General features: G+C 35.1%; 1 protein-coding gene across 1 annotated transcript; it reads left to right on the forward strand.

Moving 5' to 3' along the window:
• Positions 1–10263: 10263 nt before the first annotated feature.
• Positions 10264–117500, forward strand: LOC136025078 (POU domain protein 2-like). Its single transcript, XM_065700794.1, has 10 exons — positions 10264–10280; positions 36349–36628; positions 57347–57403; positions 65123–65308; positions 70993–71186; positions 86092–86307; positions 102873–103287; positions 105883–106091; positions 109737–109993; positions 112238–117500. The coding sequence occupies exons 2-10, from the start codon at positions 36361–36363 to the stop codon at positions 112533–112535; spliced, it is 2100 nt and encodes a 699-aa protein (XP_065556866.1). The 5' UTR covers positions 10264–10280; positions 36349–36360; the 3' UTR covers positions 112536–117500.
• Positions 117501–123065: the final 5565 nt, after the last annotated feature.

Raw genomic sequence — 123065 nt, forward strand, 5'->3', positions numbered from 1 at the left:
CTTTTTTTACAATATATCATTTTCTCACCTTTAGAACTATTTAGAAAATCAAAAATTTGGCATCAAACTATTTTCAACCATATTTCTTACGCAGCTAGGATGTAGTTTTATGTAGTTTACATAATAAACTACTTATTAATACCTGTGATAACCCAAAATGCGTTTATTTGTCTTTCGCTCTTTTTTTAAAGTTTGTGTTTTGTAACCTAACGTCTTAAACGCAGCCGAAGTAGATCGTTGTACGGCTATTTGCTGTATTTTCTAATTATGGGAGCTGTGCTGGGATCGATTCTAATGTCTGGGAAATCAGTCAAATATCCTTCATTCTCGTTGGTCAAGCTTACCCTAGGGAGTCTAGTAAACTTTTTCATTCTAAATCTTCGAAATCAGACTAACATTATGAAACCTTTTCCTCATTAAATTTGGTTCTGCAATTAAATGCAAGCAATCAGCTTTCTATTTATCTTTCCATTCCATCCAATTTCCCTTCCTGTATATTCCAGTGGAATTGGTAATTAGTTTTTCTAAAGCTTTCATTTCTAAGCCTTCGAAGCTTTTATTCACTTTTCCTTGAATTTGGAAAAAATCCCTCTAAGTGCTTAAGAAAGGGACAAAATTTATCGCCTACATCGCTAATAGTTTATTCATTTATTCTAAATTCCTACAAATCAATATTTCTAAATGGGAGGTTGGACAGGGAGGAACTTGAGTTTCCTATTTCAATTAAGGAATAATTGCCCCGTATGCAAAATGAGAGCAATTTAATCCAATCTTTAGACTTAGATCAAAAGAGAGGGGAAGAGGGAGGAATGTGTACGCTTTTGTCATCATTTTTGACGAGTTGCCATGGTAATCCGTAAGTTCGGAGATAAACAAATTGCAATGTTCACTCAAAAGCCGGGATAAAAGCTGAGGGTCCTTTGATAACCTCAATAACGAACCATTTCCCCAATTTTAATGAAATAAAAGAATTAAATGGGATCCTTGAGATTATTGCTTTTGTCAAATCTGGTCTGAGAGGAACTTTGTGTGGGACCCTATATCCGCATTTGTGTGTAATATGGTAGCAGAATTAAAAATTTCAGATTTGTCTTGTGCTTTTTAATAATTCAAGAAAAAAAAAGTGTGCAGTTTGTTTCTACAACTAGTATTCACGAAAAAAGGGAATAAACAAAGAAGATTATAAGTCATAGCCAAAAAAGAAAATAATAAATAATAATAATATAAATTTCAGCATTAATAATAAATAAATAAAAAAAATTAATATAAAAAATAAAATAAAATTAATATTAAAAGACATAATAATAATAATAAAATAATAATTGAAAATAAAAATAAATAAATTAATAATAAAAGAAATAATAAAATTCAGCAAGTACTTCCGCCGTGTTCATTTCAACATAAATAGACCAACCTAAGACCGAATCAAGAATTAGAGTTTTGCTTTATAATTTTTTTTTGTTGCACAGAGAATAGTGGAGATTAGGTGAGATGGGGAATGGTGGACGTTATGCATGCTCGTAGTGGAAGGGCTGAGGTCCATAGGCCACCTGAAATATCGTGATTTATAAGGTTTCCCTCAATACTTTCTTACGCTTTTCCACGTTGCTTTGCCTAATTTATGCTTCTCTTTTTTGATGCCTTCCTCTTCCTCTTGAAATAATTTGGAAATGGAACAAACCTTCACTATCGCAATTGTTGGATATAGCTTTTTGAATTACCAGCCGTTTTCTTTATTTTCAATGGAATATGTTCTCGTTTTCTTTGAATTTATTGCATCGTTAATATGATATTCTAACCGAACTTCGGCGGAGAAGTTGATGACTTCAACGGTGTTGCTAGTTATTTCTAGGCTTTTCCAGAACCTCTTTAAGCCAAGCAGAAATATGTTGTGATTGTGTGAAAACTGTATAGTTTCTTTAGGTGGAAAGATTTCATGACAGTTGTAAAGTTTATCACAGGTGTTGAGCATTTAGTCGCTTGTTCATCTGATGCGTTAAAAAGCACCCAACGGGAAAGGAATTAAGAAAAAAGGACCATGTGTTCTTCCAAACAATGACTGTGTAAAAAAAAGATAGAAATTAAAAACTTGTTTTTGAAATGTAATAAAAAGTACAAAATAGTGTTGCTTCTCTCGAAAAGCTATTAATAAAGCGAAATCGAGGTGCGCAAAACTGATCAGGGTTTACATAACAAAGATATCAAATTGTTGTGAATTCTAAAGGCATAGATGAAAAAAAAGTCTGTGAGTAGAGAAAGAGTAAGTTAAAAGCTCAAGTTATGTGAAACCCGATCCACCTTGCGACCTCCCATTTTCACTTGTATTTTTAGATTCTCGAGAGAAAAAAAAACGTGTTTTCTGCTTTTTAGTCCATTTTGAAAATGTGTTTTCAAAAAAACTTTCTTATTTATACTTTTCAGTTTTCTCTAAGACAATTTGTTTGAAACAGTTCGTGGTAACGAACTGTAGTAATGAGCTATCCGGCTCAATAGTAACTGGAACTCTAAAAAACGGAATTTTGATACAAATAGTTCAATCAAAAGAATCATATTTTAATAAAAAGATATATCAAAAGAATCGTATTTTTATGCTGATTTTAAATATATAAGTTTCATCGAATTTAGTCTTTGTAATCACAGTTACGAGCCTGCGAAAATTTGCCTTATTTTGGAAAATAGGGGGGTAACACCCCCTAAAAATCATAGGATCTTAACGAAAATCACACCATCACATTCGGCGTATCAGAGAACCCTATAGAAAAAACTTCAAGGTCCAATCTACAAAAATGTGGAATTTCGTATTTTTTGCCATAAGACAAATCACGGGTGCGTGTTTATTTGTTTGTTTGTTTGTTTTCCAGGGGTCATCGTATCGACCAAGTGGTCCTAGAGTGTTGCAAGAGGGTTCATTCTAACGGAAATGAAAAGTTCTAGCGCCCTTTTTAAGTGACCAAAAAAATTGGAGGGCACCAAGGCCCCCTACCACGCTCATTTTTTTGAAGAGTCAATGGATCAAAATTTTGAGATAGCCATTTTGTTCCACATAGTCGAAAACCATAATAACTATGTCTTTGGGGATAACTTACCCCTCACAGTCCCTGGGGGAGGGGCTGCAAGTTACAAACTTTGACCAATGTTTACATACAGTAATGGTTACTGGGAAGTGTACTGACGTTATCAGGGGGATTTTTTTGGTTTGGATGTGGGGTTCAGGGGAGGGGGCTATATGGGAGGATCTATCCTTGGAGGAATATTTCATGGGGGAAGAGAAATTCAATGAAAAGGGCGCAGGATTTTCTAGCATTATTATTAAAAAAAAACAATGAAAATATAAACATGAAAAAGTTTTTTTCAATTGAAAGTAAGGAGAAGCATTAAAACGAACAGAGATTATTACACATATGAGGGATTCTAAAAATACTTTAGCATAAAGAGCGAGGTATTTAGGAGGAGATAAATACTTCGCTCTTTATGCTAAAAAAATTTTAAGTAATTTCAACTAATTATTCTACGGCCTTTCTGATTCAGGGGTCATTCTTAAAGAATTGGGACAAAACAAGATTATTTAGTGTGAAGAGCGAGGTATTAACGAGGGGACCAACCCCCTCATATATATAATCAAAAATATAATAATATAAAAGTTTGTTACGTAAGTTAATTCTTAAGTTACGTATATTTTTTACTAATAAAAACGTTCGTTAAAAACTAAGATCTAGTTACATTTTAAGTAACCGAAAAATTGGAGGGCAATTAGGCCTCTTTCCCCACCCCTTATTTCTCAAAATCGTCTGATCAAAACTAAGAGAAAGCCATTTAGCCAAAAAAAGAATTAATATGCAAGTTTCATTTTAATACTTTATGTACGGAGAGCCAAAATCAGACATGCATTAATTCAAAAACTTTCAGAAATTAAATAAAAAACAAGTTTTTGAAATGAAAGTAAGGAGCGACATTAAAACTTAAAACGAACAGAAATTACGCCGTATATGAAAGGGGCTTTTCCTCCTCGACACCCCGCTCCTTGCGCTAAAGTTTGATTCTTTCTCGCAACTCTACTTTTTAAAACGATAAAAAACTTTAGCGTAAAGAGCGGGGTGTCGAGGAGGAATAATGAACCTACAGTTCATTACCACGAACTGTTCAATATATCTTTTACATCGGTTTATTTTGTTTCATTTTTGACGGGTTAATTTGGATTCTGTATTGTTGCAATGTCATTGAAAGTGCATAATTATACTGATAAATGTAAGTAATTGAACATTCAGAAGTGGTCGAAAAATGCCTCACAAATTTGACAATTTATGTCACAAAAACACAAAACAGACAAAACTAAAAAAAAGTTATGTGACGAAAAAAAGCTAGTGAGTTGAGGAAAACGAGTTTAAAATATTTTTATCCGCAAGCTTATTTTTGTATTCGCAATTATACTTTTATTCGTAGTATGACCGGTGTTTCCAGCTGCTACTACTTTTGGGTTTAATCAAAGAGAAAAAAAAAGATTATGGCCCCATACTTCCGTGTTTAATGTGTGCTTTAACTCTATTGGTTTATTTTTGTGACGTATTTTTTTAAGCCAATCTCATTATTCCTGGAGCAAATGTCAGAAAAGGAAACCAAATAGCCCCACCTATTTTACCTGCTGTTGCTATGTAGGATAAAAATCAAACAGGCTCTGAAACATGGACCCTTCGAAAATTTGAGGAGAATGAAGTAAAAAATGTGCACAGAAATGTCTCAGAGACTGACCCCCCTCCCACCCCAAGTTCCTAAATTTTCTCAAACTTCTTGGCACTTCTTATTGAAATTATCAAACATATATATTTGTTAGTTATATATAAAAATCAAAATCATAACCCCCCCCCAAAAAAAAAAATCTTTTTATTATTATCCACCCCCACTGAAAAATTCCTGCGCACGTGCCTGCTTGTGATATATGTTTTTCACAGGACATACCCGAAAATAGTTTCTGGAATTCGTTTGACCAACCGTACACCAAGCAATAAGGGGCACGAAGAATGTGGTACGATCAAACAGTTCGTGGTAACGAACTGTAGTAAGGAGTGACCCGGCTCAATAGTAACCGAAACTTTAAAAAAAACAGAATTTTGATACCAATAGTTACATCAAAAGAATCACATTTTAATACTGATTTTAAATATAAGTTTCATCAAGTTTAGTCTTACCCATCAAAAGTTACGAGCCTGAGAAAATTTGCCTTATTTTAGAAAATAGGGGAAACACCCTTTAAAATTCATAGAATCTTAACGAAAATCACACCATCAGATTCTGCGTATCAGAGAACACTACAGTAGAAGTTTCAAGCTCCTACCTACAAAAATGTGGTATTTTGTATTTTTTTGCTACAAGACAGATCACGGATGCATGTTTATTTGTTTTTTTCCCAGGGGTGATCGTATCGACCCAGTGGTCCTAGAATGTCACGAGAGGGCTCATTCTAACGGAAATTACAAGTTCTAATGCCTTTTTTAAATGACCCAAAAAATTGGAGGGCACCTAGGCCCCCTCCCACGCTCATTTTTTTGAAGAGTCACCAGATGAAAATTCTGAAATAGCCATTTTATTCAGCATACTCGAAAAATCTAATAGCTATGTCTTTGGGGACGACTTACTCCCCCACAGTCCCCGTGGGAGGGGCTGCAAGTTACAAACTTTGACCAGTTTTTACATATGGTAATGGTTACTGGGAAGTGTACAGACGCTGCCAGGGGATTTTTTTGGTTGGATGGGGAGGGCCCGAGGGGAGGGGCTTATGTGGGGGGAACTTTCCATACAGGAATTTGTCATGGGCGACGAGAATTTCCATGAAGGGGGCACAGGATTTTTTGGCATTTTTTTTTAATGAGAAAATAAATATGAAAAGTTTTTTCAACTGAAAGTAAGAAGCATCATTAAAACTTAAAACGAATAGAAATTATTACGCATATGAGGTGTTCACCTCCTCTGAATAACTTGTTCTTTACGTTAAAGTAATTTTATTAATTTCAACATTTTATTCTACGGCCTTTATGATTCAGGGGTCATTCTTAAGTAATTGGGACAAAATTTAAACTTTAGTGTAAAGAGCGAGGTATTGACGAGGGGGCGAACCCTCGCATATATATAATAAAAACATACAAACATAGAAGTTCGTTACGCAAGTTAATTCGTAAGCTACGTACCACGAACTGTTTGATACAGTTTAGGACACACTTACCACATTTATGCTTTAGCATAGAAAGTTTATGTAATCTTATGTAATCTTATGACATTATGTAATCTTAGGGGGCATAGGGTGTTATTACGTACCGTAGGATTCTTTGTGGGGTAGTCGTCCCGCACAGAAGTGGAAAGAGGGCCAGCTTCCTTGCTAGATTTCCGGGGCCTAATGTGTGGAATTCTGTTCCAGAGAGCACTCGGGCGGCTGAGCAACTGGAGTTATTTGAAAATAAATTGAAAAATTATTTGCTAGGCCTTTTCATAGTTCTTTTATTTATATACTTATATTTCTTTTCTTTTTTCTCTGTTTTCTGTTTATTATTATGAGTTGATGAGAGATCGGTTGTTATAAGTTATTGTTTTTTTTGTGTGTTTTTTTTTTCGTTTGTAATGAATTATTATGTAAAAAGATGAGTTTTATGTACCCTCCCAGTCGCAGGTGCTTTTTTGTATCTTTCTTGGGGCGGGTACTTGCATATTGGTTCAATGTTTTTTATTTATAAATAAAGTGAACTGAACTGAATAAAATTTAATCAAATATGCCTTTAAGAACTTGCTATGGTAAATGTAGAGGACTTTGGACTTATAAAAACAGATTCCACTTCTGGAATTCTATGTTCTGATATAAAAGACAATAAGAATCACTTAGTTACAATAGGTTGTAACAGACATTTCTAAACACAAAATTGACTAAATCCAAGATATGGAAATCAAGATATCAAGATATTGATGAAATTGATAAAATCATGATATTGATGAAATCAAGATATGGATTACAAAAATTGATTGCAAGAAGCGCGCACTCTAAGATAAAGGACCAAACACTCTTGTAGAAGCTTCTAACCACCATTAATTTGAGGCAAACATTTCTAACATTTGTAAATAGAGGGGTAGGCGGCTAGCTACCAAAACAGGCTTCAGTCTCATGTTATCTTCAGGTTTTATTGAGTTATTATTGAATTTTGATCGGCCACTTTTCTTTCTTGAAAACTTTTCCAAATTTTTAGAATAATCATGTCAAGGGCATAAAATCACAAATGAGGTAAATTATAGGTACACCTAACAGATAATTTTACGCTTTTTATTTATTGATAACATTATTTATTATTTATTTTTATTTATTGATAACATTATTTATTATTTATTTTTATTTATTGATAACATTATTTATTATTTATTAACATTATTTATTGATAACAATATTTATTGATATTATTGATAAAAATATTTTGTAATTCAACGAAAAGGATTATACATCACTAACTCGAGATATAGTTCAAATTTGACCAGTTAAGAACTGAAAAAGAGAAAGATCGAAACGAAAAAAAATTAAATAATTAAGAAAAAAATTAGTAAACTGCCCCATTTGGGGCAACCTAGTGGAGAACGAACCATAGCCCATAGTAACCGAAAATTTAAAGATGTGTTTTGAAGAGAAAACTTTCAAGGGAGAAAGAATTGCCATATGATTCTGATTTGATGCTGATCAATGGTAACTATAATTTCTCTTGGTCTTAATGGTAAAGTTCGCCACGAAAGCAAATTGGTAGGAATTTAGAAAAATAGCACAAAACCCCATAAAATGGTGTTGGATTGAGATTAAAACTGGTCCATTGGTATCACCATAGCTGAAAACCCCATTTAGACGGATTACAGCCCCCAATCTTGAGCAACGAGGAAAATCACTTTTTTCCAAAGAAAAGTGACGTGTCTTCTTCTTTTTTTCTTTTTTCTTCGCCACTAATGTGGTGCTGAAATAAAATAGAGCGACGCTTGAGGGCTCATTTGAAAGTAAATCGCTATATCTTGTGCCTTTTGTAAACAACAATATTATTAAGTGTGGTATAGCTCCAAAGAATCACAGTCAGCGCAACAACGGTGACTCAGTAGCGACCAATGCGTTTTCCTTTTTTCCAGGGTTCATCATATAGAGCGGATGGTCTTAAAAAAAATTAAAAAGAGCTCATCTGTTCTTTTTTCTGGTACTTTTTACTTATCAAAACCCATAAGAGGGCAGTCCCTTTTGGTACCATTTTGGATGCCGGACAACCTCGTAGCTCTTCCCATGGTATTGGATTAACTCTGATGGTCGAAGTTCATCCAAAATAGTCAAAATAATAAATGATAAGCCCCCCAGATGGACATGATGCACACAGTAATAGAAACAAGGGTGTCATATTATGCAAATAAACTGTTCTTTAGAGGTGCATTTTAGTAAAAAAAAAAAAAAAAAAAAAAAAAAAAAAAAAAAAAAAAAAAAAAAAAAAAAAAAAAAAAAAAAAAAAAAAAAAAAGGTCGGCATGCTGTACCTTTTCAAAAGATGAATCATTAAAAAATGAACTCACATGCTTGGAGGCACACATTGGGCCCCTACTCCCTAAGAAACCTACCTGTTATCCACCAGCATCTTATTGGCAGAAGGACAGGCTTGGGGCACCTTTTTTAAATTGGATTCAGGCAAGGATTTTATATCTGTATGATTGTGCGATAAAGAGAAATCTTCCGTGGAAACTTCATGCAACTCTAAGGAAGTCGTCAGTTGGTGCCTAAACAAGTTAACTTCCAGTTGCAAAATTAATTAATGCAAAAACTACCTAGTAACAAGTTGTGGAAATGCACGGCATGGCTGCAGACTGACTCGGTGCAAGAAAGAGCTAATTTATGAATTAGTCAATTAGTCATTTGTCCGAAAAAAAAGTCTTAATTCATTGCAAAAACGAAATAAGTCCAAGCTGCAGAATTTTTTGTAACGTGGTGCAAAAACAAGCTCAGTTCTAATTCTGTTCCAAAACAAGTTAAGTCCTAGTTACAGACCGGCTGGGTGTGAAAACTAACTAGGCCTCACATTGACACAAAAATGATCTTAGCTCTGATTCGCTATATGCTAAACCCTGACTAAGCGGCGATGAGCTGAATCCAAGCTATATTTGGCATCTCCTTAGCGTCAGCTTTTCGGACGAGCATTGGGCAGGTATCGCCTTGCTTAGCTTGAAAACATGAAATTTTCTGTGTGTCCACTTAAAACTCTGATTTCAGAAAGGTTGTATGTATTCACCAATTATGAGACAATTACTTAAACGGTTTTGTTTTGTTTCACTTATTTAATTTGGAAGTCAAGTGGCTGCCTCAACTTTATGGTCAGGATGCTAAGATATCCAACTAAACCAATATTTGTTTTTATTTCAAACACCTAAGCTGCACGAGTAGTAAAGGATTTTTAATCAACAAAAAAACTAAACACCAATTTTAGCATTAAAGAAAAAGAAGAGGGAAGACCCAAGGGATTCACTTTAGGTTCTCTTATCCTACAGACTGAATTTCTGCGTTCTGATTTAAAAGAAAACTATATATAGTTTCCAGAAAAGCACACATTTCTGACTGTAGTTTGCTGTATATTCGCCCTTTATATCTTTTATACTTTTATTGGTGATTTTTTTCGCTTAATTGAAAAAAAACAAACTGCGGATACACAAACAGAAATAAGGCTTCCCTGGACTCTATCTTCTACTGAAGTTAGTCTAAAATGTCAAAATAAACATCTTTCCGCTGGCAAGTAATCTGGGGGAGGGGTCTTCAAGACCTTGTCACCCTCGGAATCTCAAGGGTTTTCTATTCTCGCGTTAGTATCCTTATTTTTCGAATCATCCACCTATTTATTATATTTGTGCCTCCTCCCCAAATGTTGTGCCCTCTCTGAAATGAATCAAGTGAACGGGCATATGCACACGTCATCTTTGCGTAAAAAGGTTCATTTTCTACTAACAATAAAAAGGTTTTAATTTTGTTATAATAACGCGTATGATTTATCTAGTTATTTCCTCTGTGAAATTAAAGCTTTTTATGCAGTCTGACCATTACTCCCTAGTCGGATTATATTTTGTTCTTAAAAGAAGACTCCAGTACCTAATCAACAGGCTCAGAAAGCTTTTTCTGCGACTACTGATCTAAGTCTTTAGTCTCTTGGTTCCCGTGGAGCTTTCTACTTGTTTAGAAAGCAATGCTGAAAGGCACCAAAGGAATGTTTATGTAACATTTCACCATGTACTTACTCAATACTAGAAAAGGTCAGTGTAATTAAACGTTTATATAGTCATTTCAAAGCTGCATTTCTGCGACTTTTTAATTTCCCTTTAGTAAATGACCTCAATTGATGGCTAAATGATTTATGATTTAAATGATGGCTAAATTGATGGCTAAATGAGCCTTGGCCAATTGATGGCCAAGGCTCTTTTTTAACAGCTAAAAAGCCTTGAAAATGGGACAAGAACAGTTGTTTTCAAGTCAATACATAAGCTTCACCCAACAGACTCGCGATAAACTGCTTTTCAGGCTCTAATAAAAGTAAATCGGACCTCTAGAATTACATGACTGGAGTAAGGGCCGTATCCAGGATTTTTTTTACGGGGGGTGAATTTTTTCGGGAGAGTTATTTTTTCGGGGAGAGGGTTACAATTTTTTTTAAACGCATCAAACTGTGTTTTTATGCATTTTTATTGCGTCTTTACAAGTCGGGTAAACATTTCGGAGGGAGAGGGTTTGCTGGGGTTTACTGAGGATTTGTTCTATAACATTCTATAGATAACGGTAAGCGTACACATAGTAGAGAGATATAATAAATAACGGTATAATAAATAACGGTAAGCGTACACATAGTAGAGAGATCTCCCCTGGGGTTGACCTAAAGGACGGCTTACCCGCTGATTCTATCCGCGTTATTCTTATCCATCTACATTTCCCTTCCCCATCTATATAAATATAGATTGAATAGAGTTTTCTTTAAAAAAAAACAACTACAGGAGTAAAAGCAAGAAGAAGAAAAAAAAGGAGCGTAGGCAATGAGTTTTAGACAAAGTTGTTTTCGTCAAGATTGATGAACTGAAGGAGTAAGCTAGTTTTGAGAAGATTAAAAGATCGATTTCATCTAAAGGCCCAATGACTCCAGGAGAAGATTTAATACCCTTTAAAAGATTTTATGGTTCAGACATTGATGTAATTGTCGATTCACTTAATTTTCTTCGTTCTGTTTGTTGTTTCACATTTCCTATTCTATTTAATAGTCGTTATTGTTCTTTTTTTAATTATTTTTCTGGCTATCCGATCATTTTACTATTTATCCATTGATATGTTTTGCCATACCCTTGGATTTTCGACGTTTGGACGGAAGTGACTTTTGACGTAAGAAGATCATTCTAATTTTTTTTTATTTTAAAATGAAATTGACCAAAAGGGTATTTTTTGAAATCTAGGATAAATGTGTAGCTACCCCCACCCCAGAACACCTTCCTCCAAATTATCACCCCTAAAATGCAGGGTATTGACAATAAATATTTAACCAACTACACAATGATTCAACAGAATTAAAAAGTTGTTTAGACAGCTGCTTTTTCCTAAAAAAAAATAATATTAACGGTAAGAATATTTATGAAGCTAATATACCTAACTGGGTTGACATTTTAGCAAAACAAATTGGTCAAGAATAGTTTAAGACAGGGAAACAGAGAGCTTACTTTCAAAACATCTTGCGACTGGAAAACTCTTTATTCTGTTTACTGGCTTTAGACTTCCAACAGGAGATCCAAGCAGATGCAGTGCAACTTTGTCGTTCCTTTTTTTGCTGTAGTTTGTCACATATGAACACAGCTGAGCCAGTTGGATTCTTTTTTTTAAGATGGTTTTATTTGGATTCTCTTGTTTACATACATTTTAAGTACCAAAGACACCGAAGTAAAACCTTGTTTGCCCCGTCTTCTCTCTATTCATGCTCGAAAACCGGAATTTTCTACATGTTTTTTTGGTTAGTTTTACAACTACTAAAAATTTTTAGTTGCGGGAATCATTTCCGTTGTTGCCACAATTGAGTCGGGAAAAGACCCAAGCAGAAACTTTCCTGTTTACAAATAAGCCGAACCGAAACGTCGTTGTGCCCAATTTTGTCTTTAGCTCATCTTCGAGCAATACCGCCATCATTAGGGGGACAGGGTGAGTATGTTCAGTCGGGCTATTGAACAAATGTAGGCCGATGAGAATATGCCAAAATTCAGAAATAAAAGTGATGGTTTTGTTTGTATGTCAACTGACTAATATTTTGAAGCTTTTAATCTGAAATAACGTTAATAATGTTCTTATTAATGCATTGCTTGGCTTATAATATTATTTGTCTATGCTATTGCAATATGGAAAGATACACTTCTAGAGCTCCAATGGTGATATATTTTTTCGCTTATTTTTTTGCTGATTTCTCACATACGTTCCTTATTTTCGAACTTGAAGCCCGCTAGGCATAAAAATACCAACCCTTGTACTGAGGCCTTTTTCATTAAAAATTGAATTTCCGGGATTTCCTAAATTTTTAAGACGTGTATGGTTCTGTAAATCTCCATTTAAGAAACTTAAAATATCATTTTTAGTGTCCTTGGTACAACCAATAAAATCAAAGTCTGCTTTTTGCCAAAGGGAATCTTTCCTTCCTTCTTTGGTAGAATATTTTCTGATGGTTTATGCTGAAGCAGGAGATCAGGATGGAGGGACCCCAATATATCGATATTGGCATGAAATGCACCCTTAACATATACACTCCATAGCATGTACCATATCAATTTACACTTATTATTAGGCTTAAAATAAAATTTAAAGACACTATTACTAGTAATGACATTTGTAGTTTCCTACCAATAAAATATTAAACACTTGGTAAAAATAATCTATTTAATATTTCTAATGTTTTAGTTTTAGGATAAAAAGTGTCAATTTCAAACAATTTATAAAAGGGCGTGCTCATGTAAGAGCTAGCCTTTCCAAAATCGAAACAGACTAGGTATAAAAACAGACAAGTTTTGAACAATTATGTTTTTAAGTTACTCAGTTATGTATTGTCCATTTCTCTTTTATTCTTTTCTCTCTTTTATTATTTGCATATTTGTTTGTCAAATGTTGAAACCACTTTCTATGGAAAACACTTTTTTTTCTTCTTTTCCTTTCAGGTATACCTACCTTCTTTTAGCAGATTTTGCCTCTTTCTTATTTTCTATTCATTTTCCTATTTTTATTTTTTTTTCCGAATTCTGATATTTTTGGGCTCTATTTTATATTTTAAATAGTACAATACGTAGTAGGGGGTTAGTCACTGAGTAAAACCATTCATTCATTTAATCAATTCCCATTGGCGAATCTCCGGCGTTTATATTTGGGGGGACAAGAAGGGCTCATATCCAGATCGTCAAGGGGCATGGGCTGTATAATATATTCAAATTATTTGAGGGAGTGCAACTGCCCCCTTGTTTCCCCCAAGCGACTCCTCTAACAATTACTCTTAATAACCCAACTGGCATTTTTTAAATCAAAAAAGGAATTTTGCAAATAAAAAAAAATCGATAAAATTGAGCAATTTATGACAAAGCCAAAGAAACCATGACGCTTAAAATAAAAAACTATGCTTTTGAATCGAAGATCTGCTACCCTCTTCTAGGGACATAATTTGCTATGGGGCAGGGGGAAACTGCCCCTTCCAGGCTCGAGTTTGCTCCCAGCTGAAATTTAATTTCTTCAACATTTTTGTCAAAACAAAGATAACTGTGCATAGTTCAAGCATCCAGAGAAAAAAAGTTAGTTTTCCTAAATATATACTTGCCTATATTGCTTGTTTTTCAGCTTTCACTATCATTTTCACTTGATTTGAAGAAATTGGCTCCAACTTCTCCTCCCCATTCTCCCCAGGGACTAAATTACGCCACTCACCTCCTTCCTTTCACAGCTTTAAAATCGAGCAGTGTTAAGTTGTTTTGCCAAAACCTAATCGTTGTTATAAAGTATAAACCGTTTATAACATTCGAGCAGGCTATAGCCCCTCGTGACCTATGAATAATCAGACAGTTTCTTTTGACTTCGTCATGATTATGAATGATATTATAGAGTATAAAAGATAAAGGAGTGTTGCTTATGATTGGTTAGAAAAAGATAACTAAAGCTTAGAAAAAAACGGCTAGAAAAAAAAAATACATTTTCTAGAAAAAAAAGTTTAGAGACTTTTGCAAGATCAGGAATCGACAAACAAAGCAATTATGAGACTATGTCAAAATCGTGAATATTAAAACCAACAGCTATTAGTTTGTATATAAGATGCAAATTATAAACTAAATGCTATTAGTTTGTATATCCACCTTCCTTGAAAACTTTAAAATTGACCAGAACGTCACCTCTGTGTGCCCAAGTTTAATCACTGTCATAAAGTGTAAACAGTCTATAAATTTTGGAAGGGTGATAACAAGGAGTAGTGACACCACTCTGCTTCCGACAGGCCAGCATCCCCTTCAGATCTCGATCCGGACACTTTATTCTAAGCTTCTTCGAGACGCAGGTTCATGTTACGTAATAGGGAATGTTTTCAAGGAGATGCAGGTCTCTGTTACGTAATAGAGAGGGCTGTTGCGCTGTTGCGCAATAATCAGGGTCCAATTTGGTTTTTACGTAACCGTGCCTGGGGTGCTACGTAATAGACTTTGTTAGAGTCTACTTGTCAAGCAGGGAAGTTTTTTCTAAAGACCCTTTTCTTCAAGAAGTTTTTCAAGACCTTTCAAGACTCCTAAGATGTTTGTTCAGACATTTCTCTTCAAGACCCTTCAAGACATCCCAAGACGTTTTCTAAGACTTTTTTTCTTCAAGCCATTTTCATTCGTGGTTTCCTTAGTTCTTATGTAATAGGGTAATGTTCACGTATGTTAAAGATGACGCATTCACACGTGACTTGTTTCTTCAAACCCCTGTAGGGGGATCCCCGCTTGTAACTAAAAAGGACACACACGTGGGTGATACATAATGATGGTACACAACATCGGTGTTGCAGAATACTATAGATTTATAGAGATTTTTTCTTCGGGATTTCTTTTTCTTTCAAGGCATTTTTTTAGGAAACCTTTATATTATAATGACTTTTGCACCCATTATGATTCGAAAGGGCAATTCTCATCCAATGGAACGGCGCCCTTGACAGCTGGACCAGCAATCTATTTCAAATATTATGATTCAGGAAATATATTCTACGAAATAGCCAATTTCACACGCGAAGAATTCCCATGTCCCGCTTAGTAGAATGATTAAGCTCTTGATTACGCGTTTCCTATGACTGCAATGATTGAGATACTGAGGGGGAAATCTATTACTAGAGTTTGGTTATATTTGAAGTGCTTGTTTGCTAAATAATGCTAAGTAATGCTTTGTACCTGCTTACTAAGTAATGCTTTAGGAATATATTATAAACCCAGACAAAGCAATTCTTCACTTCTCAGGGATATGATCCTAACATTTTGGAAGGATCTTCTTAGAGAAGTTCTAAAGATGTTTTCCTAGAGAGTAATATAAACTTGTTCAAAACATAGGATAATGCTCATTCTTAGAGAATCTTTATAGATGTTTTCTTAGATAATGATCTAATTTTGCTCAAAATATAGGAAAATGGAGACACAAGACATGTGACTTAATTCTATACTTTGCTCATTTTTTCTTGGTATTATTTTCTCTCAATTCCCAGCCTGTGACACTCAATGTCTGACCCACCCACTAGCGAGCAACTCCAACGGGGGGGGGGGACTAGCAACCAATCCCATAGGGGGCGGAACTATTATTAGAGAATAATTTAAAGCAAATTAAGAGTTATTTCTGAAAGGTTTTAACGGAAATGCTACGTTTCATTGAGCCATGGCTATACACATTCACGCCACCGTGACATTATGTGGCTGACCCACCCCTAGAGGGCAATTCCAGTGCCCCCCAACATCTAATTCAACCGGGGGACTAGAAACCAATTACAATGTGACCCTAGCAAGCTATTCCAGCGGGATTCTCAACACCCAGTTCCATCAGGACTCTAGCAACCAATTCCACCGGGGAATGGCAAATTTCAGTGCCAGTACACATCTAGAAAGATTCGATTCTTTTTTTGAAGAAACTGGAAAATTTGGTAGAAAGGGATGTTTATTTTATCCAGAATTGAATCTACCGACACGGTAAAAAGCGCTTGGTTGATTTTTGACTAGCTGTGACAGTGTAGAGGTGCTGAAAGACCAACAGATGTACTATGATCACTAAAAGATGGTAAAGGGATTGAACAGACTATGGAATGATGATCAGATAATTGATAATCAAACATGAACTTTCCTGTATTGGTCTGCAAATCACTCGATACTGCAAGAACCAAGTTGGAAGCTTATGAACGAAGTTGATTAACATACGTAAAATCAGACATTTAATCCAAGCAATCAAGAAATCGCTCAATATACCCCTAACTAGTGTTGTACATGGCAACGCTTGAAAACTTGGCTACTTTCACCCGAAGACCCACCCGAAATTAGAAACACACTTTTTGACGCTTAAGGCGCACTCCGTCCCCCAACCAACACAAAGAACCACCGACTCTTCTCCATAATTAAATAAAAAAACAAGCTTTTTTTAAATGAAAGTAAGGAGCGACATTAAAACTTGAAACGAACAGAAACTACTCCGTATATGAAAGGGGCTTTTTCTCCTCAACGCCTTGCTCTTTGCGCCAAAGTTTGACTCTTTCTCTTAACTCTACTTCTAAAAACAGGAAAAAACTTTAGCGTAAAGAGCGGAGCGTTGAGGAGGAAAAACCCCTTTCATATACGGAGTAGTTTCTGTTCGTTTTAAGCTTTAATGTCGCTCCTTACTTTCATTTAAAAAACTTATTTTTATTTAATTTCTGGGCGTTTTTTAATTAATGCATGTTTTGATCTTGGCTCATCGCACATAAATAATTAAAAAGAAATTTGCATTTTTTTTTTTTTTTTTGGCTAAATGGCTGTCTCATAGTTTTAATTGGAAGATTTTGAGAAAAAAGGAGAGAGGGAGGAATCCTAGTTCCTCTCCAATTTTTTGATTACTTAAAAAGGTAACTAGAACTTTCAATTTTTTATCGAACATTTTCATTAGTAAAAAATGGACGTAATTTACGAATTAACTTGCGTAACGAAATTCTATATTCATATGCTTTTGTTGCGTATATGAGGGAGTTCACCCCTCGTCGATACCTTGCCCTTTACACTAAAGCTTAAATTCTGTCCACATTCCTTCAGAATGACCCTTGAATCACAAAGGCCGTAGAATAGATAGTTGAAATTACTAAAAATGCTTTAGCGTAAAGAGCGAGGTATTACGAGGAGGTAAACCCCTCACATGCGCAATAATTCTGCTCATTTTAAATTTTAATGCTGCTCCTCACTTTCAGTAGAAAAAAACTTTTCATATCTATTTTTTTATTGTTTTTTAAATAATGCTAAACAATCCTGCGCCTCCTTCGTTGAAAGTCTCTTCCCCCATGAGAAGTTTTTCCATGGAAAAATCCTCCCATGTAACCCCCCCACCTCAATCCTCCCTCCCAAACCAAAAAATCCCCCTGAAAACGTCCGTACACTTCCCTGTAACCATTACTATATGTAAACACAGGTCAAAGTTTGTAACTTGCAACCCTTCCCACGGGGACTGCAGGGGAGTAAGTCGTCTCCAAAGACATAGTTATTAGGTTTTTCGATTATGGTGAATAAAATGGCTATCTCAGAATTTCTGATCCGGTGACTTTGGGAAAAAAATAAGCGCGGGAGGGAGCCTAGGTGCCCTCCAATTTTTCTGGTCACTTAAAAAGTGCATTAGAACTTTTAATTTCTTTCAAAATGAGCCCTCTCGCGACATTCTAGGACCACTGGGTCGATACGATCATCCCTGGGGAAAAAAAAAACAAACAAAAAAAACAAATAAACACGCATCCGTGATTTGTCCTCTGGCAAAAAATGCAAAATTCCACATTTTTGTATATAGGAGCTTGAAACTTCTACAATAAGGTTCTCTGATACGCTGAATCTGATGGTGTGGTTTTTGTTAAGATTGTATGACTTTTTTTTAAAATTAGGCAAATTTTCTCAGGCTCGTAACTTTTGATAGGTAATACTAATCTTGATGAAAGTTATATATTTAAAATTAGCATTAAAATATAATTTTTTTTATGTAACTATTGGTATCAAAATTCCTTTTTTTAGAGTTTCGGTTACTATTGAGCCCGGTCGCTCCTTACTACAGTTCGTTACCACGAACTGTTTGATAGCAGAAGCTCTATTATATACTCATATGAAGCGTTGAAATAAATGTCTATGTTGCCGTTTATTTTGTGAGACTACGCCATAGCTTAGATGCCAAAATACAGTTATGAAAACTCGATTTATTTTCTGGACACAGTGCGCGGTAGCGATACTAGCGGCTGGAGACAGAAAACCGGTATTGGTATTTAATTGGTAACAGGAAACTGGCATTGGTATCTAAGCTGTGTATGCAACAAAACAAAATTGCGGTCCCGCCTATGGTGTTGTAGTACGATCTAGGTGTCGGAGCGCGGGCTTGGAGGAGGCACCAAGTTCAGAGCTTTGTACAAAAAGCTTCTCATGGGCAAGACATGAGTTTTCATAACTGTCTTGGTATCTAAGCTGTGGACTACCCGCACTTTTAGAAACGAATGCGCTACCGTACGCCATTACTACCTCTGAAACTGGGGCTCAATATAAGTATAGTTTTTCAATAATCCTAAATAAATTGACCATCTCAAAATTTTCACACAATAGCTTTTTGGACTTCTTTTAGCAAGAATTGTTGTTTTGCACCCCGAAATGACTGAAAACGCCTATTTACTGTGGGACAATCTTTCTGGCTAAATCAATATCTATGTTAACCGCTTTTTTTTTTTTTTTTTTTTTTTTTTTTTTTTTTTTTTTTTTTTTTTTTTTTTGTAGGACTACCTGCACCTTTAGAAACCAATGTACCACCGTACGGCATTACTGCCTCTAAAACAGGAGGCACAATACGCGCATCAGAATTTTCACACAATAGCTTTTTGGCATTTTTTTTGCTAAAATGGTTGCTTTGCACCAAAAACTGCTTGAAAACGCCACTTTGCTGTGGGACAGTCTCTTTGGCCAAAATAAATATTTATGTTAACCGTTTATTTTGTAGGGCTACCTGCACCTTTAGAAAAGAATGCGCTACCGTACAACATTACTGACCCTCTGGCTCTCCATCATCGTTCCAGACATTTTTTTCAAGTTAAAAAAAGGGATATCCAATTCTACTTCCTCCACTTCTGACCGTCATTTACAATGGTTCCACCCCCGATTCTGCCAGTTTTCACCCCGGCTCGACCAAATCTAGCTTTGGTTGTGTCAGTTCCGGTTCCTCACTTCTGTCTCTTTGTATTTTTTGCCTGAAGCCAGATCACGGATGTGTGTTTATTTATTTTTATTGACCTAGTGGTCCTAAAATGTCGCGAGAGGGCCCATTTTAACAGAAATTAACTTTTGATGGGTAAGAATAAACTTGATGAAGCTACTATACTTAAAATTAGCATAAAATTCTGATCCTTTTGATCGATCAGTTAATATAAAAATCCTATTTTTTCGAGTTTCAGTTACTATTGAGCCGGGTTGCTCCTTTGTTAAAGTTTGTTACCACGAAATATTTGATATTAGGGCTTTCGTCCCTCCATCAATACCTCGCTCTTTACGCTAAAGTTCAAATTTTGTCCCAATTCTTTAAGAACGACCCCTGAATCACAAAGGCCGTTTCATTAGATTAAATAGCTCTTTAAAATTAACAAAAATAGATTAGCATAAAGAGCGGGACACTGACGAGGGGGCGAAACCCATCATATACGTAATAATTTTTGTTCGTTTTAAGTTTCAATGTAGCTCCCTACTTTCAGTTGAATAACTTTTTTTTATTTAATTGATGGTTGTTTTTAAATAATGCTGGGAAATCTACGCCCCCTTCATGGATACTCTCTTGCCCCATGAAAAATCTGTTCATGGAAAGAACCTCCAACACCAACCCTCAAAACCACCAGAAAAAATCCTCCCCGGAAACGTCTGTATATTTCCCAATAACCAATACTATATATAAACAATGGGCAATGTTCATAACTTGCAGCATTTCCCCCGGGGACTGGGGGTATTAAGTCGTTCTCAAAATTTCAAAATCTTGATCAAGTGACTTTCTCAAAAAAATGAGCGTGGGAGGGGGCCTAGTTGCCCTCCAATTCTTGGTTATTTCAAGAGGGCACTAGAACTTTCAATTTCACTTTGAATGAGCCCTTTCATAACATTCTAGGACCACTGGGTCGATACTATTATCCCTGAAAAAAAATTAACACGCATCCGTGATCTTTCTTCCTGTAAAAAATACAAATTCCATATTTTTGTATATAGATGCTTGAAACCTCTATAGGATTCCCTGATACGCTGAATCGGACGGTGTCATTTTCATTAAGATTCTATGACTTTTAGGGGGTATTTCCACCTTTTTTTTAAAATAAGGTGAATTTTCTCAGGCTCGTAACTTCAAACTTGATGAAACTTATATATTTTAAATCAGCATAAAAATTCAATTCTTGTGATGTATCTATTGGTATGAAAATTCTGTTGTTTTTTTGTTTCGTTCACTATTGAGCTGCGTCACACCTTACTTACAGTTCGGTACCACAAAGCATTCAACAGTTTTTTTTGTGGCAAGCAGTGTCATTTATTTGCTTTAAAATAAAAAAATTTACTTCAAAGCTAATCAAGGCTTACAAATAAGTCTGATGCCAACTTTTCCCCTCCTTCTCAAAACTCTAAACGGCTTGAATGTGGTTTGACATTGTGACCTGACATAAAACTAGTGTTGTTTTTATTTGTCAAAAATCAAAGAACAAAGAAGATCACCATAACAACCAAGACAACTATGACAATTATAAAAAACTAATAAAAGTAGACACATTGTGTGATATTTAATGATATTCATTCCTGGACGTCTTAGCAATTTTTGATTTATTATTGTAATAAAAGAGAAAATTCTAAAATATATTTGATTTACTGTAAATTGTAATTGCTCCGACTTTAGAACGCTTAGAGGACGTTAGCCTCACTCATGTTCTTGGTAATTTCTTTTCGTTTTAAGTTTGACTTGCATATTTAATGTAATTTCTGTTCGCTTTGGTTCGTAGTTTTTCATCAATAGTGATCTATGTTCATTAAGAATTTTAATAATTGCGTGGTCTTAATTCTGCTCGTCTTTAGTTTAATTTGGCACTTTACTTTTCTTGAAACCTTTTTTATTAGAATTTTTGTAAATTAATTTATTTTCCATTTTTAATTGAGATTGTTTTTTTCTTGTACTGATCAATGAAAAGAAAACTTTTAAAGTTCATTTTTCTAATTTTTTGCATAAGAACTATGAACTGGGCTTGCTATTTATATTTTGGACCAAATTTCAACAACTTTTAATGGTAGTTTAACAATACAGATGTGTATGGATAAAGATTGGAATTCTATTGAAAAGGAATGAAACATGTGTGACTTTTGGCCTTCGGTAAGGCTGAAATAATCCCGAAGCCCATTCTATTACAACTTCCGATTCATTCTTCATTAGTATCTCTGTATTTTAGTCTTTTTTTTAAATAAATGCATTTTCAGCTCATTTGTTAAAAAGAGTTCTTTTTACAATCAGCTCTTCTAGAGATATTGTAAGATACGGTGTTTTGACACCCTGAAAGCACAGAGTGTCTTTTGATTTAGTTCTACATCTCCGTCAACATTCCCCACCAGTTTCAACTTAAAACGCTTAGTCTTTTCTAAAGTATCGCAGATACGCCTTTTTGACATCCGGAATGTACAATGCTTCTTTTAATTTAGTTCAAACACTTCCCTCAGCATTCCCTAAAAGCTTCAAGATGATACCCATAGCTATTCCTGAGATATTGCAAATACCCAGGCTCGCATACCCCATAGCCCAGGTTCGCATAGTATTTTTTTTTTTTTAGTTCAATATCCTCTCAATTTCAATTTAAATTTCAATTCTGAGATATTTCAGGTACGTCCTTTGTATGAGCGTGTGAGAAGAGGTAGTTTATAGGCCTTTCCTTGCCCCTTGATTCTTTTTGTCCTTCCCTTGATTTTTGCAATTTGTTTCCACTTCGGATTCAAAACCACCTCAAAGCTCCAAAGTATTGGCCTTAATATTCCAGAATGCTCCTACCACGCAGTCAATACTGCCAGTGGGAAATTAAATGGGGAATACTTCTTGGAAGGAGGAGAAATCAAACAAATTTTGTAGGACTATTTAAATGAAAAATGTCCAGAAATCAAGAAAATTGAGATTTCTGGAAGGGGCATCGTTTGGGGGGGGGGGGATTCTCCTAATAATGTCGAGAAAAAATTAATTTATATCCCATGCCGCTTGACCATCCAAATATGATCTCCTCCCTCCTTCCTAATAGAAATGCTGGAGATTCCCCCCTGATTTCAAGGGGTCTCGACCCTGAGCCTACCCCCTTTTGATTAAGTTCTTGTATAAGTCTATATTTACCTGCAATCATATCTTTTTGGTACTTGTTTTTATTTTTTATTTTTAGGGATTTAATAGCATATAATTGTCTTACGTCAGCTATGAGCTAAGGAACTTTTTAGTGTCGGTATCCTTAGGGGATACCAACAGATATATTTCATGATTTGAAGATACGTGGTTAGAATAATGGGTACTTGTGTGTTAAATAGAAAATCCTCAAAAAGTTAAGTTGGGTTAATCCTAATGAAATATACCAAGAAATGATGATAATGTAATAATTTAGAAACAAAATTATGGAAACTATGACAAAGAATTATGGATAGCAGACCGCACGAAACGCATTATATTAAATACCTTACCCAACTTAACCTAACCCCTAATCATTTCTAAATATCAAATATTTAATTAAAATATACTTACATCGCAGTATTCTCACTTAAAATAAGAAAAATCATAATCGATTCAAACTGGTTCTGTCAGATATCAGACAGCGTAATTCTTGAGGATTTTTTTCTTTTCAAACAGTTCGTGATAACGAACTGTAAGTAAGGGGCGATGCGGCTTAACAGTAACCGAAACTCTAAGAAACGGAGTCTTGATAATAACCGATGCATCAAAAGAATGGAATTTTGATGCTTATTCAAAATTTGCCTATTAAAAATCCATCACATTTAATAGTACCTATCAAAAGTTACGAGCCTGAGAAAATTTGCCCAATTTTTGACAAAAAGTGGAAACACCCAAAACATTAAGTGATCTTAATGGAAATCTCTCCATCAGATTCCGCATGCCAGTCAAAGACAATTAAGGGGAATTAAGAAATATATTTTTCAAAATACAGATGGGGAGGGTCATTTTGTTTTCTTCTATTTTGCTGTCTTTTTAATTTTTTCGATAAAACTACCAAAAAACATTTTCAATATGAAAACGCAAAAAAAGTGTCTTTCAAAATCAGGAAGAATGGGTAAAACAACCTAACTGCCCTCTCCCTCCCGACTGACACCACCGAAACAAACCCATTTCTTTATAAACTTGTACTTGCATTAATATAACAGAAACAGGAATGTACCCAAAAATCTGTTTTTACGAAGGGGCTCAAGGTGTCTAGAGCAGAGAAAAAAAAATTAAAAAATAAGCACTGGACAGGTGAATCATGTAGAAATAAAAAAAAAAATATTTGCGCAGGAGGGGAGATAAAATTTTGAGAGGGCTTAGGCTTGATCTCGTCCATCCTTATTTAGGGTCTAAGAGAATGTGAGGTTTAGCATAATCAAACTCTCAAAAATCATGAAATATCCTGACGCAGCATCACCACCTCCCCCCCCTAAAAAAACATATTTGGCCCCTGCTTGTTTAAATCAAAGACAAATTAACAAATACCGCGGGAGCTTTGGTACTTGTCTATTATATAAAAAACACTCGAAAAGCGAAGTTTGGTAACAATAAAACATGATGAAAATAAAATACTTTATTTGCAAAATTGTGGAGTTCATTTGTGAATTATTAAATTGAGAGCTTCGGCGTCGGCTGACGGTCTCAACGGCAAAGAAAAGTCCATTATTAACGCGATTCTTGAGGACACTGGTTAGTTTACTTGGACTAGTGATAGAATTTAGTGTTTCGCCATGGATCTTCAAATTAAGATTTGGAATTTGCCAAGGACCGAAGAACAGGCAATTATATTTTTTCAGGATAAGGGCTGTTGCCCAAAACACTGCGTCAATGGACACACCATGACCTTGTACTCTTAGGAGAAGCAACATTTTTGGATGTGTAACGCTGCGTTCTGGGAGCATATTTCCAAGTTGTTGTTTTCACAATTTTGCTAATAAAGTATTCTATTTTCATCATTACCAAATTTTCATCAGCATTAACCAAACTTCACTTCTCGAGTGTGTTTTATATAACAGACAAGTATCGGAGCTTTTCTAAGGGGAAAAACACTTCTTTTAGCTTTGTTAAGCTAATGTTACTTTCTAGTGGATTCCCTGACTACGGGAGAAATTAGTTTGAATCACCAAGTTCGGTTGCATAGCAATATTTTACCAAAAACACCTAATAATTAGTGATTATATATTTTTTATTGTATCCCTAGCTACAAACCTACACTTGTCCTTTTTATGTTCTTAATTAAAGTCGAATTTATTTCTATTTTGAATTTCAAAAAATGTTTCCTGAGGCTATCAGATTCCAGCCAATAGGCGTCCATAAAATTTTCCCTGAGAGACGAGCGCGCGGATTCTATTGGCTGAAGATTTATTCCGGGACTAGGAATCAGTTTGAAACCTTTTTTTAAATGTTTTGTTATAAAGGGTGGAGCTCCTTTTTGAATGCAATTTAAATTTCCTTCTCTCAAAATTAAGTAAGCAGACAAACAGCGGACACTCAGAAACGTATCTGCTGTCAAGCGGTTAACTCAGTGATGTGTGTGTGAGATATATAGTGGATACTTGTTAAGAAAATACTAGGTGTTAAGTAAGTTATTTGTTTATTCATAATTATTTAATATTATTTATGAATAGTTAGTAATAATACTTTAATGATAAATAGCCTATAAATGATCTTTGTGTGGTAATAAAAATAAAGCCATTTCTTTTTATGTAGTTTTAAAAGAAGCTGTTGTTTCAGGATACGAATTTGAAATTGGATAAATAATCTTAGTTCGATAAGCCCTTTTGTGTACATTTCAAATGTCATAATTTATGAATAGTTTATAATGTCCTCGTTTTAAAACATGTGACTCATTGGTGTATGCGTGGGATACACTAGATACTGTTTAATAAACTTATAATCGTAATCATAGATATTCTGATAAAGGCTAAGAATAAGGAGTCTCAAGAAGAATATATTAGAACAAAACAGGGACGTTTTAATATTGCTAATTTTACTCTCATTTTTACAGTTTCGTATTTTTCAGCCAGAAAAAAAACAAGACAAAATTCAAAGACTGATTTTTGATTGAAAAATGAAAAATTTTCTTTGATTTCTTTGATTGATGAACAAATCTGAATCTCAGCAATCGATTGATGTCAAGCTGTCGTCTTATGTCGAAAGTTAAGGCTATAGAACTGCGGAAAAATATTATACAAAACCTACAAAGGGAACATACGTATATACTTTTAAAAGCACAAATAAGTTTCAAAAATCTATAATTATCAAATTTATTTTCAGTTGTGGCAACTTTAATTGCTTAGCTTATAAATTTTTTAGTAAAACTGCTATACCTCTTAATTCCAACCTTATATATTTTGAACAACCTCTCAGACCAAACAAAAATACATTCGAGTTTTACTCTCAATCCATGTGTTCTTTCATGCGATATACAGCTAGTCTTTGTTGCATTTACCCAGTTCAAAAGCCTCATCATTCTTGAATTTTCTGCTATTTTAATCAAACAATCTTTTAGGAGAGAAAAACGGTCATTGATCAAGATAAAATCAAATAATCCCTTTTCAAAAAAAAAAATTAAAACAATGTGCGCATTTATCATAGTTTTCAAGGATATCCGGCGTTTATCATGTTCACCCCCCCCCTAATCAAATTACGAAGCTCGAGAAACTTTTAGACTCAGCAAGTACGCATGAAAAATTCAGATTCATACCCCACCCTCAAAACCGCAAGGTTTTGGGGAACCTCACCAAATATCAATTTTTGTATAATCTATTGTTTATAAGCTTTATTTCTAATATGGTTCCAACCCCAGTCAACTTCTACTCTCCTGAAACGAATTCATATATACGTGCCTTTATCAATTTTCTTCGGTGGTTACTGAGCTTTATTTGTCTTGAATATGCCAAGCTCTTATATTAAATTTGATCGGTTCCAAAAAGACAAGGAACATACGCGGGGCATGGCAGTTTCCCCCCAAAATTCTTTCAGTTTTTACTATTTTTCCTGATTGTTCTTATTGTTACATAATTTGTCTGTTGTGGAAGTATCGGTCCAATTTAACACTTCACCCCCCCCTCGAAATCCATGGATTCAGGCATGCTAAAGGTAGAATATTTTAAACCACTTATGGGTTTCGCAGAGCCCTTTCAAGCCATCTCTTTGGGCACATTCCCAAAGTAGTTTTTCAGTGCGGGCTGTGTCCCCAATCCAGATCAGATTTACCTTTCATGCTCTTTCTGATTTGCCGTCATCTGCAACATTAGTTAGTCATGCAGTTGATTAAAACTCGTTTCTACATAATGTGTTTTGATCCTGGATAGAGACTTTAATCTGTTGGATAGAGACATTTTTTTCAAACCAATCGTTAGATAGCATATTTTCTGTTCGGATAAAACTAAATACAGTAGATGCAAATCTGTATCCCAGCATGGTTTAACAACTGAATAAATGTCGTCATTCAACATCATTTTCCTATATAGTACATTCACAGAGAAGGTACCACATTTGTTCTTGTGGAACCTTGAAGATGGTATTTAAGCGGATAATCACAGAAGGAAATGTAAAGTACACAATTTAGTTAGCTTGGAGGTTTACCGCTAAAAGCCCTATACTTTCCGATATCACGATTCTTGACCGTGTTTTAGCTTGTCAGGAAAACCTCCTGTCATACTGGCTTTTTTCACACATAGGTGCAATCAGGTGTAACCACGCATAGGTGTACGCCCCCTCCCATGCAAAAGAAATATTAGATCATTTTTTTTTACATTTTCGCCATTAATTACACAAAACAAAAATAAATATTCTTCTAAACTTTCTAGTATTCATTTCTGGTACTACTCAAAGGGCCTTCAGCACGATTTTTGTTAAATTCTTTTTCCAATCAATTTATCCATTTCTGTTGCGTTTCATGTAAGAAAAAACTGTTGTTTTTTTCATTTTACATTTTCCTTTACTTCAGTGAAATAAAGAAGCCCTTTCGTTATTTTTTGCCACAACTACTTGTCATAAAAGGAAAAACGTACAAGGGGTACTGCTTAGTAGTCATTGAGTTGGATAATAGCTAAGACCCTTGTGAAACAAAATTCGAACCAGAAACGTGTTTAAGCTCAAAATTAGACAGAATAAAAATGAATATGGGCTAAAAAATTTTAAAATTCTTTTTTTGCAACCAAGAAGGACTGTGACACTGAATCCTGTAGTTACAGTCCCCTTTCTTGCAGTATTAGTAGTAAACCTACTAACAAGGCAGTATCTTGGGGAGGGGCATTTAGGGGGGTTTGAACCCACTCCCCCGAAATTTCTGTCCAACTCGTAAAAACGTAACATGAATATAAACAAACTTTTAATTTGTTTTTTAAAGTATTTTTTGTAGACTCCTCCCCACCCCCGAAAAAATCATGGACACGGTCCTGCCTACTAATGACATAAGCTAGAATAAGAACTTGTCAAGGGGGCTGTTAGCAGTGGCTCTCTCGAAAAAACGTTTTAAAAGCATTAAATCATGCAGTTTTTATTAATTAATTAATGCGCTCAATAGCACATTTTCTTCAAGTGGACCCCCTTCCACTTGAATCCCCTCTCCTGGACGCGATCAAAATCCTGGTCTGCCTCAGTGATAATACCAGCCTTTAGAATACCCCTACCCCATACGACTGATTTGCATAATCTTTTAAAGAAATATCTTGGTTATCAAACTGTCCCCATTTGGAAACGGTCACAATCACAACCAATTTAAACATTTTTTTGTATTACAGCAATCAAACAATCCAGTTTTTTCACTTAAATTTTGAATTGCTATTATAAATCATGATTATGCATAATTCTGAATATATTTATTTAGAGTTTTATAAATGATTCTGGTTCAAATTCTTTATGGCTAAGGTTCTTTATACATTTATACCCAGTCAAGTATAATAAAAGTGCCCAAGAATCTGCTCAATTATTCAAGGATCATTTTTCAGTTTTAAAATATGCTTATTATAAAAAAAAAACCGAAACACTGACATAATTTATTGCCGTTTATGGCAATATAGATCTATTCTAATAATACTCGGTTACAAGACTCACCAAAATGGGAGTATAAATGGGGGGCTAAATGCTAGTTTTTTAATGAAATCCTCTCGAAAATTACATTTTATCGATTATACCTTTACTTCCGTTCGGCATTCTCTCCTTACCTCAAATTAGACAGTTTTGGGTCTCTAATATTTCGCCATTAAATGCCACAAAGTTGAAATGAATTGGTTTTTCCGTCATTTGAGTTTTTGCTTAATTTATGAAAACTCTTTTTCCCATGCTGTGCAGCTGAGCCTGTGGGGTGGGGCTCTATTGTTAATTAATAAGTTTCTAGGGGGTCTCATTTGCTTATTTAGCATCAAAATAAACGCTACGAGTTTGTAAATACATGTAGGGTTGTATTTTACTGGTTTCAAAAGATAGTTTGCGATAAATGCGTGTCAACAGCCCGTTTGCTAATTTTTTTTTGAATCTATAAATAAAACGGAAGGGTATGCATACCTTTTTCCTGTTAATAGTCCATACTTGACTTCGTTAATGGCGTGGCCACGTGAAGGTGCCCCCCCCCAATATGTGGGAGTTTAATTTAATAATAATGCGTGCGTGTTTCATGGGTATTCTCTTTACTGGGAACCATAAAAAAATTCTCAGAAATTTGTTTCGGATACCCAAAATTTTAAAGATGTGAAATTTTGAAAAAAAAAAATATGAGAATTCTGTAGCAAACATATGAAATTCAAGAAAAATAATATAGTCATTTTAGGGAAAGTATTTTGTACTTTCCTTATTGTTTTATAATATTATAGTAATTTAGTATTTCAGGGAAAGAGGATCTTGAACCTGTAAAAGTCCATTGATTCTCAGCCCAAGTTATGTGCACAGGGCCACTCCTAGGGTTAGTACTGGCCGTGGAAAAAATAGTTACAGCACTCCACTCTCGACTCAAATATAACCAAAAAAGTCGAATCAAAGAATAATTTTGACCAAGTGGACAACTCCCCCGCCTTGGTGCCTCCCCCAAAGCCACGGTGATCGGGACAGCAGCCCTCGTGGCTCTCCCCCTGAACGGCTCTGTGTGTGCATCTATGCCTGTGCTAAGATGGAAGTATTTCTCTCCATATCTGGCTTTATCACCACAATTACCATTATTCTTGAAATTTAAATAAAATCATAGGCCTATAAGAATGTGAAAATTTATATTTTTTTCTCGATCCCCTTTTTCATGAAGCAAAATGAATTCCATCGAATCTGCATGTGTGAATATACATTATGTCCAAACCCAGGTAGCTCAGCTACCACAGGGGGTATTGTTAACGCTCCGTGCCCGAAAGCTTGCACAGATGCTAGGCCTATTTTCATTTGAGGCTTTTGTAAGACAGTTTTCATATGCCTATTGCCCAAAACGATCAGGAGTTATAACTGTCTTCAATGAAGGCCTACTATTTTCATTGAGGTTTTCCGGTAATAAAAAGTATGGCAGAAAAAAGTAAGTAACCTAAGTCATACATTTCTTTTAAAAACAGAAATCGTGCACGCCTATGAAATTGAAATGATGCTTTAAAAGTTCGAATTTCTAACTTTCTATGCAATTAAGAAAAGGAGATACAACACTTAAAAAAAAACCCACAAGCTTCTAAATATTCTGTTAGAATAGAACCAAATAGCAGAAAGTGATTAAGCAAGCCATTTTGGGTAATAGTGAAGTTTATGTCTTCTCCTGACCTAAGCACATTAAAGTTCTTACTTCATTACGTTCAGAAAATTCCTAATTATTAGATTTTCAAATTTGTGCCAATTTTCCTATTACCTGAACAATTGTTTAGGGTCATGAAACTATTGTTAATAGATTCATTTTGACTTTTTGAGCATCTTTTCTCTCTTGCAAAACTACCGCAAATTCAACGCTATGGAGTTATTCCGGCCCAAATATCCTGTATTTACACATATAGAATTGTAATCATTTCCGTTTTCTTTGATCGGATATTTGAAATCGCGAATCTGTAATAGTTTAGAAACAAATTTGGGCTATATATTTGCACATCAGGGGGTGGGGGTAAAGCATAGCATATATTAAATACGTAAACCAACCATTGCCGTATTTAATATATGCTATGCTCTACACCCCCCCCCCCAATGTGCAAATATATAATAACTCCATAACGGTGAGTTTGCGGTAATTTTGCAAGAGAGAAAAGATGTTCAAAAAGTCAAAATGCATCTATTAACAATAGTTTCATGACCCTAAACAATTGTTCAGGTAATAGGAACATTGACCCTTTATTAAAATTGGCATTATAAACCCTTTGTTGATAAGACGAAAGCACACAAAATAATGGAGAATAGCAAAATCACAAAGCTATTATCAGATAATAGACGCATTTATAGAAGAGAGGTGCTTCGAGTCCATCTATCAAAGTTTCGATATCTTTAAATTGTCGTTTTAATTTTCTATGTAATGGAGGGTCGATGCAAATGGAGTCAGAGGAGGGATGCTATCTGTTTTGTAAAATAAAGAGTCGCTTATTAGCCCCCTTCCAGATGAAATTTTTTGGATGTGACAGTGTTTGACCACATCCTTCGCATGTTCTTTGCATTTTTTTTATTCTACTCCCCCCCCCCTCTCTCTCTCCAAAACCAACGCGTACCGTTAATGTCTATTTTTGTGTATGATGGAAACATTATTTTACCTTTAGCCTATTAGAAAAATTCCGAGCATAAGTAAGATAAGTTCAAACAAAATACTGTAAATTTACCCCCCCCCCTCTGCAATGAGCTGGTTAAATTGCCAGGGATGATCTTTTCTCAACCATGCTTGTAAACTCTGCAGGGCATTCACTTCGATCTTCTTTTTTTTCGCTTTGATTTGCAATTTGTATCCGTTCATTTATTAAAACTTTTTTTAAGTTAGCAAATCTGATGCACAGAGGGGGGGAATCAGCCGATAATGGTCAAATATTTGAAATATCAATATAGAAAAATTGAAATTATACAAAAGAGAATGCACAAAATTATGAACTTCAACAGAAAGCTTTATTTTGAGTAAAGAAATTATTTACTCATTTTTGTCAAGTTCTCTGTCGTTTAAGTTTGGGTTGTTCCTAAATAATTATTGATTATTAAAAAGGTAGCAACAAGGCTTTACCCGAAGGAGGGGATTTGTAAGTGTGAATTGCTGAGTCTATATAAGAAATTACATGCAAATAAACACTTTTCGATTATCTACACTGGAATATCAGTTTGTATCTACACTTTTAGTCTTCACCTCTAAATCGCCGACTGAAAATCGAATTTGTCAATTGTTTATCCATCATCCTCATGATCTAGCGAATACACGTTCGTGACCCAAAAGTGAAACAAAATATTGCACACGACTCATAGTGGCACGTACGTAGTGGATGGCTGTTTAGTTTATGAGGTGGCCTCCATCGAACACGATCTACTGTTACAAGTTATCGTACTGGTTAGTTAAAGAAAATTTTGATTTGTCGAAAAGTTAATAATCGCCAACGAAGGAAAGGCGACAATCAGGAAGGCTTCTTCCAAGAGGTCGCCGATTTTTTTTAAAGCACGCACCTCAGGCTATGGAATTTTGTGGCACGTTTGGCGCTCCAAGATGTACACCAAGAAGTGGAAATGGAGGCCCCTCGACTACTTCTTCCGCATTGAGCAGAAAAGAGAAGCCAATGTATCCAATAGGCTTAACTGAATATAAATCTTATTTATTTTTTATTTTATTTTATTTTATATTTAAAATTTTTTATTCTAATGGTGCTTCAGTAAAGACGGAGGACGATCAACTCCCTATACTTTGCGTTTTCAAAGAATTAGAGAACATTTTTGACTTGTTCGACGTGTATTTGAAACTTTTAACTGCTTACATAATTACTATAATGAATTTCAAAATAATTTCACTATAATGAATTACTATAATGACTATAATTAAGAATTAATAAGATAATAATAATGGAATTATTAATATGTTGTATGTAATATGTAATTATTAATAAGAATTAATAAGATTAATAATAATATAATAAGAATAATATAATGACTAAAGAAATTACTCTAAAAAATTCACTGAATTAATGAATTAATTTAATTAATTAATTAATTAAATTAATGAATTAATGAATTAATTCACTGAATCAATGAATTAATCAAAATAGTGCACGTTTTCAACGCCCGCTGCGCTGTTATTGTTAAGACAGTAGTTCAAATTGAGGCTCAACCCTACCGTTCTGCCATGATGTTCACGAGTTCATAGGATGAGAAACCCTTCAAATAGGGTTCAGTAGAGTAGCTTAAAACCACCCATAATGTTATGACTAGGTCAAGTACATAGACATCAACTCGCTTCAGATCGGTCACCAGTGTTAGGGAGGGTGAAATTTGCAAGGGAAACCCTCAAAAGTAGATAAATTATATAAAAAAAGAAAGAAAAGAATCTCAATTTGAAAGGGGTATAGGTCCAAAGGTATTCCACTTCTGTGTACGAGTATTGAGTAGACTTTTCATTGTCCCTTCCCTAAGAAATCAACGATGGGCCCATATAATCTTTGAATTTAGACGATATTTTTATGTGAATGAATCGCATAACACACTCATTATATATCAAACGTTCATAAATTCACTGATAAAGTTATAAAGGATTACTACTAATGGATATAATATATACTCGAAGGAATGAGGAAAAATTTACAAACATACGTGTAGGTATTACAAAGCTACCCTCCATATCATTTGCATCACTGATTGTTGAAGACCCTTTTTTCCCGCGGTCCATCTGCAACACCTGGAAGGTTTTAATTTTGAGGAAAAGTACGAATTTCCTCCTATTGTAATTGGATATTTTGCATGTGATTACCTCCTACCCTGTATATAATAGTTCCTACAAATTGGTTTTAGGTACCTTGTAACCCGGGGCCCATATAACCTTCTATTATGTATCATCGCCTACAAGCAATTAAAAGCTTTATGAATCTATTCCGTCAGAAAATTTCTTGATAAAATTACTAATTTTCAGATTATTACATGGTGTGGTTGTACTTACCCAGTGTGATTATGCAATTTGTGCATTTGGCTTCAATTTGATGGACATAAATTTAATTGAAATCAAATAGTTTGATGGAACAATTATGGTGACGCTCGGAAGAATAAATATTCTTTACCAATCCAAGAGTTTTGTCTGGGGCAAGAGTTTTCATACCCCTCCATTAATTTTCAAAAATTCGAAAAAAGAAAACATTTAAAGGGAGAACCGTGAACACATATGGGGGATGAAATCAACAATTATGGTGACATTCGGAAGACATGCTTCTTTGAATAAATTTCCTTCGCGTTTCCAAGGGTTTTGATTGGGATAAGAGTTTTCATAGCCTTCCGTTAATTCTCTAAAATTTGAAGAAAAAGTATTAAAAGGGAGAGCCACGCATATATGGGGGGATTGAACAATTATGGTGACGTTTGTAAGACGTACTTATTTCAATAAATTTCCTTTACGAATCCAAGTTTTTCGTTTGGGGAAGAAATTCCATTGCCGTCCATTAGTTTTTTAGAAATTTGAAAAAAAGCTTTAACAAGGAGAACGATGCAAACATCTTTGGGGGGGGGGTTCTGTCCCATGTTCCCCAAATAACCTTTATATTTGTATGACCTTGAATTAAATAAAGGCAGAAAAGATCTAACATGAAGCAGATATTAGCTCGTACAAGATTCCAACCGAAGAAAAAAATTAAACTTAACGAAGAAATCAAAATGAGCGCGAACAGAAATTTCAGTGATCACCTCGTCCAAGATTAAAATCACTGCAATATTAAGGGTGGTATTCCTGCCCCTCAAACCTAAGCCCCCCTCAAACCCTCAAGTAATTTGTTTTCGTATTTTGAAGTGATTGCTGCCTTTATTGTTTTTTTTTTATTTTTTTATTTATTTAGTGTTTACAGTAAGGCTATATGTCACTCTATATATTTGGTTAGTGCCCGTAACTTCCAGCCAATCATAGACCTGAAAACAACCACGTGGTGTATCCGATCCCGACAAGAAAGTAAATATTTTTTATTTTTTTTACTGAGGGCAAGCAAGTATTTCTAATTACATAGATTGCAAACAGTCAGTATACATAGTCTTTGTAAACAGTCAATCAGTAGGAGGAAGGGGACTTAGAATTTTTTCGGGGGGAAAGGGACAGAATAACTTTCCTCTGGTCTCCCAGAGAAGAGTATGCACTGTCATTGCTTTTCCGAAATCAAATAAAAGCCAAAAATTATAAGAACTACAATTGTATATTGCTAGGTATTTGGTTTTAATTCTTATAATTTTTGCTTATATTGAATTTTATTTATCTTCTGATTTTTGGTGTTTTCATTGATTTTTTTTCAAATTGAATTTCCGCGTTTGTTTTGTTGATTTTTTTTTCTTCGGTATTTTCCTTGAATATACTATTTTATTCGCGTTGAAGAAGAGGAGTGGTTATCCTCTCGAAATATTCGCGTTGTGTGTTTTTTCAGTATTCTCGTTTGACCTTAAAAACCCATTTTTGATCTTTTCTTTCTTTAAATTAGATAATGCTATTGGCAATAGCATTATTACCTGAACAAGTGCTGGGAGTTGTGCTCTCAATTGTTCTTATTTCTTCATCCACTTTTCGTTTTTAATAGGCTCTCAAAACTTTGAAGTCAGTTTGTCGTACTTACATGAATAGACTTTTTTAATTTTCATTAAATAAAAAAAAACTATTTTTTTCGCCTGAAAGTAAGGAGCATCATTAAAACTTAAAACGAACAGAAATTATTACGTATATGAGGGGTTTGACCCCTCGTCAATGCCTCGCACTTTCCGCTGAAGTTCAAATTTTATTCCAATTCTTTAATAATGACCCTTGAATCACAATGGCCTGTTAATTAGAATAAATAACCCTTAAAAGTACTAAAAAAAAACTAAGCGTAAAGAGCGAGGTATTGACGAGGGGTCGAACCACCTCATATACGTAATAATTTATTTTCGTTTTAAGTTTTATTGCTACTCCTTACTTTCAATAAAAAAAAACTCGTTTTTTATTTAATTTATGACCTTTTTTAAATTTTGCTAGGAAGTCTGGCGTTCCCTTCATGACAAATTCTCTTCTTTCATGAAAAATCCTCTATGTAAAGATCCTCCCACGTAACCCTCATTCCCATCCCCCGACGTTCATAACTTGCAGCCCTTCCCCCAGAGACTGTTGGGGATTAAGTCATCCTTAAAGACATAGTTATTAGATTTTTCAACTATGATAAACAAAATGGCTAAATTTCGATCCGGTGATTTTGGGAAAAATGAACGTGCGAGGGGGTCTAGTTGCCCTCAAATCTTTTTATTAGACAAAAAAGGCACTAGAAGTTTTAATTTCCGTTTGATTGAGCCCCCTCGTGATAATATAGGACCCCTGAGTCGATACGATCACCCCTGGGAAAAAAACAAACAAATAAACATGCATCCGTGATCTTTCTACTGGCAAAAATACCAAATTCCACAATTTGGAGGTATGAGCTTGAAACCTCAATGACAGGGTTCTCTGATACGCTGAATCTGATGGTGTGGGTTTCATTAAGACTTTAGGTTTTTAGTTTCCCCCTTTTTTGAAAATAAGATAAATATTTCAGGCTTCAAACTTTTGATGAGTAAGACTAAACTTTAAGAAACTTATATAAAACCAGCATAAAAATCCGATTCTTTTGATGTATCTATTAATATTAAAATTCCGTCTTATAAAGTTTCGGTTACTATTGATCCGGGTCACTCCTTAATTACAGTTCAATATTACGAACTGTTTGAAAATATTGATTGCTCCTGTCTGTTTTTACTCATATTTACTTATTCCAGTATCATTCCGAGATGAAAAAAATTGATCATATGGAATCACAAAGTTTGAACATCGGAAGACATGTAACAGCACATCCCCAGTATCAGATGATGCACCCAACATCAACGGCACCTTCAAGTTTCGGGATACCGCTAATCCCAAACATTCCCCTCCTCTCAATGTCAGTATCAACTGAACGATATAATAATCAACATACTGAGCAGGATACAACAGAAGAATCAGGGAGTGACGATGAGGGAGCATCTACAGTCGAAGAGACCGGCAGAGAGTCAAATAGTGGTAAGTTAGGTCATTTCAGGTCTTGTTTTGATATTAATTGTTTATTATTCCAAAAAAATATAGGAGTTTCCTACTAGTGTGACTGAAATTGAAAAATAACGTGAAAAAGTAAGATAACATTGCCAAAAAAAATAACGTTGAAAAATGATTGGCCATGTTTAATTCTTCTAAAAGGACATTTAGGACATTCGAGGTCTTGTTTTGATATTCATTGTTTATTCTTTTGAAGCAATATAAAAGTTTTCTATTTCAGGGTCATTTCTATTTCTATTTCATATTTCTATTTCAGGGTCTATTTCTAGGTCATTTCAGGTCTTGTTTTGATATTAATTGTTTATTATTCCAAAAAAATATAGGAGTTTCCTACTAGTGTGACTGAAATTGAAAAATAACGTGAAAAAGTAAGATAACATTGCCAAAAAAAATAACGTTGAAAAATGATTGGCCATGTTTAATTCTTCTAAAAGGACATTTAGGACATTCGAGGTCTTGTTTTGATATTCATTGTTTATTCTTTTGAAGCAATATAAAAGTTTTCTATTAATGTGTTTGAAATTGAAAAATAACGTGAAAAAATTAAGTAATGTTGCCAAAAAATGGCGTTGAGAAATAACGTGAATCCACTGCATTTTTAAATATACTTATGAAATAATCGTTAGTGTATCTTGGCCATGCTTAATATTTCAAAAAGAGCATGTAATTTTTCTTGATTTAAAATTTTTTCTATTGTTTTTATATGCATTTAATGTAGAGGGAGGAAATCTTTGAACTGTTTTGGAAACCTCGTGTTGAGCACGCTATTTTAACGGTCGTTATAATTACTCTAAGCATACACTATTTCGGAAACCGTTATAATAAGAAAATTCACGTTGGTATCTAGCCCTCGCTGAGTAAATCTTAGGGTTGGGTTCTCAAGTTTCAAGTGCTGGACATGTCTTCATGTCCCAACCCAAAAAGTAATTGAAAAAAGGTTCCCTTGTGAGTGTCTAAAAGGGCATGACAGTGACGGTCAAGCCAACTATAATGCAGATTGCTTGTTTAAAACAGGCAAAAGTATGCTCGGGTTCGTTTTAGTTAAAATTTTGGTAAATTTTTGCTCAATCGTTATAATAAAATGCGTTAGTCATATACGGTTACGGATGCAGAAACTTTGTGAGAGGGGAGGGGGTCCAGGTTTAGCCGGAAATGAAAATGAGATCTATTCTGAAGCTATTAGATTCTAAAACAAAATGAAAAAACATGAAATAAAAAGATATTTCTGATGACAGTCTTACATTTGTCTTACTTTTTTTAAGAAAAAAGAAAATTCTTCCTTTCATTTCTATTTTCTATTATATATATATATATATATATATATATATATATATATATATATATATATATATATATATATATATATATGAGGATGGCTGGCCCCCAACCCCCCATTGCACTTCCTGGCTGAAGGGCCAAGAAACGGAGATCAGCACCACCGGTACGGACTGTAAAGTCTAATGCCGTATCCCTATATATATATATATATATATATATATATATATATATATATATATATATATATATATATATATATATATATATATATATATATATATATATATATATATATATATATATATATATATATATATATATATATATGCTTTAATAGTCTACCCTCTTTGAATTGCACACAAGTTTTTATTATCTTGCTTTGGTTTGTGTACACTTATGCTTGTATGACTTTTACTTGTGCTTATCTGTTTTATTATATTTTGGAGATTCAACCTTGTGGGTTTTTAAGTTGACTATTCCTTCCCATTATCCATTCCTGCCTTTGGACTTTTATTAACTAAACCTTCAGTGCACCAAAATTCTTTGCCTTGGAAATACATACATAAAATGAGAATAACTTATCTGAGATTAGCTTTCAGTACAATAAAATAGATGCAAAAATAGATGCTATATCCCCCTTCTTTGAATTTCTAAGACATAATTTGGCATTGCTGGAAGTTCTGTTAATATTCCCCTAAGCTCTACTTTAATCCCCAAAGCACGTCCAAGAGCGTTCCTTCTAGCTTCATTAAAGGTCAAAAAAGTTCACTAAATAAATGCTAAAACTGGAAGAAACTCGTAAGGACTTTTATACTAAGCTCGACTTCTGAATAGGACAAGATTTAGCTGATGCTTTCGCTCTGCAGAAAGTAGCTAATAAATTCCTAGATCATAATGTTGAAAAGAACTTTTATGTCTTCTGTTGCAATGACAAGATTTACTAAAGACTATGCAATTTTGTTTTAGTAATTTTTATAAGAAATAACATTCGATGTTGTGGCAATTTTTTGCAAACTACTCTTCGTGTTTTATTCCAGATCCTGGAGGGAATATGACTGAGCTCCTCACAGGCCTAAAGAGGCCAAATTAGTTGGGGTTGTGATCCATTTGAGCCTTACAGGCCAAATTAGCTGAGGTTGTGATCCATTTTAGCCTCACAGGCCAAATTAGTTGGGGTTGTGATCCATTTTAGTCTGCATGAAATAGCTAATAAATTCCTGGTGCACAATGTTCAAGAGAACTTACATGTCGTCTCTTGCAATGACCCTGTTTACTAATGACTAAGAAATATTGCTGTCGTAGCTCTAATAAAAAAAATTGTTGTCTGTTTGAAAGTCCCCCTTTTTTATGGGGATATGTGGTTAGCCCATCGACAAAACCTCTTCCATTTCCCGCTTAGGACAGGCTACTCCTCAACACCCTAAAAGGCGAGTATCCTTACAAGGAGAGTGATGTAATAGAGGGTGGTGCTGGGGCCGCATGGCGGTACTGGGTCCTCCTACGGTATTTGAAGGCGTGGACGACAGGAAGCGACACTCGGCCGATGCTGAGAGAAGGATGCACACTCGTGAAAACATCTTTGAAAGACATGGGCCCACAAGATCGTCGTGGAGAGTCCATACTGTCGCCTTCTACGCCAGCCAGCGTGAGAGGAAATGATTCAAATTGAATAAGTAAGTAATAAGGAACAATCCATGATGTTGTAGTAATTTAATTCAAATTACTCCTTGTGTTTCACCTCAGATCCTGGAGGAAAAAAGGAAACCCTTATAGGCCTGAACAGCGCTGTTTATGGCTTTTGCCCTCTTTGATGAGCAGGAAGTAGCTAGTAAATTCCGGGGATAATACATTCCTAGATCATAATGTTAAAAAGAACTTCCGTGTCCTCGACTGCAATGACGCGATTTACTAAAAACTGTCAAAATCTGTTTCATTAATTCAAATAAGAAATAATCCATGTTGGAAATGAGACTAATCTGCCCCTAAAGTCTGGTGATTTTCTAATTGTCATTAATATCCTTTGATAATCATTCAATTTTCCTGTTTTTTTGGCTGTTTTGACTAATCTGGACCTCTCCAAAGTGAAATCTCCTTTAGAAATATGGTTTCATGTCAATGAATGGGCTATTCTATTTAATAGCCCATTTAACAGTCCGTATTCCATTTAATAGCCCCTACTTCATTCTATTTATTATTGCTGCTACGGCACTACCTTCTTCGCTTTTTTTCTTCTTTTTATCTTTAATAAAAAAAGGATTTAAAAATGCATAATTACAGGTAAGCTTCATTTAACTGAGTTTATTCATTGGAGGCTTAATAAAACTATACACAATTGATTTTAGTTGTGCATCAGCTATTGGGAAGGTACATGGGGGAAGAGGCTCTTGGGAAGGTAGAGATGTAAAAAATAGTTCAGCAAAAAAAAGTAGCCCAATTTAGCTAATTTAGGCCAAGGATTTTTGTCATTTTGGTGATTATAATCCTACAGAAACGGCGATACTAATTAGGAAATGCTTTAGAATAGACTGTGTTGGTCCAGTCTTTCATTTAATATATTTTTTTTCTATTCTATTTCATCAGATCATTTGTTTCAGTCCCCTAAACAATCTTAAAACCATCCAAAAGGCGTGTTTTCTATACGTGATTTACATTTTTTTTTTTTATCAAAATTAAAAACAGTTTCTGTGAATGGAGATATGGCTGTAATTTCGCCTCTCTCTCGTGTCTATACTCGATTTTCCAGAACTGTCTCTAGGGGTGTATAAAACTATGTCAGGTCGCGCATAAAATTAGAAATGGGAAGTTGCCACTTGATCAGAATGTTTGTAACAGAAGTTATACTCCATTTTAAAGGATAACGTTATGGGTTTCAAGTACTTTGTATTGTTGGCAGGTTTGCCTCCCCTAATGATTTATCACTATTTCTAGTGATGTTTTATATTGCCTAAAGTAAATATCACTAAATCAGCACATAAATCACTAGATTATTTGAGAAAATCACTAAATCATGAAAATCTAGTGATTCCTTTTACCGGCCAGCAATCCTGATTGTAGGAGCAACGAAGAGATCATGGTTGCACCATTCGTTGTAACCTAGGAAAAAACGAAGTTCAGCCCATAGTAGCCGAAAAGTTAGAAAACGCTTAAAAAAGCTGCCAAGTGAGAAAAATTGCATTTGAAGCTGATTCAGGAGTGGTGACTGTTGTTTCGGCTTGTCTTAATTGCAAAAGCTAAAAGTTTGTTTGGAATGCAAATTTATGGAATTTTTATCTTTAGAATGGTTAGTGAGTATCGCTAATGGCTAATGTTCTTTTTTAAATAAAATTTTAGACAGGCACGGGGCATGAAGGAGGGGCAATTTCAAGCTTGGTGCTCCTGAACTGTTCATAATTTTACTGTTTCTTGCCCTTCTCCTAAAATGCGAAGTCTTACTCATATCCCCTTCCACATTTTTTTCCACTTAGGACGCAGAACCATTTTCAAGGATGGTTTCCAATTCTTTGAGACTATCGGTTTTGCACTGAGAAGCCCGTTCAAAATGGTAAAATCGAGACGATTTCTAATGCTGAATTTGTTCAGATTGACAGCTGAGAAAGTTTACTTTGCAGCCGCGAAAGCGTGTGGGAGAACAAGTAGGCTTAAAGTGAAACGCCCGAGGAGAGGAAAACGCTTTGATCCATTAAAATCTTTTTGCCTGTAAACCCGAGTCCAAAACACGGCTGGATCTGAGTCAATCGAAGTACAAAGCTCAGAGCAAATGTGTAATCTCTTCCACTCTTGGACTATATCTTCCAGGTCATTGTCACTCAATAAATTCCGAGACTGAGCCTGAAGCGGTGCCAGGTTTGGCCGATTACAATCTGCTCCCAAAGCATAGCGTGGATGAAGCCTATCGAAATTTCTTACCGATGAATATCTGGTGTTGAAAAAACACTTTAAAAGAGCATGATCAAAAATTTCCTACACTCTTTTTTAAACTCAACTGCAGCAGATAGAGATAACTTTTCTTTGATAAAAATCACTTCCACTCGGCCCCCACAATCCATGTCTGTGACATAGACGTAGTAGTTGGTGTCATGTGGGTTTATATGGCGGTAATCACTTTCTTTGGTATAACTAGGCAATAAAAAGTGAGATGCTATGTCTTTTACGCTTCAGAAAAACGTCATAGACAAGATGAATCTGGATGTCTTCTGCCTGAAATTGCTTGTTTAGGTCTTCGATATACTTCAAAATATACGCCAGGAATTCAAAGCAAGCCTTGAAAACCGGTGACAGCGGATTTTTTAGTACAGCAGTGGTATTCCCCGGCTTCTTAGCCTCTTTAATATTTTCAGCACGGAAGGATAAAGTCAAGCAATCCCACTGCTCCAAATATCGAGCCACAACGGCTTGTCTAGACAACCACCGAGTTGCTCTATGTCTCAAAATTCGATGTTCTTTCAATTCCATAAACTTTTTGCAACTCTAAATTCTCTCTAGCCCGTTTTGGACTACGACAAATATAGCCGTATATATCTTAACAAAAATCTTCAATTTCCTTTAGCAATTGTTTGCTACCAGCACTAGCAAATAGGAGAAGGGAATGACATGATCTGATATGACACGATACGCTGATATGATTCGTCGAAACGCCGATCACCGTTAAGACAGTTCTATGTAATTTTATAAACCATACAAATAGGGAGAGGGGATACTGGAGCTTGAAAAACACCTTCCCAGGGCATATTCCAGGCTCCAGTTTCATTCATCTAATTCAACTATTTTCAAAGATAGTAAAAGGCCCACTGTCTAGAACATAATTTCAGACAGAGTACGGGACAACCCCCTCCTTAGCGGGTTAGTAAGACCCGTAGAAAAATAAATCTTTACCTTATACCAAATTTCGATACCTAGCTCAGCCAAACTGCGAAGGACTAAGTGATGAATGTTCAATTGTATATGCCCAAGCACTACAAAAAAAATCAAGACACTGCGTTGAAAGGTCGAGACATTGTGTATGATACCCTACTTTAAGGTACGAACGCAAATATCTTCTGGAGGGGGGGAATAGAAAGTTATAGACTCTCATAAAAAGTGCCAAGAAATATGGAAAAGTTTATTATTTATAGGGGGCAGAGAATCCCCTCCTCTGCTTACTTGCATGCCTTACATATATTGGACAATGAATGCTCAACAATTCAACAAAAAAAATATTTGTTAAAAGGGTAGATTTTCGCATTGACGGGGACACCTTCAATAGCATCTTGGTTAATGACTTGCCCCATAATATGTGCATACACAGTCGTTAATATCTTCGTTCAAAATCCTTAGAACATGTGGTTTGGATTGGTTCTGAATAATGCAATGTCCTTAATAATTGCACTTACGTTTGAATTTTTATCATCTACAATGCATTTCCAAGTTAAAAGAAAATTGTATGACCCTGCTCAAAAGGGATTAAAACAGAGGGGGATGATTTATTCAAGCAGGTGGGGTAACAAGTAACCATGGAAACACACAAAATCCCTCTTGGACATTTGTTGACAGGCATCCTTGCGTTTCTGCAAAGGGGGCCAAATATTTATTATCCCTATTTTTTATTATCTTTTTTTTCTGTGAACTCTGAGCGGGGGTGAAGAAAATTGAATAGAAATTAGAGCATTGTATACTGATTGTGACATAAATGGCAGGGTTAATGTAGTTATCAGTTTAGAATATTAGGAAGGGATGAAATGCGACGGTTTTGCCTCAGAAGCATGTAACGGCAGAAAGTTATAGTCTTTTGGGATATTTAGCTTTGAAACATAACCCCTTTATAGCAGTGGAGGGAAAATTATTTTCTTTGTTCAGTTGGGCGATGTGTATTTTATTTTAATTTGTTTTTGGTACTCTAGTAAGGTGACTTTTGTATTAATAATGTTCTAATTCTTTAATTAGATTATGTGATAACTATGCTAATATTTTATAAATTTCTAATAGGTTATCTGTCAGTATATAGTATGAAAATAATATTAAATTACAATTTTGTTATTCTAGTTTTATAACAATAATAGTATTCAAATTTTCTTTACCGGCATACTAGTTTTATTCCCGTTTTTTTTAAATTTGTTTTCAATTATAAAGCAGCTTTTAAGCAATAGTTCGATGCAATAATTCGATGCAATAGTTAAAACAATATATAGGAGAGTGGAATGTCATTAACTATCAATGACATCACATGGCATTAACTATCAATATATAGTTAAAACAATATATACATTCATGCCAGTAAATTAAGACTAGTAAACCTTTCCTTTTAAATATAACAGAATAATTAAAGAAGGGGCCCCCGATTACATCGGTGAGATCCAAGTGTTTTATTAGTAAAAATTTGGTTCTAGAATTTGTGACCCCCTTCTTGCAGAAGGGGATCACTGGGATTTCCATTGTTTATTTCCATTATTTGCGATTAGCAAGCAAATCAAGAATACAAACGAAGTGATTTTGGCTAGTGGTTTTTGGCACTAAATTCAAATTACTAAGCTCTTAAATACAATAGCATCTATTTGTCCTGTGGTGGCGCAGTGGATTTGACCTTAGCTTGGTAATACGGGACCCAGAGATCGAATCACGCTGCAGGAATGCACTGCAGGGCCGACGCAAGGACCTTAGTAGTCAAGAAGCGTCGTTAATTCTTAAATAATAATAACATCTATTTTGCCCTGTGGTGGCGCAGTGGATTTGGCCTTGGCTTGGTAATACGGGACCCAGAGATCGAATCATGCTGCAGGAATGCACTGCAGGGCCGACGCAGGGACCTTAGTAGTCAAGAAGCGTCGTTAATCTGATACAATACAATAACCTCCATTTTGACTTTTTTTTTTCTTCATGTTCTTAGCAATTATTCAAGAAATTAGTTGCATTTACGAAAACCTTGAATCATAATGATTCAAGCCCATTATTGATACTGGTCTACGCATAAAAATTTATTAATACAACGGAAGCGTGGTCAATTTTTAAATAACTTGCTTTTTTCTCGTTTTTCACGACTAGCCGACATAATTTTCACTAACCTGTCTTATAGGCCAGCTTCGCTTTCCATTGTTGTTTTTTTTTGCGACTGGCCCTTTTTCCCAGCTAAGACACGTCTTGTTGAAAAGGCCCCTCAAAATTAGCAGCGGCGTATGGAAAGCGTTGGGCTTTCCACTTTCCACTACCTAGTATACATCTTGGAGTTTCACTTTTTTCCAACTCAGCGTGCTTCCATGCACGGTCCAATGCTGCCACCCGTGTGGTGCATACTATTCTTAAAGTCGACACTTAGTGAAAAATGAAAGTAAATGTTATTTTCTAGCAGAAACGGAACATTTAACATTTCTGTTGATGTTACCATCAAAATAGCTGATAAACACATTTTCTGCTTTTATTTTTTTTTTTTTTTTTACAGAGAATGTGTCTAGTTTTTAAGGCGGCCCTGTTCCCAACCTAACCGATCAATCTATTTTGCCAGATTGGGTGTATTTGCACCACTGGGACCCTTTTTTGAGGCGGTTGGGTATTGCATTGTTCAAATAAGCAAATTTTCCTTTTTTTGAAACATTGTACCTTCTGCGTACCTTTACTCTGGAGACGATGCCATCGATACAATACGTCTTTCAGGAGTTTACGTTTGGGTAAAACTGCATAATTAGTTTATTTTTAATTTAGAGATTCAATATAGCAAACTTTCGGGGCGTATTTAGCGATCTAGAGGCAGGAAGACTTGATGAAAAATCTATTGAAAATTCCGGATTCGGTGCCCCGTATTAAGTTTATGCATATAATAAGTCTACTCTGCATGACTGACGGAACAAAAGCGAGTAACTGACGTTCGGAAACCAGTTTGACTTGCGTAGCCCTATTGAAATTCATTAATTCCGTAAAATGGGGGAAACTGAAGAAAAGATAAAAATTGCCTATTCATTTTCCACTGGTAGAACGAACCTTTTGAATATGAGTACTGTAATAAGAAATTAAAACACATGAATGATTTCTCACACGGAAACATGATCTGGAATAAAATTGATGGAGATGAAAAATGAATGCAAATTATCGAATGAGTGACATAACAAGCGAAATTGCTAACTTTGTCAAATTAATTGGCCTAGCTGGTCTTGAAGCACCAAAAATTGCTCCTTTTTTAAATAAAAATTAAGATGAAAGAATCTTAAAGTACTAATAATATCAAAAGAAAAACATTTATTACCCCTGGACGCATATTAGGTCTATTCCCGCCTGAAAATCATCATTTTTTTTAATTTCCATTAGTTGTTCCGAGACCATGAAATTATTTTTGTCAGTTTTGTCACTTCAAGCCGTGGAAACAAATGACCAAAAAGATGGTGAAATTCGACAACGCTTTTCATCTGTAAAAAAATCAACAATAACAACCTTTTGATTCCCAAAGGTTGTTATTGTTGACACCTCCAAACAAGGCCGTATCCAAGGTTGGTTAGAGGGTTTGAACCCCCCCCCCCGCGAAATGTTTGCTCGACTCGTAAAAATGTAACAAAAAAGAATAAAAATTTTAAGCTTATTTGATTTTTTAGTGACCCCCCTAAAAAATCTTTTTGTAACCCCCCCCCCCCCCAACAAAAACAAAAAGTCTCCATAGCAAAACTACATCACTTTAAGCTGCTTGGTACCATATGTTTTATGATGATTAGCAAAAACAAGGAATTAGGGGAAGATAAAGATATTTTAGCGGTCAAGGCGTGATGCCCCTCTGTGCACGACTTTTCACAAAGGGCTCCAATTCACTAAAATTAAGGGGAAAGGACAAGAGATTTTCGTTAATTTTTTTTAATGTAGGCTAAAAAGAACCTGTTTATTGAAATATCCGGGGTCAATCTGGTCTTCTTTTTTTTCATTTCTCCGCTAAAGATACAAAAAAGATATGTTTCAAAATCAAGAGTGTTCATTTGCTCCCTACACACCCTAATTCTTTCCTATAGTTTCATGCTTCTTAATGTGCTTTTATGAATTGTCTTGTGGTTAACCCTCAAAAGAATCATAGTTTGAATTCTCCTACCCTCATTTCCACTGTTAAAGAAAAAATAAAAATTAGATTTAGAGTTTAAGCTAATTTTTTTCAGAAAGATATTAAATAGATTTTTTTTTATTTACTTTTGGATGGCTGTTAACTCATAACTTCTATGTTTAAACTGAAGTTCCAAGTCGGAATAAACAGCTTTTCATGTTGTTACTAAATAAAGCTTTTATCGTTCTTTGAATTGTAGATAGTACTAGTACTAGTGTCCCCAGCATTGATTAACTATATATAGCTAGGAGACTTCGGTATTTGTTTAAAATTTACAAGAGATGCTCAAACTTCTAAACCATCCGAATTGGGTGGTGCTAAACAACATAGGTATCCAATGGCGACTAAGTAAAACCTGCTAAGATTAAACCTCACAACACAGCAGCAACAGAACGAGATTTCCTTATGAAATATTGATAAATTTTGAAGTCAAATTAATAAGCTTTTCCTAGAAAGCCTTTGACGCCTGATCAGAGCTTGAATCTCCATGTCCATTCCACATTTTTAATTCTTGAATAGTTTGCATATGATGATTGTGATGATTACGATGTCATAGGGATTTTTATGTTAATCTGGTGTGAAAGGATTTGTTGAAGTGAAAATGTTTATGCGTAACGTAACATAACTTTAGCACTTAGAAGAAATTTACGTACGTAGTGTGAAAGCCGCATAAAATCATATATGGAAATTTAAGTTCATCCGTATTAAAAATACACCAGACAAAAGACGGAAGTATTGTAACGTACCGAATTGGAATTTCCAGGTCTGTGTTTGGAAAAACTCAGGTTGTTTTAGCACCCTCCGAAAAAAAATTTGATTATGCCTAATAGCGTCTTGGATTTTATTTCTCCCCTCCTGCCCCCCTCCCCCCAACAAAAATTGTTATTTTTATTATTATGGCTTATATGATTTTTAGTCTTCAAGCGACAAAGTCAACTGGCGTTAACTGGTTTCATTGTATTTTTTACCGCCCATTCAATTCCTCAATACCACTAAGCGCGTGTTCTTTCAAAAAAAGCTCACCCCTTTCCCTTAATCTATTTTAACCCCATCAGTGAGTGATTGCATAATGATCTACTTATCTTCTTATAAAAGGGGTAATCCAAAAAAATATGTTTGATGGAGTTGTCCCCAGGCTAAAGCGTTAAATAGGGTAATGCCTTTTTTTATGTGATAGAAAAAAAATGTTGGGCACACGCATCAATGGATCTGCGGAAGGGTTATGTCAATAAATTTTCAGGCAATCCTTTTATCCTTCAGAAGTGGCAGCGTCGAGTCAGCAAAAGTAAATATATGGATTTGCATATTGGAGATAACATGAGTGTCGGAATTGCCGAATGGGTATTTTTGTTTAAACTGAATTGTCTAAGACTAACATTTAAAAATCGAATTATAAAATCTTTAAATTGTTAAATTTTTAAACCTTAAAATGATGCTTGAAAAGCTGTGAAGCCATCTGAAATGTAAAACTTTTCGATTGGTTTCCTGGAAAAGGGCACTGTCTAAATTTTCAAGAAAATAGAGGCTTATTTTTGGCCGACACGAAATTGGTAAAGGCCCATAGCTGAATAGTCATTTTCAGAGTCAAATTTGGGGCGTTAAGAGATCTGATTGATAAGGCTGCTTTAATGTAAAACAAAATTTTTAAGTATGTGTCAAAAAACGGATGATTCGTTCATAATGTGACTAAAAAAGGTTTCTACACAGCCCTTAAAGTTTGATTCAATATTGAAATTGTGTACCTTGAAACATCTACATAAAATCAACGCTGATGTTTTATATATACTATCTTTATAAGCGAGCAATAATTGTGTATGTATATTTGTAACTTGTCGAATGCGGCTCCATATTTTTTGGGAAAAATTGGTATCCTGGGATATTCTTGGATAAAAAATGATCTAGATAGGTCAGCAGTCTGACAAATTCGTTAAGAACCTTAATTTGGTTTTTGCAAATGACGTCATGTACTGTACTACTACATCATATAAGCATTTCTTTTGAGATCATACAAGGATTCTCTTATATGATATCATGTATAGCATAAATAAGATTATTGAGTTTCCAACCCATTAGTTATTTATATAAGATTATTTCTGTTGGAAGGCCAAAAAAAATGAAAATTTGACACGCGGTTAGAAGACATGCGACATCGAGCAAGTGAGCGAGTCAAAAATGAAAATGAACAGTGAAGACACTCGCGATTAGAAGACATGTGACACCGAGCATGTGAGCGAGTCAAAAATGAAAATCAAGAGTAAATACAAACGCGGTTAGAAGAACAGCGGCTGCGTGTCAAAAATGAAGACACCGTTAGAAGAAAAGCGGTGGCGTGTCAAAAATGAAAATGAAGGCGCCGTTAGAAGAAAAGCGGTGGCGTGTCAAAAATGAAAATGAAGAGCAACGACATACACGGTTAGAATACATGCGACACCGGGCATGTGAGTAAGTCAAAAATGAAAATGAAAAACAAAGACAAACGTGGTTAGAAGACATATGCCACCAAACATGTGAGCGAGTTAATGAAAATCAACCTGGACAGCGAGAATCAAAATGTGTCAAAATAGAAAATGAGGTGATGATTGGCTTTGGGATTTTGACATGGATGAAGTCATCAATGCATACCATACCTTTGTTTAAAAAAAAAACAAAGGTTCGGCGATGTGTGTTTCATAATTACGAAAAACAGGCCGAGGTAAAACAAACCAAACAAATTTAAAATGATAGCGATGGTTACTAGGTTTTGACATGGATAAGGTCATCAATGCCTACCATACCTTTGAAAATCAAAAACCTGGACTAGATAAATTAGTTTGGAGAAAAAGAAGTTTTTATCCCACCATCTGAACAATTAAAGTAAACAAAGGTTCAGAGGTATGTCTTTTACAATGACAAAAGATAAGCCGAGGCAAAAGAAGAAGTTTTTGTCCCACCACCTGAACAATTAAAAGAAACAAAGGTTCGGCGATATGTCTTTCATAATGACAAAAGACAAGCCGAGGCGAAAGAAGAAGTTTTCGTCCCACCACCTGAAAAATTAAAAGAAACAAGGGTTCGGCGATTTATCTCTCATAATGACAAAAGACAAGTCAAAAAGTTAAAGGTCCTATTTAAAAAACGTAATTTTACAAAGGTACTATTTCTAATTTAAGGTCCATTTGGACGCCACGACATCAAACAGTTCGTGGTAACGAACTGTAGTAAGGAGCGACCCGGCTCAATAGTAACCAAAACTCTAAAAAATGGAATTTTGATACCAATACCTACATTAAAAGAATCGCATTTTAATACTGATTTTAAATATATAAGTTTCATCAAGTTTAGTCTTACCCATCAAAAGTTACGAGCCTGAGATAATTTGCGTTATTTTAGAAAATAGGAGGAAATGCCACCTAGAAGTTATAGAATCTTAACGAAAATCATACCATCAGATTCAGCGTATCAGAGAACCCTACTGTAGAAGTTTCAAGCTCCTATCTACAAAAATGTGGAATTTTGTATTTTTTGACAGAAGGCAGATCACGGATGCGTGTTTATTTGTTTTTTTGTTGTTTTTTTTTCCCCAGGGGTGATCGTATCGACCCAGTTGTCCTAGAATGTTCCAAGAGGGCTCATTCTAACGGAAATGAAAAGTTCTAGTGCCCTTTTTAAGTGACCAAAAAAATTGGAGGGCACCTGGGCCCCCTCCCACGCTAATTATTTTACCAAAGTCAACGGATCAAAATTCTGAGTTAGCCATTTTACTCAGCGTAGTGGAAAAACCTTATAACTATGTCTTTGGGGACGACTTACTCCCCCACAGTCCCCGTGGGAGGGGCAACAAGTTACAAACTTTGACCTGTGCTTACATATAGTAATGGTTATTGGGAAGTGTACAGGTGTTTTCAGGAGGATTTTTTTGGTTGGTTGAGGGGTTGAGAAGAGGGGGATATGCTGGGGGAACTTTCCATCGATAATTTGTCATGGGGGAAGAAAATATCCATGAAGGGAGCGCAGGATTTACTAGCATTATTAAAAAAAAACAATGAAAAAATAAATAAGAAAAAGTTCTTTCAGCTGGAAGTAAGGAACAGCATTAAAACTTAAAACAAACATAAATTATTACCCATATGAGGGGCTCACCTCCTCCTAATACCTCGCTCTTTACGCTAAAGCATTTTTAGTAATTTCAACTATTTATTCTACGGCTTTTGTGATTCTGGGGTCATTCTTAATGAATTGGGACAAAATTTAAGCTTTAGTGTAAAGAGCGAGGATCTGACAAGGGGGCGAAACCCCTCATTTATGTAATAAAAATATGAGAATACAAAAGTTCTTTACGTAAGCTAATTTTTAAGTTATGTAAATCTTTAACTAATAAAAATATTCTTAAAAAATTAAAAGTTCTAGTTGCCTTTTTAATTAACCAAAAAATCGGAGGGCAACTAGGCTTCCTCCCCCGCTCTTTTTTTCTCAAAATTATTCGATCAAAATTATGAGAAAGCCATTTAGCCAAAAAAAAAAAAAATGCAAATTTCGTTTTAATTATTCTTCTGTGGAGAGCCAAAATTAAAACATGCATTGATTCAAAAACGTTCAGAAATTAAATAAAAAAAAAAAAAATTTCAACTGAAAGTAAGGAGCGACATTAAATCTTAAAACGAACAGAAATTACTTCTTATATGAAAGAGGCTGCTTCCTCATCAACGCCCCGCTCTTTACGCTAAAGTTTTTTACTGTTTTAAAAAGAAGAATTGAGAGAAAGAGTCAAACTTTAGCGTAAAGAGCGGGGCGTTGATGAGGAAGCAGCCTCTTTCATATACGAAGTAATTTCTGTTCGTTTTAAGATTTAATGTCGCTCCTTACTTTCAGTTAAAAAAACTTGTTTTTTTTATTTAATTAAGAAAAGGCTCAAATTGTCTGCGTTTAGGAGACAAGCTACAGTGAAAATCCATGTAGAAGTATGTCGCGTGCTGAAACCCGTTATATATATATATTAAATAAAAAAAACTAGTTTTTTTAACTGAAAGTAAGGAGCGACATTAAAACTTAAAACGAACAGAAATTACTCCGTATATGAAATGGGTTGTCCCCTCGGCAGTCCCTCGCTCTTTACGCTAAAGTTTTTAATTGTTTTAAAAAGTAGAATTGTGGCAAAGAGTCAAACTTTAGCGTAAAGAGCGAGGGACTGCGGAGGGGACAACCCATTTCATATACGGAGTAATTTCTGTTCGTTTTAAGTTTTAATGTCGCCCCTTACTTTCAGTTAAAAAAACTAGTTTTTTTATTTAATTTCTGAACGTTTTTGAATTAATGCATGTTTGATTTTGGCTCTCCGCACATAAATTATTGAAATGAAATTAGTATATTAATTTTTTTTTGGCTAAAACGTCTGTACACTTCCCAATAACCATTACTATATGTAAACACTGGTCAAAGTTTGTAACTTGCAGCCCCTCCCCCAGGAATTGTGGGGGAGTAAGTCATTCCCAAAGACATAACTATTATGGTTTTCGACTATGCGGAACAAAATGGCTATCTTAAAATTTTAATCTGTTGACTTTTGGAAAAAAATTAGCGTGGGAGGGGGCCTATTTGCCCTCCAATTTTTTTATCACTGAAAAGGGCACTAGAACTTTTCATTTCCGTAAGAATGAGCCCTCTTGCGACACTCTAAGACCACCTTGTCGATACGATGACCCCTGGGGAAAAGAAAAAAACAACAACAAACAAACAAATAAACACGCACCCGTGATTTGTCTTCTGGCAAAAAATATGAAATTCCACATTTTTTTAGATAGGAGCTTGAAATTTTTGCTATAGAGTTCTCTGATATGCCGAATGCGATAGTGTGATTTTCGTTAAGATTCTATGACTTTTAGGGGATGTTTCCCCCTTTTTTCCAAAATAGGGCAAATTTTCTCAGGCTCGTAACTTTTGATGACAAAGACTAAATTAATTGGAACTTATATATTTAGAATCAGCGTGAAAATTCGATTCATATGATGTATCTTTTAGCATCAAAATTCCGTTTTTTAGAGTTCCGTTTACTATTGAGCCGGGTCGCCCCTTACTACAGTTCTTTACCACGAACTGTTTGAAAAGAAAATAATTCGGTATTTCGGGGCTTCTGACATTATTACTCCTTTGCGGAAGTTAGGCTCAAAATTGAAAAATGATTATATTTTTTCTCTGAGCCCCTTCCACCTCTTAGTTCGTTTATTTTCCCGTTAGTTTTCACCTGTTTTCACTTTATAGTTGTGTTATCTCTTAGCAGTTCTTTCGTTAGTTGAGTTATGGTTGTGGTATATATGTTTTATCGCTCGTATAGTTGTGTTATTTTCAAATTATACTCCATAATAGAGAGGCTCCGAACACCCAGCATTGTATATTAAGCTCTGAATTTGACGTTTTTTCTAACGTGACCAGATTCATCCTGCGCCCTTTTCATTGAATTTTTTCCTCCATGGCATATTTCTCCAAGGAAAGATCCTCCCACATAGCCCCTCCCTCAACCCTACCCCCAAAACCCAAAAAAATCCCCCTGAAAACGTCTGTACACTTCCCAATAACCATTATTATATGTAAAAACTGGTTGAAGTTTGTAACTTGCAGCCCCTCCCCCAGGAACTTTGGGGGAGTAAGTCACCCCCAAATACATAGTTATTATGATTTTCGACTATGCTGAACAAAATGGCTATCTCAAAATTTTGATCTGTTGACTTTGGGAAAAAAATGAGCGTGGGAGGGGGCCTAGATGCCCTCCAATTTTTTTGGTCAGTTAAAAAGGGCACTAGAACTTTTCATTTCCGTTAGAATGAGCCCTCTTGCGACATTCTAGGACCACTTGGTCGATACGATGACCCCTGGGAAAAAAAAAAAAAAAAAAAAACAAACAAATAAACACGCACCCGTGATTTGTCTTCTGGCAAAAAATGCAAAATTCCACATTTTTGTAGATAGGAGCTTGAAACTTCTACAGTAGGGTTCTCTGATACGCTGAATCTGATGGTGTCATTTTCGTTAAGATCCTACGACTTTTAGGGGGTGTTTCCCCCTATTTTCCTAAATAATGCAAATTTCCCCAGGCTCGTAACTTTTGATGGGTAAGACTAAACTTGATGAAACTTATATATTTAAAATCAGCATTAAAATGCGATTCTTTTGATGTAGCTTTTGATATCAAAATTCAATTTTTTAGAGTTTTGGTTACTATTGAATCGGATCGCTCATTACTACAGTTCGTTACCACGAACTGTTTGATGTATATATATATATATATATATATATATATATATATATATATATATATATATATATATATATATATATATATATATACATATAATAATATAATAAATAAATATTATATAATTTTATTATATATATTATATATTTAAATAGATACATATGACTTTCTTTCACTCAACCTGAAGTGCACTAAGAGGAGTTTCTTTCATTTCTTTCTGTTTCTTCATCTGACTATTCCTTCAGTACGTGAAAATCTGTAATTTACTCACATATATTACTCAAAAATCAATTTTGAAAAAAGACGCGCGTCGAAATTTTGCTTAAATTAGCCTTTTTTAATATACACCACTTTAGAATGAAAATTAGTTTCTTTTACAGTTTGATTAAAAACTACGATTGCAACATATTGCAATCTAGTTTTACAAGCTAATTTGTAATTTGATAGCATATTTGATTAGTTTAATAATTACAAGATCATTAAGATATTATGCATGCGGAGATATGTCTACTTTATTGCGCAAATACGATATGCTTAAGATTTTCGTGTCCTATTAGATTGCATCCAATTATAGGCATTCATTAATAATGGTTTTTCTATCTGGTTTTGGGCGATTTCACATACACACACACAAACAAATATTTTTAAAAAGATAACTTTTTTTTATAATTGAATTCCAATTTTTGAAGGTCATATTTTTGAGTCCCAAAAATTCAATAATAACGTTATAAATAAATAAAAAAAAATCCTGGAGAAATCCTCCCTGTTGTTTGGGCCAGCTGCCCATATAACTGATAATTTTTTTTGCGGGTTTTAAGCATTTCAGACGGGAGGTTAATTTCAATACCATTATTATCAAGACTATTAACGTTCTAAGCTTTTGTGGTGATCAAAGTCTTGGTACAAACAACACTTTCGATAGAGAACTTCTTCCAAGACAGGGGTGGATCTAAGTGGCAGTTTTAGGGGAACGCCACCCAGAAGTCCAAAAGTTTTACTAATTCCTTGGGCTGAAGAGTGAAAAGTACCAATGAAAGAGCCCAATTTTGTTGGTGTTCCCTCCATTTAAACATCAATCCTGTATCTACTCTTTTTTCCAAGACGTCAAACCAGAATTGAATAGGTCATGAAAATAAGTAAAACAATAAAGCAGTAAAAGAAAAATCTTTAGGCTGGTAATTTTTTTTTATTCATCCTTTAACTCAGAGGATATAAATTACCCCCACTTCTCTAGTAAACGATTAAATCAAAATGACCAGCTATTTTTCGGTTATTTTGGCCACTATGTTAGCATAATTCAAAAGGAACATGAACATCGATTGAATATTTTTCAATATCCATTTTTTGAAAAATCGATTTTTATATTCTTATTATTAATATCCATTAATTATTTTAGGTTTTTTGGTATTTAAATTAAATTATTTATATTCTTCTTTAAATTCGTCAAGTATCATTATGCCAAATCATTTTTCATTCTTGTTTAGGTTGGCCTAACTACAAATTACCTTTGACCAATGGGAGATGTAGGATTAATATCCTCCCCAATGTAAAAAAAAATTGAAGTACGATTTTTGTAAGCGACAACCTACAAAAATACCCAAATGGGACCTGTTTGATTGTTGACCCTCTCTTTTTGAACCCCTTTCTATAGTAATTTGAGGAGATTAAGCTGTACTTTTTAGTTTAAGCCAGAAAAATAAAATTTACTGCATAAAATAGACATTTGCATCTTTTTAATGTTTATTAAAATCATCCATGCATCTTTGCGTCTACGAAAACATGACCTTGCTTTTTAAAGAGTAAGATCTCAGAATCTGTGAATCAAGTCAAGTTTTGTTTGAAAAGATTTTTTTAATGAAAATCTAACAAAATACTTTGATTTTTTTTATTTCATTAGCCACCTTTTTTTGCAAGAACATTTTGTAGGTTACTTTGCTGCAAACACAGGAATCCATAGTTGAGGGTGGAGGGGTTTCGAATATAAAATCTACAAAATCGTAAAATTTTGCAACGAAAGAGAAAACCTGACGGGTACTTAAGTTTTACAGTGACCACACCAACCAAGTGAGGTCAGGTTAGTTCTAATGAAATATACCAAAATATGGTGAAAATATAATACTTTAGTAACAAAATCAAGTAAAAAGTAAATCAAAATAAAAAAAAGTAACTTTAGTAACACTAAAGAGAATTATGGAAATTAGTCCACCCAGAACGCATTTTATTAGATACTTAACCTAACCCCCTCTATATATTAAATATTTAACTAAAATATACCTGCAAAGTAGTTTCTCTCGCTCAGGCTAAGTTGATTATCTCTGAGTGGACACAGAAAACCGGTTTCATTGCAGATCAAGAACAAAGTGTGGTCGCTATAATACATAAGTGCCACTTGACACATCTCTGATAAGAATTCTCTTTTTTAATTACCCATTAATCAATTCATAAGATACTGCCCGGCATTTATACAGAAAAAGCTTTTGAGTTCTTGCCTCCCCTTGAGTATCAATATTTATAACTTATAAATAGCATGTTATATTTTTAATTAATTCGCATTGTCTTTCGGTGTTAAGTATTTTTAACCTTCCCCTCTTCCTAAATCTGTTCTTGTTTACGTGCCTAGGTGATGCTGAACTTGACTATGGTAAATAGGCTACTAAGAAAACTCAATCACTAAAAAAAAAAAAAAAAAATAAAAATTAAAACTAAAAAAAGTTAAAAAAATTAATTTCTGTTGGCCAAAAGAACCAAACTCAATCGTATCATCAGGGCTGTATTCAGGGGGAGGGGGACTTACTCTTTTGTTGCGCTTTGTAATTTTTTTTTACCCCCTTCCCCTGCATAAAAATAATACATAAGACCCTGCGCATTATTCTCTATTACAAGTTTAAAATGGCATTTTCTGAATGTTTTCTATCAAAATTACAAAGTAATCGGATTGTTTCTATTATTTAGAGATCTATAGTACCTTTCCACATCAATGTATGTTACCTATTTCGTATTTAATGTATTTTCAACTTCGTCCTTTATTTTCCATGGAAACGGCTAATATCTTGGACATTCAATAAAAAATACCCTCATTATGATGAATTGATTTTATTTATATTTAAGGCTTCTTTTTATAATGGTACTCCTTATTTTCCAGAGAATCATCCAAACGATAAGGCTTCTCCCAGTACAGGCTTCAGAATTCAAAATGATGGTAAGTTTTAGTTCTTCTTCATAATACACGTAACTTGGATCTCTATTGAAGTTTCGTTTAGGCCCATTCACATTGAAATTTTACTAATGCCGGGAACTGGATAGCGCTATTTTGAGCCGATCAGTATTTTTCAAAAAATTGTTCAGCTAATCAGAAAATCACATGGAAGATCTGATTGGTTCAAATTAGAACTCGCTCGATCTCAATGTCATATAATATCATTGTGGCTGGACCTTTTCGGCTTTACTCTAGGCAAAATACCACCACCGTTTTTTTTTTTTTTTATAACTATGCCAATTTTGTTAATACATAGAACAAATTTAATACCTGTTCTTATCGTTTTAAACTATACTTCCTTTTGTCAAGTCCATGTCATTCATTAATATCCCACGTATATAAGGGGGTAAGGTGTGTCTTGGGGCCGTGTCACTCTTTAGTCCTGATACTTTTAAAAATGTATCCTCTATTGCTTTGCTTTTTATTTAAAATATCTAATGGTAAAAATAAGAAAAGACAAAAACTTCAATTTGAAATTCTGATTGAAATAGTATATATATATATATATATATATATATATATATATATATATATATATATATATATATATATATATATATATATATATATATATATATATATATATATATATATATATATGTCTTTGAGGCTGTGTCACTCTCAAGTCTTGATACTTTTAAAAATATATCCTATATTGCTTTACTTTTTGGACTTAGTGGACAACACCCATAAACTGAATTATTCTTCTAGATTTTGATCTAGGACAAATCTTATAAAAATAGCAATTGAATCTCTGGAGCAGGGGGACAGACGCCAAGAGCAACTGAGGGTGACTAGGGTGATGTGAAATTGAGCGAAAGTCTATGCGTTAACCTTGCGGCCTCCTATCTAGCTGGTCAACTCTGTGGAAAATTGGAATAGGAGAATTCATGCATCGAGATAAGCCTCTTGACTGACCATCAAGAGACCGAAGATACACAGTAATTTGATAGATTTATTACTCAGGGCAGTATTGAGACCTGCTGTCGTTTCGGGGTCACCAAATTCAGGACTATTTTTCCCATGTTACTAAATCTTATCTACAATTTCCAGGTCCATTTAAAGAGAAGTTAAATTTGTAAACTGATTTTTAAAGTGAAGAACCTTTCCAAACCTATTGTTTATTCTTCATTTATGCAGAAGCACACATAAACAGAAAAGAAGAAAAAACCTTTTAAATTGATGAAGCAAAATTAATTTTAAGGTAAATTTTGCTTATTAAAAGAGCTCCAAAGGAGCACAGTCTGTTTTCCTGAGGAGTTGTTACTTTTTTGTCAATAATAAAATGAAAAATAGTAATTACCTCGTTCATATGATAAAAACTTAAACACACTTTCCAAAAATTAACTTGAAATAAAAATCTTTTGTCGTGGACTATAAACTTATCACAATTTTAGTTACACTGGACATTTCCATGTAACTAATTTGAGGTGTCACTAGTCAACAGTTTCTAGGGGGATGGGGGTTCATCAAGTGGCTGAAATAAAGATTTTGATACAATTGGTAAGATTATACCGTTTCGTGGCTCAATTTAGAGGAGTCAATTTTGTTTGCGGAGTGACCATCATAACTAGGAAAAATTATCCCTCATCCCCTTCATACGTGACACCTCTGTCTAACAATACAGCTTCTTCAATTAAAAGATCATGCTATAAAGCATACTAATTTATAATGGAAAAGAATATCCATCTAAGAATCCAGTAATACTGGAGCCCCCTTAATTCCCTGCAAATAATTTTGTGAAGGGTCATTTATCTTAGCCATTTTAATAAACATCCCCTTGCTTTTTCAGGAGGGGTCATTTTAGTGTCCAGCTTTTGAGAGAGCCGACTGTTCTGAATTTCTCGTCTCTTCTCAATAATCGATTTCTTTGCATCAATAAGTCTAGAAATTCTGGCGCATTTGCTATGAAAATCTACTGGGAAAGCTGGCATTTAGAGGAGGAAATTTCTAACACTAATATTCGGGGAATTTTCATATTCGGTATGTCAGGAAAGCAAAAAGCTAAGAAAGGTCATGGAAACATAAAGGTTTTTTAAAGTTGTCTATTCCTTAGTAAAGAGATAGAAGATATCTGTCTTTTTTCATTAGAAGCAAACTCGTGTATAGGGATTGACAAATTTCTGGATGATGTATCTGTTTTCATTGTGGAGTAATTAGGCTTAAGAATTTGACATTAGAAATGCTTAGAATTTGGAGTTAAGGGCATTTTAGCTTGAATTAGTCGTAATTAGCCTGGAATTAGCCGTGTTGAATTAAATAATAGCTGTAATTGGAGACACGGTTTTCGCTTCAGGAAAATTTGTTCGCACTTACATTTTTCTTTTTTTTTTTCAATTTCAGTCCACTATTAACATTTTTATATCAAGCGAAAGTTTATGTGGAATGAGGTCTTTTATTAAAGGCAGCTTTTAAAATAAAACATGAGCAATTATTTCGGATGTGTGACCAATAGCCATCCTCAGCGAAATAGCCGAAATATTCCTTAAATTCTATTCTTCTTCGCTGTTGCTGGAAAGAACTTCATTTTTGCTTGCCTTTTTTTCATATTATGGAAAGGAAGAGTCGTCTTCGTTTTTTTTTTTTTTTCATTTGGATGGTTTGGACCTGTGAGCAATTCAATTGTTTAAAAAGTATTTGAATACAGTGTCATATGCTAAGTTAAATTCATAATTACATTTTTCTCTAGGACTCACAGTTTTCGTGAAATCGCTTTATTTAAGCTTTTTGACTGATTGTTCGTGCACCTTAAAAAAAAAGGTCAATTAGACAAATAGTGAGAATACTAGAAGAAAACAAGAAAACTAGTAACAGACAAACTTAAAAAAAAAACTCTACTCGGAAATTCTAGTTGTATATCTATATTTGAAATATACATTTCAGTCCATAAACAAAAAATCTTGCCCAAATCTTGTCCAAATTGTATTTATTTGTTTTTCACCAACATTCGGGTGTCATGTTTTTTCATGGGGGGGGGAGTGTCAAGTACGCCCAAAAACAGGTGAATTACAAAAGGAAAAAACTAGGAAAATGCGAAAAACTGGTATGAGCACCGGTCCGAAGGAGCCTCTGTGCATAGGCCTTTATAGCAGCAATTGATTTTTTTTTTCTTCGCTTGGTTTCTATTTGTGATTCGTTTTAGGCCTCTAGATTTCAGGACATGCAAACTAATCGATTAGTGTTCAGGTTGTCGTCCAGTCCAAACATAAGGCTTATCTTTATTTCCATTCCGCTTCTTAAAATTGAAAATCTTTGGATACTAGGGCAAGGGAAAGGAGATTAGAAACAATTCAATTTCCAACACCAAAAGGTTGGCTGTAAGATTGGCCAATAGGAAAATCCGATCTTTCTCTTCCCCCTGTTTGCAAACATGAAAAGAATGTATAGAATCCTATTAAAAGGTCTTTGAAATACGTTGAAGCGTGTTTGATGAAAAAGTTATTTTTTCCCCAAATTTAGTGAGTATATTTGTATAACAGTTCAGCAAAAGCAATCATTGGCGTCAATTCACAAAAATGTTGTGGAGGGGCCAAATGAGTTTTCGAAATTTAGAGGGGGGAATTTTTCAATTTTTGTTCAATCAAAATACAAAAACGATATTTTTCAAAGTTTAGGGGGGGGCAAATACCATCCCCTCCCGTTGGTGCCACTGTCAGTAGTTCAAAAGAGCGATGTTACACAACAAGTTTAAAGCTTAATTCAAAAGTTATAGTTTTATTCAAATGACGGATGTTACAGAATATGCTTTATAATTTTATACAAAAGTGTTATAGGAGAGCGGAAAAACTGAAAAAAATTGTTACGGGACGTTTGATTGCTTTTAAAAGAAAATATTTTATAGGAGAGCTGAAAAGCTGAAAAAAAAAGTGTTTCTGGGCGTTCGACTGCTTTTAAAAGAAAATATTTAATAGGAGAGCTGAAAAGCTGAAAAAATGTAATTCGGGACGTTTGATTGCTTTAAATAGAAAATGTTTTGTATGAGAGCTGAAAAGCTGAAAAAAATGTGTTTCGGAGCGTTTGATTGCTTTTAAAAGAAAATATTTTATAGGAGAGCTGAAAAGCTGAAAAAAGTCTGTTTCGGGACGTTTGATTGCTTTTAAAAGAAAATGTTTTGTATGAGAGCTGAAAAGCTGACAAAAATTTTTTTTGGGACGTTTCTTTGCTCTTAAATGAAAATGTTTTATAGGGGAGCTAAAAAGCCGAAAAAGTGTTTCGGGACGTTTGATTGCTTTTAAAAGAAAATGTTTTATAGGAGAGCTGAAAAGCTGAAAAAAAATGTGTTTCTGGGCGTTCGACTGCTTTTAAAAGAAAATATTTTATAGGAGAGCTGAAAAGCTGAAAAAAAATGTGTTTCTGGGCGTTCGACTGCTTTTAAATATTTATAGGAGAGCTCAAAAGCTGAAAAAATGTAATTCAGGACGTTTGATTGCTTTTAATAGAAAATGTTTTGTATGAGAGCTGAAAAGCTGAAAAAATGTGTTTCGGGGCGTTTGATTGCTTTTAAAAGAAAATATTTTATAGGAGAGCTGAAAAGCTGAAAAAAGTCTGTTTCGGGACGTTTGATTGCTTTTAAAAGAAAATGTTTTGTATGAGAGCTGAAAAGCTGACAAAAATTTGTTTTGGGACGTTTCTTTGCTCTTAAAAGAAAATGTTTTATAGGGGAGCTGAAAAGCTGAAAAAGCGTTTCGGGACGTTTGATTGCTTTTAAAAGAAAATGTTTTATAGGAGAGCTGAAAAGCTGAAAAAAAAATGTGTTTCTGGGCGTTCGACTGCTTTTAAAAGAAAATATTTTATAGGAGAGCTGAAAAGCTGAAAAAAATGTGTTTCTGGGCGTTCGACTGCTTTTAAAAGAAAATATTTTATAGGAGAGCTGAAAAGCTGAAAAAATGTAATTCGGGACGTTTGATTGCTTTTAATAGAAAATGTTTTGTATGAGAGCTGAAAAGCTGAAAAAAATGTGTTTCTGGGCGTTCGACTGCTTTTAAAAGAAAATATTTTATAGGAGAGCTGAAAAGCTGAAAAAATGTAATTCGGGACGTTTGATTGCTTTTAATAGAAAATGTTTTGTATGAGAGCTGAAAAGCTGAAAAAAATGTGTTTCTGGGCGTTCGACTGCTTTTAAAAGAAAATATTTTATAGGAGAGCTGAAAAGCTGAAAAAAATGTGTTTCTGGGCGTTCGACTGCTTTTAAAAGAAAATATTTTATAGGAGAGCTGAAAAGCTGAAAAAATGTAATTCGGGACGTTTGATTGCTTTTAATAGAAAATGTTTTGTATGAGAGCTGAAAAGCTGAAAAAAATGTGTTTCGGGGCGTTTGATTGCTTTTAAAAGAAAATATTTTATAGGAGAGCTGAAAAGCTGAAAAAAGTCTGTTTCGGGACGTTTGATTGCTTTTAAAAGAAAATGTTTTGTATGAGAGCTGAAAAGCTGACAAAAATTTGTTTTGGGACGTTTCTTTGCTCTTAAAAGAAAATGTTTTATAGGGGAGCTGAAAAGCTGAAAAAGCGTTTCGGGACGTTTGATTGCTTTTAAAAGAAAATGTTTTGCATGAGATCTAAAAAGCTGAAAAAGTATGTTTCGGGGCGTTTGATTGCTTTTAAAATAAAATGTTTTATAAAAGAGCTGAAAAGCTGAAAAAAAGCTTTTCGGGACGTATGTATGCTTTTAAAACAAAATGTCTCTACGAGCCCAAGATACGAAAAAGCAGTTTTGATATCAAAAGCTCCAGTTTTCAGCTGTTTATGTTAGCAAGGAAATGATATAATACATAAAAGATCGTAAGACGAGTAGAAACAGCAATACTCTTGTTCTTCTTCTTTTTCTTCTTACTGGGAATAGGCTAGTTGTCTTCAGGATGTAGTTTTTTTAGTTTTGGATATTCGGGAAAGAGGAACTCCTAAATATATAATTAATCTCATTTTGCTACTATGTAACAGACCATCTTGACTCTCCCGAGTTTATTGGGTTTTTGCTAGCGACCTTTTAGCTTTTGGAGTCGGTAAAACCTTTACATTTTTCTCCACTGAGCAATTGTGAGTAGTTTATTCGGCAAAATTGAAGAAGGGATTTGAATACCCTCCTGAGGGCTTCCTATCTTGGAAACCTTGGAAAGCCTTCCCCAAAGGTGATGTTAACAGGGCTGCGTAGGCCTTTGTCAAATTTTCAAGCCTTGATGACGATGTTAAAGAAGACTTGGAATTATCTGATCTCACAGATTATTGCACTGACCGCGTCAACTAATCTGTTCAATAATCCCAGTTACGAAAATTTAGTATAACAAAATATCCAGTATACAAAAATTTGACGTGACTAAATTTTATCGCCTAGATCTTGTATAAAAAGTTGTCCATTGCGGTGCCAAATTATCCAGCGTTGGAACCACTTTCTGCCTCTACTTTTGCTCCAGTCCTACCTTGGGCTCTGGAAACCATCCCTGTAACCTCTGACCCTAAGCTGGATGGATACTTATTTAGGTCTAACGTCTTCATTTTATAAGTCTATATATGCGAATTTCCAAATCAGCATTTTACAAATACCTGAATATATATAGCCTTTTCGGCGACAAGTAGTGTAGATTCTTCAGCAGACACGCGGCACTAGCTTACTGAAATGCCTATATAATAATGTGTGAATGGGTGGGACCTTCTGACATAAGGGTACGATATTACGATATCTTTTGACAAAGCAGAAGCTTTTTTTAGAGTCTGAGAGAAGCCTTTTTGAAGAAGGGCTACGCGCATCGAAATTCTAGTTCTACCGACAAGGTTCTTGGGTGTTTTAAGAGAGAGAGAGTACTCTCACAGTTGTTCTTAACTGGTTACCTGCCACTATTACTCACTAGGGACTGGGCTTTTCAATTAATTCTTCCTCTGGTAACTGCGAATGATATAGACGCAAAGCCCCTGGGCTGTTCTACTGATTACCTCACGCATCTGCTCAGAAACATGGAAAACCTCCTTAGCCATAATTTCCTATTTATATGGATCAAATGATCTTCGATTTTGGCTATATTTAGCTCTAGAAGTTAGCTAAACGTCTACTGCAAATGGTCTTGGATTCAACTGCATTTGAAAATCAGCATTAGCTGAAGAATTGTCGTGAATGGGCCTGTGGTTCGCTTTTGCAGAACAAGTGCTGGGAATCAATGCTGGGAACAAGTGCTGGGGATGACTTGCACGTTTGGCAAACGTTTTCTTGTAAATCTGTGTCCCTTCACTCTCATGCTTATTTTGCCACAGAATAGAGCCGTGATATAGTCCTTAATAAGGCAGCTATATAGTCCTTAATAAGGCAGCTATGGTGTTTTGCAAAATTAAAATGTTTGATCGTTTTTTTCTCTAGCAGAGAAAAGTAGGCCGAATCTGAACAGGGAACGTGTTTCCACGTGCAATCACTTGCGCCTGGGGCTAATTTTGGTTATAATTTTTTTAAAGAATACTCTGGCACGCTCGTATTTTGATTCAGGACTTTGGGCAGGCCGTGCCCCTTCTCACTATATAAGTACTTTAAATGTAAAATATGTTCCTATATTTTCCATGCAGTCTACTTCTTTATTGTGTTTTCTCATAGGAGATATTATATCGATAAATGGAACACATATCAAGGAAAATGAGCGATGGGGAAAATGTTTGACAATTAGTACATTATTTTTACTTTCCCCAGTTTATCCAAGGAAGCCTGTCACCAGTTCAATCTCAGGATTAATTAACAACCCCTACTTACCGGCTTTTCATAGCTGGTCCCAGTCGCAGTTCAGTTTCCCGCGACAAATAAAACGAGAGTCTTCTGCCAGTCCAGAGACTTTAAGGAGCTCCAGCCGAGACAGAGAAATTGATGCTGAGAATCAAGGTATGTAATTTATATGTATCTTTTCATTCTAGTTGCTGAATTTTTTTTATACAATTTATCATCAGTGTGGGGTTACAGGCATGGGGTACCTAGAACACCGGGTAGGTGGGGAACGGGTCAAAATTTAATTTTTTACGGAGGCAGAGGTATTTCTCGTAACTGCGTGCAGCTGTCGAGTAAAACATGAAAAATTCGATATTTGCTCGTGCAAAGCTATGCTGCCTCCGGGTGGATTAGTACTATGATGAGATGTTAAAAGTAGTAGTATGCTTTACGTTCTAAAATATGTTTTGTCAAAAATAAAAACAGACACTTCAAATGTGCCGAAAATAAAAACAGACACTTCAAATGTGCCAAATAACAATTTGGTGACATGAGGCAGTGCCCCCTCTTATATAGATTCGTCGGTGATAGTTGCAAATTCACTGGTACATTTCCATCAGTGAAAATGATGGAAATATCGGGAAGAACAGCCTTTCTAAGATCATTTAAACAAAAATTATAGGAAGTTCACGAAAGCTGGTATACTTTGGGTTGAAAATAAAGTTTTATTTTCAAAATACTGTATAACCTTTGGAAGATGATACCCTCTCCCAAGAAGACCTGGACTGTCTAGGCTTGTGATCTAAGGTACCCATAGTAAAATCAGGGTATATCATGGTAAATTCGGATAGGCTGGAGTTGACGATCCTATCCCAGCTTGCAAGCTCTCTACATTAATCCTACAAAAATGCTTGTCAGCTTCAGGCTGTCCAGACACTTTATGCGGAAAAAGTCATAGCCTTCCTTTATTGTATGAACTCCTTATTGAACAGTCTTTTTACTTGATTAAATGCAGGGTATCACTCTCATCCATGGCTTTAATTTAGGTATAATCAGATTTTGTAATGAGCAGGGGTGATTATCAGTGCATCACTCTTGAGGGTTTTTACTTTGCGCCTTTTTTACTGGGCTGTAGAAGGATTGGTGTGGGTGTGGTAGAGAAATTTAAGCCGGTCATCATTAGAAATCCTTAGATCTGTTCTTTCAGTGACTGCTTCAAGATTTTTGGAGTAGTTTTTGACACTTTAATTTAGGTATAACCAGATTTTTGTAATGAGCAGGGGTGATTATCAGTGTATCCCTCTTGATGGTTTTTGCTTTGTGCCTTGTTTACTTGGCTTTAGAAGCAATATTATTGGTGTGGTAGAGAAATTCAAGCTGATCATCATTAGAGATCCTTAGATCTCTTTTGTCAATGACTGCTTCAAGATTTTGGAGTTGTTTTTGACTCTATTATTTGGTTGCGAATTCTCGATATCTGACAAACCTTGGAGTTTGTTCTGACTGCTGAGCAATGAAAAAAAGTTTAATTTGTGAAATGTGCCTCTGTGTTCCAGCTTTGTGTTGTGGGAACAAAGTGGTTATTTGATCAAATAAAATTATGAAGCAGAAAATATTCAGCATCAAGGCCGTATCCCGGGGCGGGAGGGTAGGGGTTTTAATCCTACCCAAATGTTTGTCCGACTCGTAAAAACGGAACAAAAGTGAATATAAATAAGATTTTGATGCCTTTTTAAGTTTTTTTTTTTGTAAATTCCCCCGCTTCCGAAAGAATTATAATGTAAAACAACCCCCGAAAATAAATCCTGCCTACGGCCCAGTTCAGCATCATGCCATAACATAGAAAGCGAGTGTTAGGAAGGAGTATCCTTGCTGAACCTGGTCCACACGATTTGTGCTAGAAAAATTTGAAACGCCTGGCCCTAATAAACGGACGTTTTTCCAGTTTTGACCCCCTGATTTGAAAACAGCAACCGTACCTAAGATTCTGACCGTTCTAATACCTATGCTTAATATCATGCCCCTCTGACTACCGAACAATTTTTTAGAAGTTTATGAAAAATAAATTCGGCGTCTCCAGAATGTAACATCTTTGTAAATGTATATTTTGTTCTAACTAAACCCTTCTGAATTACAAGCCATCACAATTTCAACCCCTTATTGCATTTCTTATTCCTCATTGCGCAGAAACAATTCCTTATTTATGAAATCGCTCACACTTTTCACAAACTTCTCTACAATGCGCAAATTTATTTGTGAAAGTTTACTCGTAATTTCAGAAGGCAGTGAGGGAAAATAGATTAGTTCCCCTTTGTTAAGATTAAGGGGCTGCTCACAGTTTATCCTTGGTAGACACCTTTTTAGTTCTTCGGCATTGTTTTTGGAGGTCCCTCAGAGTTTGTATCAGAGTTTTGCGCTCAGTACTAAATGCATGACTTCCACCCTTCCCCCATGCCTAAATGTGTCCGGTGTACATGAAGCGGGCAGGTATAGAACCCCTCGGTCAAGATACCTTTAATATTAATGTTTTAGGCTGAAACCACATGCCTAAGGAAATCTGCTTCCGGTTTTTTCTTCGGCCTACCAGGTCTCTTTGTGGGTTAGTTATATTTTGTTTTTGGTGCAAAATTTCGGATGCCTAAATGATGTTCAAACGCATGTTGACGTCCTCATAAAAATTACGAGAATTTTTGGCCTGTGCTATGAAACCATGACGGCTATTATGGTTAAATTTTATGACTTCAGTAATTATGTCTTAGCTCGTAGGTAACATGCAAAATAAGTGCTGATTTTCGAGTCAGTTATTATTGAGAAGCTTAGTTGTTTTTGTTATTTTTTTATAATATCAGTAGATATATATTTGTTTGACTGATATTGGATATTTGATTGATTTATGTCCAGGTGATCGCCATTTGGTATAATATTGATCAATATTTGATTTGGTATATTGATTTCGATATACCGATACTTATCCTTAGGTTGAGAGTCCATTGAATTTACTGTACATGAGGTTTGCAGAACTTCGTGTAAGCTGAATTTATATGACTTGTTAATGTTTCCATTAATAAATACGTAAATAATAGTAGCCTATACTCGTAAAAACCTTGTTCCTTTGTAAACCCCTCCCGCCTGATGGTCCCATATAATAGGCCCAACCCTAACTTTCTTTGTTAAAACGGGTTTATTTATCCTCGTCCGTACGAAACCTCGTTTCGTCTGAGTGACGAAGATAGAATTTTGGAATGGATAGAATTATGAATTATGAAGATACGAAGATAGAATTATGAGGTAAAAAAATAAAAACAACGGTAAATTCTAGTTTAGGGGCTATTCCCCACCTTGGAAAGTGGGACCTAGATGACCGAAACTCTCAGGGAGGCGTCTAGAACATTAATGATCTCCTGGAAAGGTATTTTGAAGCACCTACCTCTACTCCTTCTTCCTCCAAAGGGCATTGACCTTTTATAATCTTTGTTTTACAAAAGTGAAACCTTGGAAAATAGGTGTTCTGTTCAAAGAAGGCACAAGAAAAGTGCGTACTAATCTGATAGCCAGTACACACTCGAGAAAATCAGATCTATAAAATCAAACACTAACCTGTTTATTGTTGTTTTTATTCAAGAGATATTTAGCTTTGGCTCAGTGGAAAACTACATTGTAGCTATACTTTAATAAATATTTAGTTGGTATTTTGGTTAGGTTATATTTTGCAGGCAACCCCGCTATACTTAAGCCCCCTCCCAATCTACAAATATACAACCCACATTATATATATCCTATCAATCTTCCAGTAGATCCAAATTTGTGAGTGTGTACTGGCTAACAGAAAAGTACCAAAAAGTGTCCTTGCTCAATGACAATTTATCAGGTATTAAAGATCTTTAAATTTGTTTCTAAAATATACGAAAAATCCTTGGTACGGCTTACAGTTCTACTGAAATAACAGGCATTGCATTTCAAAACTAAAGCCAGCGAAAAAGAGATTTGAAGCTCAAATTTAAGGTAAAACGGTGCATGTTGGAAACTAGATAGCTAGACCTATCATATATGCAATCTTCTAAGCCCTAGAAACAAGAAAAGTTTGAAATAGTAGCTTTGCAATATTTTCCAAGGGTATATTTTTGGCCCTGTATTAATTTCTGAAAGTGTTAGTCACCTAACGGAACTACTTTTTAAGATGGCAAGATGCCCCTGAACTAAAATTTCCCAAAACAATAAATAATAATTAACACTTAAAAGCACGATAATGGGTGTTCGAAGCCTCCCCCCCCACTGTAAGTTCAAAATTTGTTGCGATTACCCATAATTTTATATATAGTTCATAAAATTCTTGTGCTTTTAAACGTCGTTTGAAATGTCCCCCTCCCTCGTATTTCCGAATCAAATTATTCAGAGCATGCTATGGCTAAGTATGAAAGTGAACTATGTGATATTTGACTATAATAAGGGAGAGAAACCATACATTTACCTATACCTAAAAATTCTGAGTATGGGTATCCACTGGAATGCCCCCCCCCCGTAAAAGCCTAAATTTTAGTTAATTTCTGCATATTTTCCTATATTATATCATGTAATGCTGTTTTAGTTTTTTTTTCGAAACACCTTTTCTCCCAATCTCCTCCTCCCCCCAGAAAACTTAGCCTACGATCAAGCCTGGTGTTTAAGCGTACTAAGTATATTTAAATAAGAATTGAATTAGTTTTGTGGAAATTTCTTTCGCCTAATTTTATATTACCTTTTTTATTTATTTTTTTAATTAGCTTCAACATAGTTAAAACTATATATTTCACGCAAGGCCGTATCCAGGGGGGAAGGGCGTAGGGGGTTTGAACCCCCACCCCTCTCCCCCTCGAAATATTTATCCGACACGTAAAAAACATAACAAATATAAATATAAACAATTTTTCATGTGTATTTTAAAGTTTTTTTTATGTAAACGTCACGACAAAATTATTTTGTAGCCCCCCCCGAAAAAAATTCCTGGACAAGGCCCCGATTTCAAGGCACTTGTGAAGTATTACTAGTTCATAGAGGAGATATTGCAGTAGTTGTTCATGTTGTATGAGATTGCAGCGGATTACCTGTCAGAGAAATACTTCTACTACTACTACTAGCAACTCAAGCAGCACCAAGCCGCCTGAGGCCAACACAGCTACACATGCTATGTTGAGAGTTAAGCAACTACTTTGTTTGGTTAACTGTTATGAGTTTTTACCATAATTGGGTCATTTTTCTCGTAACTAACTGGTCCCATAAAATAATTGCCTAAATATAAATCCTAAGATAGGCCAAAGCCGATACAATTCTAGCCAATCACATTTTTAGGATATTCGTATGCAGACACATGCGCAGTATTTTTTCGGGGGGGGGGGGGTAGTAAGAAAATAAAATTACCTGTTTCTGGGGGAGGGTGATCCCCCCCCGCACCTTCCCTGCCTACTTCCCTGTTTGCATGTGAAATGTATGGCTTTCTTTTGTGTTTCTGTATTTTAAGTTTAATCACCCGTGAATTTCCTGGGTAATAATACCCCCCCCCCACTCACTCGGAATGTCTGTGATCACGTGCTCTATGTATTTTTTCTTTTTAAAAGATAGTAAAAGTAAAAAAATAGTTTCTAATCAGTACATTGTCTCTTCACAAATTCTCTTTCAAAATCCAACAAATTTATTAACATATCTGAAAAACACTTTCCTCTCGTTTGCAGTTTATAAAATGGATATCAACATTCACCGATTCATACATAGGTCAAGTAACAGTTACGAATAAAAACTAAAATGAATGAACAAATGTTTAATATTTCATACTTAATTTTCTCAGTTTTGAAGGTGCAGTTGCAGTGATCATCAATGTCTTATTTTAGGTTGGAATCAGAACAGTTCTGTTTTATCGTCGATTGCATCGGTTCAAGATTTGAAAATGCCCCTCAACTTATCGTCACCACAGAATAGTGCAAAAAGTAGTCAACAGGAAGATGACGAATGTGAAGAGGGCAGTCTAATGGATGATGTTATTTCAGAGAATGGTTCTGGAGATTGTGATGGTGCATTGAATTTGGTAAGTTGTATAGACTTTAGTTAAGAGAAATGCCAGCATATAAGTTGGTTATTAGTTTAGTGGCTGGCCAGTTCTAAAGGAAATCCAGTAGTAAAGGTAGTACCATTAGATTACGTATTTTATGTTCTTTCCAAATATCATGGTAGCTTGGTAAATATATCGCAGTTCATATTATTGACTTACCAATAAAGTGAATATACCACTCGATGCCTTTTTTTATGCTCTTTACGAATATAATAATCGCTTCTATTGCACATTTAAACACTTTTTGAGCTCTTAAAAATGCCGAATTTTGAATTAAAGCATGAGTTATTGGTTGTTTTCCGAAAAATGATACTACGTTTTCTCAGCGCCGTTTTCTCGGTCGTTTTCGACAAAATAATACTTCATTTTCACAGCGCCAAAATTATTTATAATAAGGTTAGTTTAGGTTAGGTCAAAAAGTGCTTAAATTTGAGTTTGCAATAGAAGCAATTATTATATTCATAAAGAGCATAAAAAAAGGCATCGAGTGGTATGTTCACTTTATTGGTAAGTCAATAGTTTGAACTGTGATATGTTTACCGTGTAGCTTTTCTAAAATGCCCTCGCCCCCTTCCTGATTGTCCCATTTATAGCCCTAAGTTTCTTTATTAAACATGTTTCTGTATCCTAGACCCTGGCCTATGAAATCTACTTTGGTCTAAGTAATAACAATAGAATTGTGAAAATAAATACTATTTGAAATTGTATAGAATGTGGTTAACGATAGAAGGAAACATGATTGCCTAATCTGATTAATATTTTGGTTTGACTGATTAATGACGGGAGGTCCTGAATGTTTTTTTTTATTTGATTTTTTGTCGTTTCTTCTTTTGTTTTGGGTGGGTGATTGTCCTCACCTGTCATAAGTTGATTTGCATTTAGGCCTAGTGGGGTGATTATTTAGCTAAACAAGCTTTGTTTCAGGTTTTGTTATGTCTTTGGTTGATTAATAAACTCTTCTTCTTAGAATATAATAATAAAGAAAAGAAGCATGCTGTGTGTAAGAATTTCATTGTTTTAGCGTTTAATTCTAGTTTTTATTACCTTGTGGTTAGGCTATACCTGGGGCCAGGAAGAAGGGGGGTGCATTGTCAGAAAAGCGACCATGGTATTGGGGAAGAACATAAGATAAGTAACCTAATGGTAGGCTACTACTTTTATTTTACTAAGCTATCATCTTTCCTTTAGGAGTGGCCTATTCAACCTCTAAACTTATACCTTTAAACTTTATTTAGAGAAGCTTATTATTGGATGCAAGGGATCTGGTGTTTGAAGAAAGACGAAAATATGCAAAAAATTGCCGAGTCTAAAAAAACAATTTTCCATGGCATCGGATCTCCCTCTGTAAAAAAACATTTTACTCCCTCCACTGTATAAGGCTGGTAAACGCAGCCTGGAGACGATATTCTTTGAGGGTGGATTTATCTTGTAACACAGGAGTCAGATAGCAAAAACATAAATATATCGTTCAATTCCCCATTCAATGATCTTTCTAAATATAATAATGGTATCAGCCTTGTCTATACCCTCTACAGAAGGGAAAACTAAAATAACAGTGTAAAATTCTAGTTTAGCTAATTTTTGCCATGTGGGAAAGTGGGGTAGGTTAGGAAAATGAAACTTTCAATAATGAATTGAGGGCCAAAAAACCCTGGGACGGTATTCCCAAGATTCAATGATAACCCTCTTCTGACTTCTAAGTGTTAGAAAATTATCTACTTGACAGGAACCTATTGAAATTTTGACAAAACAACATTTTACATTAATTTCCAGTTATCAGTTTCTTTTTCTCCGGTTTTAACTCTGAAAGTGCAATCCCTGCTATTTGAGTAAAATTTAAAGAAATATCAATGGCTTTTTCCTAAATTTAGGAAATGTATTATATATATATTTGAAACCTCATAAATTGGGATTGAGCAAAGTTCTAAAGCTGAAAAAAAGTTTTCTTGTACTTCATTTAAGCAGAAGATCTGTTTTGCTAGGTTTCACTTAGATAACAAAGATTTTTAAAAACCATCAAAGGTCACTACCCTCTAGAGGCAAATGGAGTGAAGCTAGGTACTTCAAAACATCTTCCTAGAATGTACTTTGGCACTTGTGTCTTATAGCCACCGCACTGAAGTTCTGTTGAGAAGTGAGGTTTGATTAATGCCAAATGAAATGAAACAAAATATGGCGAAAATAGGCTATAATACTTTATCAATAAAATTATGAAAACTACAACAAAGAACTATGGACGGGGGTCCGCCCAGACCGCATTATATTAAATACGTAATCTAAGCTAACCTAACCAAAATGCCAACTAAATATTTAATTAAAATATAGCTACAGTGCAGTTCCCCACCGAGCCAAAGCTAATGTTGTCTGGTATAAAGACCTTGAAAACCCGTTTTTGTCTCATGTTCGCGATACAGGATCTTTAGTGTGGTGGTTATTAGACAAAAGTACCCATACTTTAGTCCGTAGACCCATCCCTGAAAGTTTCATTTTCCTAAACCAACCCCTTTCCAAGATAGTGAAAAGTAGCTAGACTAGATTTTTACCAAATAAAAGAAGGACATCAAGTTTTTCGATCCCCAAGACCCCAATCATGGCTGTTTGCCTGTTTCCATATATAATAATCGCTACCGAGACAGTTGCGCCTGCGCCTCATCCTCTCTCCTGCAACGAGACCAAACATACCCCCAGGCCATATGCAAGAAATAACCTTAGGATATATACAAGACTACAAGAAACTACTATTTTATGTCTCCTTTCATTTTTATTCATGTTTCTAAATACTTTTTTAAGTAATATGTTTATCCGACTACTCTCATTATTTCACAATGACGTGATTCTATAGATCAGGTTAAAAATAAAATACTCGTTAATGAACAGATGCGATAATTCAATCAATGAAAACGCTGAATATGGAAATGTATTATTTGGGATTTTATCGGGCCCCATTGGGGGCAGGACGTGATTGTCGTGGTAGAGGCCATTATATTTGGAAAGACTGTTGATTCGAGAATCGAATGGTACTATTTTTTTATTAGTTTTTCCTTCAGAAGAGGGCATAGACAAGAATGTTACCATAATCACTATTATTGCAATTAGGCCCCCTTCTGCGCCTGGATGTAGCCCTGGGCTATATGCATAATTTTGCTGATTTGTAATTTTTCAAATTGGTATTATTTGCCATCGTGACCAAACTGCTGATAAAAAATGATAGCAAAAATTGTACAAACCAAGTTGGCAAACTTTTGTATGTAGACTAGGACTATATCCCGGCATTATTTGGGGGGAAGAGCTGGAACACAATTACTACGTTATTGGCTAAAACATTTGGAAAGAATATTGAATGGAAAATCGAATTGTATATTCTATTTTTGCTGTCTAATTCCCGTGTTGTAAGGTCATTTTGCCATTTTGTTGTCATCAAGGGTTGGTTAAGATTACTCCTGTTGCAGGGCAAAATTCAGATAAGAAAAAAAGAGAAAAAACAATTATTTTATTCGATTCCCTGTTCAACGCCCTTTCTAAGTATAATATTCACTCGTGTCGCAAGTACGTCCCGTCCCCCGCTCCAACGAAGTCTGATATAGCCTAGTGATTCTTGATTGTATTAAAAAAAAAAAAAAAAAAAAAAAAAAAAAACAAGTTTTTTTTTAACTGAAAGTAAGGAGCGACATTAAAACTTAAAACGAACAGAAATTACTCCGTATATGAAAGGGGCTTTTCCTCCTCAACGCCCCGCTCTTTAAGCTAAAGTTTGACTCTTTCTCTTAACTCTACTTTTTAAAACAGTAAAAAAAAAATTTAGCATAAAGAGCGGGGCGTTGAGGAGGAAAAGCCCCTTTCATATACGGAGTAATTTCTGTTCGTTTTAAGTTTTAATGTCGCTCCTTACTTTCATTTAAAAAAACTTGTTTTTTTTGTTTAATTTCTGGACGTTTTTGAATTAATGCATGTTTTGATTTAAATGAAATTTGCATATTAATTTTTTTTTTTGGCTAAAGGGCTTTTTCATAGTTTTAATCGGAAGATTTTGAGAAAAAAGGAGCGAGGGAGGAGGCCTAGTTGCCCTCCAATTTTTTGATTACTTAAAAAGGCAACTATAACTTCTAATTTTTTACGAACGTTTTCATAAGTAAAAAATATACGTAACTTATGAATTAACTTACGTAGCGAACTTGTGTATTCGTATGTTTTTATTGCGTATATGAGGGGGCTCACCCCTCGTGGATACCTTGCTCTTTACACTAAAGCTTAAATTTTGTCCCAATTCCTTAAGAATGACCCCTGAATCACAAACGCCGTAGAATAAGTAGTTGTAATTACTAAAAATACTTTAACGTAAAGAGCGAAGGTAATACGAGGAGGTAAACCCCTCATATGCGTTATAATATCTGTTCGTTTTCAGTTTTAATGCTACTCCTCACTTTCACTAGAAATAACTTTTCATATTTATTTTTCCATTGTTTTTTTTTCATATAATTCTAGAAAATCATGCGCCCCCTCCATTGAAAGTCTCTTCTCCCATGAGAAGTCTCTCCATGGAAATATCATCCCACGTAACCCCTCCCCTCATCTCTCCCCCCAAACCAAAAAAATCCCCCTGAAAACGTCTGTACACTTCCCAGTTACCATTACTATATTTTAACACAGGTCAAAGTTTGTAACTTGCAGCCCCTCCCACGGGGAGTGCGGGGGAGTAAGTCGTCCCCAAAGACATAGTTATTAGGTTGTTCGACTATGGTGAATAAAATGGCTATCTCAGAATTTTGATCCGGTGACCTTGGGGAAAAATGAGCGTGGGAGGGGGTCTAGGTGCCTTCCAATTTTTTTGGTCACTTAAAAAGGGCACTAGAACTTTTAATTACCGTTAGAATGAGCCCTTTTGCGACATTCTAGGACCACTGAGTCGATACGATCACCCCTGAAAAAAAAAAAATAAATAAATAAATAAACACACATCCGTGATTTGTCTTCTGGCAAAAAATGCGAAATTCCACATTTTTGTAGATAGGGGCTTGAAACTTCCACGATAGGGTACTCTGATACGCTGAATCTGATGGTGTGATTTTTGTTAAGATCGTATGACTTTTAGGGGTAGTTTCCCCTTATTTTCTAAAATGAGGCAAATTTGGTATAAAACTATTGGTATAAAAATTCCATTTTTTAGAGTTTTGGTTACTATTGAGCCGGTTCGCTCCTTACTACAGTTCGTTACCACGAACTGTTTGATGTTTGAATTTGTTGTTCTAAAATTGGTCGATTGTGTGGGTCATTTCATGTGCTTAATTCCCACCAACAATTAATTCATAATTCCAGCTGGTAAATTTGAAGAAGAAGAAAAAAAATAGAAGCCAATTCAGTAACTTTTGTATGAAGCCTAGGGAGGTACTTACGTATTATACCTACCACACTGCTGTTCTTGATCTGTTTAAAATTAGTTTCTCTGTTTGCCCTCGGATATAATCAGCTTAGCCTGAGTGAGACAAACTACTATACAGATAAATTTTTATTAAGTATTTAATATATAGAATTGGTAGGTTAGGTATTTAACATAATGCGTTCTGGGCGGGCTGATCTCCATAATTCTCCGTTGTAGTTTCCATAATTTTGTTACTAAAGTCTTATATATTCATCATGTTTTGGTATATTTCATTATGATTAACCTAACTTCACTTCTTGAATGTAATCGGTATACACATAAGTACTCCTAGGGGTATATCTAGCCCCATTAAAGTCAAGGGGGTTGTTGTACAATTTTAGCAGTAGTGGTTGTTATATTTAGGAAGTCCAATGGATGTGGAATTGAATAGTATATTTTTTTTCTATCTGATTTCTGCCCTATAAGTAACCTAAATCAAACTTAATAGTCGTTTTTGGACAGTATTTATTTTTCCTTGAAATTTTATTCTTTAATTTCGCTGTATTGTATCTTAACTTTTCAGCTCAACCTCTCTTTTAATCATTTTTTCTTATTTCCCACTCATAAGCAACTTTTCCGGACCATTTCTACATAACAGTCATCCTTCACAAAAATATACTTTGACCTCTCTTCCTAGGACTGTGATGAAAGAAAGGTTAAGATGGTAAGGTCATATTTAACGGATGAAGGAAAGAAGGTTGCCAAAATTGTACTTTTCAGCAGATCACGAACGAAAGCAGGACCTTTTTGAATGGGGAGGGATGAGGTCATAAAATAGGACTAAAGATATTGGAGCTCTATGGGAGGGAGTGTAATTGTGAGGATTTGAGCAGTTTTGGATGGATGAGAACAGCAGTGTTGACTTCTGGTGGTTTGGTGTGGCGGCATTTAAGTGTTATAGCGACTACACCAAAAAATTTAAGTTAGATTAACCGTAATGAAATTAAATAAAAAAAATTTAACTGAAAGAAAGGAGCAACATTAAAACTCAAGACGAACAGAATTTATTCCGTATATGAAAGGGGCTGTCCCCTCCTCAACGCCTCACTCTTTACGCTAAAATTTGACTCTTTCTCATAACTTTACTTTTTAAAACAATAAAAAACTTCTCCCTCCAATCCCCCCACCAGAAACATCCCCCTGAAAACGTCTGTATACTTCCTAATAACCAATAGTATATGTGAACTATGGTCGGAGTTCACAACTTGCAGCCCTTCTCCCGGGGACCGTGGGGGAATAAGTCATCCTCAAAGACATAGTTAATAGGTTTTTCGACTATGCTTAACAAAATGGCTATCTCAAAATTTTGATCGGGTGAATTTGGGAAAAAATGAGCGTGGGAGGGGCCTAGTTGCCCTTCAGTTTTTTGGTCACTGAAAAAGGGCACTAGAAATTTTAATTTTTGTTTGAATAAGTCATCTCGCGATATTCTAGGACCATTGGGTCGATACGATCACCCCTGGGGAAAAAAACAACAAATAAACAAAAAATAGACACGCATCCGTGATCTTTCTTCTGGCAAAAAAATACAAAATTCCACATTTTTGCAGATACAAGCTTGAAACCTCTACAGTTGGGTTCTCTAATTCACTGAATCTGAGGCTGTGATTTTCATTATGAGTCCATGACTTTTAGAGGGTGTTTCCCGCTTTTTTGAAAATATTCCAAATATTCTCAGGCTCGTAACTTTTGACATCTTGCGACCTAGACATCTCGCAATATTTTAGGACCACTGGGTCGACACGATCACCCCTGGAAAAACACACACACAAAAAAAAAACAAGAAATAAACATGCATTCGTGATCTTTCTTCTAGCAAAAAATACAAAATTCCACATTTTTGCAGATAGAAGCTTGAAACCTCTGCAGTTAGGTTATCTGATACGCTGGATCTGATGGTGTGATTTTGATTAAGATTTTATGGCTTTTAAGGGGTGTTTCCCCATTTTTTTTATCTAAGCCATATATTCTCAGGCTTGTAACTTTTGATTTGTAAAACTAAACTCGATTAAAGTTCTATATTTGAAGTCAGATAACAAATCGACTATTTTGATGTATCTATTGGCATCAAAATTCGAGTTTCGGCTACTATTGAGCCGGATCAATCCTGACTTACAGTTCGTTACCACGAACTGTTTGATTCTATTTATTATTACGTATAAGAGGGGGTTCGCCCGCTCGTCAATACCTCGCTCTTTACGCTGAAGTCCGAATTTTGTTCCAATTCTTTAAGAATGACCCCTGTATCACAAAGGCCGTTTAATTAGAATAAATTTGAAAATACTAAAAAAAACTTTAGCTTAAAGAGCAAGGTATTGACGAGGGGGCAAACCCCCTCATGTACGTAATAATCTATGTTTGTTTTAAGTTTTAATGTTGCTCCTTACTTTCAGTTGAAAAAATTTGTTTTTTATTTAATTTCTGATCTTTTTTAAATAATGCTGGGAAATACGGCACCCCAATAATGGAAAATTGTCTTTCCCAAAGAAACATTTCTCCATGGATAGATCTTCCCCCGACCCCATCCCTCGACATACTCCCTCCCCTCCCCCCCCCCCACACACACGCACGAAAAATCCCCGTGGGGGACTGTGGGAGATTAAGTCATCCTCAAAGACATAGTTATTAGATTTTTCAACTATGCTGAATAAGATCAAAATTTTGATCCGGTAACTTTGGGGAAAAAATGGTGTGAGAGGGGGCCTAGTTGCCCTCCAGTTTTTTTCCGGTCACTTAAAAATGGCGCTAAAACTTTTTATTTCCGTTTGAATGAGCTCTCATTATGTCTATGTGCCTGAGTTTGCTTGTTTGCTGTTAATGGGATAAAGTTATTGCACTACTTTGAGGTTGTTTTCATATTGATTTGTACCCTTTAATAGACAATTTTACAGTTAAGTTAAATTGAGTGATATTCTCCAATCCCTAGAATAGGTCTTTCTTTTCGGATATCCTCACCAGCGCCATCTTTTTTCTTAAGTTGATTGGGGCGCCATCTATAAAGACAATTTCTCCCATATCATTAAGGTGCTGATTTCTACTGGGAGCAAGCAGAAGAGGGGAAGGAACCCCCCGCAAGCGCCGTACTGTACCCGCTGGTATTCAGTTACCCGAAAATTGCGGGGAAAAGGTGAGGGGGTACTTACGCTTCCCTTGTTCCTGGGTGATTTCAGTAGGCGTTCATTCAGCGCTCGACGCGTGAAGGTGTATTGTGTGCGAAAGAAAATAAAACGTTCAAGATTCTGGACTACTTTCAGCTCTCGAGCAGTGAAGTTCGTTGGTATGACACAAGAGACTATTTACGAATATATATACGCGCCTGTCCTGAATTTCGCTCAGACAAGTTTGCGATATGCCGATATTTCCCGTGACGCGGTGGTTGCTACGGGAAGTAAATTTTACGGAAAAGACATTCTGTACGCTGCGCATTGCAAACTGAACGATATTTTGCGGCAACTTGGAGATGAATATGTAATGAAGGACCGCCGAGCTGGTTTGCAGAGTGATGTTTTCATGGGTGATTTATACGATGCTATCAAGAATGCAGAAAACTCAGCCAATTTCACCTATAGATTTACTATCTGGAAAATTGGCGAAGTGCCTAGAATACCGCAAGATGTGCTGACTTCTCTTTCAATTAGAGTTAACGAGTGCACAGAGAAAATAGAGGGACTAATCGATCAGTGTAAGATCTACCTTCCGTCAGGCCCTACTGTCTGGCCCCCGCTACCGAAACCAGAAAGACTTGAGAATCCTGTAGTGATAGCGAATGTGCCGGCGGAAAGCCTTGAATCATGTGCCAAACAGAAGGAATTTATCGAAAAGAACGGTGGAAAAGGACATATTCGCCAGATCACTCAACGAAAAGGTGGGTTAGTTGCCTTTCTCGATACGGCGGATTCAGCTCAAATCCTCGCAGACATGTTGAAAGAAAATGTCCGTGATGTCAAGGTTTCTTACCGGAAACCAAAGTTTTTAGCGGTGGCAAGATTCGTTCCTCCGGCAACCACAGAGGAAGAAATTATTGCTGCGAACTCCGAAGTTACGGAAGTCCACCGGTTCGGCACCTCTGGCACAGTGAAACTTGTATTTAAAGACTCGTTCGCGCGAGATCAGACTATTAAACGCGGAATATTTGTAGACTACACCCACTTCCGGGTTGAGGCCTATAAAGAGCTCCCCAAGAGATGTTTTAACTGTCAATCTTTCGAGCACCTCTCTAGTGCCTGCAGCAACGCTCCGAAGTGCTCTAAGTGCGCCGGTGCCCACGTCGCATCACGGACGTCCCCATGCACGTCCACCACAGTTAAATGTGCTCTATGCCCAGAAGGCCACAACACCCACCCCTCATACAGCATGAGATGCCCACTAGTTAGAAATGCTATGAAAAAGCCTACTACAACGAAATGACTTCTCTCTCCATCATTTGCCGAAATATCTATGGGCACAATTCAGTCAAACTAGACTACGTTAAAGAACTATGCCGTCAATTTAATGTTGTGTGCTTACAAGAACATTTACTCACCTCCGAAAATTTTGGTCTTTTCGAACAGTTGAATCAAAAAACTGTGTTCATGCATGAAGCAAAAAGGTCCTCAGTCCGCGGTCGACCTAGTGGGGGCACTGCTATCATAACGGACAGTTCGCTTGAATGTCAAAAGCTGGAATCGTGTGAGTTCTTCCTCGCTGTAGATTTTCCTGGCCCCGGGGGTTTTGTTCTGATCACGGTTTATCTACCAACAAACCTAAACACCCTCTCTTCCGAAAAACGGTTCTCGGAAGCTTGTGGCCGCCTCTCGCGCTTACTTATTAGGCTGGGCAATCGAAGAGTGCTAGTCTGCGGTGACTTTCAGTGCGACTTAACGAACCCATCAAATAAGCTCTCCGAAATCTTCTTCTCAGTAATCCCAGCTGGGTATGATCTCTGTGAAAAGACTGACGCATATACGTACATCCATAATTCCGGTTCAACGACAAACATTGACCATGTGCTATGTAACTTCTCTCTAGGTGCTCCAGTCACCGTGGACTCTGAGCACACAGTAAGTGATCACCTTGGCTTGTGCTTTAAGGCTAACTTCTTCCCGTGTAGGCCGAATAAGCCCCAAATTTATGCTACCAAGACTGAGTGGAATAAAATAAACGCCGACCAGTATAAACAGACATGTGATGAGATTCTCGGAAAGATAAAAGTTCCCTTTCAGCTCTTGATGCATGGCTCGAGTGATTTGGTAGCACTAGACATTTATTGTACTGAGATTATACATGCAATGAAAACGGCTGAGCAGGCTTCTGTACCCACTCGCCGTTTTAAACCTGGAATCAGCAAGCCTGGCTGGAGTCGCTCTCCTAAAGTAAGGCAAGCCAAAGCTCGTGCTAAGTTTTGGCTGAGATTATGGCGCGATTGCGAGAGGCCTAGGTCAGGTGTAGTGTTTGAGCAGTTCCGCAACACGAAAAAAACTTATAATAAGTCTGTAAGTGATCTTAAAGCTGCCGAAGCCGAACTTGCTTCCCAAGAAGCAGCAAATAATCCTGTATCTATGTGGAAGTCTTTTAGACAGTCTAAACCAGTGACAAACCCTGCTAGTAACATACCTGAGGAGCAGTGGGTAAAACACTATAGTGAAGTTTTTGGGATCAAACATGCCCAACTAACAACCGAAAGTGATAGTGAGCTCTCACGAGCTTTTGCGTCCCTCTTGAGCCAACGGAACTATTTTACCGTCTCAATAGGCGAAGTGCTCCAGGTTATTAAGCAGCTGAGAAAGGGCAAGGCTCCCGGGCACGACGGAATTGTGACTGAACACCTCCGCTGTGGCTCACCTCTGCTCATTGAGCACTTGACGCTGCTATATCAAATGTGCCTTGATTCTGGTGCAGTCCCTAAGTCGTTTGCCCTAGGTATTGTGTCTAACGTCTTGAAGAAGGGAAAAAATCGTAACCTCTGCTCTAGCTATAGGCCTATAACAGTTTCTAGTACATTAAGCAAAGTGTTAGAGAGACTTCTGTTACCTGAGCTGTTACGAAAGTGTAAAATTGACAATCGACAATTCGGGTTCCGTCGCCACCTCGGTTGTGCATTTGCACATCGCCTTCTTACGCGTATAGTATCGAAAGCTCAGAATCAATCACGGACTCTTTTAATTTGTGCAGTAGATGTGTCCGCGGCGTTCGATTCGGTAATTCATTCAAAGTTAATTTTGAACCTGCTGCACCAAGGTGTGAACCCACATGTAGCGGCCGTCCTATGGCACTGGTATTCGAGTAGCCTTATCCGTGTTAAGTTGAGTAGTGAACTCCTGTCGAAACCGATTAAGCTTCACCGGGGACTGCGTCAAGGGTCGGTTTTAAGCCCTGTACTCTTCAATTCACTAACCTCGTCGGTAACAAAAAAGATTAACGGTGGTTTTAACACTGAATGTATGGATGTGAGCCTACTGTGCTACGCCGACGACATACTACTGGTGAGCACATCGCTTTGTAACCTTCAAGCTAATATCGATCTCCTAAGTCGAGGTTATACTAATATTGGTCTGGTTATTAACCCTGCTAAAACAGAATTTCTTGTATTTGAACCCCCGCGTGCGCCGTCTGAAGTTGCCCGTCGCGAGGCTACCTGTGTTACCGTTGCAGGGCAAGTAGTACTTCCAAGCCGCAAGTTGAAGTACCTAGGTATCACATATGGAAGCGACCTCAGAAGCTCGCGTGCTCTTTTTGTTGACCAGGTTCTGTCGGGTTTTCGGTCTGGGTATGCTAAACTTGCAGCTCTGAAGTTTAAATTTAATAAGCATATCCTTGCTAGGTTGTATCGTGCCGTCGCTCTTCCCTTTGCTCACTACATCTCACCCGTTTGGCATTGGCTATCGAATTCGGATATGTTGCGAATCCGTTCAGGCTTTTGCAAATATTTAAAGTTTCTGCTTGGTCTGCCACTTTACCTCCGTAACACTGGTCTGCTAGAAAAGTATCATATACCTGATCCTGTTGAGTTCATGCCGAATTTTGAAAAACAAGCTCTCGTGAAACACAGGGCACTATTATTTGATTTCCCAGCGACTTTCTTGCTTGATAGTTGAAGTGTGATTTGTTTGTATTTAGTAGATTATTATGTTCGGTTGATTTGTTTTCGTCTTTATTTTCTCTTTTCTTTTGTTTTGCTCCGCTTTTTCATGCTTCTTTTTTATAAGCGGGTTTGTAATAAATTATTATTATTATTATTATTATACCACTGGGTCCAATGCGATCACCTCTGGGGAAATAAACAAACAAAAAACAAATAAACACGCATCCATGATCTAATTTCTGGTAAAGAAAAAAATGCAACGTTCCACATTTTTGCAGACAAGAGCATGAAACGTCTAAAGTAGGGTTCTCTGATACGCTGGATCTGATGGTGTTATTTTCGCCAAGTTCTATGATTTTTAGGTGTGTTTCCCTCTTTTTTCGAAAATAAGGCAAATGTTCTGAGACTCGTAACTTTTGATGGGTAAGACTTAAATTCGTGAAATTATATATTTAAAATCAGCATAAAAATGCAATTCTTTTGATGTATCTATTGGTATGAACATTCCGTTTTTTATAGTTTCGGTTACTATTGAGCCGGGTCGCTCCCTGCTTACAGTTCGTTACCACGAACTGTTTGTTATACCAAAATATGAGGAAAATATAATATTATGGAAAATACAAAAGAGAACTATATTAAGCAGGCCGCTTAGAACGTATTACATTAAATACCTAACCTAACCACTTCTATATAGTACTACTAGATATTTAATCAAAATATATTTGTATAGTAGTTTATCTCGCACAAGTTAAGCTTATTATCTCCGAGTGGACTCAGAAAACCAGCTTCATTGTAGATCAAGAAAAAAGCGTGGTCGCTATAACACGCAAGTATCGGTACGGCGACGAATTGTCAGTAGTTTCTTGAGTGTAAACTGTTTAATGTCCACCTACTTCTCTAGCCTGCACGAAACTTCTCGAACTTCTTTTAACTTATTCAATAACAAAACGCTTATTTTATTAAATTCAGAGAATTTTTACTGTTACTTAAGTGTTATAGCGACCGCCCTTAAGTTCTTGATCTGAGCAAAACAGGTTTTTCTCTGTCTGCATTCGGAGATAATTAGCTTAGTCTCAGTGAGACAAACTACTACACAAGTATATTTTAAATAAATATTTAATATATAGAGTTGCTTAGGTTAGGTATTTAATATAATGGGTTCTGGGCGACCTGCTTTCCATAATTCTCTGTTGTGGTTTTCATATTTTAAAGTACTATATTTCTGTCATATTTTGGTATATTTCATTAGGATTAACCTAACTTACTACTTCTACTTACTACTACTACTTCTTTGGTGTGGTTGCCATAACACATAAGTACCTTTTCACTTATTGGATTTTCAAAGTCGCTTCCAGTTCCAAACTGATATTATTTGGGATTATGAAATGACTGTTAATGAGGAATAAAAAGGATCAATAAAACCAATCAATATAGCAAATCTATAAAATCAGCCAACTTCTGTATATAGCCAAGGTCTATGTCTAGGTACAAGGGGTGGGTTGTGGGGCAAATACTCGGTTAAACTGAAAGCGACTCTAACAATCCAATAAACAGAAATTTTCTGAGTTTAATGAAGGAAGAATAATTATTTTTGTAGTACTTCATTATAAATGCATATATTTGTTATTTAAAAAGAAGCTTAAAATTACAGTGCGGAGCTGAAGAAAGTAGGTTCACTTAAGTCTAGTATATAAAATCAGATTTGGTACTCTTTGAGTTAAAGGCATCGAACTGAGACATTCATCATCTCAAATGCTTACCTTATGTATCGCTCAACAACTACATAATAGGATTATAAATAGGATCTAGGCAGTTCTCTTTGAAACACCCTGAAGGTTAGAAGTCCTAAGAATTAGATTCCCTTGGCTAGGGTGGTCACTTCAAAATGCCAATTTTGGAAAAAAAGACTTTTTTATGCAGCCTTAGACCATATCCAAGCATTGAGGGGGGGCTAAGAGGTAGTTGTGGAGGCAGCAAAAGTTATTTTTCTTCTAACAAAACCAGTATTGTCTTAAAGTTGATAATCTAAACCCTGGGGATATAAACTTTTTAGACTACATCAGGATTCAAATTGAGTGAACGGATCGTCGACCGCATAAAAACCAAAAATATATACCCATAGGTCTGTCTTTCACGTTCGTTAGTGGTGTATTTTGTTAGTCTTGACAAGTATCTTTAAATTTCGACTCCCTCCCTTTAGAATTTTGAGTATTTTGGGGGGTATTTTCATTGAAAACGTCTTTTTTTGTTGACATCTCATTGAAAAATCTGGAAAGAACCAATAAATTTGCTCCCTTCAATAGAGTTTGAAAAATAAATTTCGCCCCCCCCCCTAAGTCTCCGCAAAATTGATACCACCGGTTTTAAGAGAATTAAGATAGACTCTGACCTATAGTACATTACAGGTTAGAAGTACCTCTCGGAATGACGTTGTTCCTCCAGCTCAAACGCCAGTCGGCATTCCCGTAACTTCTGCGTCGACCAATCTTGTACCTGCTCTGTCTGCCGCTGCTAATCTACAAGCAACGTTAGCTGCAATGCAAGCTAACCAACTAATGACGTTTAGCAATAGTGCACTTCTGACAAATCCTCTTGCTGGTATTTCTCATCCTGATTTGCAGGTAAATGCACTTTTTTTGCTTTATCTTTTTTTTATTACCTTTTCTTCGTAGAACCTGATTGATTAGATGTTTCACTGATCAGATTGAGATGTTGAACTGACATCAAGCTAAACTCATCGATCCCGAATAAGGGGACTTCGACCCTCCAAGAATTATCTCTTCAAACTGTAAATTCTTATGTATTTATGGACTGGCTTCTACTGGTCCGGTCTGTAAGGAGGGGGAGGGGGATCAGACGATCCTCATGAAGAGGGGCTATTCCAAACAGGGTATAGCTCATATTGGAATTTATATTATTCTAATTTTCTGTGTTTTTTTCTGTTATTTATTGACAACACATAAACGTAAAAACATGTAAGTGGACATTTGTAACGTAATTTCTAGAGTGTTCTCACAAGGAAGGGGACGATTCAAAATACGAAATTGTTAATTTCTAAGCCACTGTTTTTCCATTTGCTGAAGGGAGGGGGATATTCTTGATAGAAGAGCTTTAGCAAAGGTCTTATCCTTGTATGGTATACCAGAATAATACATTAAACTGATTAGTGCTATGTACGAGAATAATATTGCTGTGGTTAAGGAATGGTTAAGGAATGGTTAAGAAATGAGGTTGACAGCAGGTTTTGTATTAAGTCAGGAGTTAAGCTGGGTTTTGTTCTATCCCCTTTTACATGGGTCATTTTGATGGGCTTTGTCTTAAGGAGCAGAGGAAAGGCAATGGGCGACCACGGAATGAAATGGGGAGAAAAAAAAAACTCTCCTGGACTTTGATTATGCTGATAATTTAAGCATCCTGGATGAAAGTGTGAGCAAAAAAATGAACTTTTAGAGGTTTTGCGAGTTCAGGGAGCTAGAATAGGTTTGAAAATTAATGTTAAGAAGACTAAGTCACTAAGGCTTGGAATAAGTGAAGATGAAAAGGTGACGTTGGGTAACGGAAAGATTGATCAGGTGGACAGCTTCACTTACTTTGGTATTATTATTAGTAAAGACGGGGGGAGCAGTGAGCATGTTAAAAGTAGAATAGCCAAGGTTCAGGATGATTTTTCACCGTCAAAAGAAAGTTTGGAAGAATAGGAAGATAAGTCTGCAAAACAAGATTAGAATATTGGTAGGTACAGTGATGGCAGCTCTGAAGCATGGGCACTCCGAAAAGCGGATGCAGATTGACTCGATGTTTTCCAGAGAAATTGCCTACGGATTGTTATGGGTACCCGGTTGACTGACCGTATTTCAACCGTATTTCAACGTTCGACCGTAGACTGTACGAAAAACGTGGCCTGCTTTTTAGGGCTATAACGAAAAAAGGGTTGAGATGGTAGGGCGCGTTCTGTGGATGAAGGATGGCAGATTGCCGAAGATTGTCCTTTTCTGTCAACCGTCTAGGGCTAAACGGAAAGCAGGTCGTCCTCGTCTGGGGTGGGGGAATGTCATAAAGAAAGATTTAAAGGAAATGGGAACTTTCTGGGAGGGTGTAAAGAGGGAGGCTTTGAATGGATTGGGATGGGGGAGGAGTGTGTGTAGCTGTGTTAGCCTCAGGCGGCTTGGTGCTGCGGTGAGTTGTTATTAGTAGTAGTAATACGGCACTTATTTATTTTTTTCCGTCGTCACCTGGATGCAGGATTCTATTTCTTCGAGACCATCTCTTTGAATATCGATTGATTGTCATGCTATATTATCATTTGCTTTTGATTTTGCTACACCATTCTTTCTAGGACTAGTGTTCAGTGCCTTAGCGAGAATTTTCCTGGTTATTGCAAGGCTTGATTAGAAAAAATCAAAAGTTCATACTAAGATTTACTGCTTGTTTTAAACACGTTTTGTGAGTTAAGTCGACAGTCTGTTAAGGCCCTAACTTCAAAAAGAAGGGCTTGTTACTTTTACTTAAGGCCATGCCCAAGGGTATTTGGGGTCTTTGATAAGGCCGATTTTTGGGTCCAAACAGTAATGCAATATCTCCAGGTGTCTGGATTTATAATCTTCTTCCATGAACCGAAAATCCTGGTTAAGGCACGGACCAATAGTCTTGAAAATCATCTCTTATAATGTACGAAATGGTTGAAACCAAAGAAAAAAAAATTATCAAGTTTAAAGACAATCTTCTTGGAATATACTATTCCAGAGAGCGTATTCGTCGGACAAAGCAAATTGCTAATCTTGCCTACACGTTTCTTTTTACAAACCTCCAATTACTTTTACTCCGGTTAGAAAAAGGAGTTAAAGTGCCAAAAATAGGTAGGTTAAGAACTGGCTTCTCACATTTTCTCACAAAGAATTTTCTCACGAAAATTTCTCACAAAATATCAATAAGGTTTTAAAAAAGCGGGGTTATTTGTCTCTACAGAAATTTTATTTTCCTGTCTCTCTGGATTTTTTACTCAGCATTAGTTAATCAGATTTTAAAAACGAGCGATATTTTCTCTCCAGAAATAAGCAATAATGCGATTGATTTTTGAAAATACGTCACAAAAATAAACCAATGAAGTTAATACATTCTTTTTTTGCACGGAAAATACAGGACAATAAACTCTATTTTTCCCTTGGTTATTATCTCTTTTTTCACCAGCCTTAATCGTATTACAATCGCCTTATTCCCTAACGTTTCTCAAACAGTCTTATATAAAACCTATTAAAATATCCTTCTCAATACATTTTCCATTTGAAAATAAATCTTTATTTATAGATCATTTCCTTAATCTCCTCCTTCGTTCTTTTTTGCTAATTTTCAGAATTATTTTTTCCCTCTGTCCTCTTATCCCTTCTTAGCCCAGCGACCAATCTAGACTATTCCAGAAACTTGGAGCAATTCCGAAACTTTCTAAGCTAATCTTTAGAATGAGTCTGATTATTATAGTCTTGACTACGTGTGTTTCAGAAACGAAACTACTTTCTTTCAAAAAATGTCTATTTGGAAGGAAATATTTGGAGCGCGGATTGGAATAAATGCGATTTCTTTACTAATTGGCATTATCTGCCGCCAGCAAGGCTCAAAGAACAATTCTCGGTATTGACTCTGTTTAGCTTAGCACATAATGGGCCTAAAATGAGATCTTCCTTGGAATTTATGAGTAAGGGTAGGGGGTTTGATCCACCCCTTCAAATCTGGAGACTTACATTTTCTATATTATCTGTATATTTTATTTATGTATTTATGTGTAGGCTCCTGACTATGTACTATGTTCATGTGTTACATCTAAAAGAGGCTAATTGTATTTTAAACAAAAATTTAATAATTTATACCTTTTAAATAGTTCTTGGTATTGACACTGAAATAAACTGGATCTCAAATGTTGTGACCGCCACGTATGCAGGGAGAGGGGGGCTTTTGGTCCACCCCCCTAGAATCTTGAGATTATTATATTTTCTGTATACTTATTATATTTCTTAAATGTGAAATATATTTATGTGTACATTGTTGAGTGTGTGTTATATTTAAAACAGCCTAATTGTATTTATAACCAAGAGACAATTATGTATAATTTATATTTCTTCATTATAATTCTTGTTATTGGCATTTATTAGTTGAGGGGGAAAATTATGTAAATACTTAAGGCCTATTTTTTTTTCTGCCCTACAAATTATCCATACTGCTAGAAACGGAAGTGAGCGAATTTTAAAATTTAGATTGACTACTTTTTTAAGAAAACATTAACACTGCATTTTTTTTTAGAATTTTATTTTAAAAAATACGCCTCCTTGTTTGTGGAAAATATCTTCTTTTTTATCTTCATTAAAAAAAAAGTAGAAAATTGTTACATAGGTACACTTTTTCAAATGTAATACTGAATTAATACGGTATAAAAATTTAGTTTTTTAAATCAGCTTTTTAGTTTTTGACGTACACCTAAATGAAGTTTAAAGATTCAAATTGACTAAAATTTATTTGTGGTTTTTATAACATTCAAAATTTCACATATGTCTGTTACAGTAAGTATTAGTTTTGAGGGATTGCTGCATTTTTTATGGCACTTGGTATTAACAAGTGGCTTATAGCAATCGCAAATTCTGTCCGTCTGTCTGTCTGTCTGTCGGTCTGTCGGTCAAGGTTTTGCTACTTTAGGCACTTCCAGGTAAGCTAGGACGATGAAATTTGGCAGGCGTATCAGGGACGGGACCAGATCAAATTAGAAAAGTATTTTCCCGATTTGACCATCTGGGGGGGGGGGCGGTTAATTCGAAAAAATAGAAAAAATGAAGTATTTTTAACTTACGAACGGTTGATCAGATCTTAATGAAATTTGATGTTTGGAAGGATATCTTGTCTCAGAGCTCTTATTTTAAATCTCGACCGGATCTGGTGACATTGGGGGGGGGGAACTGGGAGGAGGAAGCCTAAAATCTTGGAAAACACTTAGAGTGGAGGGATCGGGATGAAACTTGGTGGGGAAAATATGCACAAGTCCTAGATAGATGATTGACATAACCGGAATGGATCCGCTCTCTTTGGGGTAGTTGGATGGGGGGTAATTTTGAAAAATTAGAAAAAATGAGGTATTTTTAACTTACGAACGGGTGATCTGATCTCAATGAAATTTGATATTCAGAAGGATATCGTGTCTCAAAGCTTTTATTTTAAATCCCGACTGGATCTGGTGACATTGGGGGGAGTTTTTTTGGGGGAGAACCTAAAATCATGGAAAACGCTTAGATTGGGGGGATCGGGATGAAACTTGGTGAGAAGAATAAGCAGAAGTCTTAGATACGTGATTGACATAATTGGAACAGATCCGCTCTATTGGGGGGGGGGGGGGTTAATTCTGAAAAATTCGTAAAAATGACGTATTTTTAACTTACGAAGAAGTGATCGGATCTTCGTGAAACTTCATATTTAGAAGGACATCGTAACTCAGATCTCTTATTTGAAATCTCAACCGGATCCATCGTCATTTGGGGGGGGCAGTTGGGGGGGACTGGGAATCTTAAACAATACTTAAAGCGGAGAGATCAGGACGAAACTGGATGGGAAGAATAAAAACCTATCTAAGATATGTAACTGACATAACCGGGCCGGATCTGCTCTCTTTTGTGGAAATGGGGGGGGGGAGGGTAATTCGGAAAAATGAGGTATTTGTAACTTACGAACGGGTGACCAGATCTTAATGAAATTTGATATTTAGAAGGATCTTGTGCTTTAAAGCTCTAATTTTTAATTTTTACCAGATCCTGTGACATTGGGGGGAGTTGGAGGGGGAAACCGGAATTTTGGAAAACCCGAAAATTGGGATATTTTTATCTTACGAATAGGTGATTGGATCTGAATGAAACTTGATATATATATAGAAGGATCTTATGTCTCAGATGCTCCATTTTCAACTCGAATTGGATCCGGCGACATAGGGGGTTGGAGTAGGGAAACAGAAATCTTGGAAAACGCTGAGAGTGGAGACATCGGGATGAAACTTGATAGGAAGAATAAGCACAAGTTCCAAATACGTGATTGACATAATTGGAACGGATCCGTTCCTCTTTGGAGGAGCTGGGGGGTGTTAATTTCAAAAAATTAGAAAAATTGAGGTATTTTTAACTTCAGAACGGGTGACCGGATCTTAATGAAATTTGATATTTAGAAAGAATTCATGTCTCACAGCTCTTATTTCAAATCCCGACCAGATCTGTTGACACTGGGGCGAGTTGGAGGGGGAATTCTTGGAAAACGCTTGGAGTGGAGGAATCGGGATGAAGCTTGGTGGATAGAATAAGCAAATGTTCTTGATACGTGATTGAGGTAACCATACTGGATTCACTCTCTTTGGGGGAGTTGGGGGGAGGGGTTCAGTGATTTGGTGAGTTTGGTGCTTGTGGGCGTGCTAGGACGATGAAAATTGGTAGGCGTGTCAGGGAGCTGCACAAATTGACTTGATAAAGTCGTTTTCCCAGATTTGACCATCTGGGGGGCTAAAGGGAGAGGAAAAATTAGAAAAAAATGAGGTGTTTATAACTTACGATTGGGTTATCGGATCTTAATGAGTTTTGATATTTAGAAGGACATCGTGACCCAGAGCTCTTATTTTAATCCCGGCCGGCATTAAGCCTCTGATTTTCCTTTTAAATCAATCTATTGATTCTTAGAATTTTGTTAGAGCTCATACCATATGAGCTCTTGGCTCTTAGCTCTTCTTGCCTCGTCACAAGTGCCATATGAGCTCTTAGCTCTTGTTTTTTTCGAAAACTAATTGATAACAGAAATTATTAAAAGAGGTAAAATCCTAAGAAAATTCCACACTAAAAATGATATTGTCTAAATTCTCTAACAATTACAAAGACCAAATTTTGTGTAAACTTAGACGTACAACACACATCACGGCCTGCAATTTTGCGACTTCGATTAAAAAACACCCCTTTTCCTTGGCTTTCTCGCAGAAATATAAACAAGATTTCTTGGGTGGTGTATCCAATGAAGAAAAACGGCAAATAAAAAAAAATTGCAAAGATTTTAACCGTAAGAAAACTACGACAATTTTCAGATTTACAAAACGCTAACAAATGGATGTCAAGCCCAGAGCAGTGGCATCCGTTTAGAAAAAAGGGGGGAGTTGTATCTTTCAAAACCCAAGGGAGGAGGGCAAATAAATCATTTTTCCAACAGTTTCAATGACAATAGTAAAACGGCATTTCGAAATGAAAATACTCTAAAAAAGGAGGTTTTCGAAAGCTATGAAAATAGTGTAAAAAAATCTAGGGAGTACTTGCCCCCTACCTCCTCCGTTTGTCATCCTTTGAAAGCCTAAAGCTATGACAAGTCTTTGGGGATGTATCATTCGTTTTTTTGTGAGTTTTTTTCAGTTACCTTTTCTGCATGTCTTGAGAAAGTCTCTCTTTTATTTTAGTACTTTTTTTTAAGTTTGTCTTTTTGTATTGTCCTCTGGACTTTTCGCTGGCTTTTTTCTATTTTTATTCGTACACTGAGGACAGTTGACTTTATATCTTGACCCAATTGTTTGCATTTTTTTATGTGTTTTGTCACTGGTTGTGGTTTTTTCTTTGTTCTCCTACGCCTTCTCATTTTGTTGTCAGTCTTTGGAAAAATGGTGTTTCAAAATCCTGTTATTTGAATGTAAGTCCAAACTCATTAGAGCAGCCATGCTCAAAATACCCCCCCCCCCAACACACCCAAAAAATGTCTTTTTTCCAGCAAATGTCTATGGATCGTGGGTCATCGTAAAAATATTTTTCCTGAGCTTTCGAGTCTCACTCACCCCTTTCTTTCATTGGTTCTTTTTCTATCGCCCCTTTCTAAATAGAACTAAATTTTTCAATTTTGAATTTGAATAAATTTAGCATAATCTCCCCGTTGCCAAGCATTTTTCCTCTCTCCATTCCCTAGTAGGAATTTTTCCCTAAGTAAGTATTGATTCCGTTTCACACAATCCGAGGAAACTAAAACAGGGATTCATGAATATAGCAATAGACACGCTTTCTTATTTCGAAAGACAATGAGACTGGACATGCAAATCGATTTGCTTTCTGGGTCCCAGGAGATTAAAGTGAATTAAACAGCTCAGGCAATAAAATAAAAGTGAATCATAGAAATGGGAGTTTAATTATGAGCTTTTCAAAACAATGATAATCATAATGAAACATTTTAAGGACTTGGAAAAGGGGAGGGGCGTTGACAAAGCAAATAACAGACTGACACCTAGATAATTTTACGAAAATTATCTAGGTAATTTTACCTAGATAGAATATTATCTAGGCAGAAATTATCTAGAATATTACCTAGATAGAATATTACCTAGATAGAATATTATCTAGGTAGAATATTACCTAGATAGAAATTATCTAGGTAATTATCGATAATTTTACGATATTTATCTTACGAAAATTATTTACGAAAATTAATCTGTGTCACATTTTCGAACATTTCTATTTACGAAAATATGACACAATTACAAAAAACTGCTACTCACAAATTGCTCGGCATTAAATTAAGTAGAAGTACGTCCCGGGAGTGAGCTAGAGGGTGTAGTGGGTTCACTCCGATTAGTTTTAAACTGATGCGGGAGGTTGTATGATAACCCATTGAAGTATCGATTGTCGCCTATTTAGTCTTCTAGGACATAGCGGAATATAGGAACATAGGAATAGCGTAAAGAGCAAGAAGTTGCGGGGAGGGCAGACCCCCTCATATACGGAATAACTTTTATTCATTGTAATAATTGAAAAACTGCTTCTTTTTGTTTTAGAAAATATTTGGATAAGTATTCTTACCGCATTTCACAATTCATCATAATTATCATGTTTTGACTAATAAGATTTGTTCAAAAAATGTTTTTTAGGACTGAAACTATTAAAGGGTGAAATGCATACATTGTTTTGGCTAATCCATGTATTTAACAAATTATATTAAAAATTCAACTTTAAATGATAGTTAGCAAGTTTTATGTAGTACTAGTTTTGATGAAACAGGGGAGGGGTAGCAACGACGGGATAACTCCTGGGTTCCATATTCTCGGGGATTCAGAATATTTTCAAATAATTTTTTGTTATTTTTGGTTGGATAATACAAATTAAGTTTAGATCCTTATGAAACGCAGTTTATAATGGAAACAAATGAAACAGTAAGTGAGCACAATCAGTCGAAATAGAAAATGCTCGTATGTGAGCCTATATCTTGTAAGTGGATTTTCTATTAAAGTTAGTAGACATTTTCATGGTAATGTGGGTTTAGTGATTCAAAATGAAAATAAGCCTGCTCCTCATGGGAGTCACTTATAGAGGGAGAGGTAGTACTCTCTTGAAACTCATTGCTGGTCAAGAAAAATCATCAAAAATGAGTTAAAAGATGAATTTTGTCTGAAGATAGTAGATTAGCCTCTTACTCTGGCTAACCTGTTGCACCCTTCCCCCAAAAAAGTCCAAAACTATACCCATAAGATTACATATTGAAAAAATGGCAAGCTCTCAAGAAAATACAGGAACGTAAATTCCCTGCTTGACCTGTACAGGCAATCTTTACCTCTCATTCCAGGCAATCTAACGGTCCTATGACAATTTTAAATTCTTGGTCAACCTGCCTGAGACTCTAGGCAGGCTTGCCGTTCTGAAAGCTAACATACAAGTATTGGTCCAATAAGAGAGTCATACTTACTCCGCCGTTTACCCATGCCATTTAACCGAACACTTGGAAAACTATAGTTCCTATGACTATCTTAGTTCTAGGAATGACACCTGCCTTACCTATTAATGACTTACGTATTAATTACCTATTAAAGGATGACTTAACATGGACTTACCTATTAGCAAATGAACTGACATCGTTTTTATACAATCCTAATAAGGGCTTATGCCAGATTTGCCTCTCACTCAATCGGGCTATCTGTCTTAGCTTTTTCTACAATTAGCCATGGCTTGACAGTCCCCTGCGTAATAGTCACAAAAAGGGAATTCTCTAGAATAATAATGTTTAACATGCAAATCAATTTTGATTGTTGGACCCAAGAGGTTTTTATTGCAAGTGGTTACGAACAAGCTCAGAAACATGGAAACAAAACTTTTAGTCTTCATATTATGTTTTTTAGGGTGGGGCTCGCTATAATTTGTTTTTTGCAGATTCAGATTATATTAAGTGTAAAAAATTTAAAGCACTCGACCTGTGAATTTAATAACTGCATATAATAAACGACTGGGAAAAATATAATAAATGACTGACATATAATGTAATAAACGACTGACATAAAAGATATGTCGCTAATTTTGATTATTCAAGTTTACATGGATTATTTGGTTAAACTTTGAACTAAAGAACACGACAAAGGCTAAAGGAGAGCATAGTGTCGAATGGTAAGGTCTCTCCTAGTAATCAGATAGTTTGAGGGCCATACATAAAAATGTTTGCGAAATGAATGGATTTTTTGGGTTTGAGTGTTCAGGGTGCAAGGATAGATCTAAAAATTAATTTATTAATTTTTTGAGATTTAAAACTAATTAAGATCTAAAAAATAGATAGATCTAGAAATTAATTAATGTCATGACGACTATGTGGCTTTGACTAGAAATAACTGAAGGCAAAGAGATGATGAGAGGAAAGGGGAAATTGTATAGCTTCATGTGTAGTATTGTTAATAAAGGTGGTTGATGCAATGAAGATGTTAAAAGTAGAGCAGCCAAGGAGCAAGGTTTTTTTTTTTTTTTTTTTTTTTTTTTTTTTTTTTTTTTTTTTTTTTTTTTTTGAGTTGAAGGAAAAGAGGTTGGGAAAAGAGGAAAATGAGTCTGCAAAGTAGGATTAGAATATTGAGGCCATGATAATGACAGTGGTCAATTATGGCTCTGATGCTTGGGCACTTTGAAAGGCTCAGGAAGATTTGCTAAGTGTGATTGGGATGGAAAGGAAGTGTGCAGCCTCCGGGGACTTGGTGCTGTGGTGAGGTTTCAGTAGTAGTTGGAGTAATCAACTGAGTGAAGAAATGCACAAAATCTTTTTTTATTTTCCTGCAATTTTAATTGTGGGAAATGTGGGTAATTACATTATCGTTGCATATGGGTTTTACTAATTGGTTACTTACAAAATAGCCAGAATAATTTTTGAAATTTTCAATCACTCGTTTTGAGGGTTTGCCTTTGAGTCTCAAGTGCCTTGGCACTAAAATCTCCAAAAAATTAAGAAGTTTTTCATTAGCTAATGAATGGTGCATTTTAAGCCCTGTGACTTTTAAAATGGAGATTGAAAAGTTTTCTCGATTTTCGAACTTAGGCAGACTGTAGGCTCCTCTTCTATATGATTTTTAGAATAAATACGTCTTAATGCGAAACGCGATAAATTCCCTAATATATTTTGTATATTGCTGTTCGTCTTGGCAACTGCCGAGATATATCTCATTCAGAGCATGGTTGTTAATAGAGCAGAAGGTTTGCCAATAATCCTGATTCAAGGCCGTATCCATGGGGCGGGGGAGGTTAGGGGTTTTCATGTTTTTTTGAAATTCTAAGTGTAGTTCGACAGATGCATAAACATAGAATTATATTATGGAGGGATTTTAGAAGGGGTGAAATCAAAAATGATTTGGCAAATTATATAAACAACCAAAGTTTTTTGCGGGAGAAAACTAATGATTTTTGGGGGGGGGGTGTATGAAGGTCCCCTTATCATATGTGTGAATATCTGTTGAAGCATCATATCTGTATATATCTTTATAGATGGTTTGTTTCTTCCAAAAGCAAGCTAAATATCTGGGTAGCATACAGTATTTCTGTATTGAGCAAACGTGAAAGAAAATGCAAACCTGGTAATTAAAAATTATGCCAGTAAGATCCGGGTTGCGTATGCCTCCCTGGCTTCAAACGTTTCGTATCTAAGTAGAATTCACCATTCTCAGTTATATAATTGCCTAACAGTTCCTCACTTACTCGCCCTTGCTCCTGTTTGATCTTTCCTTAATTGTGGCAAAAGAAAGCAAGTTCATCTCCTTTACTTTAAATTTGCAAAGTATTTAATGCAACTTCCAACTTGGACAAGTAACTCTTTTCTGCAAAGAAAGTATCATTTGGTAAACCCAGGTGGAGTTATTGAGAAGCGTATTTGTGATTTCACTACCGAATGCCAGAAGTCTTCCCATCTTAGGTCAGTTCTGCCTCTTGTTTGTAGTTGTCAAGTGTGTTTTTATTTCTGTTGTCTCTTTTTTGTTTTTTCTTTTCTTTATTTTTACTCTGTCTTTTTCTGGGCTTTTTTCCCAGTTTTTTGTGATGGGTTATGAATAAAATGATGATGGTGATGATGATTGAATAAAATGATGATGGTGATGATGATTTTTAGAATTTTAAATAAAACTAATAAAACGAAAAGTATCGCACTATTTGATCTTGAAAGTTTGAAATATTCGCAAATGCACATTAAGTGATAGGCATTGGCATTTATTCAATCATCTACTAATGCTAACGTCATTTGATTATTCCAATTTGTTTTATATAATAAATAACGACATTATTAAGGTTAGTATAAGCTAAAAAAGGCCGCGAAATGTGGTATTCAATAATATCAAACGTTTCTTCAATTATTTCTTTTATCTAAGCCTTTTATTCTTTTCGCAAGCTTTTAATTCATTTGTACGGTTTTACAGTTTTACTCAATTTATTAACCCTTGACATTTCTATTTCACCTCATTGTCTGTCAAACAGTCGTTTCCCCCTAACGACTTGAAACGGTCAGTTCCACGCCTAGAATTCCAAACATTTTCCTCTATAGCGATGTAAATTAGCCAAAATTCAATAATCCCTCGGGCCGGTTCGAACAAAGTGCCCCCTTTCTATCTGATATAGAATTGTTATTGAAAGTCCAGCTGCTTTGAAAATTTTATTTGACATCTTTTGAAAGTTTCCAAAATTGAAACGTCTTCAGTAAGTGAATTTTCTTGCGGAGTTGAAGGAAGGATACGTTTTTCCTTCAAAACTTATTCCCGTTTCCCTGCTTTATCATGCGCTATTTTCTCCATAGAGATGGATTCCCTAAAATCTTATAAGATGTTCCCTAAAATTTGAGAACCATTGGAAATACGTTTAAGCCAATGGCAACTAGAAAGGATCAATAAAGTTTTGAATATCTCAGGAAACGTAGTGGAAGATTCTAGGAGAATGGGATTTTAAGGGATATTTAAATGAGATGGAAAAGGGGTGGGATTCATAAGTTTGTTGCATTGAGTTTAGTGTCACATTTATTCACAAATGGAAAAGAGGGGAATCCTTTTTTGAATTTAAATGAACAAAAAAGGCGGGATTAAATAAAAAAAAAAAATCAACTTGCATAATATTTAAATAGGATTGTTTTGATTGTCGTATCATGCCATTTGCCAACACGATAATTTTTTTTCTTACATAAAGCTGGAGTTTAATATAGAAAATGGTAAATAAAAAATGTTATTTAGAAGTTTTTTTTAGAAATTTAGACGAAGTTTATTATTATTCAATACAATACAAAATACAATTCAAAATGGAATTACAATGCACTTATTCCCCCTCGAAAGGCTCCATGCCCAGGGATACAAGGGGGGTTAGAGCAAATGACCCCTTGCTACTTCGCTATCTAATTCCGTGAGCAAGTAGTTTGCTATGAAAGAAATACTAAAGTTTGCTGTACAAGTTCTAAAATTAAGCCCTTCGAATAGGTAAAAGATAGGAGTCATTCATTAGACATGCAATGATATTCATTCGCTAAAGCATTGTTATCTTACAGCTAAAGTAGAATATTGTTTATAAAGTTTAGTTTGTAATAAAAGCAATTTTTGGTAAATATAAAGTCAGCCGCTGGAAAACTAAGGAGAGTCTTGGGACTCTACGAGCTAAACAAAAATTTTTCGGTAATGCCGAACCGTTATTTTCATACTTCTTAAGAGAAGGTTTATTTCTAAAAAAAAAAAAAAATCCATAAATCTCATTTAAATCTCTTTCTAAATCTAACTTTCTAATTTTCATTCTAAATCTCATTATTTTTAAAATCACAATCCCAGTTGAGCCAAACTGTAACTTTTAAGTTAACAAACGGAAAAGAAATAAGTAAATATGTCGTGGGGCTAGTCAAGGATTTTTTCCAAAATGTCAAAGAGGTTTTAAAAATGTAATAATGTCAAAAAACAACTAAAACTCACAGAATTAAAAGGGAATGAACCATATAAAAATACAAGGACATCGTCAGTCTTGTAACCAGAAAAAAAATACGATACACAATTTAGTAAAAAAAAGAAATGAATTTTTATTCCTAGTTAACCATCTTTATCGCGTAACTAAGACGCTGGTCTTAGCTTCGGTTAGAAAAGCGATTCTGGAAATTTTGGGACAATCCGTGGCGCTGTTCGTCGTCTAGTAAATAATCACATTTATCTTGTGTGTAAATAACGCTTAAAAACATGTTTATTGTCCATGTTTCATTTGAAAAGCACAGGAGTATGCATTTTATAAAAAAAAAGTAAAGGATACGGCATTAGACTTTACGGTCCCTACCGGCGGTGCTGATCCCCGTTTCTTGGCCCTTCAGCCAGGAAGTGCAATGGGGGGTTGGGGGCCAGCCATCCTGTGCTTTCGCACACCCTTCCTGTTTACCTTCCCCAGATTTCTCCAGGTATCCATTTAGAGCTGGGTCGACTCTGGCTAAGCTTACAGAGTCACGCCACTGACGCTCGTCCCAAACTGAAGAATTGGTTACACTGAGATTCGGACCCGCGTCCTCTCAGACAAAGGATCCCGAATCCAGTTCCTGTTGACCGTTTTTTTTTTAAATACCCTTTTGTGTATCTTCATTTCAAAAATACCTACCTCCTCCATACATTTTGTGAACTAGGACCGCTGCTCTAATAACGCGGAGGAATATTTGCCCGTATGAAGATACGGCACTTCCGCATTATATGGTACACATTCGAGAAGTAAAGTTATGTTAATCATAATGGAATATATCAAATTATGATGGAAATATAATAGTTTAGTGGCAAAATTATGGAAACTACAGAGTTATAGAAGGGGGGCCGCCCAAACCGCATTATATTAAATACATAACCTAACCTAACCAAAATACCATCTAAATATTTAATCATAATATAGCTACAATGTAGTTTTCTACTGAACCGAAGGTAATTGTCTGCTATGAAGACCGTTGAAACTGGCTATTATCTCATCTTCGCTATACAAATTCTCAAGTGTGTACAATATAATACGGAAGTACCGAAGATACTTTTTTTTATTGGGCGGTATGAAATTGGGCTGCTGGAGCCAAGCTCGACTGGTATCATTTCTAAAGTTTCTTGTTTATGAACTGTCAAAAATTATATTATTTTGATTGGTACTTTGGTATTCATATAAAACGTGTCATAAAACTGATAAAGACAACGTCAACTTCAATCAAGGAAAAGAGAATGAATTAAACATTGTTCTTGCTCATCATTTTATTCGCTCTACAGCTTAGTCGTGTACTATACCAAAGAGTATGGGTTACGTATATGAGTGGAAACTGGTGCTAGTGTCGACAAAAAAATTCAACTCTATCTAGCGTCTGGCGATACTTTGCATTTTTTTCAAGCTTCGTAATCGTTTTTCTGTCACGAACTACGTTCAGAAACTTATTACTACCGTAAATTAATCAATTGTATTAATAAAATTAATTATTTTTATTATTACACTGGAAACATTGACAAGTGTCGCCAAACGCTAGATGGTGTTGGTGGGCTTTTTTGTTGACATTAGTGCCAGTTCCCACTCTTATAGGTTACTTATACCTTTTGTACTGTACTCTATCTCTTTTGTTCTTCCAGCAGAATCGGACACTTTCCTGCTCTCCGACATCTGAAATTCAGGTGCTAGGTAGGATTTTGTTTAACTGCAAGCGCCCCAAACTCTATACGGCAAGTCAAAGAATATAAACGGAAATATTTCTCTGAAACTCCTTGCTTTTATTCTGCTATAGGCTTGACTTCCTCTAATTTCCGCTCATATTTGCTTCTTATCATGGCGTCCTATTCTTATGCTGACAGGATTCGATTTTCATTTCAACAGCCGGATTTAACGTCGGAAAGTCTTTTTTTGGCTCAGATCAGGGTTGAAGCATTCGGTCTTTAGGCTGGTAATCTTATACCAGTAACCTTATGAATAAGATTTATTCTTTATTTGCTGCTAAACGTGTAAATATCAGTATTTTTCTATATATCTGTATACCAGTATGTATATCGGTATATATATCGGTATGTATTCAAGGGAAACATTTTTAGAACGACTTTTGAGAATTTCACTTTCAATCAGGCATACCAGCCAATGGCGTCTATTCATGAAAACTTATAGTGGGGAGGGGATGTAATCTTTAAAATCTAGGGGAATATTTTTGTCATTTTTTCAATTTTGATTCAAGAAAAACATAATTTCAATAAGAATATCCCTAAAAAAGGCTTCTTTGTGAGTTCTTCAGGATTTTACTGAATTTTCCCCAAAGAAATTTTGATTTTGGAAATTTCGCCAAAAATCAATATCCATATATACACGAATGTTAATAGGAAATTCAGATTGCTATTTTTTGTTAGGGTTTACTTCGGGTGTCTTTGAAAACAGTTGACACCGAAAAATTTTCTTTTTTTTTGGCTCAGTTCTGTCTCAGTCAGGGTTAACGATTTGGTTCTCAACATTTGGCATGAAATTTGTTGGTGTCTTTTGGCTTTTTTGGCTTTTTTTTGGTGTCTTTTTCTTTATACTGGAATAGGTTGCTTTTTTCCCATTTTTGCAGGAAGATTCATGACAATTTCGCTTTTAATTAGACATGCACTACCATGATCCCTGGGTTTTTGGGGAATTCTCCAAAAGAAAATTTAGTCCTTTAAAATCTCCTTGAAAGTTAACATCCGTAAATACACGAACATTAACACGAGATACAAATCATTAAATTTTTACCGTTAACTTTTGGCGACATTTTGGAAAACTCAGTTTTCTTTCCAAAAACTTTGGAAAAACCCTGGACTGTCTGAGAATAGCGGAAGTACTAGCTAAAATTCTTGCTCCGACGTATTATGGTCATTTAGGCTTGACAAAATTTACCATCTTCTGTCACAGCTTAGCTTTACTTTGTGAATGATATCTGCAAATTAAACTTCGTAACTTTGTTCTAGGTCTTACAGCAACAACAAATGACACTACAACAGCTGTTATTGTTACAAAGTGCAAACAACGGGCAAATGGGAAATCCAGCAGCCCAGTTTTTCCTGCAGAATCAAGTTCAGCACGCTTTAGTGCAGGCGGCACATCAGTACCAGCAGCTTCAAAAGCAAAGTCAGCAGCAAACTATAAATAACAATACTGAACCCATCCATAGAATAAAAAATGAAGGACCATCTCCAGATTTAAAGTCTCCCACAATACCAACTTCAAATTCGCTTAACCTAGCAGGATCTACTCAACAGAAGCTGCCCTCTCAAATGTCAAGGTCGTCGGGTATCAACTTTGATCTTACCTCAGATGAAACTACGGATCTTGAGGAATTAGAACAGTTTGCTAAAAACTTCAAGCAAAGGAGAATTAAACTTGGTGAGCATACAAATTATTTTCGTTTTCTTAATTTTTATTTATTTTGAGAACTTTTTTCTTCGCATTAATTAGGAGAATTTTTTTATTATTTTAGTTTGGAAGAAGTTTTATTTACCTTTTCTGAATCCTGCTAGTATGGACTATTTCATATTCCTTACCCTCTGTGTTTCCTAACTCTTGGTTCATGCAGATATTCACACGTCAGCGATATTCGCTGGTCTTGTCAATTTAGTTCCTGACTTTGTCAATTTAGGTTGCTTTGTCAAGGAATTTATTGAGTTGACAAAATTGAACTTTACCAGGCAGCCTGACAATTTTATATACAATAGCAGCAACCATGAGAATTGCTGTTCAGATCTGTTTAGAAAATAACAATAATCATAGAAAAACAATCTTGTGTGAATATACCACCAATTAAAGATTCTTATTGACGGTACTCACAATAATCACCTACGCAACAATTTTTTTTTCTTCCCAGAACTTAGAGAAACTCCTTGGTCTTGGTCGGTCTTTTTGGCACTTGGTTGGTCGGTCTTTGGTCGGTCTTGCTCGTTTGATGGTGTTAAAAATTGTTATCACCTCCTCTTTGAATGTGCTAATTATTCTTTTTTCTCGGTCGCTATTAATTAAGTGTTAAAAAGAGCTGTTAATCTTCTTTCCTTTCGATTTGTATTTGCTTAGTGTCTGTAAAATTGCTCGGTCTTTAGTGGCTCAATTTCTCATTTATATGGTCCGATTTGATCAATGTTCATAATTGATTTCTAAAATGATATGCTTATTATTCAGTTTGTAGTTCTTTTTTTCGGTGTTTTGTTCTGTTTCGTTCTGTTTATTTCTCTCTTTTTTTAGTGTCATTTTACAGATTTTGTAGTTGTAGATGTGAAATACCGGTGAAGTTCCCGGTTCAGTCACTAATAAATTATCTATCTATCTATGGGTCGGTCAGATGAAGTCCTCCAAGAATGTTCCAGCAGAAATAACTCAAAAGGCAGCCTGTAACGCAGCACACATTTACACGACTGAAAAACTGAAAATGTGTTTGGGATTTGACTGTTAATTAAGAAGCAGTTGCCTGCAAAGAAAAGATCTTCTTGGATATCCAAAATACATCATAAAAAACTTTGATATCAAAATTCCTACTTTAAACTTTCTCTGTGTGTGAGAAAAGGGACATGCTATATTAAGAAAAAAGAACAATTAATTGCTTAAAATGAAATAATATGAGATAAAAACGGATTGAAACAATCCTGATGGGACTAAACTTACTAGAGGCATGCAATCGGATGTGACTCTAACAAATGTATTGTATTTCTTGAAGAGGAATAATAGGCTATCTTATATCGCACTCTTAATTCAAGGGAGCATTCCAGGCTTGGACCTAAAGTAACTTCGCGTAAACTACACAAGTTGCTTAAAGATTATATCCTCCGGGAACACTTGTGGTGTAACTAAGGACATATAATCATTATAAGCTTCAATTGTTTCCATTTCTCTTTCATTCTAACGATACTTTAATATGTTACAATCTGTTAATACTACTGATGATGATAATGATGTAAATTCATTTCAATAAAGATGCCCGTGAGGTATCTTTAGTAAAAGTTATTGCGAAAGTAAATTCAAAGTTTTTTTTTGTGTCGTTCCACCTATTACGACAACGCCAGCTGGAACAAAAAAGTTAGTTCTTATTAAATTTTTGTCGTACTTAGAAGGCACCCTAGTAACTTATTAGCTTTCCCATATTCATTTAAAAGGGTATTTTACTAAATTCTAGCACGTGGAATGATGTGAGTACATTTTACGGGTTTTAATCACTCATACAGTTTTTGATACTGTGAAACTCTTTGACTTGTATAACTTTTGGGGTTCCTAGGTCAATTTTTTCCAGGGGCAGTTTTAGGGGAGGGACAGAGGGAGGACTTGCCCCGGGCGCAGAAATTTTATGGGTGCAAAATTTCAAATAAACAACGTAAAGGTTATAATCACTTCGTAATATTTGAAATTTTTACTAAAATAAAGCAGTAAATTTTTACTAAAATAAAGTAAATGGAAATAATTAATAAACTATTAATTAACTAATAAAATGAAACACGTTAAAAATAATAAATGCATTATAATAATTAAATTCGAATAATAATAACCTATAAAAAATCTTAACTAATTAATAAACTGAAAATATAAATACAAATGTTATTATAATTTGGCCTGACATTATTGGAGACGGGGGAAGGGGGCGCTTATCAGGGTTTCGGTCCGAGTGCTAGAGAAACCAGAACTGTCACTGGGTATATCATAACTTTATTTCTATACTTTCAGAATGATATTTTGTTATTCTAAATCTTGCAATGATTCTTATATATTTAATATATTTCCTTGTATCTCTCAAGCAGTTTTTCAAGTAAAACGTTTTAGGGATAATTTTGTGTTACCAATTCAGTTTTGTTTCTTTTTCCCTTCTTTGGGACCGGGTTAATACGGTCTTTTCACCCTTTTATTTTGTGTCCCTAAGCTTATCTACACTTTCCCTAAGCTCCAGAATGTCTTTCCAAGGAATTACAGCATCACAAGCTGCTCACACTTTTCTAACTTTTTTAGGTTTCACTCAAGGAGATGTTGGCTTAGCAATGGGTAAACTCTATGGAAACGATTTTTCACAAACAACAATATCCCGTTTTGAAGCCCTTAATCTGTCATTCAAAAATATGTGTAAACTAAAGCCGTTGCTACAAAAATGGTTGGAAGACGCTGACAATTCAGTTGGGAGTACTGCTGGAAGAGATCAAAATCCACCTTCTCAAATAAGGGTAAATATTTCATTCTATATTGTAATGCTTTTAAACGTAGCTTCGGATTGATTCCAAGAGTAGGTGTTCTAGGTTTATAATAAAGAACCAAGGAAATCAAAATAAGGAATCCCCCCCCCCCCCCATCTATCTTACGTCTATCCATACCTGAAAACTGCGATTTATAGGATTTATCTTTTGGTTGTTTCAAAATTAAGAAGTTTTTATGGCAGTGCCACATTTTAGTCTTTTCAACAATAAAATTCAAACATTAATAATATGTTAATTTTCAAAGACAACTTCACCTTCAAAGGAAAGCTACATCATCTTAAGCTGTTTGGTTCTACATGTTTTTAGCTTACCGTTTTCTGAGGTTTCTCCCACAGCTTCACCACTTCACAGCTTCACCTTCAAAGGAAAGCTACATCTTCTTAAGTTGTTTGGTTCTACATGTTTTAGCTTACCGTTTTCTGAGGTTTCTCCCGCAACTTCACCACTTCACAACTTCACCTTCAAAGAAAAGCTACATCTTCTTAAGCTGTTTGGTTCTACATGTTTTTAGCTTACCCTTTGCTGAGGTCTTCCCCACATTTATATTAAATAATGCTACTGCAAACTCGTTGCATTTCAGCCTCTTGAAACTTCCTATCCTTGAGACAGCTAAGGCATATAGGGACCCTATTATCAAGTTTTTCTTTTCTGCTTTTGTAAAATGTTACAATTATACGTATGAATTTGGTTATATGGATAGATAGATAGATAGATAAACTTTTATTTTCACCAAAATTTTCATGACATTGCCAAATTTCTTTGGTATAGTCACATTAATAAGCGACAAAAAAACTTAGATATGGATGCAATAAATGATAAAATGCTTGTTTTATCGTTGCTCAATCCTCCTGACTTTCGTTATAAATTTTTACAAAGTTAGGTATAAAACTCTTTGCTAACCACTGGTGGGCATAGCGTACCAGCTGAAGTTTCTCAACAGGCACTGCAACCCTGCGCGGGAGTCGTTTTTGTAGATTGAGGAAGAAAGGGTTTTGTGGACTGGATGGATCGGGATATCATGGTTGTTTTTAAACTTACTTGAGTTTAACATTGAGCTGACTCTTTAGATTTTTACTGTATCTGTCATTCGGTTCTTTGTATATTTTAGTATTATGACGGAAAAATATTGGCGCCCTTCCAGTTCTGTGAGTTTTTCTTTAGTCAAAGGATTTGAATATTACAGTTTCAGTTCGTTTCTAAAAAATATATATATATAAAAATCCTTAGTTATTCATTTTCGACGTCGTGCTTTTCAAAATTTTGTGCGCAATTTCGCGTTGCTCTTTTTTGAAAAATGGAGGAGCATTTGGGAAGAAAAAGTAGAAAAAGGGAAGTTCATTATAGTTTAGTATTTAAGGAAGTTGTGCTGATAAAAAACAAGTAAGGATTGGGGTGTTGTGTCCCCTTTTCAAACGTAGTGACATTATATATTTAAAATTTGATTTGCTGCCCTGCCCTTCCTTTCTTCTGAAGACCCTCTCCATGTCCCAGTGCATAAATCCGCTAGTTGTGCCACTGCCGATATAACATCCTTAGCTTTTAGGTCATTTTTTATAATCTCATCTCCGCATAACCTTGAACGTGTCTCTTTTATTTCCTCCTTGCTAATTAATCACCACAAAAAAAATAAGAACAAGTCTAGACGCCTGGGCCTTAGCCGGAAAGATTATTTCCTGAATAAAGGAGTACGCTTTATGCGTTAGCTTAATAACATGAAGAAACAGTAACTCGAATGACTTACACAACAAGCTTCAGTTAATAGCAATCTTTGGCGGATCCAGGTTGGGGCGGAGGGCGTGCCCCCCTAACGTACTGGCAGATTTGGGGTTGGGGTTGGGACCGCTTGCTCTGGTTGAAGTTGGGACGATGTAAAAGTTTGAAGCTATTTTTATAATTGATTTTTAATAGTTAAATTATTAATAAGTTTTTAATTGTTAAGATTGTTTCTTTTTCCAAACAAATTCGAGAAAAAGTCTCAATTACTTTGTTTGGTCTCTGTTAGATTTTACTGATGGTTAGGTGAAGTTAGAATCTTGAGATATTGTCAAACTAGATTAATTCGTTCTTCATTCATTTTCATGATTCAATGTGGCGACAGTACGAAAAGGTAATTTTCTCCTAAAAACTTCATAATTTTGAAATAATAAAAAAAACTATAATTATATTTTCTAGTTTAAACTTAGTTAGAACTATTGCATCTATTAGATGCAATAACGATAAGATGCTTGTATTTTTTTTAGTTAAACCCAACCACGCAAAAAAAAAGGTTAAATAAATCCAAATTCTAGAATTTTTCTTCCATGCACTAGGATTTTTCCGTTAAACGGCTCTTGGTTCGTTCAACTTGACTAAATCTTATAAAAACTAGGAGTGACTAATAATTAATCAGAATTGGTAACAATAACAATTAACAGCGATTAATAACATTTTAGCCTGACATCTTTGCAAATCTTTTGCTCTGAAACTGTTTTAAAACAATATTTTTTTAAAGATAGCGTGAGTCATGCATTTACTAGGAAGTTCAATGCATTTTATTGCTATAAAAGGGAAAGGTCCGGGGCAGGAGTGTAATTTACTATGGGGTAGGGGTGCAACTGCCTTTCCCAGACCTCTGCCCCCCCCCCCAGACTCCAGTTTGCCCCACAGCTAAAATCTAGTTTCTTCCAAAATCTTGTCAAAACTAAGAAAAAAGCTGCATAATTCAAGCATTCACCAAAAACAGATCAGCTCTTTAGGACATATTTACCTTTATAACTATAGGTTACCTTTATTTAGTCAATAAAATACCTTTATAGTACTTTTAAGATACTAATATATATATATATATATATATATATATATATATATATATATATATATATATATATATATATATATATATATATATATATATATATATCCGTACTTTCATGGTAGCAAACGGGTTATTTTTTTAGTTTTTATTGTCATATTCAATTGATTTGAGAATATTAGCTCTAAATTTGTCCCTCCCCCCTCCCAGGATTTTGAAGAAATTACACCCCTAGTCTGGGGCTTAACTTTAGTCCTTTAAACACCAATATTTAATTGCCACTTTAGTGAAACAAACTGGTATTATAACAGAAAAAGCTATGGCCTCAACAACGTTTTTTCAAAGATGCCTAAAAATATATCAGGCAAAATATTAAACCATACCAGAAGATGTTGAAACCTACCAATCAAGAAACAAGAAGGAAAATTTGTACAACCCCAACAACCTTTTATTCAAACATACCTAAAAAGCAGATGTAACGTCGTGAGAAATATATTTTTTCTCACAAACTTTTTAATAAAAAGAAAATATTATAATAGGAAAGGTGTTTAGTTTTTCCTGGTAATTTTTTTTATAACTATTTAGTTGTGCTTACCTTTATAGGTACCGTCTTCTGTGCCGGGAGGTTAACGGTTTTCACTCTCTTAATCTTCTCCACTTCCTTACATGATTATCCACTTCATCTAATAGTTTAATATTAAACTGGGCGTTGCCAAGAACCATTGAATTCTTTAAATTAGTTGGTATTAACTTTACACTAATCAGTAGTAAGTCGAACGAAATTTCGTCATCCATTGGGTTTAAATACTTGTCTTTTTTTTCAGCAAAGCAACGTAACAACCCCTATCAACCTTTCAACTCATAGCCTAGTACAACAGTCTTACGGAAGTCCTTTAAATACACTTGCTCATGAGAGTCTTGGGAGGCGGAGAAAGAAGAGGACGTCGATCGAGACAACAGTTAGAATATCCCTAGAAAAGGCGTTTCTTGGAAACCCCAAACCTACTTCTGAAGAGATTTCAATGCTTGCAGATGGATTGGGAATGGAAAAGGAAGTGGTTCGAGTTTGGTTTTGTAATAGGTAAGCATATTTATCATCCTCTTCCATTTTTTTTCAATTTCCATAAATGTTTTTAAAAACCTTTCTTAACATATGTATCATGTCATGTATGTTTGCTAACATTTAGAATGAGCGCAACTTGTATAAAGTAGATAATTTTTTTAGATCTACTAATTTATTTACTTTTTTTCTGAGGAAACACCGTCTTTCCGGGTACGAATGAACACTTGGACCAAAGGTGCCATTTGGGGGTTCAGGCAATGAGTTGAAAATATCCTACCCCTAGTGGATCCAGTGCCACCGGTATTTTTAGTTAAAAATTGAATACGCCAAATTACATTCCCCCACTCTAGATTAAGAAAAAACAAAACTTTTTTGTACAATTAATTTTGGAAAATAAAGAGAATTCCTTACCTCTCCCTCCTTCATTTTTGTGAATTGGTGTCCTTTACTGGAACCACCCCGGATGACCAGTTGTTTTTGGCGTTCAGTGACTACGTTAGTGATATTTAGCTACTTCCTCTCCCAACGTCTTCTATTACTTTTTTAACAGTCCTATGATATATTTCTACTCGGAGGTCAACACGAGGTGTGATCAAGGAGTTTGAAATGACATTTTTATAATTATGTAGGGTTTTTCTGCTGGCCACAATGACTTCTCACATCTTTATTTGATGTTCTTGACCGATATTACTAGACCTAAACGTCAGTAAAATTACACTGAGGAGCCTGAGATGACTTAAACGTCTCGTCCCATGGACAGGTTTGAAGATTTTTGTTATCCAGCTTATGCTTGGTCTGTAGACTACTGTTAAGATTTGACACACAGTGGGGTAATTTCGTCAAAATCTCGGGGGGTGGGGGGGCAAGCTGGAGCCAATTTTGCCAATTCAAGTGAAAATGACGGTGAAAACTGAAAAATGAGCCATATAGTAACAAAAAGGTAAAGATATACTAAAGAAAACAAACTGTTGTCTCAAACTGTTGCTGTGGATTATTAAATTGTGCAGGCTTATCTTAGTTTTGACAAGATTGTTGGAGAAGCTGAATTTCAGCTGAGAGCGGGGCGGGAGCAAACTGAGGTCTAGGAGGGGCAGTTCAGCCCATTGTACACAACCAAATTATAAATAAGTAAAAATAACCTTATTTCGTGTAACTTCAGATTAAACATTTTCCTTTTAGTAACCTTGAAGAGCCTATACAATGTTCCTCCTACTTGCTCCGTTCTTTTTTTTTTTTTTTTTTTTTTTTTTTTGAAGCTTAACAAGCTATAACTTAACTATTTTTAAAGCTATAACTATCTATATGGATAAAAAAAAATATATTGCAGGAAGTCCTGTGGGAAAAGGCTAAAAAACATATAATAATACATACTGAACTCTAAACATAGCGCAAGGCCTATCAAACATAAAAAAAGTTTTGCATTGACAAAGAAATATATACGCTAAAGTAATAAAAACTACAATATATGCCTTGCTAAATCTATGATTTAGTGCTTTTAGTTTTCTTGTGCTACTAGATACACTAATTAAAGTATTTGTCACATCAATAAAATGTGACATTAATGGGTCATTAAACGTGACAAAATGTGACATTAGTATCCTTACTCTTTCTATCCCCTTTATTTTTCGCTAGTATATTTAGAGCTGCATATGTACAGTGCCTAATTTATTGTTCAGTAAATTTTAATTCCATTAAAATTTTATTCTAAATTATTTTTCATAAAAATGTTTCATCCATGTCGTGTCACATTTTAAATTAATAAATTTACAGGGAGGGGGTGTATCAAGAGAGTATTTTCACCTTAGACAGAGAGATTCCCAAAATATAGAAATCTTATAAATATTTAAGTAATTATATTTATATTATTAGGAGGCAGAAAGAAAAAACATCAGTCCCCAATATGTAGCTCAGTCTCCACATAACATAGCGCAAAGCCAATCAAATATAATAAAAATTAAATATCGACAAAGGAATCCATAAACAAAAGCAAAACTGCAATATTTACCGTGCTAAATTCTCTTAATGTTCTACTGCTTTTAATTTCACTGGTCTTCAAATTACATGAAATAAAGTAATCACCCCTATACTCCTAATTACGTTAACATACTTATTTATAATATCCTTGTTGGCTTCCAACAATATATCAAGAGTTTTCACAGATAAAGGGTCTAATTTAATTATATATTAAAAAAATTAATTAAAATTAATTATAAATTATATATTATAATTTAATCATAAATTTGAAAATTTTAATTATTTCAGGAGGCAGAAAGAAAAGCGAATCAACCCTCCAACATGTAGCTCGAGCTCCACAACATTGACTGGCCTTCCATCAGGAACACAAGCCTCCTTATACGCTTCGGTTGCATCACTCACGTCCCCTATGAGTGGATATGGAACGTCTCCGATGTCTCCCGAAGTTCCACACTCTTCAGGACCGATCTCCCTCGTTACTTCTCGTGTTTCACCACCACTGAGTGACCGCATCAGTTCTTACCAAACGCCCTTGCCCTTAGCGCTGAACTATAGCAGTAGACCAGAGCCTATTAAGTCAGAGTAGATGTGTTTTTCTGTTCTTTTTTTTCTACCTCGAAGATGTTAGTCTGCTCAAGAAGTTTTTTTTTGTGAATACGTTTTACGCTGTGATTTTCAGTTTGTGGGTTTGCGCTGGTCATGTCGCATTGTGCGCTAGACTAAATCCCTTGCCCCGTCCCTATGTTTATTGTGATAGCTACCCGCTTTTGTGAAGTTTTGTATATATTAACTATGATTATTTATATAAAAATAATGGGGTTGAACATATCAATGTTGTGAGAAGGTAATCTTACCTTGGTTATCAGCATTTGGCAATAAGCCAGTAAAAATGGAAAAATTAAATACTAGCAATAAACATTGAAGCGGTGCTTTTATTTGAGTAAGTCCAACTTTGTGAAAGCTTGTGATAAGTTTCTTTTTCCTTCCTCCCTTCTTTTAGAAGTAACTAAACGAATTATCAGTGCTGTTTTATCACTTGAATTATCTTGTTATTTCGGGCATGAATGAATTCCATTCAAAAACATAAACATTTGGACTATCCCTTTTATTATCGGGGGGATAACAGACGCGTCTTTTTCTAATAATTTTTTTCGTCAACTCTGACGATGTAATTCGTCAAAGCTTTGTTACAATTCTGACTGAAAAAACTTAGTATTAAAATATTTGTTTACTATCGGACTTTTTTAGTATTGACGTAAAGTTGTATTTGTTTTAATGACTAGGCAATAAAAATAAATAGAAATGAATAAAATAAAAGAGGATAAATAAAAAAATTGAAAATAATGAATTAAATAAAAGTTAATGAATATAATAAGAACAATTAAGTCCATTATTCCAAATAAAGACCTGATACTACTAGTTACTAGATGGCGCTATTTTTGACCAACTTTTTGACGCTTTTTTTACTATCCGGACGGTGATCACAACACCTAACTAATATAAATTTGAGCCAACATTTTTAAGATACAGCAAATGTTTATTTTGTCCAATTTCAAATGTTAAATTTTTCTTTTAAAACCTGACAGAGATTATTCAAAATCATTCTTTTCTTTGTGTATCTTTAAGGAGATATCTATCCCCTAGAAAGCAAAGCAAAATGAGTAATAACGTTACCATATGCCTGAAATAAGACTGCATAACCATAAAAGCAAAAATGTGCCTAAGGCACCATTTTTCGAGTGGAAAATTTGGCAAAGGTGCAATTTTCAGCAAAAAATTGGTTTGCAAAATCTGCTGAATTGTCCACATAAAAGAGGGCCCAAATATGTTAATCTGGAAACACAAAAACACAATTCTGGAAAATTGCGTTAAAATTTTCAGGGTTTTTATTGGTTGTTTAAATAGCTAATTATGTATGATTCATTCACGTGGGGTTTCCTAGTGTGATTTAAATCTAGTAATATGAGGTCTTTGCCCCCAAGCTTTTCTATTTAAGTGTTTTCCGGAGAAAATGCTTTCAATGAGTGGAACAACAACAAATTTCTTATTTTTGAATTTTTCTTTTTTAAATAGCCCAAAAAAGTAACTGTCCTTCAAACCTAAGGTACCTATCTCCTTGTGTTTTTTTTTTTTTAAGAAATTAAGGTAAATATCTAACTTTTCAGGAAATTGTTTTTCACGAAGGTCAAGCTTTTTTTTTTCAGTTACTCTTTTTCAGTTTGTTTTAATGCTTAAATATGTGGATACCTAATATTACATTTTCGTTTAAAATAAAGGGAAGTTGAAGTTTAAAACTTCGAAAGGTTTTGTTTGTCATCTGTTGAACAGGATGACTTTTTTTTATTTTAAAAAAATTTGAATTATACAAAAAATTTCTTAACACAAAGTGTTGTGGTCTAAAATTTTTAATCTTTTCTTACTTTTCTACTTTGATGTTCTAAATGAAGTAAAATTTTGAAATATGACCAATAAATTGTAACTTCTGGAAAATCCAGGGACCGCTCCAAGAAAGTAGGTGCAAAGCACAGTGCATTCACTTTGAGAATCAAAACTAAAACGAAAGTTGCCAAAATAGCTCCTACAGTGCAACTTCTACCTCAGCAATTTAATCTCAGAGTTCCTTGTAAATGCACGAAAAGTTTACTAAAGTTCCTAGCTAGTGTGCCTCTAATAGCGAGGCTTTTTGTACGATTTTTTATACAGAGATGGCGATAGAAACGTTTTTTTTTTTTTTAAGATGAAGTTTGTTGTTCTAAATTTGTTTAAAAATGTGTTCCTTCAATTTCGCAAGGCAAGGGAAAATTAATTCGTACCTGTTAAGGTAAAATCCCGTTTTTCCTTATTTTTTAGTTTGATTGCTTTCTCCAAAATTGGAGACGAATACATAAAAAAAGGGAATATTTCTTTTTGTTTTCTGAATAAACCTTTGATGCTCTACTCAGAACATCAATTTTGAAAGAAAGGAATTAATTTTTCAAACGCTCTGAAATTCGACGGATACCTCATAATTACTGCTCACCTCAGTGCCATGTTAAATGACTGTCGTTACCTACCCTAAGAATACCCTTTCACAAACTGGGCTGTAGCTCGATGATTCTTTAGAAAGACTTTCCGGAAATTTTGTAAAGTAGAGGTGGTGTAAGTTAGTGGTCGCAAAATGGTTGTTTGGGAATCAAAGTAGATCTTTGCCTTTGATACCCATGCAAAAAGTTATATTCCTTGTAGTTCAATGTGGGGTTTTCGACAATGGTAATTCCGATGGTTCAGTTTTCATTTCGATCCAACACCATTTTTGAGGATATTCAACCTATTTTTGAAACACCCATGAATTTGTTTTCTCAATAAACTTCTATTATTATTACCATTATTTATCAAAATTCTTACCATAATTATCAATCGAAATCATAGTTACCATTTTTGAATCAGCTTCAACTGGGAATTTTTTTTTACTTGAAATTTTTTTTTTTTCAAAAAGTGTTTTTAAATTCTCAGCTTTGTTCAAACTCAGCTTTGTTCTTTACTAGGTTTTATGATTATTCATAAAACTATGTCAAATATTTTTTTTTGTCATAGCTGATGTAAAAAAAAATAATAAGACTTATAAACTTTATAATTATTCTTGTGGCTCTCAAGTATCGGAATTTTTTTGTTTATGATTAAGGAAAATCGGCAACCCTTATTATTTTCTTTATAGTGAAGTAGAATTCATCTATCTCTATTTTATTATAATTTATTGATAAAATACGACATTCATTTAAATCTGTATGGCACTGGGGTTTCTTTTTTTTTATAAGGATCTTGTAATCGAAAATAGACTTAATTTAGATTATAATCGAAAATGATTTTGGAATCGAAGCTTAGGCTTATCTTACTCTATAATGAGAGTGTTTACATAATTTTGTGATATATTATATAAAAATATATAATAAAACAAAAGTCTATATGTAATAAGATAAAGTGTAATCGAAATTAAAAACATTTTAATACCATCGGATCTAAATAATTGTGTACAAAATAATAGTTTTATAAAATATAATATTGTAATTAATGCAATGAAAATATTTAATAATAAAATATAGCATAATAATTTTGTACTGAGTAAAATTATTACTAAATAATAATTATTTTCGGTAGTAGATCGGTATTGCAGTAAATGACACATAATGGCAGAGAAGAAAAAATGTAGCATAGCGGTGTTTGACTAATCTTAATACAAGATTTTATGTTTAGTTTAAACTAAAAATTGCAATCCGTCTATATGTTTAGCGTCACTGTTGCCAGACGCCATATTTAAAAATCAGGCATCCAGTTTGGGAACGCTAATGCACATAAGCTCAAACACTTTCATGAAAATGAATTCAGTATTTAGGTTCCCTTAATCCTGATAAGATATTATCATTTTATTCTGAAACTTTATGTCTTCATTTATAAAAATAGTTTTCCGTCTTTTTGTTTTTTCGTCCACTGAAATACAACTAAACGATTCAGTATAGAAAAGATGAAAATTTTAGAAAAAAAAATCATTAAACTGGGTGTATTGTTCTGGACTATTCAGTATAGAAAAACGGATTTTTTTGAAAAATTTCAAAACTTGGTGTATTATTCTAAACTATACAAATCTACAGGGTTTTCACTGAAGAGAAAATTCTGTAAATTTAACCTGAAGTGATGTCATAACGATGAAAAAATATTCTAATTCTAATCAGAATTTCGGAAAAAACTTGACGCCATGATATCAAACCCAGATGAGGAAATGCGACAGCCGAAGACCGAGCTGTCTATCGTCGTCATCGGAGGGAGGAGTCAGGCTGCATTAAAAATTTGGTGAAATTGTATATCAAAGCTGTTTTCGTTTACTAAAGAAGTTGTGCTAAACGAAAATCATGACGTCATAAAATGGAAATATTTATGAAACGGCTATAAGACAGAACTTAAAGTAGTGGGTAATTAAGAGATTAGTAAATTTGTGCATCTTATTACATATAACCTTTGCTGCACATAAATATACATTAAAGTGAAAAAATTTATGACGTCATATATATGCGGAATACATATGAAATTGCTATAAGACAGAACTTAAAGTAGTGGGTAATTAAGAGATTAGTAAATTTGTGCATCTTATTACATATAACCTTTGCTGCACATAAATATACATTAAAGTGAAAAAATTTATAAAAGTGAGTTATTATGTACAAGTCTTATCTAAAAGGCTGTTAAAACTTATCTCCATAATGATATGACAGAAACAGTTGCAATTGCTTTATTATTATGATTTGAAAACAACAATGCTTAGCAGCATTATCACCAATTTTGCCTAAGCTTCGATTACAAAATTTGATTTTGTTTCTTGATTTTCTTCTTCTAGAAGAAGTTTCCCAGTGATTTTGTTATGTAAATGCTATCTAGTTTGTACAGATTGTTTTGTTGTAGTATTGCTAAATGATTAGTTCTTCAGAAGCTGTACAGAATATCCCAAATGCTGTTCACTACCGTTGTTTACATGTTCAAAAAGATATTTTGATGTGTTCAATAAATGTTGATCATTATTAAATCTGTTTTTTTATGATTCTATTTTTAGCCATTCGGCCGTTACGGTTAGAATTTAGATTTTCTGTTATCTTTCTTCAAAGACATTTTTAGACAAATCTTGTTCCCTGAGGATCTTCCCCCATCTTCCGTTAAGCCTTTGTGCAGGCAGGCATATGAAAATATTTATTTTCATATATTTTATATATATGAATAAATGTATTTTTCAAAAAAAAATTTATACAGTTAGAGGAGTGAGATTCTCCACTTAACGTCCATATTACACACTTCTGTCCAAATATATTCTTCCAAGTAGTGACATTTCCCCTCTCAATGTATATTTGGAGAACTTACGTCGAAGAGTTGGAAAATTTGACCCTGAAAAAGGCATTTTTAGAGGATTAGGCACCCCTATCTCCAATGTAGATCTGATTACCAAAGCTTCAGAAGCTGTACGGAATATCTCAAATGCGGCTCACTAGTGTTGTCCACATTCTCAAAAGGAGGCTTTCATGCGTCAATAAAATTTTAGATTTAAAGGATAAAGAACCTCCAGAGCCATTGATGATGTGTAGGGGGTCGACAATTGTCAATGGTAAAAGGCCAGGGTCTTTTTTACAAGACATTTAGTAGGCCTTTCAACCAACCTTGAGGTATCTGGGATCAAATCCTGTTCCCAGACCTTGTATTGCCAAGCAGAGATAGATCCACTACGCTACCACAGGTGGACCGTGTTTAATCTTTCACAAATTAGCTGAAATAATTTCACCAACTAATCATTCCCTATTCTGAATTCTACAGAATAATTTTACATATTCTGAATTCGAAGGAGTGTCTCTACACCCCTGTACTGTGGTAGCTCAATATAATCTAAGCATTATTAAATTTATTTTTTAGTAAATTTGTATTTAAAAAAGGCATCAAAAATTTGCTTATATTCATTCTAGTTACTTTTTTGCGAGTCGGACAAAAATTTTGAGGCGAGGGGTTCAAACCTCGTAACCCCCCTAGATATAGCCTTGGGTACATCTCCATCTCCCTAGACGTTTGGTCAAAATGGGACCAAGGCTGCCAAGAGCCTTTGCCCGGCCCCAAGGAATATAATTTTTCTGGACCTTCTAACAAAACCCCCGAGAGGCCTGGACCCCGAAGAAGTTTTAACATCATCACCCTCCTCTGCTTCTCAGAACACAATGGGCCTTTATAGGCTTAATTTAAAAAAAAAAACCTTTTCCACAAAACAAGTTTTTCAAAGAAAAGTAAAGAGCTCCATCACGCCTAGAATGAGCAAAAATAAAGTCAAATAATTTTGCAAGCGTAACCCTACCACAAATCACCATCAATAAATAAATGAAACTCAAAACGAACAGAAATTACAATAAATAGCCGAATTAAACTCAAAACGAGAAAAAATTAACATGAGTAGAGCTTATAACCCCCATACCTTCTCAAGACCAGAACACAATTTGCGCTTTACTGAAAAAAAAAAAAAAAAACAAGTGATCGTGGATTGTCAGTTTAATTGACATATACCGATATTTATTCCATAAGGTTTTGACAATATTTTACTTATGAAACTAAGAAAAGTAGAAACATTTCAAGTGTATTTTGTTTTCAGTAAAGCGCAAATTGTGTTCTGGTCTTATGAAGGTATGCTCGTTTTGTGTTTGATTCGGCTATTTATTGTAATTTCTGTTCGTTTTGAGTTTCATTTATATATTTATTGATACCCCCAGTTGATTCTTGATATAATTACCGAGGTGTCTTAATGGCAACCATAAATACAATGACTTTCGATTTATTTTAAAGCAACATTTCGTTTTAAAGTATAATGGGCCAATTGCATAATTGTGGAGGGTTGACATGCCTAATATCCCTAAAGACATATGCTGGAACGTTCTACTAGGCTGAACAAAATGGCTGTCTCAAAATTTTGACTGGTTGTGTTTGGAAAATGAATGGGCTTGAGAGAAGAGCTGCTTGCCCTCCAATCTCTTGTTTCTCTTAAAAAGGGCACCAGAACTTTTAATTTTAATTGAACTAGCTCTTTTAAAAGTTTCAATGATACTTCAAGCTATTATAGAGTGGTGTAACAATATCATAGGGATATGATATTGTTTATATGCCCTTTTGAAAACCTGCATGAATACAGTTTTTTCCTTTAATTGAAACTCCTAAACGTTCCCAAAAAGTTTCATCTTAATAACTTTAGCGTCATTAGTAACCTTGGCTATAGTGGTAGTATTAAAAGTATAAATATAGTGCCTTCTGGCTAGAGCTGTGCCTTCTCCCACAACTTACCCTTGAATATCTAAATTAATAATACAAGTTATTCCTCAAATATCGCTTTGTCACCTTTTTGAAAGTCTACATGCTCATAGTTGGGGGGTCGGCACCGTTTCATTTTCTGTTTCTGTTTTTTTTTTCACCCTTTTCTGTTCCATCTTTTTTTTTTAGAAAACAGAAAAAATTGAAAACAGGTAGCCGTTTTTTCATTACCGTTTTTGTTTCTCTTCCGTTTTATTTCTTATCATTTTTGCTGTTTCTGTTTTTCCTAAGCCCGTTTTTCTTCCTTTTCTGTGTTTTGGTTGTATCATATCGCATATCGCATTCTTGCCACTTTTATTGGATTTGGACACTTGTCATGTATAGAGTATAGATTCTTGATAATCTCGAATCCAAACAAAATCTAAGCATCCAGGGTGAGTTTCGTCAGTTCGGAAAATGTCTGAATAAAAAGGAGCTTGAAATCAGAGAAATTTAAGTAACTAGAAATTTAAGATTGGCTAATGCAGCTACATAGATACACTAAATTAAAAAAAAACGAGTTTTTTCAACTGAAAGCAAGGAGCAACATTAAAGCTTAAAACGAATAGAAATTATTACGTATATGAGGGGGTTCACCCCATTCGTCAATACTTCGCTCTTTACGCTAAATTTTTTTTCCTCAGCACTAGCCGGTCACTGAAACATCGCAGAGAAACTGAAATGGATATCCTTCTGAGATTCTCGGAATTTGGGTTTTATTTCCCCCAACCCATAAAGGTGTGCATTCACTGGTGATTGGTTTGATGTTACATAACATACTTCACCCAAAATTTCAAAATAAAAAACGATTGGTTCAATATTATAACCTTACAAGAATAATAATTGCAACCATCATAACATTCTTTTAGAATTTTTTTCACCAGAAGTTTGTGAGCCTGTATAGCCTTGGCTTTTTCTCAATACCTCTCAATTTTTCTTCGAATTCTTTCTGACTATTCCAAGACTAGAGACTATATTCTATTTAAAATTTAACTCCGACAAGAGAAAAAGCAATTTCTAATCTTAGAGCTGAGGCCTAAATTCAACGACCCGCGCTCCTCTACATCCACACGTCAAAAAGAAATAATTATAGAAATAATATAATTATAGAATATAATATAATAATTATAGAAATAATATAATTATAATTATAGAAATAATATTCGACGAAGTACAGGAAAAGAAATCAAAATCTGGTCATTTAAATGGAAACTGGATAAAGTCCTACTTGTATGGATTAAATATTAACTTTGTCATATACAAAAATATATACCTAAGCAGTACACTAAAAAAAAGAGTTTTCATTGGCTGCCAATGACAGAAATTAGTTGCAATCACGGGTCTTCTGGTTCTTTGTCTTTGGTCCAAATAGGTTTAGCTTGCGAGAAGCATTAGTGAGAAGAATATTTTAAGCTTATGATCGGATTATATATATCCGACTGAAATTGTAAAATATATGATCCAGTATTCAAATAGGCAATCATTCGACTGAAATAAAAAGCTTATAAACTTCGAGTTAAAAAATATGTCTTTAACTACTTTTATTTCACTCGAATGAATTGCCTTTTTTTTCACCTCACTTGATGTACCAGTCCTGGTTGAACTTCCCTGAATTAATGATGCTAGGAAGGTTTTAAAGGGATTTTAGTTTTAATGATCGTATTTTCATGTGAGTTTCTTTTAAATTTTTTCATTTATTTTGCTAAGCACAGCCCTTGGATATAGGGTTAAAATATTCATTTAATGTTTGCATTCCACTGTCTTATAGAAAAATTTCCCCATTGTTCTACCTGTATTTTGTTGCTTATGATGGAAAGGCAGTGTGGCCTTCGTCGCTATATACGACAAATATAAGTTGTTTTTTTTAAATAAAGGCTCTCAGAGGGGAAGTTTTGGTGATAGGTTTGCTGGACCAGTAGTGTGGAATTCCTTACCAATGAGTATAAGGTTATCTGAAAATGTTAGCCAGTTTAAGAGTAAACTGAAGAACCACTCTCTGGGAAGAGATTAAGTAAATAATTTAATTGGGATGGCTTATTGAGTTGTTTTTTAACTCTTTCTCTCTCTTCTTATTCTTTGTTTTCCTGTTGTTTTCTTGTTCCCACTTTTCGTTTCATTTTTTTTGTTTCGTTAATGTTGTCGGTATTGCTGCTCATTCATGTTTATCAGCCACTACTAACAAGTCTTTGACTTTCTAAAGTGGCTGATGTGGTTCTTTTGTATATTGATGATATATGTATAATAAAAAGTGTGTCTCTCTCTCTCTCTCTAAAAAAAAAGCGAAATTGTCCTGCCTATGGCCAACCAATATATTGCCAAGCCCCACATTGGGAATCACGGGCTTAGCCCAAAAGAAAGATTATCGGACTTTTCATGGGCATATTAATCTATAATTAGATAATTATCTATAATTAATAATCTATATATATCTATAATTATCTATAATTAATTATCTATAATATATAATTATCTATATTAGACAACAGTCTGTATAAATGCCGCAAGCCTTATCCTGTTTTACTTCCAAGACACTAGTTGAGAGTTCCTAGGGTTTCTAACCAGAATTTTCTTTAATGTTTGAAGATTCCAGGAGAAATCCACAATTTCTGGAAGAATCGTGGATTCATCCTGGAGAAAGCCAGCCAAAGATGGTTGTTCTTTTGCTCGCGTACTCCAATGATTTTCTTTTATTAGAGGTATTTAAGAAGTGGCGTTTGCTTTAAAGGCCTTTAGCATAGTAATATTAACGTAATAAAGCAAATTTCATGATTATTATGGAATAACTCGTTAAAATACCAAGTCACATAAGAAAAATAGAGCTGTGCTTTTTCTCGACCCCACTCTGCTCAGTGTTTTACACCGTCCTAAGAATTTCATATTTAATTAAAGAGATTAAAATATCCCCCTGCTCCTCCCAGATCCTAGCTGATTTTTAGCGATGAATTGTTTTACAAAGAAAAATTTGAAAGTAACAATTAGCTTAGAAAAAACGATCAATATTTTATATTGTAAAAAATAAAATGGCCAAGTTACTTCAATATTAGTTTAAGAAATAGAATTTAAAATTCTGTCAAAAAATCCATATGGTACAAATAATCGTACTTTTTAATTAAATTCATCTCTTAAGATAACCTCAATATAGTAGTTTTAGAGTAAGAAGGCGAAACTTATTTATTAAATTCTAAATTCGTTAATAAACCTAAGCTTTTTCAGCTATTTAGTGCCATCTATTTTTACAAAAGTATTTTCTGCTAGGCGGTGTTTGACAAAAATTTTTGCCTTC

The sequence above is a fragment of the Artemia franciscana genome, chromosome 1 (genome assembly GCF_032884065.1).
Source record: "Artemia franciscana chromosome 1, ASM3288406v1, whole genome shotgun sequence".
NCBI lineage: Eukaryota > Metazoa > Arthropoda > Branchiopoda > Anostraca > Artemiidae > Artemia > Artemia franciscana.

What these genes read in the sequence shown, in the direction of transcription:
- LOC136025078 (XM_065700794.1), top strand. Translation starts at nt 36,361, where the DNA reads ATGAAAAAAATTGATCATATGGAATCACAAAGTTTGAACATCGGAAGA. An exon ending in TTTCTCATCCTGATTTGCAG is followed by an intron (nt 86,308 to 102,872) that starts GTAAATGCACTT and finishes ACTTTGTTCTAG; the next exon opens with GTCTTACAGCAACAACAAAT. An exon ending in ATCCACCTTCTCAAATAAGG is followed by an intron (nt 106,092 to 109,736) that starts GTAAATATTTCA and finishes CTTTTTTTTCAG; the next exon opens with CAAAGCAACGTAACAACCCC.